A 121896-nucleotide genomic window follows, 5' to 3' on the forward strand; every position below is an offset into this window, starting at 1 on the left:
CTTTATATGTAATGCATGACTTGATGAATGATTTAGCCCAGTCTGTCACTAAAGAAACATGTTTTCATTTGGGTGGCAAGTTGGACAATATGAATTCATGTGCAAAGGTTCGGCATTTGTCATTCACTTCTCATCTGTATGATACATGGCAAAGATTTGAAGGCTTTCACGAAGCAACAGGTTTACGAACATTCTTAGCATTGCCAATCATGAGAGGATGGTGTGGAAACCACTTAACTAGTAAGCTGCTACAAGACTTGGTGCCAGAGTTAAAGTGCTTGAGGGTGTTGTCACTGTCTGGTTATAGCTTTGTGGAGTTGCCAAATTCTATTGGTGCCTTAAAGCATTTAAGGTATCTTAACCTATCTTACACTCAAATTGAAAGATTGCCCGAGTCAGTGACTGAACTATTGAACTTGCAAGCATTAATATTACGTGGTTGCCAGTGTCTTACTGAGTTACCCTTAGGCATAGGCAATTTAATTAGCTTGCTGTTCCTTGATATTAGTGGTACCAAGAAGCTGAAGGAGATGCCACTGCAAATTAGTAATTTGGCAAATCTTCGCACGCTGACCAAGTTTATTGTGGGAGAAGACAACGGACTCAAGATAATAGAGCTGAAAAATTTTCCTCATTTGTCTGGGCTGCTTCATATTTCAGGGATAGAAAATGTGGTAAACATTCAGGAAGCAGAGTTTGCCAATTTAAAAGAGAAGCAGCGCCTAGAACAACTAGACTTGGAATGGGCTATTGATTCCTCTGGTTCCAGAAATCCAAGTGACGATATGCAGGTTCTCAGCTCATTAAGGCCTCCTCAAAATCTATTACGGCTTTCAATTAAATCATTTGGTGGAACTGAATTCCCAGCATGGATAGGAGCGTTCACAAAAATTGAAAAGCTAGAACTCTGGAACTGTCGGAACATCATGTCATTACCTCCATTTGGGCAATTACCCTCACTTGTAGAGTTGAGTATACGAGGCATGAATAGAGTGAAGAGACTGGGCATGGAGTTTCATGGGGATGGTTCATCTTTTACTTCTCTTAAGACTTTAACTATGGTGGATATGTTGGAGTTGGAGTTATGGTCTTGGTCTCATGATCGGAACGAGGAGGCTTCTGTAACACTTCCTGTTCTACATAAGCTTGAATTGCAAAATTGTCCGAAACTTGTTATTGAATTGCCCAGCTGTCTACAATCTTTGCGAGAACTGTCAATTGAATGCTGTCAAGAGGTTGTTCTTAGAAGTCTGTCTGATCTCACATCTCTTACTACCTTGCGTATTGTTGACATCTTAGGTCTTGTAAGTTTACATGAAGCTCATATAGAGGAGTTAGTGGCACTAGAAGAATTGTGGATTATACGTTGTCATGAACTAAAGTATTTGTGGAAGGATGGAAGCAGTTTTGACAAACTTGCCCATCTAAAGCATTTACATATCAGGAATTGTAAGCAACTGGTGACTTTGGTAGTGGGACAGGTAGGGGAATTGCCTTGCAATCTTCAAGATTTGATGATATTTGGTTGTCCTAATTTGGAGAATCTGCCAAATGGGCTGCACAGCCTCACAGCTCTAAGAGGCTTGAGTATCTTCTCATGTGTTAAACTGTTGTCGTTCCCAGCAACAGGAGTGCCACACTGTATGAAATATCTCTATATTAGAAATGTTTCTCTAGATTCTCTGCCTAAGGGTATTATGCGTGATGTTAACGACATTAACCAGAGCTCTCAGCTTGAGGATTTGAGTATCAGCGTATGTAGATCTTTGAGGTCCTGTCCAAATGGCGAGTTTCCAGTTTCACTTAAGACTCTTGATATTGGTCAAGAATGTAATTGGCCGACACAGTTATTAGAGTCAGTATTCCGTGGTTTATCTCATCTCAGAAATCTAACCATAGGAGACTGTCCACAATTAGAGTCCTTCCAAGAAGCAGGATTGGCTATCCACTCTCTTATCTCTTTAGCCATCCGTGGATGCGAGAATTTGAGGTCACTGCCCAATCCGATGCCACTAAACCTAACCAATCTTTCCATCAGGAATTGCAAGAATCTGGAACAGCCGATGACAGAGTGGGGACTCCACAAACTCGTCTCTCTTAGAACGTTGGAAATATATGGCACAAGTCCAAGTACAAATATGTTTGATTCCTTTCCAGATGATGATGGCCTACTCCTTCCCACTTCATTGACCAGTCTAGATATCCGTGAACTCGAGAATCTGAAATCCATCTCAAGAGGGATCCAAAAGCTGACCACTCTACAAAGGTTAATAATTCATAATTGCCAAAATTTCCTGTCCTTGCCAGAGGAGGGCTTACCTGCCACACTTGAATCTCTAAGTATCCTTGGATGTCCTCATTTGAAAGACAAAGGAGATTATTGGCCTACCATTTCCCACATACCATTTGTAATCATAAATCATCAGTGATGGTACAATCATCGGCATTACATTAATAAGGTATTAGGCTTTTTTTTTTTTTCCCGCTTTTATTGTTTAGTTCCTAGAAGTACTTTGTTTAAATTTAGAAAGATGGGTGCTAATATTGTTACTATTCTGAATAAATTCCTACAGGCTACCTCGAGATTCAATTCAACCCTGCTTGTTGTCTGCATGTGGTAGCTTTCAATGCTGCACTTTGGTGCCTTTGGAAAGAGAGATTTGTCCATCCCATCTTGAGTGTGCGTTTTTATATTTTCTGTAATTTTGAGTCTTGATTTTGATTGTAACAGGAATGTCAATATGAAGAATCTGCAACATTTACTGCAAAACCTTCGTTTGTGTGTTTGCAAACCATGTTTATGCAGATTCTGTCATCCTTTAGAGCTGAAAATCTCATGAGGCACTCTTTGTTTGATGAACAATGGGAGACAATTAGTTCAGGATTTGCTGTGGCAGTACTCAGCAAGGGACGATCCTATTTCTGATGATCACTTCGTGGCCTGGTCTTCATGTTTCCGGGTGTGCGGGATTTGTGCCTTTGAATATTGAGGATTTGGGTGGATATAATTTTGAAGTTTTAGAGTACAAAATAAATTATTATAAGGCTGCATTTTTTAAAATCCTTTCTAGGTTTTCATTAATCTTTATAATTTTGTTTCGTTATTAAAAGATATTTTTCTTAACTTATAGACTAGTCAAACAGCTTATAAGCTATAATCTTAAGCCTACCTATTTATTTAAGACATTTTTAGATCTTAGAAGTCTAAAAAAATAAGTTGGAAGAGAGTAATTTTTCATTTTGATACTTATAAGTTAATTTTATCAAATATTTTATTGTATTACCTGCATTTAATTTTATAATTTCGCTATATATCCTTATTGTATTTATTCTCATATTCATGTTTAAAAATTTATTTTCTTGCAATAATTTAAATAAATTCTTTACATTAATTTTAATAAATTTAAAATTATTTTTATTAATTTTAATGAATTATTTGTCTATAAAATATTTATTTAGTTAATTTAAAATTAATTATATTGTTTAAAATATATTTCGATAATATTATAGTAAATATTGAGTTAATATAATTTATTATTTAAAAAAATAATTTTATATTATTTATAGTCATTTTAATAATAAATGTACTTACAAATTATTTTTTACTAAACATATCAATTATTTATCAGTTATTTATAAATATTTTAATTAAATATATAACTATTTAAAATTTTAAATATTTATAAATTTAAATACTTATAAACTAATTTTTATATGTTAAATCAAACACTTTTTTAATGTTATATTATGATGTGGAATTAATTAAAAAAAAAAGTTGAATAGCAACAATAATTTATATAGCTGATTTTAATTAATTTAAAATTAAATTTTAATTGTTGATGTATTTAATTTAATTTAAATTCACATATATTGAATGCTTTATTTTTGTTAGTTACTTGCTTTTGAATGATTTTTCTTAAATAAAATTGAATATGCTATTTTACTAATATAATAAAGAAAAACAAAAATTATGTATAATATTATTTTATAAAAATACAAAATTATTCTTATTTAGTTAAAGCTTGAATACCATTAAATAACGTAAAATAATATTTATTATTAGATTTTTACTTATATTAAAACAAATCAAAGGAACTAAGATACATGTCAATCTTTTAAATATTAATTAAAAATCAAATTAAAAAATAATATTATTAATTTTTTAGAAAATAATAATTGCTTAATTCAAATAAGACAAAAATAATAATTAATTATAAACATTTATAGATATCTAATTATTGTTAAAAATATGATTTTGATTTTAAATAAGTAAAAATCATAAAATCAAAAAGTTAGAAATTGATTTTAAAACTTAAAAGAAAAGTTATATAATTATAATTTTTAATTTATTATGAATATTTATATAAATATTTTAAAAATACATTAAATGAAAATTTAAAACTTTCTATAATGTAAACTAAAGTTAAAGAATAATTATAAATTGTAATACATCTATTTAGATTAAAGAAAATAAGTAAAATTTAATTATAAATTAATTTGAAAATATGAAAATTTTTAATTAATATTTTTTTATCTTAAAAAAATAAATTTATTTTTTATCTGTTTTAAATTATAAATTATTTTTTATTTTGAAACTTGTTTATTAATTTATTAATATATTTTTATTTAACATATATTAAAATTAAATAAATTTTAAAAATAATTTAATAATACAAATTATTTAATTTTAATAAATAATAAAAATAAGCATCATTAAAATAAATAATTAAAATTTATTACTTCAATTGTACTCACTGTATTTTCTTAATCAATGTCAAAATGAAAGTAAACCACTGAAATTAAAGAGAAAGGTGAAGAAAGCGAAATTGAAGAGCGAACTGAATCGGAAATCGCCATAGCTAATGTTCAGATGAAGAAGAAGAAGAAGAATCTCAATAACAAAATGCAGCAAGAAGAAGAACCCAATAGCTATTGCAATGTTGACGTCTTCATCTTCACAATCTCAATTCCAACCTCAAAGATCGCTTTCACTTCTAGATTCTCAACACATCTCTAAGACTCCAACCTTCGAGGTCCTTTCTACTCTCTCTCTCTTTCTCACGTTCTCCGCAGTATAGTCTCAGTCATGTTTATGCTCACTCTGTCACTCTTATTTTGTTCTTTAATGACTGTAATCTCATGGCTAAATACAAAATTAGTGAGTGAAGTAAATATGGAAATGATATTTAATAGGAAATAAAATTGAACCAAACAATACTATTCCCTCATAAATAATAATTTTCTCAGGAAAATATATTTTCCCAAGAAATGTGTGTGGTTGAACCTTGTTCAGTACCTAAGCTATTCTCCTTAGCAGAAGCTCCATCTGACTTTCAAGAACAGAATGAGTCTTTACTTCGCTTATGTGCTGACTCCTATGCTGAATTTCAGCATCCGCACCCCCTTTGCAAAAATGAAGATTTATTTATCCATCTATCCTTCAAACTTAATGAAGATATCAACTCTACCAAAGCTTCACATCCAGGAATGACACCTCATGACTTAGCAAGTATAACAGCCCCTAAATTTCCCTTTTTTTTTACCTTGTTGCCGCCTGTCGGCTTTTGTGATAGCTACATTTTTTTTACTTGCCAATTTGTAGCTCCCTCCAAAGATATTGATTTTTTTATTTTTCATTATATAAACATTTATTGATGAACTTACATAGACGAGGAAGCACTAATTTGTTTTTCGAAAAAAAGAAATTATTGTATTTCAAATGAGGCTAAAGCTTTACGGCTGTTCAAACAAGCTTAAGACTGTCTAGACAAATTGATCTTCTTATTTTATTCATTACATACAAAGGTCACAGTGTCATAGCGTTGTTTTAGCTGTCTCCTCGTATTTTGTACTTGTGACAGTTTTGATAGACTTTGTGTTCCTGATCTCATACCCACTTGGAACTCAAGGTTAATTTCCAGTCTATAGCAACTGAATCTCGACGATGGAGGCTGTAGCAACTATTGTAGGTGCTCTCCTCTCTGTTTCTTTTCAGGCCCTCTTTGACAGGTTGCTCTCTCATGACTTTGTTAACTATGCAAGTGAAGGACAAGTCCATGATGAACTCGAGAAGTGGGAGATTATGTTGAAGAAAGTTTATCTAGTGCTCGATGACGCAGAAGAGAAGCAGATTACTAACCCACTGGTAAAGATGTGGGTAAGTGAGCTCAGAGACCTTGCTTATGATGTGGAGGACATTCTTGATGAGTTTGCCACTGAGGCTCTGCGTCGCAAGTTGGAGGGTGAACCGCTTGCTAGTACAAGTATGGTAAGGAAAGTCATCCCTACTTGCTGTGCTGTGCTGTGCTGAATTTCACTACTGTTAAGTTCAATGGGCAGATGATTTCCAAGATAAAAAGAATTACTGCTAGATTAGATGAAATCAATGAACAAAAGGATGTGCTGCTTTTGGGAGAGGGTGGTAGGAGGACCAACCAAATAAGGGAAAGACTACCCACAACCTCTTTGGTGAATGAAGCACAGGTTTATGACAGGGACAAGGACAAGGAGGCAATGATTGAATTGTTGAAGGTTGAAGCAATTCTTGCAAAGTTCTCTGTCATTGCCATAGTAGGCATGGGGGGCGTTGGAAAGACGACTCTCGCTCAGCTCATCTTCAATGATACTACTTTGGAGTTTGATTTGAAAGCTTGGGTTTCCGTTGGTAAAGATTTTGATGTTTTCGGAATGGCCAAAACAATTCTCTGGCTGAAGGGTCATGATGAGAAAGACTTAAATTTGCTTCAGCTAAAATTGAAGGAGAAACTGTCCATGAAGAAATTTTTGATTGTCCTAGACGATGTCTGGACTGAAAATTATGAAGATTGGACTTGTTTTTGTTCTCCTATTATAGTGGGGGCGCCAGGAAGCACAGTTATTGTCACAACTCACAGTCATCACGTATCATCAATGATGGGTGCTGTTCAGGCTTATCCTCTAAAGGAGTTATCATATGATGATTGTATGTCTGTGTTTGCACAACATGCTCTCGGAGCACCGAATTTTGATGACCACATGGTTTTAGAAGAAATAGGTAAAGGAATTGTTAAAAAATGTCAGGGGTTGCCTTTGGCTGCTAAAGCTCCTGGAGGCGTCCTGAGAGGTAAACCATATCGTAATGCGTGGGAGGAAGTGTTAACCAGCAAGATATGGGATCTGCCTGATGAGAAAAGCAATGTTCTTCTAGCCTTGAGGCTGAACTGTTTTCATCTTCCCTCACATTTAAAACAATGTTTTGCTTATTGTGCTATTTTTCCAAAAGATTACGAGTTTGATACAGATGAGTTGGTTTTATAGTGGATGGTAGAGGGTTTTTTGTATCAGCCAGAGAAGATGAAGCAAATGCAAGACATAGGATGTCAACACTTTCATGATTTATTATCTAGATCATTCTTTCAATGGTCTAGTAATGGTAAATCACGATGTGTAATGCATGACCTGACGAATGATTTGGCTAGGTATGTTAGCAAAGAAATTTGTTTTCAATTGGGAAACAAGTTGGAGGATGCAAAATCATGTGCAAAGACACGACATTCATCATTCATTCGCCATCAGTATGAAATTTGGCAAAAATTTGAAGGCTGTGTTGATATGATGGGTTTGCGAACATTCTTAGCATTGCCCAGCATGGCAAAAGGGCGTAGTTATTTAACTGGTAAGGTGCTGTACGACTTGGTGCCAAAGTTAAAAAGGTTGAGGTTACTATCACTTGCTGGTTATGAGTTTGTGGGGTTGCCAAGTTCTATTGGTGTCTTGAAGCATTTACGATATCTCAATTTATCTTACACTGCAATTGAAAGATTACCTAAATCAATAGGTGAACTTTTCAACTTACAGATATTAAGATTACGTGGGTGTAAAGAGCTTATTGAGTTGCCCTTTGAAATTGGCACTTTAGTTAATTTGCAATGCTTTGATATTAGTGGTACTGATAAATTGAAAGAGATGCCGGTACAAATTGGGAACTTGACACGCCTCCGAACATTGACAAAGTTTATTGTGGGAAAAGGTAAAGGACTTAAGTTAACGGAGTTGAAGAAATTTTCTCAGCTACAAGGGAAGCTTCACATCACTGGGCTGCAGAATGTGGTGGATATTCGAGGTGCAGATTTTGCCAGTTTAAAGGAGAAGCAAGGCCCAGAAGTACTAGAATTGACATGGACCAATGCTTCCTTTTGTTCCAGAAATCCAAATCATGAAGTGCAGGTTCTTGACTCATTGCAGCCTCTTGAAAATCTTTTAAAGCTCTCAGTTAAATCATTTGGTGGAATAGAATTTTCATCATGGATTGGAGATCCCACATTTGCTAATATGGTATGGCTAAATCTTTGCAATTGTCACAACATCACGTCACTTCCACCACTCGGACGATTACCCTCACTTAAAGAGTTGAGGATAAATGGCATGAATGAAGTGAAAGAAATTGGTGTTGAGTTTTATGGGAATGGTTCATCTTTTCCTTCTCTTGAGACTCTAAAAATTGAGGATATGTTGGAGTGGGAGCAATGGTCTTGGTCTCATGATCTCAATAGGGAAGCTGCAATAAAATTTCCTAGTCTCCATGATCTTACAATAAGTAATTGTCCCAAAAGTTTGTTGGGACATTGCCTGGCTGTCTTCCATCTCTTCGAAAACTCTATATTAAAAAATGTCAGGAGGCAGTTCTCCGAAATGTGGGTAATCTCACCTCTCTTACTTCCTTAAAAATTGAGAATATTTTTGGCCGTATCAGTTTAGATGAAGTTCACATAGAGCAGTTGAAGATTTGAGGATTGAATTGTGTGATTAACTGAAGTACTTATGGAAGAATGGAACTCATTTAGACAAGCTTGCTTTTTTAAAGCATTTGGAAATCGAGCGTTGTGAGCAACTTGTGTCATTAGTGGAAGGAAAGGAAGGACCATTTTTCTTGCAATCTTCAAGTTTTGTCAATATGGTCGTGTTGTAATTTGGAGAAACTTCCAATGGGCTGCACAGCCTCAGATCTCTCAGAGATTTGACCATCAAATTCTGTAGAAAACTCTTGTCATTCCCAGCAACAGGCGTACCATATGGTCTCAGACGTCTTCATATTGGATGGTGTGATACTCTGGAGTCTCTGCCTGAGGGTGTTAGTGTTATGCATCATGGTAATGACAACGGTCACATGTCTCAGCTCGAGGAATTGGAAATTGATGGTCAGATTCTGAGGTACATTTCCAATGGCATATTTCCTGATTCACTCAAGACTCTTTGTATCAACTTTTGTAATTGGCATACACAATTATTAGAGTCGCTATGCTGTGGCTTATCTCGTCTTCAAAAGTTAGAAATGGGATACTGTCCGCTTTTGAATCCATTCCCAGAAACAACATTGGTTATGCACACTCTTACCTCTTTAAAAATTTGTGGTTGCAAGGATTTGAGATCACTGCCTAATCCAATTAAAAACCTCACCTCTCTTCAATCTTTTCTTATAAAAAATTGTGGTCTGGTGTCCTTTCCAGACGAGGGTTTGCCACCAAATTTAACCTTTCTTTGGATCTGGGACTGCAAGAATCTGAAACAGCCAATGTCAGAGTGGGGACTCCATAGACTGAACTATCTTGAAAACTTTAAAATGTCTGGCACAAGTCCAAGTACAAGTATGCTTGATTCCTTTCCAGATAATGATGGTCTATTGCTTCCAACTTCACTGACCCGTCTCCACATCTGTGAACTCAAGAATCTGAAATCCATCTCGAGGGGACTCCAAAATCTCAACTCTCTAAAAACCTTAGCTATTAAGAATTGCCCAAAAGTTCCGTCCTTGCCAAAGGAGGGCTTCCCCCTCCACACTTCAATTGCTAAGGATCTGCTCATGTCCTCTCCTAAAAGAACGGTGCTCAAAAAACAAAGGAGATTATTGGTCCATCATTTCCCACATCCCTTGCATTGATATAGATACGGGTCTCTTCCAATAAATAGAAGTCTTGATAGCAAAGAAAAGACACTCAGGTATTGTCCCTAATTTACTCTTGACTTTCAACCCAAATCAATTTTTATAATTTATCTGTTTATCAACAACTGCAATCTGTCTATTTATTCTCCCTGTTTAATGTTTTGCATTTATTTATTTTTAGAACTGAAGCAACAAAAGAAATGCCATTGAATCCGGGTACCTTAGAGATCTGAAAGAAATGCCCATCCCAATGATGGTAAATGATTCTCTGATTATATTCCAGCTCTAATTCTAACACATTCCATGCTATACCTTAAATGTCTGACAACTTCTGATGTTCCAAATAGCAGGAAATTGATGTTTGTGTGGGTATACTTTCTTCAAAATGGAAGCATGGTTAGTTACTTTTGGTTCTTCAGAGAGCAGCATTTTATTCTAAACCCTTAAAGGCTGCTTCAAGACTCAAGTAATCAATCCTGCATTCTGCTTTCTAGCATGTAGTGATGGCAAGCTGACAAATAATGAATTAGAGGAGCTCTCTAAATCTGAATATTTTTGGGCACTGATTGATATCCAGTAAGCTAGTCTGAATACCAATCTGTTGGAGTCGATGAGATTCAGTTGGTAAAACTCAATGTGTACAAGTAAAGAAAAGAGCCATACCTAAGCATGGTGCAAGTTTGGCATTGGTTTACAAAAGAAAGCAATATTTCCCTATAAAAAAGGAAGAGAGTTGCTGCTGGAAAGAAAGAGAGCAGAGAGACTTTGAAAGAGCTGGAAAGAGAGTTTTAGAGAGTTAAGAAAATGAGAAAGAAAAGGAAAAAAAATATCTTTGAATTTGTATATGTTAATCCTCTATTTTGGTGATGAATTTATGGTTTTCTTTCTCCTACTTGTTCCAGCATAAATCTCTCTTAAATTTCTTAGTTTTTTCTTCCTCCAAATCCAACAAATGGTATCAGAGCTTTTTGATCTTGAGGGACCTGGTTAGAATTTGTTCTTGACAAGGATTGAATGGCAGCAGCTATATAGTTAAACAAGTCCATGATAGCCTGCAGGATGAGGGTTGTTCCAAGAAGAGAAATTTTGTTTTGAAGAAAGAAACTTTGCTGGTGAGATAGTGCACCAGAGAAAGAAGAACAATGGTGAGCAAGTGCACCCAAAAGAAGGAGAAAAATGGTGAGAAGTGCACCAGAAATCAAAGCATTAGAGAGAAGGGCTCCATGAAAGAGTTGGAGAGATGTAATCCACCAACAACAAACATGGAGAGAAGTGGTCCATCAAAGCAAACAACAACACCAAACTTGGAGAGATGTGCTCCAAGACAACCAAACAAATCAGAACATGGAAGATACTTGACTGAATTCACAGCTCCAACAAAAATCTCATAAAGGAGGAGTGTTGGAGTTGATGAGATTCAGTTGGTAAAACTCAATGTGTACAAGTAAAGAAAAGAGCCATACCTAAGCATGGTGCAAGTATGGCATTGGTTTACAAAAGAAAGCAATATTTCCCTATAAAAAAGGAAGAGAGTTGCTGCTGGAAAGAAAGAGAGCAGAGAGACTTTGAAAGAGCTAGAAAGAGAGTTTTAGAGAGTTAAGAAAATGAGAAAGAAAAGGAAAAAAAAATCTTTTAATTTGTATATGTTAATCCTCTATTTTGGTGATGAATTTATGGTTTTCTTTCTCCTACTTGTTCCAGCATAAATCTCTCTTAAATTTCTTAGTTTTTTCTTCCTCCAAATCCAACACAATCATGTGGAAGAATCATAATTGGCGTTGTATCTGCACTCTTTCACCATGGTGCTTTGCTTAAATTGGGAGATGTGGAGTGCATTCACATTAGAAAATTCACAGCCTGCTAAACTGGTACGTTACTGTTTCATCATATGCTTACCTGAAGAAAAGATCATAGGCTGATGAAATGTGCTTGTTCTCAATCATGTTGCTTTGATTGTCAAGCCCCAGGAACAAAGCTCTGTGTCTACTAAATCCTGAAAATTTGCAATTTCTTAAGCCCTGTTTGCCATTGAGTTTCAGAGCCTGAATCTGCTTTTCTCAGAAAAGCAATTCGGAAAAAATTGTTTTATTTTTTTAGTGTTTTTATGACTAAAACTGATTAAATTTAATTTTTAATTATTTTTTTACACTCTCTAATTAGTATATTTAAAAAAGTGATTTTCTCAATAGCAGTTTCAACAGGAATACCAAACAGGTCTTTAGTTGCTAGCCATGTGCAGTGGTGGACTGATTGCAAATTTACCTTGGACGACTTCCATTATTGGGAGCAAAAGGCATCACAGAACCACGGTAAGTTTAATTTCTCCCTGAATAAGAATTTGTTTATAATGGCTTCTTTATATTGGCAAAATGGGAACTTGTTTACTCATTAACTGAAAACAAGAAAAAGGAATTTGATTACATTGTTTGATATGTTTGCTAAACTGAATTCTGTGTTTTCACTAAGAAATGCTTTGTTAATGCATACTGGAGGTTGACATTTTCAAAGAAAAAACAAAATGAAGTCAAAAACCAGTAAAGGTCTTATGCTGTTTCGGATGAGATTCATCAAAGCATTGCCAGTGTAATTGTGAGATTGTAGTTTATATTAGACATGATATATATATATATATATATATATAGGGAATGACAGTAATTTTCTGTTGAAGTCTTGAAACTAAAACGATCCTTGGCCACTTCTATTTGTTTTCATCGTCTTTTTCTCTACTTGAATTTTTGTTTTAAAAAAAATATATTTTTATATTATAATTTAGATTAGATAAATATAAACTTAAAAAATATAATAATTTTATTAATTTTTTAACTATAATAATATATCAAATTTAATGTAAATGTAAATATTATTTTTTAATAATATATAAAAATATTAAATATATATTTTAATTATTATAAATTAAAAATCAAATATTAGAATAAAAAACCAGTGTCCACACTTATCATTACATCACCACTCAATTACTCTCAGTCTTATAAAAATAAATTAAAAAAATATAGTTAATATAATTAAAATAATAAATTTTATTTTTTAATATACCTTTTTATTTACATACAGGGGAGAAATAAAATTTATATAATCGATTTTAAATTTTTTTTGATATAAAGACTTAGTTGAATCGATTTAATTTATGTTTTTATTTATATTATTTTATTAAAAATTGAATAATTTAAATTATTAATTTTTAAATTAATATATTTTATTTTTTTAACACATTATATAAATTAATAAATAAATTATTTAAGTGGCCTATAAGCCTGGTCCAGAAGCAAACAAAACAGAAACCAGCAAACGGCCACCTCTCTCTCCTCTCCTGCCAAAATCATAATCAAAGAGCCTCTCCTTCCTCTTCCTTTTCCATGGCTCCTTCCCTCTCCTATCTTCTCATTCCTCACTCTCAATACACTCCCTCTTCTCCTTCCTCTTCTCTTAATCTCAACCCATATCACGCTCACCGCTATTCTTTCCTTCCTCTTCTCCCTCAGTCTCTCAATCTCTCCATTAGATGCCCTAGTAACAACAAAATCACGTGCCTACCTCCGCCGCTACCCCCGAGCCGCTGAAAAAATGGTTCGCCGTAGTCGTCGGTGTGCTTTTATTGGGTATTGCGTCGAGGATTTTGAAAAGTGGTAGCGGGAACAAAAATGGGAGCTTTTCATCTTCAGGGATTTCGGCGACAAAAATGGGAACTTTTCTTCTTCAGGAGAAAGAAAAGGGCAGTGTGGAATATGAGGCGAGGATTCTGGCGGTGATGGAGGATGATATAGAGGCGGAGGAATTTGGGAGCAAAGGGAAATTTACAATTTGGTTCTTGGATTTAGTTGTTAGATTTTAAGAAATTAATATTTAGTCTTATATTTTACATTATATTATATTTTAATTTTTAAATTTTAAAAATTAAATTATTTAAATTTTTAATTCCAATACATAGAATAATTTAATTTTTTTAATTTTAATAGCTTAAATTATTATATATATTAAAATTATAGTAATTAAATACTTATTTGTTATTAATGTTAGAGGGTTAAAATTTATTTTTTTGAAAAAAAAATATTATTTTATATTATTATTGAAAAAAAGTAATTTTTAAAAAAATATTTTATTATTTTAATATTATTATGATTAAAATTTATTAAATTTAATTTTAAATTATTTTTTAATATTTCTTGATTAGTAAATTTAAAAAAAATATTTTTTTCAACAATGGCTCCAAAAGGAATGTCAAACAAGCTCTAATGTGTGATATAATTTTATATCTCAAAATTTAAAGACTAAATAATAATAATATATTGTAAAACTAAAAAATTAAATAATTAATTTTTTAAAATTCAATATTAAAATATAATATTAGATAAAACCCAAGGACCTAATTATAAATTTCCCAAAATTCAAATTGCCTTAAGCACTAATGTAATCTCCATGCCTCAATCAAAGGACAAATGCAAAATGAATAAAGAGAGACATGTACAACTCTTTTGGCATGATATTTATAGTTGAATTTAATTCTCTTAAAAGAATTTAATTCAAGTGAGTTTATAAGAAAAGTTATGCGTTTGGAATATTTTTAAAATTATAAAATTTATTTAAATATTATTATTTAAAAAAATAATAAGTGAAGTGAATTTATTTATTTTTATATTTTATCCTTATTGTAAAGAAAAAAAAATTAAGTGGAGGTACTTGGAATATTTAATATGAACTTTATTAAATTAATTAAATTTTTACGGCTTTCAAAAAATAAATAAATTTTTATAAAATTATGCTACTTTAGAAATGAATTCTTTTCTTTTAAAATAATTTTTTAATTAAAAAAATTAAATTCTAGTAATTTTAAATTTTTTATATATAGAAATTGATAATAAATAAAATTTAATTAAATTGAACTCCTTCATTTTTAAACTTTCTAAATACACCCGTAGTAAAGACTATAAATGAAGTAAAGATAAATTAAAAAAAAATTGATATGAAAATTAAAAAACTAAATAAATTTAAATTTTTAACATATTAAATCAAAATAAATTAAATTAGAGAGAAAATCAAATCAAATTAAATAAAATAAATTTAAATTTTTATTAAATCAAACTAAATTTAATCGGTTCAGTTTAATTTATCAATTTAAGATTTTTTTTATTTATTTTGGACTCATTTTAGATTCAATTTTTATTTTATTTTTCATTTTTAACTCTAATTTGAGACCTAATAATAATTAATTAAAAAATAAACTATTTGCTTCAGTTCAATTCTATTGTTTAAAAAAAATCAAATTAAATTTCTAAATTAAATCAAATTGATTATTATTATTTTTTTAATGGTAACCGAGTTTTACTTATACCATAGGCTAATTATGTTATGCAACTTCCTTGGGGAAATCATCCTAAAAACCTTCTACATTATAAAATAAACACCTAATTATTATAATATATTCGACATGCTCATAACAAAACCAAACCTAATCCTAACTCCAAATTTGAAAGAGTTAATCCAAAGAAGTGGGTTGACAAAGTGATTAGAGTTTGAGTGGGAGACAAATACAGCCCATTTTGCATTCCACTTTCGCAGCATGTCAAAAAGCAATTTGAAAGTGCAATTCAATCCCATTTACTCTCATATTTTGTCAACAAAAATTTAAATTCTCTACATCCAACTCCTAATCTAACCGCAAAAATCATTGCTTTCTGTGGTTGTACTCCGCCAAACTTTGAGTCCTTGTTCCACCATAAAAGGGTAATCTTGTCCTCAAAGTACAAGCCTTAATGCAGTGATTAATGAATTGGGTTGCAATGATTAGGAAAGTTGAAAGAGACGCCCACCTTATGTATCCTTGTGGTCGTAGGACACCATGCACGCTCATGCACCTTCTTTCCACATAAAGTTGCTCTTCCTTTAAAGAGCAGCTTAAAGAATCTCCATATTCATCAACCTTTCTCCTTAGTCACAAGCACAAGTCTAGCTAGCTATCTCTTCTTCAATATTCAGCTCTCTTTCTTTCTCTTAGGGTTTCTTAGGGGCCTTATTGCAGAGCCATTTTGGCATTCTGTCCACCTCCATTTTTATATAAGGTGTTAATTCTTGGCATGGTGTGATTCTTGGAGGCGGCCAGCATGCCAAACTGGCTCTGTAAAGTTCTCCATGAGAAACCCTCAAAGATCTTATATTATTTCATACCCCTTTGTCAGAAAATGATTACTGAAGCTATAATGTATATATTCTGATACAATAATCAAGATCTCTGTTTTTCTTTCTTTTCTTTTCTTTTTCTTGCATCACTATATATACTTTGAACTTATCAGAGCATGCATAAACACTTCACTCTATATATCCAATTTTCAGGTACTAAATGCTCATCAAGTCCAGCTTCATGGCCCTGCTTCTGGTGTGTGTATATATAAGTATATAGACTGAGCTATTAATGCCATTGCATGCTCATATTATCTTTGTTTGCCAAGTTAATGTGCGAGATTAGGAAATTTTTTGTTGAAAAGATAACACGGTTGCATTGCCTATTGTATTTCTTGCATTTAAATCTTCTTAATTAGGACAGAATCTAGCACAGCTAAATATATATTAATATATTTTCTAAGTATCGCAATCAATCAAGATTATTAGAATGTTAATGATTATATATTTTTTTAGAAATAGATTCGGTTGTATTGAAGTTATTTCTAAAATTATAATATTTTATATTACAAATATATAATAATAAAAATTTAAAATTTTCAAATTTTTATAATTAGTCAATTTTTTTATTTTTGAAAATTTTAGAGTAATTTTAAATCTTTGTTTTCTTAACCATTATCAAAAATGAATTAAATCGGTTGTAAATTTAATTGTTAAAAAAAAACTTTAAATCAACTTAAATTACCAAAAAAAAAAGAATTAAATATTATAAAAAAAAGTTTATATTTGTTTTACTATTAGGCCTAAAAAAACACTGTCATATTAAGTTTTAAAATCTCATTGACAAGACGATGAGATTAGACATACAAGTGGTTATTACATAAAATTGTTGTCATTGCTATATATGTGACAGTCAACCAACAACAAAAGCAGCCATATTTTGCATGTATATTTGTTTCTCTTTTAGCACATATCTTTTGAACTTTTACTTTTGTATGTGTAATGATAAGGAGTGATGGTAAGTGGCTTTGGCATGCTTAAAGTTTTCCACTTATCATGATTCCAATTTATGCTATGGTCCTACAGTCATTGGCACTAATTAGTAGGGGTGTGTGGTTCTGGTTTTGGTGTGAAGTTTGTCTAATAATTGGAATCGAATTTAAAATTTGATATGATTTTGATTTCAGTTCGATTCTTCGTTATTTTAGTTTTAGTTTAGTATGGTTCTTAATTATTTGATTTCAATTCGACTCAGCTCAATATGATTTCGATTTAGTTCTCAATTCTTGAAATAATTTTATACAATTATATATATCCATAAAAAGTTACACTTAATTAACATTTAAGTTTTGAAGTAATTATTAATACATAATATATCATATAATATATCTTTTAACTTTTTCTAAATTATATAATTTTTAACTATATGTTTACATATATATAATTTAGGGTTAAGCATATTGTATAATATAGTAGTGCCAGTATATCATATAATATATTTTTTAGCTATTTATTAATTATATAATTTTTAACCATAAGAGATAAATATAATTATGAATTAAGCATATATATATATATATATATATATAGCATAATAGTACGTTTATAATTAAAAAATATAAGATAATTTAATGTATTAATAACTAAAATTATTATAACAATAGGTTGTATGTAGTCCATAATTATGCATACATATATAAATATATATAGTTATATTGAAAATATATAATACATCTAAAAAAAATTAAAAAATATTTATATGTATATATAGTTTTTGATTCGATTCTAGTTTGGTTTACGTATGATTTCGGTTTAATTCTTATTAAAGAACTAAAATCAAATCAAAACATCAAATAAATTCAATTCTATACAATTTTTCGATTCAATTTAGAATCCGAAAAAACCGTGCACAACCTATTGATTAGTAATCCCCCTCAGCTTATTTTTGGCTAGGCTTTGGATTCCTGAAAGCTTTGTGCTTGTAACCAGTACTCTATATGCATATTTGAGTCATCCATTTGGGTCCATAATGGTTATTATTTTTAGGGAAAATTAAAATGTTAAACTGTCCCTTCTAAGTCCTTGACTCTGGCTCTTTTCTTAGAATTAAAATACTGAAGTGTTAGGAGGGATTGTTCAGTGCAATCAATATACATGCTCCTTCACTTACGTAGAAGTGATTCATTTTATGAAGAATCTATTTTTATATGAATAAAAAAACACTAAATTTATATGCTCCTAGAATTTTCTAATTATTGGAACAAGTTTTATCATTGGCCCTTCAAAAGCAGATAGATTAATTAAGAATTCATTAACTAAGCCAATAGTTTGGTTGGAAAATTCTTTGATATATCAAGATGTATAAAATAATTTATACATCTAATCAATTAAAAATTAAGAAATTATATATTTTCTAATGGAACCGACAATTTTTTTAGCAAGATACATCATACTTTTAGTTATATATCAATTGTTAATTGGGTGAATGATACACCCTGATGTAAATAAGAAAAGTTAGAGTAGTTGAGAATTTCATCATTTTATTTATATTTTAAAATGGAATTAATTACGTATTTATACTCATGAAAGATGTATAAAGTTATAATTTTATATCTTTTAACTTCATATACATGCGATAAGAACCCTTTAAAATATGTGTAGAGATATAATAGGTATAATGAACACAATCGATACAATATAAAATATATACACTCTTAATTAAGAAATATGCCTCAGAAAATATTTTCTAAAATAAGAGAATATGTCAATAAATATACTCTTATCATCTTTTCTTATAAATAACAACAGGTAAGAAGAAGAAAGGGTCTTTCCCTTCTCTCCTATCTCTCTTTCTTTATTTTGTCCCTCTTCTCTCTTTTCTCTCCATATTTTATCCTTATCACAATACCACATCTCTAATTTAAGTGTCGGAGGATTCTCATGGAGAGCCTTCTTAATGTACTTTTTATCATTTTCTCTTTGTTTTGCGGATTCTATTAACTGAGACAATGAAAATGGAATCCATAAGCAATCAAAAATGTTTTTCATATCAAAATATAAAATGGTTCATTCATCTCCCATTTAAAAAATATTAATTAACAATTAAAAAAATAATACTTAAGTACAAACAAAAAGGCAAATTTTGTCATATAATAAATTGAAAAGTCGTTACAGTATCTAGTGCCAAGATTATAATATATACCAATAAATGGCAGAAGTTAAAATAGCTGCAATTAAAATAATAAAAAGAAAGGTATATGACCATCAATTTATGGATTAAAAAATTGGTGATAAATTTCCAAATATGTTTTTTCTTCATATCCCATATCCATCTGCTTTTTTAAAGAAGTTAGCAAGGAACACATGGCTACATTAGGGATTGAGGCATTGGGAGGTTAAAAAAAATATTTTTCTGAAAATTACTATTTTAAATGATGAAAAATAATTTAAAACATTATTTAATTATTTTAAAATTTTTGTAATTAAAATATATTAAACTTTTCTTAAGCATAACTTCAGTAAAAATATATGCAATAGATAAATATCAAACAGAGGATGTTAGTGTAGAAGTTTTGGAATCCGTTAATGTGTTTGTATTGCCGTAGAGTATAAATAAGAGTTACATGTTCAGGTTGGTTACATGATAAACGATAGCTACAGAGGTGATATACATAGGCTATCTAGATATACATAGGCTATTTATCTTGATTAGCTTTGGTGCAGGATCCTTATCCCTATCACGTCCCTACAATTCGAGCGATGCCGGTCGAATTGTGAGTTTGTCCAGCAAGAGTACATGCCTTGTCCGACTAACTGCTTAGTGAGAAGATCAACAATTTGATCAAGAGTAGAAATGTGCTGGACTTGTAACTCTTTGTTAGCAACTTTGTCTCGGACGAAGAGAAAGTTGGGTGGTTTGCTGCCTCCTTACCTCAAACTTGCAGAAATTTCTGGCAAGGAACAAGGATTCAGATACAGAAAAGTTTTACCTCCTACATGAAAGAAAACTATTTACAGTTGGCAGATGACACAACTTGCCATCTCAACAGGTGACTAAAAGAAACAACAATTTTATTGACCATAGGAAGTGAGGCACTGTAACAGACAGAAAGCTTGGTTAATTCAAAACAGTTCAAGAACTATAGCCCTGAGCTTAAGAGCCTTAACAACAATAACAGGATGCTAAAATTTTAACCATTTTAGTGATAAATCTTTCCAAAATCAAAAGAGTTCAAGCAAGGCTCTGTTTCCTGTCCTGAAAACCCCTCAGAAGCACCCCAAATTTTGTTCATAAATTTGAACAAAAACTTTCAGTTTTGCTAGAATAAGCAGAAACAATTTTCCATAACTCATCTTATCACTTTCCTTCTCTCTTAATTAAGTGAGAAAAAAGGTAGTTTAGTTAAATTAATAAAAAAAATTTTATAATTTAAATGATTTAATTGTTTTTTAATCACTATGCAAAAATTTTAAACTGCAAATAAAAGTGGACGGAAGGAATAGTTTTCTATGTAAATATCAAATAAATCCGATAATGAAAGTTCAATAACTAAGATTGAAAAAAAAAATCAAAACAAAGTTAAAAACAAAAAAAAAATGCATATGATGTGATAATTTTATGTATTAAATAAAAATACTCCTATAATTCAATAATTTGATATTAAAAAAATATAAAAATAATAAAAGAATTTAGTGTGGCAGTAATATTATGTGAATACTAAAATTGAAATATTTGGAATTTAAATTTTATATAAAGTGTTTATATATTTTCATTCATTGAAGAGAAAATTTTTAAAAAATTGACTCAGTAAAAAAAATATAGAATAATGTTTTGGTTGTTATTATCATCATCATTTAGTTTGTGAATAATATTCTGCCGTTGTCACTGTAGTGTGGCAGTAGCGGTTGATTGTCCGCCGTTTTCACTGTAGCAGTGGCCAGGGTGGTGGTGGTAGTAGAGGGGACGGTTGCATTGATCGCCATTTTCATACCAAGTGCACAATTATCATGATTACTAGTTATGAAGTAATTTGCTCCAAAAGAAAGACGAATTCGATCATGTGCTGAACGAAAAACTACAGCCTTCTCAGTAATTGTGCATGTATCATGGCCCTTCTTGATTCACCACGACCACATTATCCGATGATGCATCATAGATGACAATGCGTATACACATACCAAATCCTTCTTAAAAACTTAAAAATAAATAAAAATTTGAATTAAAATTTAAAGAATTTGAATTTGAAATCCTTTTATTGAATATAATTGGTTCATACCAAGTGTGACACCAGCATAAAACGTCTTTCCTTGAGGCCAAGCTTCCATGCTAACGATTGAAGTCCAACCCAAATCATCTCCAACAATGTATGTGTAGGAGCGGAAGCATGAAAAACATAGGTTTAAATCATTAAATTCAAAATTTTTCTTCTACAGTCTCATGCATCATGTAAGATTTATTATTTATCTATTTGATTTCAATTATAAACAGTATATTAAAACACTTTTAATACATTTTTGAATCTACATTTGCCATTTAAAATTTTAGAATTATCAGATTAATTTATTAGAACCCTAGATTAAATAAAAAATAAGTATAGCTTATCCACACTAAGAATTTTAGAATTATCAGATTAATTTATTAGAACCCTAGATTAAATAAAAAATAAGTGTAGCTTATCCACACTAAGATCACCAATTGCAGCCCCTTGAACAGCTTCTCAAGCCTTTCCATTCAATTAGAAATTCAGGTTTTGCCTTTAGAGATGTTATAGATGCATACAGAACACTAGAAACGATTTCTAGTATTTTTAATTCAAGAGAATGTTGGCAATTCTCTTTGAATTGATGAGAGATGAAGAAGAAGAGAAGGAAGGGGCTCAAGGGTGGCGGCACAAAATGAGAGAATGGCAGATTGTATTTTGTTCTTTCATCATTTCCCTTATATAGCTAGGTCATCACTTAAAACCCTTGTCACATGTCACCTTCTGATTGGCTCTTAGTTTAATTGACCCAATCACATTGTGCCAAGTGTCAAACTTATATTTAATCTTGACTTTGATTATCTTACATGATTAAAAGACAATTGGCAAGCTTATGTGTAGTGCCACATGTCACCATCTCATGGTGCCACATGTCACCATGTGAAGTGACTAAAATACCCTTGTGTCTTAATTTTGAGTTCTCAACCGAAAATAATTATTTCTCTTCTTCTAATTAATTTATATCAAATATAAATTAATTAATTAATCTCTATTAATTAATTTCTCATAATTAAATTCATATTTAAACACTTTAAATATAAATTTAACTTATACTATACATTTAATAACCTAGATTTGATTTCAAGTCATACTAGGGACTTTGCAATCTAATTGCAAACCAAACCTATTTAATTAATCAATTAAACTCTTTAACTAATTAATTAAATCACATTTAACTTGGTGATTACTTGTGTATGTGTGTGACTTACTAGGCTCATTACTAATTGGCAATGAGACATGATATCAACTCTTAATATCATCAGAACTCTTTCTTACCATAAATGATTTCTCTAAATCATTTTAGGTACCTCATAGACTATGGTTAACACCTAGTATAGCATGCCATGGCCACCCAACTAGTAATAAGGTTTACCTTAAATGAACTTATAATTATATGTTACCATGCACTAGAATCTCTCTGTTACAAAATCCCAATTCGAGCTGGAGTCATTGTAACACCCCTATTTGCATAGCCTGGTATATTTCACTGTTCCGGTGATCGGTGTCGATCCGAAAAATTAAGGGGATTAGAACCACACTTAAGACAACTAGATAACCTATAAACACAAATAATTAGTAATTGCCAATTAGTTACGTATAAATAAGAAAAACAGAACATAAGAAGTTAATCGAGCCGAGAGTCACAGCGATGGGTGACCTTCTCGGGAAGGACTGCGAAGTCATTTTAAACTCAAATTTCAAACTGTAAAATGTGACGCTGCAGTCCTTAGGACCCTTATGAACACAGTGGAAAAGAGAAATCACGAAAAAGAATCATAACCTACCAAATAATTAGGTCGTGAGCCTAAGAAATATGGAATTAATTGCAAACTGGGATGAATCGACGAGGGGCAATTTGGTCAATTGACCCCGAGAGCTGACTCCTGAACTAACTGTCAAATAAAATTGGAGAAAAGAAAATTTTGAAATCGAGAATTAAATTAAAGAACTAATAGAAAAAAAAAAAAAAGAAAGAAAATGAAAAAGGTGTAGGAAGATGACATCATGCATGACGCCATAAATCCTATAATTAATAAATTAAATTAAATGGATTTTTGGGGTCTTCCATAAGACAAAATAAATAAAAGAAAGGAAAAAAAAATTCATTGTCTTCTTCTTCCCTTCCAAGACGTTTTCGCTTTCCCTTAGCTCTCTCTCTCTCAAACTCCATTAGAGCTCCTAAGTCAAGCTTCATAAACCTTCAATTCCACCATAAAAACCTTACTCTCCAATATTAAATCTTATAGTTAGACCTAGATAAGGAGCTTGACAACAAAAAGAAAAAGAAAGGAAGGAGTTTTGAAGAAAAGGAAATTCTGCATAAAAAGGGTAGTAATCAAATTTGATGAATTGAGTTTGATTCTTACATTTCTAACTTATTTAGCTTGTAAATATGCTTATAATGAAAAGAAAAAATTGTGAGGGACCATTACTGAATTTCGGCCAGCATAAGGGGGAGGGTGATTTGCATGATTTGAATAGTTTGAATGGGTATATAAACCTTAGTTAGTTGAATGACTATGGTTAAAAGCATGGAATCAAGTAAATGCAAAAATTAGTGTGAATTAGGGTTTGGACATTAGGGTTTAGGGACAAAAAATGTGAAGAAGTGCTAAATGATGTCTTTGACATAGTTTAAGGAAAGAAATGGTCATTTGTGACCTAATTAAGTGTGTTAGAAGTGTTTGAATCAAAGCCAAATTCGGATTGGGTATGCACCATGACCAAAAGTTAACTTTGAGGGACCAAAAATGAAATTTTACAAGTCCAATTGGTATGGGACGAATTGGGACTGAAAATAGGCACTAAATGACACAATTTTCATTTAGGAAGCATGCCCAAAAAGTGACCAAAACCTAGTGAACAAACTGACCAAACTTGAAAATCTGCAGTATGAACAGTACACATAAACAGTAATAGTGTTTGGGTCATAACTTGAGCTAGGAAGGTCTAAATGACCTAAAATTTTACCAGTGGTTAGATGAGATATAAACCTAAAACTTTCATGAATAACACAAACCCAAATTATGCCATCAACCAAGTCATTTAGCCACCCCAAGTTGGTGACTCAAATCTGCCAGCACCAGAAAATTACTCAAAATTCTGGGTTGTGTCCAATCCGGCAGCCATGGTTCAAATGGCCATAACTTGAGCTACAAAACTCCAATTGAAGTGATTCAAAAAGGAGAATAAACTTAAGACATTAGGGAACATTTTCTATGAAGAAAGTTTTTCTAAATTCCAATATTAAAGTGACCATTGTAACAGTGCAACTTAGGACTCCAAAATTAAAAATTGTCAATTTTGCCTAAAAGACCTAAGTTTTGAGAAAACAACCAAAACCAACAAGTTTGGTGACCAAAATGTGGTATGTGGGTAAAGTTGGAATTCCCATACCTATTAAGCCTTAGAAAGTCAATAATTTGACTTGAATAGTATAGTGAATAGTAACCCGAAACACAAAATTTCAAGAACGTCGAGTTTAGCACGTTAGAGTTAGGTAAAAGTGAAGTTAAATTTATTTTTGGATTTATGCTAAGTTATGGTACTGAAACATTGTAAAATTATGTGTTTCAGTTGAAAAGAATACCGGGAAAGAACTCGAGGAACCGAGTCAAGGCCAAGAGGCGACTCGCTTGAGGTTTGTGCACAACATTACTATGCTTTAAAATTCATTGATAAAGTGAATGAAATATGTATTTTACATTTGCTTTGAATTGTTGAAAATTTATTTGTGACATTAGTTATGATGTTTTGACTTAAATTATTGAAAGTTATTGTGTATATTTGAAATGACAATGTTTAGCAAATTGTTAAGATAAGTTTTGAAACCACAGTGTCATGACCATATATTTGAACACCTCACTAGCATGACTAGTGGGGGTAATTAGTTTCGAATTTTGATTCCTTCTTTGGAGAAGTGTTGAGGTGTGCTAGTAGAAGAGGATGTGAATGGATATCCATATATTTGAGCTAGCTAGCCTTGTGATGTGATTTCTCTTTAGCCTCTGGCTATTGAGATTCTATTTGTTCCGAATGACATGATCTAACTGTGGGTTTTATGAAATGTGTTTTGATACTTTGAAATGAACTTGGTTTGCATTAAAATCTCATAATTCATGTTTGTGTTTAATGCTCATGTTTAGTCAAAATTTTGAATAAATGTGATTTATATTTTGCATAAAGATTATTTTAGTATGATGTGCACCACTGAGTTCTAGTACTCAGCGATAGCTTTTATTGCTGTCGCAGATATAGAGACTAGAGGAGCAGCAGACTGAGCTGCTGAGGATTGAGGATCTTCTTGCTTTGAAGCTATCGGGTATAATATAAACCCTGATTGTAAATATTTATTTTGATGTATGTAATGCATAGAAATGTATGGACATGTGAAAATGGGTCTTGAGCAGCTTGTACAAAATCTGTATAAAATTCGTAATAAATTTCAGTTTGGATTTTCTTAATGTAAATTTTTGTATGATGTATATATAAATTGTTTATATTTAAAGAAACATGAATGTATGAAATTGATTGACTATACCTTGAGGATTATTGAATTTTGAACTTGAGAAATCGATTAAAATGATTGTGGAGCTGTTGAAATTGATTGAGTTTGATTGAGAAATTGAAGTAGTGGTTGAGAGAAATTTTTTTTAGAAGTGTTTTTACAGGTATTTGAAGAACTGTTTTCTCAAAATACAGATAGAACTCAGTCAAAATTTTTATAAAATTTGCGGAAAAATAAAATGGGCCAAAATTTCCAACTAGCTTTCAAACTTAATTAAATGTTTTAAATACCTATTAGAAAACGCTCACCACTTATCAAAAATAAGAAAATTGTTTTAAAATCCCTTGTAGGGTACTTAATGAGTTATCGGTAGATGAAGTGCGGTAGTTCATTAGGTATTCTATGGGATTATGTTATGCCTTACAGAGGGGTAAGGTGTGACAGTCATGGTTTATGTCAAACCCCATTTGCTATGAATATTATGTTCTCTTTTAATTCCAGTTCTTGATTAAAAAGATTTTCTCATCAGAAACTCTTTTCTGATTAAATTTATCTGTTCTGACCAGGAACTTGAAACATCAAGAACAATTAAATGAACATAGGATTTTATCCCTATTTACTTAGGATAACAGATTCCATTTTGATTAACACCTACCTCCATATATAACTAGTAAGAGCCAACACATGCCCATATACCCATACACAGTACAAGTATGAAAGCAGTATCAAACTTAAACCAGCTATATACAAGATAACTGTGCTATCTCAGGTTTAAAGATTATATGCACTGATATGATTTATGACAATGCATTAACAAGAGTAAACTCTATGTGTTTGTCATAAATGTCACTGGTTCGGCCTACTTATTATGCATAAATGCCTATCATGTTTGTTATATGGCATGAGACTCACCATTCCATCTTATTTACATCTCATATAAATAACTTGGGAACAAAAATGATTACAATCTTTCTGGATAAGTCATGTCCTTATTGTGAAGTATCCTCGATTGTGAACCAATTTATAATACTTTGTGCTAGAAATACTGTCTCTCATATTCTTAACAACTTAAGAATAGAATTTCTAACAAAATATCAATAGACCTTTTCTATTACACAAATATATTATGTAAACGGAAAAGTGAAAATGCATATTATTAATAAAACATGTACAAGATACATACTAAATTATATACTCTAGGGTATACTACTAACAGTAGGTAGCTGCTTGAGTGGTCTTCAAATGAAGCAGCAGAAACATAGGAAATAGCACTAAAATTGCAAGAAATTCACCTTTTCTTGCCATGACTATTTAAGTTCTTGAAAAGAAAAAGAAAACAACTTTTCCCATGAAAATTAAGCAACAATTATATTGAAATTGAGTGTGGATCGACTATATCAATAGTTTGTGCTCTTAAATATTATTGATCAAAGGACTACTTGTGTCTCTCATTTAGACTTGTTTTGTATAAAGGAAATTGGAGAAAATTTAACGAAAGTAAAATCTTTATGAAAAGTAAAATTATTATTATTTTTTAAATCATTATTAAAGAAAAGAAAAAAAAAATTCCATATTTTGATGGAAAGAAGAGTAAAAAGAGAATTATTATATTTTTACTATTATGTCTATATTAAATAAAAACTCTTTGAGCATTTTCTACTTAAATCTTCACAATTTTTTTTCTTTTTTATTTTTTCTTCTTACAAAAACAGGAGAATTTGACTTTTATATTTTTTTCTTTTTAACAAAATAATGGATTTTTTTTTTCCTTCCATATGTATTAGATTGGAATCAGATCAAATAGTTTTTTTTTTCCTTCAATTGCAATTAATATATTACCTAAATCAAATATTGTTTTAACACAGCTAAAAGCCATATGCCAAACAACACGAGCCAAAAATCTAGAGGTGAGAAAAATACGTTTTAACCAAAAAATCTAATCAAATTTAATTGATTCGATTTTTCTATTTGAGTTTTTTTTAATCGATTCAATCTCGATTAATATTTTTATTAAAAAAATATTTTTATTCAATTAATTTAATAAAAAAATAGAATTAATTGAGCTAAATTAAACCATTAAGCTATACCCACTAAGATTAAATTTCTTTCCTGGGCAATGCTAAAGGTGCACTACCTCACATTGATCTATTGTATTTAGGATTAGGGGTGAGCACTATTTAGTTTGAACCAAATAAATTGAATAGATCTGTCTTAATTTGGTAATTCGATTCGATTTTTAAGATAATTTTGTTCGCTTTGATTTTACATTCTAAAAATTTTAGTTATTTTGGTTCGGTTTGGTTTTATATATATAAGGAATTTTTATAAAGAATTTATGATATATATATATCGTTTAATTTTATTGATTAATGATTATTAGGTTCAAATCAAGGTCAAAATCATATCAAATAACTTGAAAACTAAGTCTAAATTAAAAAATCCATCAAAACTCAAAACTGATTAGTTCAAACTGAACAGAAATAAAGTAGTTTGGTTCGATTCAGTTTTTTATTCATTTTAGTTCGGTTTGGTTTTTAAAATATAGTAATTTTGTTAATTCGGTTTTGATGATTTGATTCGATTTGATCGGTTTGAACTGAATGCTCAGCCCTATTTAAGACTATTCTAAAATGCATTTCAATGGAATCCAACCTTGATTGATAATATCAAATAATTTGAAAATCAAGTCTAAATTAAAAAACTCATCATAACTCAAAACTGATTGGTTCAAACCGAACCCAACCGAAATAAAGAGGTTTGGTTCGATTCAATTTTTTATTCATTTTAATTCAGTTTGGTTTTTAAAATATAGTAATTTTGTTAATTCAGTTTTGATGATTCGATTCGATTTGATCGGTTTGAACCGAATGCTCAGCCCTATTTAGGATTATTCTGAAATGTATTTCAATGGAATCCAACCTTGATTGATGAGAAACAAAAGTTTCTATCCTTACCAACTAGACTAACGATGTTGGATTATCTCATGATATTTTTTTATTTATATTTTCACAAATTAACCATTAGATTTTTATTACTCTATTCATATAAAAAATATCCTACATGCTAACTTTATTAGTCAATTATATATATTATACTTACTGAATGGAGACATTTTTTATCATCCTCTTTGATACTTTATTTATTTATTTTTTGTCTTTCATAGAAAATTAAAGAACGAAGCTTAATTTATTAGCCAGGAGAATACATGAAGAATTCTGTAATTTAGATTCATATGAATGCATTTTTTTTTTCTGAAAACCCCAAAACACATTTTTATTTATGTGTTACTTGGGCTACATTCACTTTGCTAATGTCAAGCACCCACAAGATTCATATATTGTTTGCGATTAATCTTTTGTAGTAGTGGCAGCAGCGGTTAATTTTCTGCCATGACCGCCATTTTCATACCAAGTTGACAATCATTAGGATTGCCAGTCATGAAGTAATTTTCTCCAAAAACAAGATGAATTCGATCATGTCTCGATTCAAACACTCGAGAATTCATAGTAATTGTGCATGAATTATACCTTACTTGATCCGTCACGACCACATTATACAATTGGTTATCATAGTTGAACACTGCGTATACGCATAACAAATCCTTCTTAAAACTTTAAAAAAGAAATGAAAATTTTCATAAATTAATTTGTTAATGGGTTTAATAAAAAGAAAGTAAATTTAAAATCTTTTTTATAATATTGATATAATATATTGATCCATACCAAGTGTGTCATTAGCAAAAAACGTCTTTCCTTGAGGCCAATTTCCCACGCTAGCGTTTGCAGTCCAACCCAGATCATCTCCAACAATGAAGGTATCTGCTTGTGTGGTCTTGGAATGAAGCAGCAGAAGCATAGGAAATATCACTAAAATTGCCAGAATTTCACCTTCTCTAGCCATGGCCATTTCTTGAAAAGAGAAAGAAATCTTTTTTTTTTTTTTATCCTAGGAAAATTATATTGAAAATGGGTGTGAATTATATCAATAGTTTGTGCTGTTAAATACTAGCTAGTGGCCATAGGATAGTGAGATAGGGTGTGGATTATATGGTATCCCAAATATATGGAGGGTTTCCGTTCGATAGAAACCCGCGAGGGGGGAGGAGTGAAGACTTCCTTAATTTTCTTTAATTTATTCTTATTATTATTAGTATTATTTATAATATTCTTTAAAATATCTCCACTAAATCCCATAAAATAAAATAAAATAAAATAAAATAAATATAACTAAATAATTTAATCAAGAAAAATTATTATTTAGTTACTAGTTTTAATAAATTAATTATTTAATCATTATATTTTAAAAAATATACTATTTAATTCATATATTTTACTTTTATTAAACTATTTAGTCTATCGATTCATCAAATTTTATATTGATAATACCTGTCAAATTACTATTTAGCTCCTCTATTTTAGAGAATCTAATTATTTAGTTTCTATATTTCAAAAAATACTTTTATTTAATCTATTTGTTTTATTGAAACTAATTAATTAATTTTTATGTTTTGAAAATACTATTTTGAAAAACATATTCCTATATGAAAATGAAAAATTTGCTATGTGAAGATTAAATATAAATTTAAAATTTTTTTATTTATTTTGGACTCATTCACTACAAGAAATGTTAAAAATAACTACAAAAATTACCGACTACAAAATTTCATTGGTAATTTACCAACGAATTACCGACGCTTTACCAACAAAAAAGAGAAATAAAATTTAAACTAATTTTTACCAATAAAATTATCGACTAATTACCTACCAAAACTTTACCGATGATGTAATTTCATAGGTAAAAGTGGTGCCTAACATTAGCGGCAAAATTAACGACCAAATAATAAAAATGACGACCAAGTGTTTCGTCGGTAATTACCAATGAAACGCTTTTCGTAGGTAATAGTAAGAAAAAAATATAAAATAAAATTAAAAAAAAAATACCTAAGAAAAAATTTTCATCGGTAATTACCAACGAAAAATTTTTCGTAGGTAATATTAAGAAAAAAAATAGAGAAGAAAATTTCTAAAAAGCTAAAAAATTTTACCTACGAATTTTTTTATCTGTAATTACCAACAAAATGCTTTTCGTATGTAATATTAAGGAGAAAATAGAGAAGAAAAAATCTAAAAAGCTTGAAAAAATTTTAGCTACGAATTTTTTTCGTCGGTAATTACCAACGAAACATTTTTCGTAGGTAATATTAAGAAGAAAATAGAAAATAAATTTTTTTTAAAAAATACCTACGAAAAATTTGTCGTCAGTTATTACCAACGAAAAGTTTTTCGTAGGTAATATTATGACAAAATAGAGAAGAAAATTTCTTAAAACTAAAAAAAATACCTACGAAAAATTTTTCGTCTGTAATTACCAACGAAAAGCTTTTCGTAGGTAATATTAAGGAGAAAATAGGGAAAAAAATTCTAAAAAACTAAAAAAATTTTACCTACGAAAAATTTTTCGTCGGTAATTACCAACGAAAAGCTTTTCGTAGGTAATATTAAAGAGAAAATAGGGAAAAAAATTCTAAAAAACTAAAAAAATTTTACCTACGAAAAAATTTTCGTCGGTAATTACCAACGAAAAGCTTTTCGTAAGTAATATTTAGGAGAAAATAGAGAAAAAAATTATAAAAAACTAAAAAAAATTTTACCTACGAAAAGTAATTTGTCGGTAATTACTAATGAAATACTTTTCGTAGATAATATTAAAAAGAAAATAGGAAAATTTTTTTTTAAAAAGCTCAAAAAATTTTAGCTACGAATTATTTTCATCGGTAATTACCAATAAAATAGTTTTCGTAGGTAATATTAAGGAGAAATTGAAAATAAAATTTAAAAAAAAATACCTACGAAATATATTTAGTCGGTAATTCAACGGTAAATCACAAAAAATGTGAAATTCCCACATTGTTTGAGAATAGATTGGAGGGTAGTGAGTTTGTCTATAAAAGGAGAACTACTCTCCAACATAGAGCAATTGTGGCATAGTCACATATATGGGGCCTATGTTGGGCCTTACTAGTAATTTTTTTTAAGTCAATTAAATCTTAAAAAATTATAAATTAAAATAATTAATATTTAATTTAAAAATTAAAAAATTAAAAAATTAAAAAATTAATTTGAAAATTTTAAATTAAATTAAATTTTAAATTAAATTTTAAACTAATATAATTTTAAAAGTTAATTTAAATTAAAAAAATAAAAAATTAAATGAAATTAAAAAGTAACAACTAAATTAAAAAATATTAAATAAAAATTAGCTACGAAAATTTATTTTCGTCGGTAATTACCAACGAAAAATTTTGTCGATAAATAGTCGGTAATTTATAAGAGTAAAATCTCCTACGAAATCACCTACAAAAAAATTTAAATTTACCTACGAAATAATTCGTCGGTAAATTTAGTGACAACATTTTTTTCGTCGGTAAATTTAGCAACAACATTTTTTTCGTCGGTAAAAATTACCTATTTATGAACGAAAAAATTTCGTCAGTAATTCATCGGTAATCACTGATTACCTACGAAATTTCAGTATATTTGATCGATAATATTCGTAGCTATTTTTTTAATTTCTTGCAGTGATTTTAGATTCAATTTTTATTTTATTTTTCATTTTTAACTCTAATTTGAGACCTAATAATAATTAATTAAAAAAAAAAACTATTTGCTTCAGTTCAATTCTATTGTTTGAAAAAAATCAAATTAAATTTCTAAATTAAATCAAATTGATTATTATTATTATTTTTAATTGGAGCCGAGTTTTACTTATACAATAGGCTAATTATGTTATGCAACTTCCTTGGGGAAATCATCCTAAAAACCTTCTACATTATAAAATAAACACCTAATTATTATAATATATTCGACATGCATGAATGTACATAACAAAACCAAACCTAATCCTAACTCCAAATTTGAAAGGGTTAATCCAAAGAAGTGGGTTGACAAAGTGATTAGAGTTTGAGTGGGAGACAAATACAGCCCATTTTGCATTCCACTTTCGCAGCAAGTCAAAAAGCAATTTGAAAGTGCAATTCAATCCCATTTACTCTCATATTTAGTCAACAAAAATTTAAATTCTCTACATCCAACTCCAAATCTAACCAAAAAAATCTTTGCTTTCTATGGTCGTACTCTGCCAAACTTTGGATCTTTAAAGGGTAATCTTGTCCTCAAAGTACAAGCCTTAATGCAGTGATTAATGAATTGGGTTACAGATGATTATGAAAGTTGATAAAGACGCCCACCTTATGTATCCTTGTGGTCGCACGACACCATGCGAGCTCATGCACCTTCTTTCTACATAAAGTTGCTCTTTCCTTTAAAAAGCAGCTTAAAGAATCTCCATTTTCATCAACCTTTCTCCTTAGTCACAAGCCCAAGTCTAGCTAGCTATCTCTCCTTCAATCTTCAGCTCTCTTTCTCTCTCTTAGGGTTTCTTAGGGGCCTTGTTGCAGAGCCATTTTGGCATTCTGTCCACCTCCATTTATATGTAAGGTGTTAATTCTTGGCATGGTGTGACTCTTGGAGGCGGCCAGCATGCGAAACTGGCTCTGTAAATTTCTCCATGAGAAACCCTCAAAAGATCTTATATTATTTTATACCCCTTTGTCAGAAAATGATTACTGAAGCTATAATGTATGTATTCTGAAACAATAATCAAGATCTCTGCTTTTCTTTCTTTATTTTTTCTTTTTCTTGCATCACTATATATACTTTGAACTTATCAGAGCATGCATAAACACTTCACTCTATATATCCAATTTTCAGGTACTAAATGCTCCATCAAGTCCAGCTTCATGGCCCTGCTTCTGGTGTGTGTCTATATATGTATATATATTGAACTATTAATGCCATTGCATGCTCATATTATCTTTGATTGCAAAGTTAATGTGCGAGATTAGGAAATTTTTTGTTGAAAAGATAACACGTTTGTATTGCCTATTGCATTTCTTGTATTTAATTCTTCTTAATTATGACAGAATCTAGCACAGCTAAAAATATATTAATATATTTTCTAAGTACCGCAATCAATCAAGATTACTAGAATGCTAATGATTTATATATTTTTAGAAATAGATTCGGTAGTATTGAAGTTATTTTTAAAATTACAAGATTTTATGTTACAAATATATAACAATAAAAATTTAAAATTTTCAAATTTTTATAATTATTGTCAAATCTTTTTTTTTTTTTGAAAATTTTAATGTAATTTTAAATCTTTGTTTTCTTAACCCATTATCAAAAATGAATTAAATCGGTTGTAAATTTAATTGTAAAAAAAAAAAACTTTAAATCAACTTAAATTACCAAAAAAAAAGAATTAAATATTATAAAAAAAGTTTATATTTGTTTTACTATTAGGCCTAAAAAAAACTGTCATATTAAGGTTTAAAATCTCATTGACAAGACGATGAGATTAGACATACAAGTGGTTAATACATAAAATTGTTGTCATTGCTATATATGTGACAGTCAACCAACAACAAAAGCAGCCATATTTTGCATGTATATTTGTTTCTCTTTTAGCACATATCTTTTGAACTTTTACTTTTGTATGTGTAATGATAAGGAGTGATGGTGAGTGGCTTTGGCATGTTTAAAGTTTTCCACTTATCATGATTCCAATTTATACTATTGTCCTACTGTGATGGGCACTAATTAGTAGGGTGTGCGGTTGTGGTTTTGGCGTGGGGTCTATCTAGAAATTAAAAATCAAATTGAAATTTTGATACGATTTCGATTTCTTTTTTTATTATTTTAATTTTGATTTAATATGATTCTCGATTCTTTAGTTTTAATTCGATTCAATTTAATACGATTTTAGTTAGATTTTCGATTTTTGAAATAATTTTATGCAATTTTATATTTTCATAAAATGTCATTCTTTTAGCATTTAAATTTTGAAATAATTATTAATACATAATATATTTTATAACTATTACTAAATTATAGAATCTTTAACTATAAGATATACATATATATAATTTAATATTAAGTATATTACATAATATAATAGTACAAGTATATCATATAATATACCTTTTAACTATTTATTAAATGATACACTATGGTGTAAATAAGAAACAATAAAATAGTTTAGAATTTCATCGATTTATTTATATTTTAAACTGAAATTAATTACATATTTATATTCATGAAAAATACATAAAGTTATAATTTTATATCTTTAACTTTATATACATGCGATAAGAGTCCTTTAAAATATGTGTAGATGTAATAGATATATATATATAATAAACACAATAGAAACAATATAATATATATACCCTCTTAATGAAGAAATATGCCTTAAGTAATATTTTGGAGAATTACTTTTCCTTATAAATAGTGTAAGGTAAGAAAAAGAAAGGGTCTTTTCCTTTCCTTTTTTTTTTCTCTTCTCTCTCTACTTTATCCCTCTTCTCTTTATTTTCTTCATATTTTATCCTTATCATAATACCATCCCTCTAATTTAAGCGTTGGAGAATTTTTAATGGAGACCTCCTTAGTAGACATTTGATCGTTTTCTCTTTCTTTTGTAGGTTCCCTTAGCTGAGATGATGGAAATGAAATCATATTAGTGAAGTAATCAACAATATTTCTTATATCAAAATATTAAATGATTCATTCATCCCCCATTTAAAAAATATTAATTAACAATTAAAAAAATAATACTTAAGTACAAACTAAAAGGAAAATTTTGTTATATAATAAATTGAAAAGTTGTTACAATATCTAGTGCAAAGAGTATAATATATACCAATAAATGGCAGAAGTTAAAATAGCTGCAATTAAAATAATAAAAAGAAAGGTATATGACCATCAATTTATGGATTAAAAAATTGGTGATAAATTTCCAAATATGTTTTTTCTTCGTATCCCATATCCATCTGCTTTTTTAAAGAAGTTAGCAAGGAACACATGGCTACATTAGGAATTGAGGTATTTGGAGGTTAAAAAAAAATATTTTTCTGAAAATTACTATTAAATGATGAAAAATAATTTAAAATATTATTTAATTATTTTAAAATTTTTGTAATTAAAATATATTAAACTTTTCTTAAGCATAACTTCAGTAAAAATATATGCAATAGAGAAATATCAAACAGAGGATGGTAGTGTAGAAGTTTTGGAATCCGTTAATGTGTTTGTATTGCTGTAGAGTATAAATAAGAGTTACATGATCAGGTTAGTTACATGATAAACGATAGCTACAGAGGTGATATACATAGGCTATCTAGATATACACAGGTTATTTATCTTGATTAGCTTTGGTGCAGGATCCTTATCCCTATCACGTCCCAGCAATTCGAGCGATGCCTGTCGAATTGTGAGTTTGTCCCGCAAGAGTGCACGCCTTGTCCGACTAACTACTTTAGTGAGAAGATCAACAATTTGATCAAGAGTAGAAATGTGCTGGACTTGTAACTCTTTCTTAGCACCTTTGTCTCGGACGAAGAGAAAATCTGACTTCAATGTGTTTCGTCGAAGCATAAAAGACTGGGTTAGCGGATAAATACGTTGCCCCATTGTTGTCGCACCAAAGAGTTCCAAAGTAGAGGTGGAAAGCCATACGAGGATTATGAAGACAGAACAACCAACCAACCAACTCAGGTAGATAGACTATAGCTAACTGAAGTAGAGGACCTCTCATTTCTCTGCCGGAGGTTGGGTGGTTTGCTGCCACCTCACCTCAAACTTGCAGAAATTTCTGGTAGGGTACAAGGATTCAGATACAGAAAAGTTTTACCTCTCACATGAAAGAAAACTATTTACAGTTTGGCGGATGACACAATTTGCCATGTCAACAGGTAACTAAAAGAAGCAGCAATTATTGACTATAGGAAGTGATGCACTGTAACAGACACCAAGCTTGCTTAATTCAATACAGTTCAAGAACTGTAGCCCTGAGCTTGAGAGCCTTAACAACAACAACAGGATGCTAAAATTTTAAACATTTTAGTGATAAATCTTTCAAAAATCAAAAGGGTTCAAGCAAGGCTCTGTTTCCTGTCCTGAAAACCCCTCAGAAGCCACCCCAAATTCCAGTGTTTGTTCATAAATTTGAACAAAAACTTTCAGTTTTGCTACAGTAAGCAGAACCAGGATACAGCTTTATCCTTATATATACCAAGTATAATAACTATTTTTATAATTTTCAGTAACTCATCTTATCACTCCCCTCTCTCTTAAGTAGATGAGATAAAGAGTAATTTAATCAAATTAATAAAAATTTTATTATAATTTAAATAATTTAATTACTTTTTTTAATCACCATATAAAAATTTTAATTCATAAATAAAAGTTGACGGAGAGCTAATTTTCTTATAAATATCAAATAAATCTGATAATGAAAATCCAATAACCAAAATTGAAAAAACTATCAAAACAAAGTTAAAAACAATAAAAAAAAAGCATATGATATGATAATTTTATATATTAAATAAAAATACTCCTGTAATTCAATAATCTGATATTAAAAAAATATAAAAATAATAAAAGAATTTAGTATGGTAGTAATATTATATCAACACTAAAATTGAAATATTTGGAATTTGAATTTTATATAAAATGTTTACATATTTTCGATTCATTGAAGAGAAAAATTAAAAAAAGAAATTGACTCACTAAAAAATATAGAATAATGCTTTGGTTGCTATTAAACTAAAATTATTTAAAACATTAATATTGCTCACTATTATTATTATTATTATTATTATTATTATTATTATTATTATTATTATTATTTAGTTTGTGAATTATCTTCTGCCGTTGTCACTGTGGTGGTGGCAGTAGCGGTTGATGATTCTCTGCCGTTTTCACTGTAGCAGTGCCGGCGTGGTGGCATTGATCGCCATTTTCATACCAAGTGCACAATTATCATGATTACTAGTTATGAAGTAATTTGCTCCAAAAGAAAGACGAATTCGATCATGTCCTGAACGAAAAACTATAGCCTTCTCAGTAATTGTGCATGTATCATGCCCTTGTTGATCCACCACGACCACATTATCCGATGATGCATCATAGATGAACACTGCATATACACAAGCCAAATCCTTCTTAAAAGCTTAAAATTAAATAAAAATTTGTATTAAAATTTAAAGAATTTTGAATTTGAAGTCTTTTTATTGAATATGATTGATACATACCAAGTATGTCACCAGCATACAACGTCTTTCCTTGAGGCCAAGCTTCCATGCTAACGATTGAAGTCCAACCCAAATCATCTCCAACAATGTAGGTAGCTGCTTGAATGGTCTTGAAACGAAGCAGGAGAAGCATGGGAAATAGCACTAAAATTGCAAGAAATTCACCTTTTCTTGCCATGACTATTTAAGTTCTTGAAAAGAAAAAGAAAACAACTTTTCCTATGAAAATTAAGCAACAATTATATTGAAATTGAGTATGGATTGATTATATCAATAGTTTGTGCTCTTAAATATTATCAACCAAAGGATTAATTGTGTCTCTCTTTCAGACTTGTTTTGTAGAAAGGAAAGTTGGAGAAAATTTAAGGAAAGTAAAATCTTTATGAAAAGCAAAATTATTATTATTATTTATAAATCTTTACTAAAGAAAAAGAAAAGGAAAAAAATGATTTTTTTCCCATATTTTGATAAAAAGAAGAGAAAAAGAGATTATTATATTTTTACTATTATGTCTATATTAAATAAAAGCTCTTTGAACATTTTCTATATAAATCTTCACAATTTTTTTTCTTTTTATTTTTTTTTCATACAAAACAGGAGAATTTGAATTTGAATTTTTAATTTTTTTCTTTTTAACAAAATAATGGATTTTTTTTCTCCTTCTATATGTATTAGATTGGAATCAAATCAAATAATTTTTTTTTTCCAATTGCAATTAATATATTGCCTAAATCAAATATTGTTTTGACATAGCAAGAAGCCATATCCCAAACAACACAGAGCCAAAAATCTAGAGGTGAGAAAAATACGTCTTAACCAAAGAATCTAATTAAATTTATTTGATTCGATTTGAGTTTTTTAATCGATTTAATCTCGATTAGTATTCATATCGACTTATTGTATTTGGAATTAATCCGAAGTACTCATCAACGGAATCAAATCTTGATTAATAAGAAAGGAGAGCTCGCATCGTTACCCACTAAGTTGATGCTATTAGATCATCTCATGATATTTTTTTTTTTATATTTTCACAAAGTAACCATTAGATTTTTATTACTCTATTCAATAAAAATATGCTAATGCTAACTTTCTTAGTCAGTCATATATATTATACATATTTAATGGAGACATCTTTTTCTCATCCTCTTCTATACTTTATTTTTTTATTCTTTTTCTTTCATGGGAAATTAAAGGATGAAGTTTAATTTATTAGCCAGGAGAATACATGAAGAACACATGAAGAATTCTGTAATTTAGATTCATATGAATGCATTTTTATTTTCTGAAAACCCCAAAACACTCTTTTATTTACGTGTTACTTGGGCTACATTCACTTTGCTAGTGTCAAGTACCCACAAGATTCATATATAGTTTGCGATTAATCTTCTGCCATTGTCACTGTAGTGGTGGCTGCAGCGGTTAATTTTCTGCTGTGACCGCCATTGTCATACCAAGTTGACAATCATTAGGATTGCCAGTCATGAAGTAATTTTCTCCGAAAACAAGATGAATTCGATCATGTCCTGATTCAAACACTTGAGAATTCGTAGTAATTGTGCATGAATTATACCCTACTTGATCCGTCACGACCACATTATACAATTGGTTATCATAGTTGAACACTGCGTATACACATAGCAAATCCTTCTTAAAACTTAAAAAAAAAAAAACGAAAATTTTCATTAATTTGTTAATGGGTTTAATAAAAAGAAAGTAAATTTGAAATCTTTTTTTTTTTTAATATTGATATAATATATTGATCCATACCGAGTATGTCACTAGCAAAAAACGTCTTTCCTTGAGGCCAAGTTCCCACGCTAGCGTTTGCAGTCCAACCCAGATCATCTCCAACAATGAAGGTATCTGCTTGAGTGGTATTGGAATGAAGCAGCAGAAGCATAGGAAATAGCACTAAAATTGCCTGAATTTCACCTTCTCTAGCCATGGCCATTTCTTGAAAAGAGAAAGAAATCTTTTTTTTTTTTTTCCTAGGAAAATTATATTGAAAATGGGTGTGGATTATATCAATAGTTTGTGCTGTTAAATACTAGCTAGTGGCCATAGGATAGTGAGATAGGGTGTGGATTATATGGTATCCCAAATACACGGAGGGTTTCCGTTCGATAGAAACGCGTGAGGGGGGAGGAGAGAAGACTTCCATACTTTTCTTTAATTTATTATTATTATTATTATATTCTTCAAATATCTACACCAAACTTCATAAAATAAAATAAAATAAATATAATTAAATAATTTAATAAAAAAATTATTATTTAATTACTGCTTTTAACGAAATTAATTATTTAATTATTATATTTTAAAAAATATATTATTTAATTAATATATTTACTTTTATCAAACTATTTAATCCATCAATACTTCTATTTAATCTATTTATTTTATTAAATTAATTAATTAATTCTTATATTTTGAAAATACTATTTTGAAAAACATATTTCTGTATAAAAATAAAAAATAAAAAAAATTACTCTGTTGTGTTTAAATAAATTTAACTTTAAAAAAATTATTCAAGTATTTTTATTCAATTCCCTAAAAATATTTCTATATTTTCTCTTCTATTGAAAAACAATTTTCCTATATTATCATCTTGATTAATTACTTGGAGATCTATGAAATTGATTAATCTTTATATGCATGCAAATAAAGAGAATAAGGGGGATGAGGGTGTCAATGCAAATAAGAAGAGACATGGAAATAAAAAAATAAAAAAAAGACAGTTTAGATATTAAAAAATAATGGAAGGGACTAAAAAGTTAACAAAATCAAATTACATTAACTAATGTGTATAATAAATAATTTTCTTTAATTTATTATTATTATTATATTCTTTAAAATATCTCCACCAAACCCAATAAAATAAAATAAATATAAGCAAATAATTTATTATTTAACGAATAATTTAATCAAAATACTTAATAAAATAACAATTTCAATTCCTTAAAATGCGGATATTAATTTAAATTTTTAAATTAACAATAAGATTAATTAAATAATACTAATATTATATATATAGATTTCAAGAACTTGGACACTGCTGCCTATATAGGATTATCTCATGTCCTAACTTATCCAAGCATGTTAAATTAGAATAATCGAGTAATGGATAGGGGTGTGCAGTTTTCGGTTTAAACCGAAAAACCGAACCGAACCGATTAATTCGGTTCAATTGGTTCGGTTTTAAAATTTAATCGGTTCGGTTCGGTTTATAATTTTGATAATTTCAGTTAATCGGTTCGGTTCGGTTGTTTTCATAAAAAAATAAAAAAAACCGAACCGAACCGAAATTATTAATATATATAGGAAATCAAAAAAAAATCGAATCAAACCGAATCAAACCGAACCGAACCTAAAGATTTTTGAGTTTTGATTTCTAATTTTTTTGTTTTTATGTTTTTATTATTTAGATTTAATGTTAAAAATATGAAATTTTATAAATTTCGGTTTGATCGGTTCAAAACCAAACCGAACCGAAATTTATCGGTTCGATTCGATTCGGTTCGGTTTTTAAAATTTTCGATTTTCGGTTTTCGGTTTTATCGGTTCGGTTCGGTTCCGAACCTATTGCACACCCCTAGTAATGGATAACCTGTAACTTCCAATTTTTATTTAAAATTTTTTACAAATTTTTTATTATGAATTCCAACTAAATTCATTTATAGAATTAAGCCCCTTCTTCTTTTTTCTTTTTTCTTTTTTTCTTTTTCCACTTTAATTTAATTAGTTTTTCCTTTCCTTTCTAGGAAAATAAATAGAAACGAGATTTTATTAATTAGGAGAACAGGATAGGATAGATCACAAAATGACCATCAATCCCTTTATATATAGTATGTGATTAATCTTCTACCTTTCTTACAGTAGTGGCAGTCAACGACGGAATCAAGAATTAGCATTAGGGAGAAAATCTTATAATTTTTTCCCGTTATAAAAAATAGTGGTCACTTTTAATTAGAATTAAACTAATAATATCTAAATTTTAAAAATTTATTTTGCATAAAATACATATAAATAATTTTAATTTTACCCATGATGTTAACTTATTAATTTTATTATCTTAAAATTTTTTCGTTTACAATTCAAATATATGCATAATTATAAAAGTAATAAATTAAAATTTTACAAAAAAAATTTAAAAGTTCACAATATATATATATATATATATATATATATATATATATATATATATATATATATATATATATATATATATATATATTACAAAAATAAATATGAGCTGTTAAAAATTAATAAAAATTTCCATCAAATTTTTCATCCATCTATATTAAATATCAAGTTTAATAAAAATTTTATAAATAAAATTATCAAAATTATGGAATAAAATGAAAAAAAAATAGAGAATAATAAAGAGAATAGATGAGAAAAAAATTAAGTTGAGCAATGGTAGAGAGCAATTATAATTCACCTTAATTATATGTTAAATGGATATAAGCAATTATAATTTGTTATTTTGATGGGCAAGTTATTTTGAATCATGAAATGGGCAAAGATGAAATTATAGAGAACAATTGGACTTAATATTTTAAAAAAAAAAAAAGTCTAATTTAGAAGGGGCAACATTATTCTTATCTGGGGGAGCAGAATTCATCCACCCAAAAATACCATTATAGGTGGGATTATTTTTTGGCTACGAAGGCAATGACCCCTACTGGCCCCTCTTCATTCTGACATTGGTGACAGTAGCAGATGATTTTCTGGCGGAGCGGTGGCTGGTGGCGTTTATCGCCATCTTCATACCTAGTTGACAATCTTCAGGATTACTAGTAATGAAGTAATTTGCTCCGAAAACAAGCATAATTTGATCATGTCCTGAATCAAAAACTTTAGCATTCGCAGTAAGTGTGCATGTATCATGCCCTTGTTGATCCACCACAACCACATTATATGAATCAGCTTCATAGTTGAACACTGCATATATATGTACATACAAATTAATTTATTAATGGGTATTTAGAAAAAAAAAAAGAATTTTAATTTGAAATCTTTTAAGTGAATGTTGTTAATTTTAATATAATTGATACATACCAAGTGTGTCACCAGCATAAAACTTCTTATTTTCAGCCCAACTTTCCATGCTTACTTCTGGACTCCAACCTAAATCATCTCCAACAGTGTAGGTAGCTGCTTGAGTAGTCTTGAAATGAAGCAGCAGAAGCATAAGAAATAGCACCAAAATTGCCAGAATTTCACCTTCTCTTGCCATGGCCATTTCTTGAAAAGAAGAAAGAGAACAACCTTTTTCCTATGAAAATTAAGCAAAAAAATTATACTGAAATTGGGTGTGGATTATGTCAATAGTTTGTGCTCTTAAATACTAGTGGCCAAAGGATTAATTGTGTCTCTCATTAATTACCTATTAAATTGGAATCCTATTAAATTGGAATCATATATGTGTTTTTGATACGGTGAATTTGATTTCCTAAAGAGAAGTCTCCCTCTCTCTCTCTCTCTCTATCTCTCTCTCTCTCTCTCTCTCTCTCATACATATATAAAATCCAACGTGTCAAAACCATCATATTTCCTAAAGAGAAGTCTCCCTCTCTCTCTCTCTCTCTCTCTCTCTCTCTCTCTCTCTCTCTCTCTCTCTCATACATATATAAAATCCAACGTGTCAAAACCATCATATTATACTATATTTTAGAGACTTTATTTTATGAAAATTTTAAAACATATATATATAATTTGTGTTTTATTCAATAAATAAAGCAATACAATTAATTTAGTTCAATGATATTAAAATAGCCTTAAATTCTTGAAATTTTGAATTTCAATTTTAATTGTAATCAAATAATTAAAAAAAATCATTTTATGAATATTTAAGACCTTTAAATTCAATAAACGATAATATCATATATACAATTTCAAATAATACACAATCACACAATTCCCTAAATTAGATTTATGAAAGATTATTATTTCATTAGAAGTAAAAAACAAAATCCCATAAAACTAAAGCCAATCCTCTAACTCATCCCAGTGAAATTCTTACCTAAATCGAATCCATCATGAACACACATAAATATGCAAGACCCATATATTTCATAGGTAAATTTACTATGCATCTTGTGTCTTAAATCCATAATAAACTAAGCTTAAGTGAGAAAAATCCATCCAACTTATTCTTTTTCTCCATTTTATTTCACAACATTATATCTATATATTTGGGCAGCCTAGTGAGAAGCCACACCAACCCACCCACAAAATCAAGTCACACACCACCACAAAGACACATTGATCAGTAACTTTTCTAACACCAAAACCTATCATTACATATAGAAAGTGATATACATAGGCTATCTAGATATACACAAGTTATTTATCTTGATTAGCTTTAACTCGAGCAATGCCGGTCGAATTGTGAATTTGTCCCGCAAGAGTGCATGCCTTGTCCGACTAACTGCTTTACTGAGAAGATCAACAATTTGATCAAGAGTAGAAATGTGCTGGACTTGTAACTCTTTCTTAGCAACTTTGTCTTGGACGAAGAGAAAATCTAACTTCATTGTGTTTCGTCTGAGCATAAAAGACTGGGTTAGCGGATAAATACATTGCCCCATTATTGTCGCACCAAAGAGTACCAAAGTAGAGGTGGAAAGCCATACCAGGATTATGAAGACAGAACAACCAACCAACTCAGGCAGATAGACTATAGCTAACTAAAGTAGAGGACCTCTCATTTCTCTGTCGGAAGTTGGGTGGTTTCCTGCCACCTTACCTCAAACTCAACTCAACTAAGCCTTTATCCCAAAAATTTATTAGGGTCCGTTATATAGATTCTCTTTCTTCACTCTAAACGATTTTGGGTTAAATTCTCTAAAATGTGTAATACTTCTAGGTCATATTGTACTACTCTCCTCCAAGTCAATTTAGGTCTACCCCTTCTTTTCTTTCCATCCTCTGACCCAATGTGCTCACTGGAGCCTCCGTATGCCTACACTTCACATGACCAAACCACCTTAATCTCCCTTTTCTCAACTTATCCTCAATTGGCACCACTCCTATCTTTTCTCTAATACTCTCATTATCGACTTTATCTAGTCTATTATGACCACTTATCCACCTTAACATTCTCATCTCTGTAACTCTTATCTTAGACACATACGACTCCTTCATTGCTCAATACTCACTATCATATGACATGGCCAGTCGTATGGCTGTACGATAAAATTTTTCTTTCAACTTATTAGGAATCTTGCGATCACATAAAACTCTCATGGCACGTCTCCACTTCAACCATCCGGCTTTAGTGCTATGACAGACATCCTCCATCTACTTAAAGGATTGAGACAAGATATTTAAAGTGATTACTTTGGGACAATACCACTCTATCCAAACTAACTCCTTCCCTATCACCAGTTCGCCCTTCACTGAACTGGCAATGCATGTATTCTATCTTCGTTCTACTTAACTTAAAGCCCTTTAACTCTAGAGTACTTCTCCAAAGCTCTAGCTTTCTATTGACTCCTTCTCACGTCTCATCTATTAGAACTATATCATCTGCAAACATCATGCACCAAGGAATACTCTCTTGTATATGTTTCGTCAATTCATCTAGAACTAATGTAAAAAGGTAAGGGCCTACAGCTGAACCTTGGTATAATTCAATTGAGATAGAAAAATCTCTTGTATCCTCTCCCACTGTGCGCACAATATACATATCTTTTAACACTTGTAAACCTTGGTGTAATCCAATTGAGATAGAAAAATATTTTGTATCCTCTCCCATTGTGTGCACAATATACATATCTTTCAACACTTGTATGCACCTAATAGATACTCTCTTTTTGTTCTAACACTCTCCATAAGACATCTCTTAGAACACTATCATAAGCCTTCTGTTTGCCTGGTTTTACAACCCCGCAGGTACACAGATCGCTAACAAGTAATAAAGTGATAAGTAGAGTATCGTTCCCACAAGAATTTTTTTGTTTAGCAAGTACCAATCTACACAGTAATTTTGACTGTCTAGGCTTTTGAATGTTTAGGGAGTAAGGTTGTTAACTCTAAACACTAGAATGGTAAACTTAAAATGAAGTAATCTATTTTTGGAACAATTCTGGAGTTAAGATTTCATACTTGAATCTTATTAGGGATGTTATCTCGTTTATTTACTGAATTGAGGATCATTTTTCTTGATGGAAATTAGCCCTAAGTTATCCTAAATCCTCTCTCAAGGCATCTAGGGTGTATTTTATTTAACTCAAACCCTACTTTCGTGGTGATCAAATTAATTAAAATCCTTTAAGAGCTTTGACCAATTTTTAGGTTCCACAAAGGTATCAGCCTAGGTCAAGGTCAAAATTCCTAGGTTCAAGATCTTGATTTTCTAATGTTAATCTTCACCTTTTGGTCCTTCAATCAACATCTACAATCATGTCTAAGTGGGTACCGTCACATAGCATGCATTAGGATCACCAGAAATCAAATCAAGAAACGAATCTCAAATCTAGTAAATAAAACTTAATGTTCATCCATAATAATAATTACAAGCATTACTCTCCTAAATCCAGAATAAGGAAACTACTCACTCATGGTGAGTTCAACAAACATCATGATTAAAGGTAAAAATAGTAAAAAGAAAACCATGTAAAGAAATAAAGCAATAGAAATCTGTCTAGGGAGATGAAACGAAGAAACCGAAGATAGTTTGCAGCTTTGATCTTGTGGAACTTCAGCTGGAGAACTTCTTTTTGTAGCGATGCGGAGCCCGACAGCTGCAGCCTTCAGTAGCTCTCCCTGCGACAGTTGTCTTTTTCCAACCCCTTCTTTTGACGTTTTCTTTTCTATTTATATTGGTTGCTCTAGGGTTAGGTTGCTCTAAGTCCAAAAGGCCTTAGGAGTCTCGTTTTTATCCGAAAACAGGAGGGAAATTCGAGTTATAAAAATGGCTGCATCATAGTACACGGCCCGTGTGTCACTACACGGGTCCGTAAAGTAGGGCCGTGTAACTTGCTGGAGGAGAATCGCGTGGTCTTGTTTTGGCACAGAAAGTTACACGAGTTTGTGCCAACTACACGGCCCTGATCACACGGGCCATGTACTGTTGTTCCCATAAGTTTCTTCAAGCTTGCGTTCGGTCAGAGACTTACACGGGTCCCTGCAGATCACACGGGTCTCGCTACACGACCCATGTACTTGTGTTTCTCATCGATTCTCTTGATTTTCTTCTGGCAGAGATTTTCACGGGTCTGGGCTTGGTTTACACGACCCGTGTACTTTGCATCAGTAGTAATTCTCTGTCTCTTGACTCCTCCAAGCTTTTCTTGCACTCCTATACTTCTGTAGCTTTATCCAAACACCTGAAATGATGTAGAAAACATAGAGTTAAGGTTTTTACGATAGAAATTACAAAAACTAATGAAATCAACTATTATGTATGAAAATGCCTGCCTAAATGCTATGAAATAGAATGCAAAGGTGCTTAAAAACATCTATATAATTCAAGTGTATCAAATACCCCCAAACTCAAACTTTTGCTTGTCCTCAAGCAAAGCAAAACTCTATTTTAAAACACATTTTTGGGGATAGTTAGAAATACAACCATCAATTTAATAAGCATAGAATTGAACTCCTCCAACTTTCATACCAATTTCCCTCTTTTAAGGCATAAGGGTTCTAACAACTGCCTATTTGGAACTTTACCTCGTTTTATAGTGTTTTGACTAATTATTCCTCTATACATGACCATTAATAAGCCACAATCAACCTAATTTATTGGGATAGAATTAAGAAACACTAACTCTCCCAAATCTGCCTCTTGAGATAAAGTATTTCAATTCCAACTCCATAGGCATATCTCAATTTCCTATCTCCACTAGTGTAACATGTGCTTTTTTCCAAAAGATAAAAAGGTCTTTAAAAGGGTTGTAATGGGGCTAAAGGGATAATGACTTGGTTGCCAATGAAAGGTTTTTAAAGAATGCAAATATAAGGATAGCATGTATGCATAAAATCCAAGTATTCTGAGTTCGTTTCTACATATTTTGTGTGGAGAGAAAAGGCTTTTGGCTTTTTATATTGCCAAGCATGCTTCCATGATACTTATCTTGGGACTTCTGTTCTTTTTCCTTTTTGTCCTCTCCCCCAAACTCATTGCTTTTGCTGGGTTGGAAAGGCAAATTTTTCTTTGGTTTCAATTGCACACTCGCATTCTTTCTTGAGTTCCACATCCTCTCTTCATTTTCTTTATGCATTTTGCTTTCTCAAAAGGGTATGGTAGGTGTTTAAGTTAGGGGCTAGGTGAATAACATGGGTAAGTAATAAATTTTAAGGGATGAACATAGGCTTCAAGTTGCCTGCAAGGGATATACATTTTAATTAGGGGTGGTTAAGGCTTAGTAAGGCTGTATCAATGAATGCCTTAATCATTTCTTCATCAAGCATATGCTAGGATTTCGCCTTGATAGGTCCAAGAGATATGTTCTAGAGCTAGTGAGGCAATTTTTAAGTTTGCTTGTGTTCCAAAATTTGTTCTCCTAATTTTACTAGTTCAATGTGATAAATTAATAGTTATAAAGAGGTTTCACTAGTCTAGTTCCATAAAAGAGATTAGTTTCTTCACAAACAACATGTTAAAATCCATTTTTGCCCATCTAGATACGTTCATTCCTCTATCCCATGAAGTCCAATTATTAGCTTACTAAAATTTTGGTTATAGTGCTAAGTTTCACAATTTACAATCCAAAAATTTTCAAAAATTCTCAAAAATTTTGATACACAAGAATAATGTAGCTGAATTTAAACAATGCAATGATATGCATGTAATGATATGCAAGGGCAAATGTATCCTCCTCCCCCCCCCCCCTCCCCCCCCCCAAAACTCAAACCAGACATTGTCCTCAGTGTCAATATAATGTGCAAAATCAGAGCAAATGTACAAAAATTTAAGGAAGCATATTATTTATTAAGCATGGAAAATTTTTGAACATAAAGCAAATAAAGAGACCTATGGTTGCAAGTTAGGACTAGGGCATGTAATATATTACAATAAAAATTCTATCCTATAGTCCTAGCTCTAAAAGGCCTCTGATGATGATGATGGTGATGTTGGTGATCCTTGCTCCTCTTCCTCCTCATCCTCCTCATTCAACTTGTCCATTAGTATGTCCAGCTTGTTAGGTGAGGATTCTCCTCTTTGCCTTGAAGAAGAGCCGATCCTTCTTGCAGATCTCTTTGCAGGAGCCATGGATGTGTTTTTGGGAAAGAGAAGAGTAGGATTTTGATGAAGGGAGATGAGATTTGAGAGGTTTTTATAGGCTAGGAAGGGAGTAGATGAAGGGTTTTGTGTTTATGAAGGGTTTTAATGCTACGGGTGCATTTAAAGAGCCGTTAGGACTCTTCGTTTCACACGTTTGGTACCCCAGGAGTCGCGTCTGCGACGAAATACACATGTCATGTATCACTACACAGGTCCCAACAAGTAGGGCCATGTAAATTTCTACCTGAAATTTTCGAAATCTGTCGTAGTGCACGGCCCATGTAAATCAGCTCTGGGACCCGTGTAACTTCCTGTTTCTCGGGTTACTTTACTGGATATGTTACACGGCCTGCGTAAATTGGGATGTGGACCCATGTAATTTTCTATCTCTCGAAGGGTCGAGATTGCATGAAATTTATGGATATCCAAAAAGTTGCACGGGGCGTGTAACACCGTACACGACCCGTGTAATTTTCTGGTTTTTCAAATCTTTGGCAAATGAAAAATTTTATCATTATGACACATGAAATGGATGCAAAGATTAACAATAGAGTTACTTCCCTGGTTTTGTTCAATTTTCCCTTTTGTGATTTTGACTTGGTGATTTTCTTCCTCTCTTGATCTCTATTCCCCTTTTCAAAAATCCTACAAAATGAAATGCTAATGAGTACAAAACAAAAATTCAATATTGAAGAAAAAGAAAAGAAGAGTTCAGAAAAATTTTGGGTTGCCTACCAAAAAGCGCTTGTTTATAGTCTTTAGCTGGACTTTTCTTGTTTATGGTTTGTCAGTAGGAGGATTGAGAGTGCAATTTACTCCTATTTCTATGGGTTCTCCCTAAAAGTAAGGCTTCAACCTCTGCCCATAGACCTTGAATGCACCTGAGGTTTCGCTCCATACCTCTACTACTCCATGTGGGAAGACTTGGGTGACCTTGAAAGGTCCGGACCATCTTGATTTCAGCATTCCCGGAAAGAGCTTCAATCGAGAGTTGAATAAGAGGACAAGATCTCCTTCTTTTATCTCTTTCCTTGCTATGCGCCTGCCGTGCCATCTTTTGGTTTTATCCTTGAAGATTTTGGCATTTTCGTATGCATCCTGTCAGATTTCTTCCAACTCGTTCAGTTGTAAGACCCTTTTCTCACCAGTAGCTTTGAGGTCGAAGTTTAAGATCTGAATTGCCCAGTAAGCTTTATGCTTAAGTTCAACAAGGAGATGACATGATTTTTCATAAACCAGACGGAAGGGTGTTGTGCCAATTGGGGTTTTATATGCAGTGCGGTATGCCCAAAGTGCATCATCTAGCTTTATGCACCAGTCCTTCTTGGATCTGTTCACAGTTTTCTCCAGAATCTGCTTCAGTTCCCTGTTTGAGATTTCCACTTGATCGCTTGTTTGAGGATAGTAAGGTGTGGCCACTTTGTGAGTCACTCCATATTTTTTTAGTAGTGTTTCGAATTGTTGGTTGCAGAAGTGACTTCCTCCATCACTGATTATTGCTCGTGGTGTTTCAAATCTTGTAAAAATGTTTTTCTTAAGGAACCTTGTGACTACTTTAGCATCGTTGGTTGGTGTCGCAATTGCTTCTACCCATTTTGATACATAATCAACTCCAACCAGAATATACTTGTTTCCATGGGAAGAGGGAAATGGGCCCATGAAGTCTATTCCCCATACATCAAACAATTCTATTTCAAGTATACCATGCAGTGGCATTTCATTCCTTCTTGAGCTGTTACCTGTTCTTTGGCATTGATCATAACCTAGCATAAAGGATCTTATATCCTTAAACAAATGTGGCCAGTAAAACCCTGCTTGTAAAATTTTTGCTGCAATTTTTGAGGTGCCGAAATGTCCTCCATATAGTGATGAATGACAGTGAAAAATGACACTTTCCATATCTTCCTCTAGTATGCATCTTCTTATCAGCCCATCATTTCATCTCTTGTATAGTAGAGGTTCCTCCCATAAGTAATATCTCACATCATGTAGGAATTTCTTCCTTTGCTGATAAGTCATGTTTGGAGGCAGTATCCTGCATACAAGAAAGTTAACAAAATCAGCGTACCATGGAGCCTTGGAGAATGCAAGTAATTGCTCATCAGGAAATGAATCATCGATTGGCAAATCTTCGAAGTCCTCCATGTACTCTAATTTTAGTATGAAAAGATGGTCAGCTATTATATTTTTAGATCCCTTTTTGTCCTTTATTTCAAGGTCAAATTCTTGTAGGAGTAGGATCCATCGAATCAGCCTTAGTTTTGCTTCCTTCTTGTTCAAAAAGTATCAGATTATAGCATGATTTATAAATACAATAACTTTTGACCTAATGAGGTAAGATCTGAACTTGTCCATTGTAAATACCACTGCTAGGAATTTCTTTTCTGTGGTGGCATAATTGATTTGCGCATTATCTAATGTCTTGCTAGCATAATAAATAGCATGGAGCTTTTTATCCTTTCTTTGCCCGAGCACTGCTCCAACTGCAAAGTCGCTCGCGTCGCACATAACCTCGAATGGTAGTTCCCAATTCGGTGGCTGCATTATTGGTGCTGATATCAGGGCTTCTTTTATCTTGTTAAAGGAAACAAGGCAATTTTCATCAAAATCAAAGGGAACATCTTGGCTTAACAAGTTAGTAAGTGGCTTAGCTATTTTGGAAAAGTCCTTGATAAATCTTCTGTAGAATCCTGCATGTCCCAAAAAGCTTCGCACTCCTTTGACCGATGTTGGTGGTGGCATGTTTTCAATGATCTCAATTTTTGCCTTATCTACTTCAATTCCTTTTTCTGATATCAAATGTCCCAGAACTATACCTTCCCTTACCATAAAGTGGCATTTTTCCCAATTTAGGACCAGGTTTGATTCTTCACATCTTTGCAACACCTTAAATAAATTAGCTAGACAATCATCAAAAGTAGTTCCATAAATAGAAAAATCATCCATAAAAATTTCCATGATATCTTCAATATAATCAGAAAAGATAGCCATCATGCATCTTTGAAAGGTAGCAGGGGCATTACAAAGACCAAAAGGCATTCTCCTATATGCAAATGTTCCATAGGGACAAGTGAATGTTGTCTTTTCTTGATCTTCTGGGTGAATAGGAATTTGAAAGAATTCCAAATACCCATATAGATAATAGAAATAGGAGTGTTTTGCCAATCTTTCTAACATTTGGTCAATGAAGGAGAGAGGAAAATGGTCTTTTCTGGTGGCACTGTTCAATTTTCTATAGTCTATGCACATTCGCCAACCAGTGACTACTCTAGTAGGGATTAGTTCATTGCTTGCATTTTGGATAACAGTTGTCCCACCTTTCTTAGGAACTACATGTACTGGACTAACCCATTTGCTATCAGAGATTGGGTATATGATACCTGCATCTAGAAGTTTTAAAATTTCTTTCTTGACTACCTCTTTCATATTTGGGTTAAGTCTTCTTTGGTGTTTGATTGTGGGTTTACTGTTTTCTTCCATAGGTATCCTATGCATGCAAATCGAAGGGTTGATTCCCTTCAGGTCTTCTATCTTATACCCTATGGCTTGCTATGTATCCTAAGTTCTCTTAGCAATTTTTTCTCTTCTAGCTTAGACAGGCTAGCATTGATTATAACAGGATATTTAGAATTTGAGTCCAGAAATGCATACCTTAGTGAGGACGGGAGAGGTTTAAGCTCTACCTGTTTGGCGTTTTCTTGGAGCTTACCTTCGGTGTGTTCCTCCTTCAAATCCTCCATCTCGGAAGCGTTAGCTAATGGTAGGGGTGGGTGAGCTGCTAACTATTGTGCACAGGCTGCTATTTCTGTATTTTCATCATCCACAGTGTGGTTGTGCACAATACATGCTTCAAGAGAATCTTTAGGATGTGTCTCCTGAAATTCCTTTTCAACATGTTTGTTAATTGTGTCGACTTTGAAGCATTTATTAGATTCAAATTTGTATTTCATTGTGTTGAACAAGTTGAACTCCACTTCTTCTTCTCCTACTTTGAGAGTTAGTCGCCCATTTTTGACATCTATGATAGCTCCGGCAGTTGCCAAGAATGGTCTTCCCAAGATGATAGGAATTTTAACATCTTCTTTCAAATCAAGCACAACAAAATTCACTGGAATGAAGAATTTGCCCACTTTGATCGGAATGTTCTCCAGTATTCCTACAGGAAATTTAACAGAGCGATCAGTCAATTGCAATGAGATTGTTGTTGGTTTCAGTTTTCCTATCTCCAGCTTTTTGGATATTGATAGAGGCATTAAACTGACGCTTGCCCCAAGATCACAGAGGGCCTTGTCTATTTTCTTGTCACCAATGAGGCAAGGTATGGAGAAGCTTCCTGGATCTTTCAACTTTGGAGGCAATTTGTTTTGTAATATGGCACTGCATTCCTCTGTTAGAGCTACTGTTCCATAGTCTTCTAGCTTTCTCTTCTTTGACAGAATTTCATTAAGAAATTTGGCATAGGACGGATCTCGAGAAACTTGATGAAGGGGATGTTGATGTAGAGCTTTTGTAAAACTTCCAAAAACTTCCCAAACTGCTTATCCAATTTGGCTTTCTGAAATCTCTGAGGAAAAGGTAGAGGAGGCTGGTATGGTTCTAGTAATTTCTTTGTCTTCCTTTCTTCTTCTTCCTGATCTTTCTTAGCTTCTTCCTCCTTTTTCTCTGCTTGGTCTTTAGATTTTTCTATGGTTCCCTCTGTCGGTTCTACCTCTGGATGCACCAGAGTTCTCCCACTCAGTGTAACTGCCTTACAATGCTCCCTTGGGTTCATTTCTGGTTGGCTAGGTAGTTTGCCAGCAGCCTTACTTGAAGAGCTTGCTTATTGAGCGATCTGATTCTCTAGCATCTTGTTGTGAGTAGCTAGTTGGTCCACTCTGGAAGTCAACTGTTTAATAAATTCAGTTTGTTCTTATTGAGCTGCTAGGAACCCTTCCATCATGGTTTCCATAGCCATTTTCAGTTTAGGTTATTGAGGTTGGAGAGGTAGTGATGACTGTGCAAAGTTTTGACCTCTGTTCTGAAATCCAGGGGGTGCTAGTGGTTTGTACCCTTGTTGCTTGTTTATTGGCTGGTTCTGCTGATTGGACCATGAGAAATTTGGGTGGTTCCTCCATCCAGGGTTGTAAGTATTTGAATATGGATTGTTGGACTGCCTCTAGTTGAAGTTTCCTCTGTTATTCACATAGTTCATCTGTTCTGAGGAGGGTTCATTGAAATTGTTGTATTCTGAATTCAAGTATCCCCCTCCATAGCCGTCTTCATGATGACTGTTTGTACTAACTGCGTTGGCTTGCATCTTCTCAAGTTTCCTTGTGAGCTGATCAAATTGAGCATTTATCATGCTTAGGGCATCTACTTTTAGTACACCTGTAGTTTTCCTTGCATTTCCTCTTTCATTCAACCACTCATAGTTATGGTATACCACCCTTTCTAGAAGTTCAAGTGCTTGTGGCACTGTTTTCTCCATTAGATCACCTTTTGCAGCTGAATCAACTGTGCTCCTTATAGAGGGTAGTAACCTATTATAGAAGTTTTGCACTAATAGCCAATCTTCTATACCATGGTGTGGACATTCTCTTTGCAGGTCTTTATATCTTTCCCATGCGTCATATAGTGATTCTCCCTCCTTTTGTCTGAAGGTGTTGAGTTCAAGCCTTAGTTTTGTTGTTTTTACAGGTGGAAAGTACCTTGCTAGAAAAGCTTGAGAGAGATTCTCCCAATTAGTGAACGTTCCAGCTAGTTGAGAAAGTAACCACTTCCTTGCTCTGTCCCGGAGGGAGAATGGGAATGCTCTGAGTCTTATTGCTTGATCAGACACTCCATTCATCTTGAATGTATCACATAGGGCGAGAAAGCACTAGAGGTGATAGTGTGGGTCTTCTGTGGGCGAACCTGCAAACTGGGTTTGTTGAATCATTTTGAGCCATGCTGGTTTTAATTCAAAGTTGTTGGCTTCCACTGTGGGTCTAGTGACGCTAGGCTAAAATCCTTGGACAGATGGAGCTCTGTAATCTCTTAAGCATCTTGGTCTGTCATTATTATCACCCATGGTTGGAAATTCAGGATCTCCTTGACTGTGCTCTTGATGTTTCCTTTCTCTCCTGATGGCTTTCAGAGTTCTGTCTATTTCCGGATCACAGTCCAATATTTCTTCTTCTGGCCTTGTTCTGGTCACATACCTGATCGAGAACTTGAGAGAAAAGAAGAAAAATGTAACCAGTAAAATAAAATTATATAATAAATATAATTGCCTAAATCAGCTAAATTGCCTATCGCTTGATATTACTAAAGCCAAAGCAATCTCCGGCAACGGCACCAAAAACTTGTTTGTCTGGTTTTACAACCCCGCAAGTGCACGGATCGCTAACAAGTAATAAAGTGATAAGTAGAGTATCGTTCCCACGAGGATTTTTGGTTTAGCAAGTACCAATTACACAACAATTTTGACTGTCTAGGCTTTCGAATGTTTAGGGAGTAAGGTTATTAACTCTAAACACTAGAATGGTAAACTTGAAATGAAGTAATCTATTTTTGGAACAATTCTGGAGTTAAGATTTCACACTTGAATCTTATTAGGGATGTTATCTCATTTATTTACTGAATTGAGGATCGTTTTCCTTGATGGAAATTAGCCCTAAGTTATCCTAAATCCTCTCTCAAGGCATCTAGGGTGTATTTTAATTAACTCAAACCCTACTTTCGTAGTGATCAAATTAATTAAAATCCTTTAAGATCTTTGACCAATTTTTAGGTTCCACAAAGGTATCAGCCTATGTCTAGGTCAGAATTCCTAGGTTCAAGATCTTGATTTTCTAATGTTAATCTTCACCTTTCAGTCCTTCAATCAACATCTACAATCATGTCTAAGTGGGTACCATCACATAGCATGCATTAGGATCACAAGAAATCAAATCAAGAAACGAATCTCAAATCCAGTAAATAAAACTTAATGTTCATCCATAATAATAATTACAAGCATTACTCTACTAAATCCAGAATAAAGAAACTACTCACTCATGGTGAGTTCAACAAACATCATGATTAAAGGTAAAAATAGTAAAAAGAAAACCAAGTAAAGAAATAAAGCAATAGAAATCTGTCTAGGGAGATGAAACGAAGAAATTGAAGATAGTTTGCAGCTTTGATCTTGTGGAACTTCAGCTGGAGAACTTCTTTTGGTAGCGATGAGCCGACACCGCAAATTTCTCAAGTAGCTCTCCCCGCGACAGTCGTCTTTTTCCAACCCCTTCTTTTGACGTTTTCTTTTCTATTTATATTAGTTGCTCTAGGGTGAGGTTACTCTGAGTCCAAAAGGCCTTAGGAGTCTCATTTTTATTCGAAAATAGGAGGGAAATTCGAGTTATAAAACTAACTACAGTATAGTACATGGCCCGTGTGTCACTACACGAGTCCCGCAAAGTAGGGCAGTGTAACTTGCTGGAAGAGAATCGCGTGGTCTTGTTTTTGCACAGAAAGTTACACGGGTCTATGCCAACTACATGGCCCTGATCACACGGGTCGTGTACTATTATTCCCATAAGTTTCTTCAAGCTTGCGTTCGGTTAGAGACTTACACGGGTCCCTGCAAATCACACAGGTCTCGCTACACGACCCGTGTACTTGTGTTTCTCATCGATTCTCTTAGCTTTCTTCTGGCAGAGATTTACACGGGTCTGGGCTTGGTTTACACGACCCGTGTACTTTGCATCAGCAGCAATTCTCTGTCTCTTGACTCCTCCAAGCTTTTCTTGCACTCTTATACTTCTGTAGCTTCACCCAAACACCTGAAATGATGTAGAAAACATGGAGTTAAGGGTTTTACAATAGAAATTACGAAAACTAATAAAATCAACTATTATGTATGAAAATACCTGCCTAAATGCTATAAAATAGAACGTAAAGATGCTTAAAAACATCTATACAATTCAAGTGTATCATCTTCTCCAAATCGATAAAAACCATAGGTAAATCTTTCTTCACATCTCTATATTTCTCCATCAAGCTTCTAATGAGAAAGATCGCTTTCATAGTTGAACGATCGGACATGAAGCCAAATTGATTGAGAGAGATAGAAGTGTCAATACATAGTCGATGTTCCACAACTCTCTCCCACAGCTTCATAGTATGGCTCATGAGTTTAATTCTCCTATAGATTAATCAACTCTATATTTCTTCCTTACTTTTAAAAATAGGTACTAAAATATTCATCCTCCATTCATCAGGCATTTTCTTTGAGTTTAGAATCTTATTAAATAATTTAGTTAATCATGCCACTCCCATATCTCCCAAACACTCTCATACTTCAATTGGTATTCTATCGGGTCTACAAGCTTTACCCACTTTTATTCTCTTAAGTGCTTCCTTTACTTCTGAAGATCTAATCCTTCTATTATAATTTATATTCTTTTCTATTGCTTTGTAGTCTATATTCACGCTATTACCACTTTGACTATTATTAAAGAAATCATAAAAATAATTTTTTCATCTTTCTTTAATGTCTTCATCTCTCACCAATACTTTTCCTCCTTTATCCTTAATGCACCAAACTTGATTGAGATCTTGACATTTCTTTTCTCTCCTCCTTGCTAATCTATAAATATCTTTCTCATCTTCTTTAGTTTCAAGTTTCTCATATATCTTTTCAAACACCTGCGCTCTTGCATGACTAATTGCCTTTTTTGCCTCTTTTTTTGCTATCTTGTACTGTTCATACGCCTTATTATTATCACACTTAGGTAATTTTTTATACCATTCTCTCTTTCTCTTCACTGCTTTTTGTACTTCCTCATTCCACTATCATCTCTCTTTTGAGGGTGGTTCATGTCCTCTAGACTCTCTAAGTTGACATAAAAAATATCCTGCATGCTAACTTTCTTAGTCAATTATATATATTATACATATTGAATGGAGACATTTTTTCTCACCCTCTTCGATACTTTATTTATTTATTTTTTCTTTCATAGGAAATTAAAGAACGAAGTTTAATTTATTAGCCAGGAGAATGCATGAAGAACACAAGAAGAATTCTGTAATTTAGATCCATATGAATGCATTTTTATTTTCTGAAAACCCCAAAACACTCTTTTATTTACGTGTTACTTAGGCTACATTCACTTTGCTAATGTCAAGCACCCACAAGATTCATATATGGTTTTCGATTAATCTTCTGCCATTGTCACTGTAGTAGTGGCAGCAGCGGTTAATTTTCTGCCGTGACCGCCATTTTCATACCAAGTTGACAATCTTTAGGATTGCCAGTCATGAAGTAATTTTCTCCGAAAACAAGATGAATTCGATCATGTCCGGATTCAAACACTTGAGAATTCGTAGTAATTGTGCATGAATTATACCCTACTTGATCCGTCATGACCACATTATACAATTGGTAATCATAGTTGAACACTGTGTATACACATAACAAATCCTTCTTAAAACTTACAAAAAAAAAGGAAAATTTTCATTAATTTGTTAATGGGTTTAATAAAAAGAAAGTAATTTTGAAATCTTTTTTTTTAATATTGATATAATATATTGATCCATACCAAGTATGTCACTAGTAAAAAACGTCTTTCCTTGAGGCCAAGTTCCCACGCTAGCGTTTGCAGTCCAACCCAGATCATCTCCAACAATGAAGGTATCTGCTTGAGTGGTCTTGGAATGAAGCAGCAGAAGCATAGGAAATAGCACTAAAATTGCCAGAATTTCACCTTCTCTAGCCATGGCCATTTCTTGAAAAGAGAAAGAAATCTTTTTTTTTTTTTCCTAGGAAAATTATATTGAAAATGGGTGTGGATTATATCAATAGTTTGTGCTGTTAAATACTAGCTAGTGGCCATAGGATAGTGAGATAGGGTGTGGATTATATGGTATCCCAAATACACGGAGGGTTTCCGTTCGATAGAAACGCGTGAGGGGGGAGGAGAGAAGACTTCCATACTTTTCTTTAATTTATTATTATTATTATTATATTCTTCAAATATCTACACCAAACTTCATAAAATAAAATAAAATAAAATAAATATAATTAAATAATTTAATAAAAAAATTATTATTTAGTTACTGCTTTTAACGAAATTAATTATTTAATTATTATATTTTAAAAAATATATTATTTAATTAATATATTTACTTTTATCAAACTATTTAATCCATCAATACTTCTATTTAATCTATTTATTTTATTAAATTAATTAATTAATTCTTATATTTTGAAAACACTATTTTGAAAAACATATTTCTGTATAAAAATAAAAAATAAAAAAAATTACTCTGTTGTGTTTAAATAAATTTAACTTTAAAAAAATTATTCAAGTATTTTTATTTAATTCCCTAAAAATATTTCTATATTTTCTCTTCTATTGAAAAATAATTTTCCTATATTATCATCTTGATTAATTACTTGGAGATCTATGAAATTGATTAATCTTTATATGCATGCAAATAAAGAGAATAAGGGGGACGAGGGTGTCAATGCAAATAAGAAGAGACATGGAAATAAAAAAATAAAAAAAAGACAGTTTGGATATTAAAAAATAATGGAAGGGATTAAAAAGTTAACAAAATCAAATTACATTAACTAATGTGTATAATAAATAAAATAAATAATTTTCTTTAATTTATTATTATTATTATTATATTCTTTAAAATATCTCCACCAAACCCAATAAAATAAAATAAATATAAGCAAATAATTTATTATTTAACGAATAATTTAATCAAAATACTTAATAAAATAACAATTTCAATTCCTTAAAATGTGGATATTAATTTAAATTTTTAAATTAACAATAAGATTAATTAAATAATACTAATATTATATATATAGGTTTCAAGAACTTGGACACTGCTGCCTATATAGGATTATCTCATGTCCTAACTTATCCAAGCATGTTAAATTAGAATAATCGAGTAATGGATAGGGGTGTGCAGTTTTCGGTTTAAACCGAAAAATCGAACTGAACCGATTAATTTGGTTCAATCGGTTCGGTTTTAAAATTTAATCGGTTCGGTTCGGTTTATAATTTTGATAATTTCGGTTAATCGGTTCGGTTCGGTTATTTTCATAAAAAAAATCAAAAAATCGAACCGAACCGAAATTATTAATATATATAGGAAATCAAAAAAAAATCGAATCAAATTGAATCAAACCGAATCGAACCGAACCGAACCTAAAGATTTTTGAGTTTTGATTTCTAATTTTTTTGTTTTTATGTTTTTATTATTTAGATTTAATGTTAAAAATATGAAATTTTATAAATTTCGGTTTGATCGGTTCAAAATCAAATCGAACCGAAATTTATCGGTTCGATTCGGTTCGGTTTTTAAAATTTTTTATTTTCGATTTTCGGTTTTATCGGTTCGGTTCGGTTCGGAACCGAACCGACCGTTTGCACACCCCTAGACTAATGGATAACCTGTAACTTCCAATTTTTATTTAAAATTTTTTACAAATTTTTTATTATGAATTCCAACTAAATTCATTTATAGAATTAAGCCCCTTTTTCTTTTTTCTTTTTTTCTTTTTCCACTTTAATTTAATTAGTTTTTCCTTTCCTTTCTAGGAAAATAAATAGAAACGAGATTTTATTAATTAGGAGAACAGGATAGGATAGATCACAAAATGACCATCAATCCCTTTATATATAGTATGTGATTAATCTTCTGCCTTTCTTACAGTAGTGGCAGTCAACGACGGAATCAATAATTAGCATTAGGGAGAAAATCTTATAATTTTTTTCCGTTATAAAAAATAGTGGTCACTTTTAATTAGAATTAAACTAATAATATCTAAATTTTAAAAATTTATTTTGCATAAAATACATATAAATAATTTTAATTTTACCCATGATGTTAACTTATTAATTTTATTATCTTAAAATTTTTTCGTTTACAATTCAAATATATGCATAATTATAAAAGTAATAAATTAAAATTTTACAAAAAAAATTTAAAAGTTCACAATATATATATATATATATATTACAAAAATAAATATGAGCTGTTAAAAATTAATAAAAATTTCCATCAAATTTTTCATCCATCTATATTAAATATCAAGTTTAATAAAAATTTTATAAATAAAATTATCAAAATTATGGAATAAAATGAAAAAAAAATAGAGAATAATAAAGAGAATAGATGAGAAAAAAATTAAGTTGAGCAATGGTAGAGAGCAATTATAATTCACCTTAATTATATGTTAAATGGATATAAGCAATTATAATTTGTTATTTTGATGGGCAAGTTATTTTGAATCATGAAATGGGCAAAGATGAAATTATAGAGAACAATTGGACTTAATATTTTAAAAAAAAAAAAAGTCTAATTTAGAAGGGGCAACATTATTCTTATCTGGGGGAGCAGAATTCATCCACCCAAAAATACCATTATAGGTGGGATTATTTTTTGGCTACGAAGGCAATGACCCCTACTGGCCCCTCTTCATTCTGACATTGGTGACAGTAGCAGATGATTTTCTGGCAGAGCGGTGGCTGGTGGCGTTTATCGCCATCTTCATACCTAGTTGACAATCTTCAGGATTACTAGTAATGAAGTAATTTGCTCCGAAAACAAGCATAATTTGATCATGTCCTGAATCAAAAACTTTAGCATTCGCAGTAAGTGTGCATGTATCATGCCCTTGTTGATCCACCACAACCACATTATATGAATCAGCTTCATAGTTGAACACTGCATATATATGTACATACAAATTAATTTATTAATGGGTATTTAGAAAAAAAAAAGAATTTTAATTTGAAATCTTTTAAGTGAATGTTGTTAATTTTAATATAATTGATACATACCAAGTGTGTCACCAGCATAAAACTTCTTATTTTCAGCCCAACTTTCCATGCTTACTTCTGGACTCCAACCTAAATCATCTCCAACAATGTAGGTAGCTGCTTGAGTAGTCTTGAAATGAAGCAGCAGAAGCATAAGAAATAGCACCAAAATTGCCAGAATTTCACCTTCTCTTGCCATGGCCATTTCTTAAAAAGAAGAAAGAAAACAACCTTTTTCCTATGAAAATTAAGCAAAAAAATTATACCGAAATTGGGTGTGGATTATGTCAATAGTTTGTGCTCTTAAATACTAGTGGCCAAAGGATTAATTGTGTCTCTCATTAATTACCTATTAAATTGGAATCCTATTAAATTGGAATCATATCTGTGTTTTTGATACAGTGAATTTGATTTCCTAAAGAGAAGTCTCCCTCTTTCTCTCTCTCTATCTCTCTCTCTCTCTCTCTCTCATACATATATAAAATCCAACGTGTCAAAACCATCATATTATACTATATTTTAGAGACTTTATTTTATGAAAATTTTGAAACATATATATAAAATTTGTGTTTTATTCAATAAATAAAGCAATACAATTAATTTAGTTCAATGATATTAAAATAGCCTTAAATTCTTGAAATTTTGAATTTCAATTTTAATTGTAATCAAATAATTAAAAAAAATCATTTTATGAATATTTAAGACCTTTAAATTCAATAAACGATAATATCATATATAGAATTTCAAATAATACACAATCACACAATTCCCTAAATTAGATTTATGAAAGATTATTATTTCATTAGAAATAAAAAACAAAATCCCATAAAACTAAAGCCAATCCTCTAACTCATCCCAGTGAAATTCTTACCTAAATCGAATCCATCATGAACACACATAAATATGCAAGACCCATATATTTCATAAGTAGATTTACTATGCATCTTGTGTCTTAAATCCATAATAAACTAAGCTTAAGTGAGAAAAATCCATCCAACTTATTCTTTTTCTCCATTTTATTTCACAACATTATATCTATATATTTGGGCAGCCTAGTGAGAAGCCACACCAACCCACCCACAAAATCAAGTCACACACCACCACAAAGACACATTGATCAGTAACTTTTCTAACACCAAAACCTATCATTACATATAGAAAGTGATATACATAGGCTATCTAGATATACACAAGTTATTTATCTTGATTAGCTTTAACTCGAGCAATGCCAGTCGAATTGTGAATTTGTCCCGCAAGAGTGCATGCCTTGTCCGACTAACTGCTTTACTGAGAAGATCAACAATTTGATCAAGAGTAGAAATGTGCTGGACTTGTAACTCTTTCTTAGCAACTTTGTCTTGGACAAAGAGAAAATCTAACTTCATTGTGTTTCGTCCGAGCATAAAAGACTGGGTTAGCGGATAAATACATTGCCCCATTATTGTCGCACCAAAGAGTACCAAAGTAGAGGTGGAAAGCCATACCAGGATTATGAAGACAGAACAACCAACCAACTCAGGCAGATAGACTATAGCTAACTAAAGTAGAGGACCTCTCATTTCTCTGTCGGAAGTTGGGTGGTTTCCTGCCACCTTACCTCAAACTCAACTCAACTAAGCCTTTATCTCAAAAATTTATTAGGGTCCGTTATATAGATTCTCTTTCTTCACTCTAAACGATTTTGGGTTAAATTCTCTAAAATGTGTAATACTTTTAGGTCATGTTGTACTACTCTCCTCCAAGTCAATTTAGGTCTACCCCTTCTTTTCTTTCCATCCTCTGACCCAATGTGCTCACTGGAGCCTCCGTATGCCTACACTTCACATGACCAAACTACCTTAATCTCCATTTTCTCAACTTATCCTCAATTGGCACCACTCCTATCTTTTCTTTAATACTCTCATTATCGACTTTATCTAGTCTATTATGACCACTTATCCACCTTAACATTCTCATCTCTGTAACTCTTATCTTAGACACATACGACTCCTTCATTGCTCAATACTCACTATCATATGACATGGCCAGTCGTATGGCTGTACGATAAAATTTTTCTTTCAACTTATTGGGAATCTTGTGATCACATAAAACTCCCATGGCACGTCTCCACTTCAACCATCCGGCTTTAGTGCTATGACAGACATCCTCCATCTACTTAAAGGATTGAGACAAGATATTTAAAGTGATTACTTTGGGACAATACCACTCTATCCAAACTAACTCCTTCCCTATCACCAGTTCGCCCTTCACTGAACTGGCAATGCATGTATTCTATCTTCGTTCTACTTAACTTAAAGCCCTTTAACTCTAGAGTACTTCTCCAAAGCTCTAGCTTTCTATTGACTCCTTTTCGCGTCTCATCTATTAGAACTATATCATCTGTAAACATCATGCACCAAGGAATACTCTCTTGTATATTTTTCGTCAATTCATCTAGAACTAATGTAAAAAGGTAAGGGCCTACAGCTGAACCTTGGTATAATTCAATTGAGATAGAAAAAGCTCTTGTATCCTCTCCCACTGTGCGCACAATATACATATCTTTTAACACTTGTAAACCTTGGTGTAATCCAATTGAGATAGAAAAATATTTTGTATCCTCTCCCATTGTGTGCACAATATACATATCTTTCAACACTTGTATGCACCTAATAGATACTCTCTTTTTGTTCTAACACTCTCCATAAGACATCTCTTAGAACACTATCATAAGCCTTCTGTTTGCCTGGTTTTACAACCCCGCAGGTACACAGATCGCTAACAAGTAATAAAGTGATAAGTAGAGTATCGTTCCCACGAGGATTTTTTTATTTAGCAAGTACCAATCTACACAGCAATTTTGACTGTCTAGGCTTTTGAATGTTTAGGGAGTAAGGTTGTTAACTCTAAACACTAGAATGGTAAACTTAAAATGAAGTAATCTATTTTTGGAACAATTCTGGAGTTAAGATTTCATACTTGAATCTTATTAGGGATGTTATCTCGTTTATTTACTGAATTGAGGATCATTTTTCTTGATGGAAATTAGCCCTAAGTTATCCTAAATCCTCTCTCAAGGCATCTAGGGTGTATTTTATTTAACTTAAACCCTACTTTCGTGGTGATCAAATTAATTAAAATCCTTTAAGAGCTTTGACCAATTTTTAGGTTCCACAAAGGTATCAGCCTAGGTCAAGGTCAAAATTCCTAGGTTCAAGATCTTGATTTTCTAATGTTAATCTTCACCTTTTAGTCCTTCAATCAACATCTACAATCATGTCTAAGTGGGTACTGTCACATAGCATGCATTAGGATCACAAGAAATCAAATCAAGAAATGAATCTCAAATCTAGTAAATAAAACTTAATGTTCATCCATAATAATAATTACAAGCATTACTCTCCTAAATCCAGAATAAGGAAACTATTCACTCATGGTGAGTTCAACAAACATCATGATTAAAGGTAAAAATAGTAAAAAGAAAACCATGTAAAGAAATAAAGCAATAGAAATCTGTCTAGAGAGATGAAACGAAGAAACCGAAGATAGTTTGCAGCTTTGATCTTGTGAAACTTCAGCTGGAGAACTTCTTTTTGTAGCTATGCGGAGCCCGACAGCTGCAGCCTTCAGTAGCTCTCCCTGCGACAGTCGTCTTTTTCCAACCCCTTCTTTTGACGTTTTCTTTTCTATTTATATTGGTTGCTCTAGGGTTAGGTTGCTCTGAGTCCAAAAGGCCTTAGGAGTCTCGTTTTTATCCGAAAACAGGAGGGAAATTCGAGTTATAAAAATAGCTGCAGCATAGTACACGGCCCGTGTGTCGCTACACGGGTCCGTAAAGTAGGACCGTGTAACTTGCTGGAGGAGAATGGCGTGGTCTTGTTTTGGCACAGAAAGTTACACGAGTTTGTGCCAACTACACGGCCCTGATCACACGAGCCGTGTACTGTTGTTCCCATAAGTTTCTTCAAGCTTGCGTTCGGTCAGAGACTTACACGGGTCCCTGCAGATCACACGGGTCTCGCTACAAGACCCATGTACTTGTGTTTCTCATCGATTCTCTTGGTTTTCTTCTGGTAGAGATTTTCACGGGTCTGGGCTTGGTTTACACGACCCGTGTACTTTGCATCAGCAGTAATTCTCTGTCTCTTGACTCCTCTAAGCTTTTCTTGCACTCCTATACTTCTGTAGCTTTATCCAAACACCTGAAATGATGTAGAAAACATAGAGTCAAGGTTTTTACGATAGAAATTACAAAAACTAATGAAATCAACTATTATGTATGAAAATACCTGCCTAAATGCTATGAAATAGAATGCAAAGGTGCTTAAAAACATCTATATAATTCAAGTGTATCAAATACCCCCAAACTCAAACTTTTGCTTGTCCTCAAGCAAAGCAAAACTCTATTTTAAAACACATGTTTGGGGATAGTTAGAAATACAACTATCAATTTAATAAGCATAGAATTGAACTCCTCCAACTTTCATACCAATTTCCCTCTTTTAAGGCATAAGGGTTCTAACAACTGCCTATTTGGAACTTTACCTCGTTTTATAGTGTTTTGACTAATTATTCCTCTATACATGACCATTAATAAGCCACAATCAACCTAATTTATTGGGATAGAATTAAGAAACACTAACTCTCCCAAATCTGCCTCTTGAGATAAAGTATTTCAATTCCAACTCCATAGGCATATCTCAATTTCCTATCTCCACTAGTGTAACATGTGCTTTTTTCCAAAAGATCAAAAGGTCTTTAAAAGGGTTGTAATGGGGCTAAAGGGATAATGACTCGGTTGCCAATGAAAGGTTTTTAAAGAATGCAAATATAAGGATAGCATGTATGCATAAAATCCAAGTATACTGAGTTCGTTTCTACATATTTTGTGTGGAGAGAAAAGGCTTTTGGCTTTTTATATTGCCAAGCATGCTTCCATGATACTTATCTTGGGACTTATGTTCTTTTTCCTTTTTGTCCTCTCCCCCAAACTCATTACTTTTGCTGGGTTGAAAAGGCAAATTTTTCTTTGGTTTCAATTGCACACTCGCATTCTTTCTTGAGTTCCACATCCTCTCTTCATTTTCTTTATGCATTTTGCTTTCTCAAAAGGGTATGGTAGGTGTTTAAGTTAGGGGCTAGGTGAATAACATGGGTAAGTAATAAATTTTAAGGGATGAACATAGGCTTCAAGTTGGCTACAAGGGATATACATTTTAATTAGGGGTGGCTAAGGCTTAGTAAGGCTATATCAATGAATGCCTTAATCATTTCTTCATCAAGCATATGCTAGGATTTCGCCTTGATAGGTCCAAGAGATATGTTCTAGAGCTAGTGAGGCAATTTTTAAGTTTGCTTGTGTTCCAAAATTTGTTCTCCTAATTTTACTAGTTCAATGTGATAAATTAATAGTTATAAAGAGGTTTCACTAGTCTAGTTCCATAAAAGAGATTAGTTTCTTCACAAACAACATGTTAAAATCCATTTTTGCCCATCTAGATACGTTCATTCCTCTATCCCATGAAGTCCAATTATTAGCTTACTAAAATTTTGGTTATAGTGCTAAGTTTCATAATTTACAATCCAAAAATTTTCAAAAATTCTCAAAAATTTTGATACACAAGAATAATGTAGCTGAATTTAAACAATGCAATGATGTGCATGTAATGATATACAAGGGCAAATGTATCCTCCACTCCCCCCCCCCTCCCCCCCCAAAACTCAAACCAGACATTGTCCTCAGTGTCAATATAATGTGCAAAATCAGAGCAAATGTACAAAAATTTAAGGAAGCATATTATTTATTAAGCATGGAAAATTTTTGAACATAAAGCAAATAAAGAGACCTATGGTTGCAAGTTAGGACTAGGGCATGTAATATATTACAATAAAAATTCTATCCTATAGTCCTAGCTCTAAAAGGCCTCTGATGATGATGATGGTGATGTTGGTGATCCTTGCTCCTCTTCCTCCTCATCCTCCTCATTCAACTTGTCCATTAGTATGTCCAGCTTATTGTGTGCTTCTTGGAGGCTGTCTTCGATAGCTTGCATCCTGCCGTATATTGTGGTCTCCATGCGTTATAGGTATGCAAGGATCATATCTGTCGGTGGTGGTGGTATGTGTGGGGGCACTCGAATAAGGGATTCATCGAACATATGCCCTTGCCCTTTTTCTTGAGGCTGTGAAGTCTCACCAGGTCCCTCTCTTGCCTCGTCTCTCCGAGGGATGTTGTTTCCTTCGACATCCACCAAGTAGTATTTGTTGTCCACCTTCTTACATATCCCCATGGATATGCAAATAGTTTGATCAATTCTCAATGTTTCAGTAATAAAGCGCAGTCTGTGATGTCCTGGAACAAAGCCAAAGTGGAGGGCAATGGTGGTGACAAGGCCTCCAAGCACAATGTGCCCAGTAGACTGTTGGCAGAGCCGTTGGAGATGGTTGCACAGGAAAAAGCTAGTGTTGTAGCACTGGCTAGTTACCATGCACCATAGGAAAAATACCTCACTGGCGTTGACAACGCCGAGGCTGTCGCCACGGCCCATGATGGTGTGGGCGGCGAACCGGTGCATATATCACAATGCTGGACTAGTAATGCCCGTTGATTTGGATTTGCTGGAGTTGTAGGGCTCTGTGTTCGATGCAATGGAATCCTAAAAGTTAATGTTCTTGTACAGCATGCAGTTCCTTGGGATCTTTTGGTGGCCGGCACTGTTAAAGCCAAAGATGGTGTTGAACTCGTCCATGTTCATGACCCGATCTGCACCAAGTAGGCGAAACTCAATTCTGCCCCTGTCCTCCTTGTCTGTGGGCCATAGGTTGGCCTTGAAGCTATCCAAAAATTCCAGCGTTGTGTCTTTATAGGCCGAAAATTAGAGTTGGGCAAACCTTATCCACCCAATGCTGTCAAGTAGCCCACTGATTTCTTCTTGCAACCCGATTTGCCCTAAAAGCAGAAAATCCATGTATTTGGTGGAGGATATTTTTTGGGCATGAAGTCGAGTGCACATTGCTTTATGGGCATAATCTCAAAATCCCCAAGGAATAGAGATTTCGGATTGTGGAACGGGTTGTGGCTGTGGTTGCAGTGGAGGAGGGGCTTATTGAGATGGTTGAGGAGTGGCTACTCTCGTTCTTGGGCATTGGGTTGGAGGCTGGGGTGCAGAAGGTGAGGATTCTCCTCTTTGCCTTGAAAAAGAGCCGATCCTTCTTGCAGATCTCTTTGCAGGAGCCATGGATGTGTTTTTGGGAAAGAGAAGAGTAGGATTTTGATGAAGGGAGATGAGATTTGAGAGGTTTTTATAGGCTAGGAAGGGAGTAGATGAAGGGTTTTGTGTTTATGAAGGGTTTTAATGCTAGGGGTGCATTTAAAGAGCCGTTAGGACTCTTCGTTTCGCACGTTTCATACCCCAGGAGTCGCGTCTGCGACGAAATACACAGGTCATGTATCACTACACGGGTCCCAACAAGTAGGGCCATGTAAATTTCTGCCTAAAATTTTCGAAATCTGTCATAGTGCACGGCCCCATGTAAATCAGCTCTGGGACCCGTGTAACTTCCTGTTTCTCGGGTTACTTTATTGGATATGTTACACGGCCTGTGTAAATTGGGATGTGGACCCATGTAATTTTCTGTCTCTCGAAGGGTCGAGATTGCATGAAATTTATGGATATCCAAAAAGTTGCACGGGGCGTGTAACACCGTACACTACCCGTGTAATTTTCTGGTTTTTCAAATCTTTGGCAAATGAAAAATTTTATCATTATGACACATGAAATGGATGCAAAGATTAACAATAGAGTTACTTCCCTAGTTTTGTTCAATTTTCCCTTTTGTGGTTTTAACTTGGTGATTTTCTTCCTCTCTTGATCTCTATTTCCCTTTTCAAAAATCCTACAAAATGAAATGCTAATGAGTACAAAACAAAAATTCAATATTGAAGAAAAAAAAAAGAAGAGTTCAGAAAAATTTTGGGTTGCCTACCAAAAAGCGCTTATTTATAGTCTTTAGCTGGACTTTTCTTGTTTATGGTCTGTCAGTAGGAGGATTGAGAGTGCAATTTACTCCTATTTCTATGGGTTCTCCCTGAAAGTAAAGCTTCAGCCTCTGCCCATAGACCTTGAATGCACCTGAGGTTTCGCTCCATACCTCTACTGCTCCATGTGGTAAGACTTGGGTGACCTTGAAAGGTCCGGACCATCTTGATTTCAGCATTCCCGGAAAGAGCTTCAATCGAGAGTTGAATAAGAGGACAAGATCTCCTTATTTTATCTCTTTCCTTGCTATGCGCCTGTCGTGCCATCTTTTGGTTTTATCCTTGAAGATTTTGGCATTTTCGTATGCATCCTGTTAGATTTCTTCCAACTCGTTCAGTTGTAAGACCCTTTTCTCACCAGTAGCTTTGAGGTCGAAGTTTAAGATCTGAATTGCCCAGTAAGCTTTATGCTTAAGTTCAAAAGGGAGATGACATGATTTTTCATAAACCAGACGGAAGGGTGTTGTGCCAATTGGGGTTTTATATGCAGTGCGGTATGCCCAAAGTGCATCATCTAGCTTTATGCACCAGTCCTTCTTGGATCTGTTCACAGTTTTCTCCAGAATCTGCTTCAGTTCCCTGTTTGAGATTTCCACTTGATCGCTTGTTTGAGGATAGTAAGGTGTGGCCACTTTGTGAGTCACTCCATATTTTTTTAGTAGTGTTTCGAATTGTTGGTTGCAGAAGTGACTTCCTCCATCACTGATTATTGCTTGTGGTGTTTCAAATCTTGTAAAAATGTTTTTCTCAAGGAACCTTATGACTACTCTAGCATCGTTGGTTGGTGTCGCAATTGCTTCTACCCATTTTGATACATAATCAACTCCAACCAGAATATACTTGTTTCCATGGGAAGAGGGAAATGGGCCCATGAAGTCTATTCCCCATACATCAAACAATTCTATTTCAAGTATACCATGCAGTGGCATTTCATTCCTTCTTGAGCTGTTACCTATTCTTTGGCATTGATCACAACCTAGCATAAAGGATCTTATATCCTTAAACAAATGTGGCCAGTAAAACCCTGCTTGTAAAATTTTTGCTGCGATTTTTGAGGTGCCGAAATGTCCTCCATATAGTGATGAATGACAGTGAAAAATGACACTTTCCATATCTTCCTCTAGTATGCATCTTCTTATCAGCCCATCATTTCATCTCTTGTATAGTAGAGGTTCCTCCCATAAGTAATATCTCACATCATGTAGGAATTTCTTCCTTTGCTGATAAGTCATGTTTGGAGGCAGTATCCTGCATACAAGAAAGTTAACAAAATCAGCGTACCATGGAGCCTTGGAGAATGCAAGTAATTGCTCATCAGGAAATGAATCATCGATTGGCAAATCTTCGAAGTCCTCCATGTACTCTAATTTTAGTCTGAAAAGATGGTCAGCTATTATATTTTCGGATCCCTTTTTGTCCTTTATTTCAAGGTCAAATTCTTGTAGGAGTAGGATCCATCGAATCAGCCTTAGTTTTGCTTCCTTCTTGTTCAAAAGGTATCAGATTGTAGCATGATTTGTAAATACAATAACTTTTGACCTAATGAGGTAAGATCTGAACTTGTCCATTGCGAATAACACTGCTAGGAATTTCTTTTCTGTGGTGGCATAATTGATTTGTGCATTATCTAATGTCTTGCTAGCATAATAAATAGCATGGAGCTTTTTATCCTTTCTTTGCCCGAGCACTACTCCAACTACAAAGTCACTCGAGTCGCACATAACCTCGAATGGTAGTTCCCAATTCGGTGGCTGCATTATTGGTGCTGATATCAGGGCTTCTTTTATCTTGTTAAAGGAAACAAGGTAATTTTCATCAAAATCAAAGGGAACATCTTGGCTTAACAAGTTAGTAAGTGACTTAGCTATTTTGGAAAAGTCCTTGATAAATCTTCTGTAGAATCCTGCATGTCCCAAAAAGCTTTGCACTCCCTTGACTGATGTTGGTGGTGGCATGTTTTCAATGATCTCAATTTTTGCCTTATCTACTTCAATTCCTTTTTCTGATATCAAATGTCCCAGAACTATACCTTCCCTTACCATAAAGTGGCATTTTTCCCAATTTAGGACCAGGTTTGATTCTTCACATCTTTGCAACACCTTAAATAAATTAGCTAGACAATCATCAAAAGTAGTTCCATAAATAGAAAAATCATCCATAAAAATTTCCATGATATCTTCAATATAATCAGAAAAGATAGCCATCATGCATCTTTGAAAGGTAGCAGGGGCATTACAAAGACCAAAAGGCATTCTCCTATATGCAAATGTTCCATAGGGACAAGTGAATGTTGTCTTTTCTTGATCTTCTGGGTGAATAGGAATTTGAAAGAATTCCAAATACCCATATAGATAACAGAAGTAGGAGTGTTTTGCCAATCTTTCTAACATTTGGTCAATGAAGGGGAGAGGAAAATGGTCTTTTCTGGTGGCACTGTTCAATTTTATATAGTCTATGCACATTCGCCAACCAGTGACTACTCTAGTAGGGATTAGTTCATTACTTGCATTTTGGATAACAGTTGTCCCACCTTTCTTAGGAACTACATGTACTGGACTAACCCATTTGCTATCAGAGATTGGGTATATGATACCTGCATCTAGAAGTTTTAAAATTTCTTTCTTTACTACCTCTTTCATGTTTGGGTTAAGTCTTCTTTGGTGTTTGATTGTGGGTTTACTGTTTTCTTCCATAGGTATCCTATGCATGCAAATCGAAGGGTTGATTCCCTTCAGGTCTTCTATCTTAAACCCTATGGCTTTGCTATGGATCCTAAGTTCTCTTAGCAATTTTTTCTCTTCTAGCTTAGACAGGCTAGCATTGATTATAACAGGATATTTAGAAATTGAGTCCAGAAATGCATACCTTAGTGAGGACGGGAGAGGTTTAAGCTCTACCTGTTTGGCGTTTTCTTGGAGCTTACCTTCGGTGTGTTCCTCCTTCAAATTCTCCATCTCGGAAGCGTTAGCTAATGGTAGGGGTGGATGAGCTGCTAACTATTGTGCACAGGCTGCTATTTTTGTATTTTCATCATCCACAGTGTGGTTGTGCACAATACATGCTTCAAGAGAATCTTTAGGATGTGTCTCCTGAAATTCCTTTTCAACATGTTTGTCAATTGTGTCGACTTTGAAGCATTTATTAGATTCAAATTTGTGTTTCATTGTGTCGAACAAGTTGAACTCCACTTCTTCTTCTCCTACTTTGAGAGTTAGTCGCCCATTTTTGACATCTATGATAGCTCCGGCAGTTGCCAAGAATGGTCTTCCCAAGATGATAGGAATTTTAACATCTTCTTCCAAATCAAGCACAACAAAATTCACTGGAATGAAGAATTTGCCCACTTTGATCGGAATGTTCTCCAATATTCCTACAGGATATTTAACAGAGCGATCAGTCAATTGCAATGAGATTGTTGTTGGTTTCAGTTTTCCTATCTCCAGCTTTTTGGATATTGATAGAGGTATTAAACTGACGCTTGCCCCAAGATCACAGAGGGCCTTGTCTATTTTCTTGTCACCAATGAGGCAAGGTATGGAGAAGCTTCCTGGATCTTTCAACTTTGGAGGCAATTTGTTTTGTAGTATGGCACTGCATTCCTCTGTTAGAGCTACTGTTCCATAGTCTTCTAGCTTTCTCTTCTTTGACAGAATTTCATTAAGAAATTTGGCATAGGACGGCATCTGAGAAACTGCTTCAGTGAAGGGGATGTTGATGTAGAGCTTTTGTAAAACTTTCAAAAACTTCCCAAACTGCTTATCCAATTTGGCTTTCTGAAATCTCTGAGGAAAAGGTAGAGGAGGCTGGTATGGTTCTAGTAATTTCTTTGTCTTCCTTTCTTCTTCTTCCTAATCTTTCTTAGCTTCTTCCTCCTTTTTCTCTGCTTGGTCTTTAGATTTTTCTATGGTTCCCTCTGTCGGTTCTACCTCTGGATGCACCAGAGTTCTCCCACTCCTCAGTGTAACTGCCTTACAATGCTCCCTTGGGTTCATTTCTGGTTGGCTAGGTAGTTTGCCAGCAGCCTTACTTGAAGAGCTTGCTTATTGAGCGATCTGATTCTCTAGCATCTTGTTGTGAGTAGCTAGTTGGTCCACTCTGGAAGTCAACTGTTTAATAAATTCAGTTTGTTCTTATTGAGCTGCTAGGAACCCTTCCATCATGGTTTCCATAGCCATTTTCAGTTTAGGTTATTGAGGTTGGAGATTTAGTGATGACTGTGCAAAGTTTTGACCTCTGTTCTGAAATCCAGGGGGTGCTAGTGGTTTGTACCCTTGTTGCTTTTTTATTGGCTGGTTCTGCTGATTGGACCATGAGAAATTTGGGTGGTTCCTCCATCCAGGGTTGTAAGTATTTGAATATGGATTGTTGGACTGCCTCTAGTTGAAGTTTCCTCTGTTATTCACATAGTTCATCTGTTCTGAGGAGGGTTCATTGAAATTATTGTATTCTGAATTCATGTATCCCCCTCCATAGCCGTCTTCATGATGACTGCTTGTACTAACTGCGTTGGCTTGCATCTTCTCAAGTTTCCTTGTGAGCTGATCAAATTGAGCATTTATCATGCTTAGGGCATCTACTTTTAGTACACCTATAGTTTTCCTTGCATTTCCTCTTTCATTCAACCACTCATAGTTATGGTATACCACCCTTTCTAGAAGTTCAAGTGCTTGTGGCACTGTTTTCTCCATTAGATCACCTTTTGCAGCTGAATCAACTGTGCTCCTTATAGAGGGTAGTAACCTATTATAGAAGTTTTGCACTAATAGCCAATCTTCTATACCATGGTGTGGACATTCTCTTTGCAGGTCTTTATATCTTTCCCATGCGTCATATAGTGATTCTCCCTCCTTTTGTCTGAAGGTGCTGAGTTCAAGCCTTAGTTTTGTAGTTTTTACAGGTGGAAAGTACCTTGCTAGAAAAGCTTGAGAGAGATTCTCCCAATTAGTGAACGTTCCAGCTGGTTGAGAAAGTAACCACTTCCTTGCTCTGTCCCGGAGGGAGAATGGGAATGCTCTGAGTCTTATTGCTTGATCAGACACTCCATTCATCTTGAATGTATCACATAGGGCAAGAAAGCACTAGAGGTGATAGTGTGGGTCTTCTGTGGGCGAACCTACAAACTGGGTTTGTTGAATCATTTGGAGCCATGCTGGTTTTAATTCAAAGTTGTTGGCTTCCACTGTGGGTCTAGTGACGCTGGGCTGAAATCCTTGGACAGATGGAGCTCTGTAATCTCTTAAGCATCTTGGTCTGTCATTATTATCACCCATGGTTGGAAATTCAGGATCTCCTTGACTGTGCTCTTGATGTTTCCTTTCTCTCCTGATGGCTTTCAGAGTTCTGTCTATTTCCGGATCACAGTCCAATATTTCTTCTTCTGGCCTTGTTCTGGTCACATACCTGATCGAGAACCTGAGAGAAAAGAAGAAAAATGTAACCAGTAAAATAAAATTATATAATAAATATAATTGCCTAAATCAGCTAAATTGCCTATCGCTTGATATTACTAAAGCCAAAGCAATCTTCGGCAACGGCACCAAAAACTTGTTTGTCTGGTTTTACAACCCCGCAAGTGCACGGATCGCTAACAAGTAATAAAGTGATAAGTAGAGTATCGTTCCCACGAGGATTTTTGGTTTAGCAAGTACCAATTACACAACAATTTTGACTGTCTAGGCTTTCGAATGTTTAGGGAGTAAGGTTGTTAACTCTAAACACTAGAATGGTAAACTTAAAATGAAGTAATCTATTTTTGGAACAATTCTGGAGTTAAGATTTCACACTTGAATCTTATTAGGGATGTTATCTCATTTATTTACTGAATTGAGGATCGTTTTCCTTGATGGAAATTAGCCCTAAGTTATCCTAAATCCTCTCTCAAGGCATCTAGGGTGTATTTTAATTAACTCAAACCCTACTTTCGTGATGATCAAATTAATTAAAATCCTTTAAGATCTTTGACCAATTTTTAGGTTCCACAAAGGTATCAGCCTATGTCTAGGTCAGAATTCCTAGGTTCAAGATCTTGATTTTCTAATGTTAATCTTCACCTTTCAGTCCTTCAATCAACATCTACAATCATGTCTAAGTGGGTACCATCACATAGCATGCATTAGGATCACAAGAAATCAAATCAAGAAACGAATCTCAAATCCAGTAAATAAAACTTAATGTTCATCCATAATAATAATTACAAGCATTACTCTCCTAAATCCAGAATAAAGAAACTACTCACTCATGGTGAGTTCAACAAACATCATGATTAAAGGTAAAAATAGTAAAAAGAAAACCATGTAAAGAAATAAAGCAATAGAAATCTGTCTAGGGAGATGAAACGAAGAAATTGAAGATAGTTTGCAGCTTTGATCTTGTGGAACTTCAGCTGGAGAACTTCTTTTGGTAGCGATGCGGAGCCCGACAGCTGCAGCCTTCAGTAGCTCTCCCCGCGACAGTCGTCTTTTTCCAACCCCTTCTTTTGACGTTTTCTTTTCTATTTATATTAGTTGCTCTAGGGTGAGGTTACTCTGAGTCCAAAAGGCCTTAGGAGTCTCATTTTTATTCGAAAATAGGAGGGAAATTCGAGTTATAAAACTAGCTGCAGCATAGTACATGGCCCGTGTGTCACTACACGAGTCCCACAAAGTAGGGCCGTGTAACTTGCTGGAAGAGAATCGCGTGGTCTTGTTTTTGCACAGAAAGTTACACGGGTCTATGCCAACTACATGGCCCTGATCACACGGGTCGTGTACTATTATTCCCATAAGTTTCTTCAAGCTTGCGTTCGGTTAGAGACTTACACGGGTCCCTGCAAATCACATAAGTCTCGCTACACGACCCGTGTACTTGTGTTTCTCATCGATTCTCTTAGCTTTCTTCTGGCAGAGATTTACACGGGTCTGGGCTTGGTTTACACGACCCGTGTACTTTGCATCAGCAGCAATTCTCTGTCTCTTGACTCCTCCAAGCTTTTCTTGCACTCTTATACTTCTGTAGCTTCACCCAAACACCTGAAATGATGTAGAAAACATGGAGTTAAGGGTTTTACAATAGAAATTACGAAAACTAATAAAATCAACTATTATGTATGAAAATACCTGCCTAAATGCTATAAAATAGAACGCAAAGATGCTTAAAAACATCTATACAATTCAAGTGTATCATCTTCTCCAAATCGATAAAAACCATAGGTAAATCTTTCTTCACATCTCTATATTTCTCCATCAAGCTTCTAATGAGAAAGATCGCTTTCATAGTCGAACGATCGGACATGAAGCCAAATTGATTGAGAGAGATAGAAGTGTCAATACATAGTCAATGCTCCACAACTCTCTCCCACAGCTTCATAGTATGGCTCATGAGTTTAATTCTCCTATAGATTAATCAACTCTATATGTCTTCCTTACTTTTAAAAATAGGTACTAAAATATTCATCCTCCATTCATCAGGCATTTTCTTTGAGTTTAGAATCTTATTAAATAATTTAGTTAATCATGCCACTCCCATATCTCCCAAACACTCTCATACTTCAATTGGTATTCTATCGGGTCCACAAGCTTTACCCACTTTTATTCTCTTAAGTGCTTCCTTTACTTCTGAAGATCTAATCCTTCTAGTATAATTTATATTCTTTTCTATTGATTTGTAGTCTATATTCACGCTATTACCACTTTGACTATTATTAAAGAAATCATAAAAATAATTTCTTCATCTTTCTTTAATGTCTTCATCTCTCACCAATACTTTTCCTCCTTTATCCTTAATGCACCAAACTTGATTGAGATCTTGACATTTCTTTTCTCTCCTCCTTGCTAATCTATAAATATCTTTCTCCTCTTCTTTAGTTTCAAGTTTCTCATATATCTTTTCAAACACCTGCGCTCTTGCATGACTAATTGCCTTTTTCGCCTCTTTTTTTGCTATCTTGTACTGTTCATACGCCTTATTATTATCACACTTAGGTAATTTTTTATACCATTCTCTCTTTCTCTTCACTGCTTTTTGTACTTCCTCGTTCCACTATCATCTCTCTTTTGAGGGTGGTTCATGTCCTCTAGACTCTCTAAGTTGACATAAAAAATATCCTGCATGCTAACTTTTTTAGTCAATTATATATATTATACATATTGAATGGAGACATTTTTTCTCACCCTCTTCGATACTTTATTTATTTATTTTTTCTTTCATAGGAAATTAAAGAACGAAGTTTAATTTATTAGCCAGGAGAATGCATGAAGAACACAAGAAGAATTCTGTAATTTAGATCCATATGAATGCATTTTTATTTTCTGAAAACCCCAAAACACTCTTTTATTTACGTGTTACTTAGGCTACATTCACTTTGCTAATGTCAAGCACCCACAAGATTCATATATGGTTTTCGATTAATCTTCTGCCATTGTCACTGTAGTAGTGGCAGCAGCGGTTAATTTTCTGCCGTGACCGCCATTTTCATACCAAGTTGACAATCTTTAGGATTGCCAGTCATGAAGTAATTTTCTCCGAAAACAAGATGAATTCGATCATGTCCGGATTCAAACACTTGAGAATTCGTAGTAATTGTGCATGAATTATACCCTACTTGATCCGTCATGACCACATTATACAATTGGTAATCATAGTTGAACACTGTGTATACACATAACAAATCCTTCTTAAAACTTAAAAAAAAAAAAGGAAAATTTTCATTAATTTGTTAATGGGTTTAATAAAAAGAAAGTAATTTTGAAATCTTTTTTTTTAATATTGATATAATATATTGATCCATACCAAGTATGTCACTAGTAAAAAACGTCTTTCCTTGAGGCCAAGTTCCCACGCTAGCGTTTGCAGTCCAACCCAGATCATCTCCAACAATGAAGGTATCTGCTTGAGTGGTCTTGGAATGAAGCAGCAGAAGCATAGGAAATAGCACTAAAATTGCCAGAATTTCACCTTCTCTAGCCATGGCCATTTCTTGAAAAGAGAAAGAAATCTTTTTCTTCTTTTTCCTAGGAAAATTATATTGAAAATGGGTGTGGATTATATCAATAGTTTGTGCTGTTAAATACTAGCTAGTGGCCATAGGATAGTGAGATAGGGTGTGGATTATATGGTATCCCAAATATATGGAGGGCTTCCGTTCGATCGAAACGCGTGAGGGGGGAGGAGAGAAGACTTCCATAATTTTCCTTAATTTATTATTATTATTAGTAGCAGTAGTATTCTTCATAATATCTCCACCAAAAACCATAAAATAAAATAAAATAAATATAACTAAATATTTTATTCAAGAAAAAATTATTAGTTAATTACTGCCTTTAATGAAATTAATTATTTAGTTATTATATTTTAAAAAATATATTATTTAATTCATATATTTATTTTCGTTAAACTATTTAGTTAATCGATTCATCAAATTTTATGCTAATAATGTTTGTCAAACTACTATTTAGTTTCTTTATTTTAGTGAATCTAATTATTTAACCTTTATATTTTGAAAAATACTTCTATTTAATTCATTTATCTTATTGAAGCTAATTAATTAATTCTTGTATTTTGAAAAGACTATTTTGAAAAACTTATTCCCGTATGAGAATGAAATTTTTGCTATGTGAAGGTTCAATATAAATTTAACTTTAAAAAAATTATTCAAGTATTTTCATTCAATTTTTGAGGCATATTTTTATATTTTTTCTATTGAAAAATAATTTTCCTATACTATCATCTTGATTAATTACTTGGAGATTTAAGAAAATGATTAATTTTTATACACATACAAATAGAGAGAGTAAAGAGGATAAAGGTGTGAGTGAAGAGGAGAAGAGATATGTGAATAAAGAAATAAGAAAAAGAGAATCATGATAGTTTATATATAAAAAAATAATAGAAGGGATTAAAAAGTTAACAAAACTAAATTATATTAATTAATATAATAAATAATTTTTTTAAATTTATTATTATTATTATTATTTTCTTTTCTTTAAAATATCTCCACCAAACCGAATAAAATAAAATAAATATAAGCAAATAATTTATTATTTAACAAATAATTTAATCAAAATACTTAATAAAATAACAATTTCAATCCCTTAAAATGCGGATATTAATTTAAAATTTTAAATTAACAATAAGATTAATTAAATAATACTAATATTATATATATAAGTTTCAAGAACTTGGACACTGCTGCCTATATAGGATTATCTCATGTCCTAACTTATCCAAGCATGTTAAATTATAATAATCCAGTAATGAATAACCTGTAACTTCCAATTTTTATGTAAAATTTTTTAGGAATTTTTTTATTATGGATTCCAAGTAAATTCATTTATAGAATCATGCCCCCTTTTTATTTTTTCTTTCTTTTCCACTTCGTTAATTTAATTAGTTTTTCCTTTCCTTTCCTTTCTAGGAAATTAAATTAGAACGAAATTTTATTAATCAGGAGAATATGATAGGATAGATCACAAAATGACCATCAATCCCTTCATATATAGTTTGTGATTAATCTTCTGCCTTTCTCGCAGTAGTGGCAGTCAACGACGGAATCAAGAATTAGCATTAAGGAGAAAATCTTATAATTTTTTTCCGTTGTAAAAAATAGTGGTCACTTTTAATTTAAATTAAAGTAATAATTTCTAAATTTTAAAAATTTATTTCACATAAAATACATATAAATAATTTTAATTTTATCCATGATGTTAACTTATTAATTTTATTATCTTAAAATTTTTTCGTTTACAATTCAAATATATGCATAATTATAAAAGTAATAAATTAAAATTTTACAAAAAAAATTTAAAAGTTCACAATATATATATATATTACAAAAATAAATATGAGTTGTTAAAAATTAATAAAAATTTCCATCAAATTTTTCATCCATCTATATTAAATATCAAGTTTAAAAAAAATTATAAATAAAATTATCAAAATTATGGAATAAAATTAAAAAAAATAGAGAATAATAAAGAGAATAGATGAGAAAAAAATTAAGTTGAGCAATGGTAGAGAGCAATTATAATTCACCTTAATTATATGTTAAATGGATATAAGCAATTATAATTTGTTATTTTGATGGGCAAGTTATTTTGAATCATGAAATGGGCAAAGATGAAATTATAGAGAACAATTGGACTTAATATTTAAAAAAAAAAAAAGTCTAATTTAGAAGGGGCAACATTATTCCTATCTGGGGGAGCAGAATTCATCCACCCAAAAATACCATTATAGGTGGGATTATTTTTTGGCTACGAAGGCAATGACCCCTACTGGCCCCTCTTAATTCTGACATTGGTGACAGTAGCAGATGATTTTCTGGCGGAGCGGTGGCTGGCGGCGCTGATCGCCATCTTCATACCTAGTTGACAATCTTCAGGATTACTAGTAATGAAGTAATTTGCTCCGAAAACAAGCTTAATTTGATCATGTCCTGAATCAAAAACTTTAGCATTCGCAGTAACTGTGCATGTATCATGCCCTCGTTGATCCACCACAACCACATCATATGAATCAGCATCATAGTTGAACACTGCATATATATGTACACACCAAATCCTTCTTAGAAATTAAAAATTTTAATTAATTTATTAATGGGTATTTAAAAAAAAAGAATTTGAATTTGAAATCTTTTAATTGAATGTTGTTAATTTTAATATAATTGATACATACCAAGTGTGTCACCAGAATAAAACTTCTTATTTTCAGGCCAACTTTCCATGCTTACGTCTGGACACCAACCTAAACCATCTCCAACAGTGTAGGTAGCTGCTTGAGTGGTCTTGAAATGAAGCAGCAGAAGCATAAGAAATAGCACCAAAATTGCCAGAATTTCACCTTCTCTTGCCATGGCCATTTCTTGAAAAGAAGAAAGAAAACAACCTTTTCCTATGAAAATTAAGAAAAAATTATACTGAAATTGGGTGTGGATTATCTCAATAGTTTGGGCTCTTAAATTCTAGTGGCCAAAGGATTAATTGTGTCTCTCATTAATTACCTATTAAATTGGAATCATATCAAATATATGGTTCGATCCCATAGATATTGTGTTTTTGATATAGTGAATTTGACTTCCTAAAGAGAACTCTCTCTCTCTCTCTCTCTCTCATACGTGTATAAAATCCAAGATTTTAAAACCATCATATTATACTACATTTTTAGGATTTCATTATATAAAATTTTTGAAACATATATATATAATTTGTGTTTTATTCAATAAATAAAATAATACAATTAATTTTAGTTGAATGATATTCAAATAGCCTTAAATTCTTTGAAATTTTGAATTTCAATTTTAATCGTAATCAAATAAAATTTTTTTAAAAATCATTTTATGAATATTTAAGATTCTTTAAATTCAACATATGGTAATAACATATATAGAATTTTAAATAATATACAATCACACAATTTCCTAAATTAGATTTACAAAAGATTAATATTTCATTAGAAACAAAGAACAAAATCCTATGAAACTAAAGCCAATCCCCTAATTCATCCTAGGGAAATTCTTACCTAAACTAAATTCATTATAAACGCACATAAATATATGAGATCCATATATTTAATAAATAAATTACATCATATATCTTGTATATTAAATTATAATAGATTAGACTTAGGTAAAAAAAATCCACCGATCCTATTCTTTTTTCCCATTTTATTTCATAACATTATATCTTTATAATTGGGCAGCCTAGCCAGAAGCCACACCAACCCACCCACAAAAGCAAGTCACACACCACCACAAAGACACATTGATCAGTAACTTTTCTAACACCAAAACCTATCATTACATATAGAAAGTGATATAAAGTGAAGAAAAAAAAAATCCCAAATGTCTTGATCTTAATTAGCTAGGTAGATCACACAGCGGCTATGGCTACTCTCATCCCAGCCTGACAGTGCCCAGCAAAGCTGCAGAGGATTAATTGAATGAAAATATTTTTTTTTTTAGAAAATCATTTTACAAATATTTAAGATTCTTTAAATTCAATATACGGTAATATCATATATAAAATTTCAAATAATACACAATCACACAATTCTCTAAATTAGATTATAAAAGATTATTATTTCATTAGAAACAAAGAACAAAATCCCATGAAACTAAAGCCAATCCCCTGACTCATTCCAAGAAAATTCTTACCTAAACCAGATCAATCATGAACACACATAAATAAATGAGATCCATGTATTTAATAAGTTGATTTCACCATATATCTTACATCTTAAATCCATAATAGACATAGACCAGATTTAAAAAAGAAAAATCTAACCAACCTATTATTTTTCTCCATTTTATTTCACAACATTATATCTATATATTTGGCAGCCTAGCCAGAAGCCACACCAACCCACCCACAAAATCAAGTCACACACCACCACAAAGACACATTGATCAGTAACTTTCCTAACACCAAAACCTATCATTACATATATAAAGTGAAGAAAAAATAAAAATAAAAATCCCAAATGTCTTGATCTTAATTAGCTAGCTAGATCACGCAGCAGTTATGGCTACTTTCATTCCAGCCTGACAGTGCCCAGCAAAGCTGCAGAGGAAGAAGTTTTGGCCCTTCACAAGCTTGATCCTATCCTTCCCTGATGTATAAACTTTGGCACCTTTTGGAGCATTGCATGTACTGTAACCTGCCCTGTTCACTGCTACCACATTGTGTGCTGCAGGACTATAGTTGAACACTACAACATAATTCAAGCAATAGCGTACTTAGTATGTAAAGGAAGGTAAATTCCAATTTAATTTTATCTCTCTTAGGCGTGATTGAATGATCTTGGATTAAGAGATTCTTAAAAAATAATAATAATAATAAAATACCTTTTCTTGGTAATTTTAAGGCAATTGAAGAAAAGAGAAAGATTGGCAAAAGGCAATTAAATGGAAAATCTAAAAATCAGACTAGATCCACTTACCAATTATGTCACCAGCCCTAAAGCGCTTTCCTTTAGGCCAACCAGCAACATTAAAGGTCCAACCTTTAGAATCTCCAACAGTAAAGGTTGCTGCACTACCCACCTCAAATTGGAGCACCAAAATGGACAAAAACACGAAGACCACCACTGCACTGCCTCTTCCCTTAGCCATTTTCTTGAAGATCTAAGAGAGTAAACAAAATTACTCAGAGAGAGAGAGAGAGAGAGAGAGATGGTTTTAGCTAGAATTGTAAGTGAGTGTGACTACTGAAGAGCAAGGAGCAGGGCTTCTTAATGGGGTTGTTGAGGAGACTGTGGGGCAATTTTATTCAAGATAGTGACAGAAAGAAGAATGGGTTTGGTCATTGCCATTATGTGTATTTGAAAAGCAATAAAGATATGGATAGGTGTATACTAAGGATTTGAGGTATTGTTATTAGCAGAGAAAATATTTTTTAAAATATATTAATTAAAAATATTAAAAATTAATTTAAATTTAATTTAATATATATCTTAATTATAAAAATTTTTAATGTATTTTTTAAAATGTATTATTTTTAATGATATTTAAAATAATATTTTTCTAAAAAATTTTCTTTTTCTTTAATATTTCAATGTCAACATTAAATAATGGGGCTATAGTATTTCAACTTTACGAGAGAGCAAGTAATGAGAGTGGTTGGCTAGCTAAATAAATAAATTTTGTTCAGAGGTTGTTTATATTATTCTTATTTTGGATGTTTTTTAGAGGCCTTCAAATTGTTAAAATCGAAGGTAATTAAACAGTTCTTTTTTTTTTTTACACAGTAGACTCCAATTAGAATTCCAACAAGATAAATATATAATTTATTTCATAATTTAATAAAAAAATTAATATTATACTAAACATAAACATATATTTTTTTATACATCAATGAATCTTTTATATATGATTTATGATTTACAAAAAATTAATCTTTTCAGAATTTTTTACTATTCCTTCCAATAATATTTAGAGTTCGTTTTATATTATTATTGAAATTATTATTAAAAAAATATTTTTTTTAAAGATATTAATTAGAAAATATTAAAAGAATTAATATAAAAAATTTAATAAATTTTAATTATTAAAATATTAAAATAATAAAATAATTTTTTAAACCGTATTTTATAATAATATATAAAATATTAATTTTTATCTGAAAAACAATTTTGACCTTAAACTTTAATACTAAATAGATACAAAGACAAAAGACAACGACAGCCCACCAAAGTGCCTTTTGGTGGTCAGTCATTTGGGACACCCATTTCAACCTCTTCTTTAAATTTTCGACACAATTTTAGGTATATATCCATCATCAATTATTGTCAGTTCTCCACATTTAATTCCTTGAATAGGACTCGAGCCCTACCTTTTTTAATGTTTATCTTGACCTCCAAATTATATGGATGGCGTAATTATTACAAATTCATTTTGTAAGAAATCTAAATTTTGCTCTAAATTTTTAGTGCATGTCTAAATAAACTTATTTTTTCGTTTGTATTTTAATTAATTCCTACCTAATTTTTATAAAAATTTTAAAAAATAATTTATTTTAATTTTTAATATGAAATTTACTAATATTAATCAATATTTTATTACTAAAAATTAGAAAAATTAGTATTTTAATTTTTTCTGTTACCAAAATTAAGCTTTAATTGGAGAAATTTTTGCTTTTTAAAAATTATTTTTTGTTAAAATACTGCTGGGCCTGGTCATGAAAATTGGCAAGCTTCACTTGGGGTCGCCCAATGCCAACAAGTAGTGAACCTTGGTCGGCCCTATCAATGACTCCAAGTCCAAGCCCTTGTGTAAACTTATTTAGCCTGCTCATTTGATATAATTATTAATTGATAATATACTATTAATCCTAATTAGACTAAAAAGTCTTCTTTTAATTTGTATATAAATTTACTATTTCATCTAAATATTTAAAATTAACTATAATTTTATTCAACCATTAAATCTAATTTAAGAGCAGAATTTAGTTTAAATTAAAAAATATATATTAAACTAATTTAATTTAATTTTTTTATAAATTATTTTAATTTGATTTTTAAGTTTAAGAATTTTAATTTATTAAATTCAATTTTTAGAGAAAAAAATTATAAAATAAAACCAAATTAAATAGTTTATTTTTAATGGCCTATTGACCAAACAAGCCAAACCTTATCATGTTTTGGCAATTTCATGTAAGCTTTTCAATCTTGACGGTCAAAATTTTAAAAATGTAGAAAAATTTTATTTAAATTTTTTGAAATTTTAAAATTTTGTTTTAATTTTATTCATATTCTTTTATTATAAATACCATCAACTACTTCCAACTTAATTTTGATATCCTTGGTACGTTAAAAATTTTAATTATTTGATCCAATTGGATAGATTTAGTTACTCACTCTCTCTCCTTATTACTACCAATTTTCATCATTATTTGATACTCAGTAGTTATTAAAATGAAATTATGTAAGAGTTGTTGAATGTGGTAATATTATATTTTTATTGTAGCTATAAAACAAGTCGAAAATGGAGTTCAAATTTTAATTAGCAAAAATTTAATAAAATTTTAACAATTTTTAAAAATTTAGCTGCAAAAATTAAAGGAATCGGATAAAATTATCAAAATACAATAAAGTTTAATTTTTCTTATCAATATGCCATTTTTAATTAATTGTTAGTAAGTTGTACATTAGTATTAAAAATAGAAAATATAATTAAAATTAAATCTAAAATTAAGAATAACATAAAATATAAAATGAGAACTTAAATCATATCAATTCAGATTAAATTAATTTAATTTGATATTTAAATTTTTACAAATTTTAGTTTATTCAATTTTTCAGACAAAATTGAATCCATCGATGCTCATGATGACATACAAGTATATTATTTTAATATTAATTTGTGAAATTTATTTACCACGTAATTAAATTAAAAAATTAAAAAAAAAATCCCTATAACACAACTTCTTTCCTCCCTCTCTTTATGACAGAACTTCAAAATTTTATGCAGGGAGAAGCAAAATAACAACATAGGTTTATTCGTGGAAGCCAACGCCGGCAGAGATAAATTTCATATTTTTAACATTCTCCTGGAAACTTCTGCTACTTAGGGGTGAAAATGCTTAGCTTACAACCTTCCAGGAAAGTGGCTCAGAAGCATACGAGATAGAGTAAAGAAGACTTTTAAGTCTACTCCGCGTGAAGGCATGTAGCTAAATATTTCCTTCACTATCTTCCATCTTATCATCCTAGATGATGTTATGGCGGAATTCGATATTGGGTCTTCTGCGCGTCCTCTGTTGGACCGTGAAAATACCATCTACCTAGATGTGGACGACGAAGATAATGGCAATACTGTTGATGGCTTCACTCAAGAGGTACAATTACATATATATACATATACTCCTGCAACACATTTATTTTGATCTCTACCAACAAATATTGTCTTTTGCAACAGATCTCAAGTGATCATCTTAGCTCCATTCAATCCAATGTTGGTTTACCTCTTTCATTGGAAACTGAGAATTCTGTTAACGTTGATTTTCAAGAAGATATGCAAAACGGTGTGAATGACTTGAATCAAAGGGTAATTTATTTATTTTTTAATACTGCACAATAATTCTCTTGGTACTCTTTTGGAAGTTCTTGCTACTTACTGTTATTCTTTCTGAACAGGATATGATCGTCGAAAGGATTTTCCTGGTAGCAAATCTCGTAGTGGAGCTTCCATCAGCTGTTTTTGATCAGCTATCATCAACGCACAAGCCCGTATTTGCATTGCTTAGTATGGTAATGTCCTTGATAGCCATGCTATTATCCATCATTGACCTTGCTCATAAGGGTCGAAGAGAAAGAGTTAAATGGATGATCAGAGGTTATTTACCTTGGTTTTACTCCCGCAATCTAAATTACAAGCCTCTGGGGACATTTCCAGACATTGTTGGCTTAGTCTGTGGCATCTTTCAATGGGTTTTTGCAACCATAACTTATGCCTTTCTGTCTCATGACTCTAACAACCCTAACAAATTCTCAGTTTGGCCAATAATATTTGCCTTTGGTGCATTGTGTTCCAGATTTCCAAGGAATCCAAGAACAAGAGTTGTAGTCCATGAGCGCATAGAAATTCATCCACGCAACACTGAGTCACCTTCCCCGTTCCCGCCCCCAACCCCACCACCATCACCATTAAATGATCTACGTGACCTCCAGCTTCTGGAACTCGAACATTTATCTTTACCATCTCGTTTAGAATTTTGTAATCTTCGTGAATATATCTGTTCTGACATGGTCACAACAAAAAGGAAGAAAGTGGGGAAAAATGGAAGAAAGAATAGAAGGAGAAGAAGAAGAAGTAGAGAAGAGAAAGATCAAGATGACTGAATTAGACCAGAATATTCATATTATGTAATGTATATACAGTGAGATTTACTTATTTTTTTACAGGTTGCTACATAATGTGCCGAATGTAAATACAATAACATAATTAATTTATAGAATAATTCTTATTTATATTTAATTCATTATGTAGTCAAAAAAAAAAAAAATATATATATATATATATATATATATATTAACAATTTTTAATGAAATACTTTTTTTAAAATATACTTTTTAAAAAAGTAAATTTTACAATGAAGCCATAGAATAGGGAAGAACAGATTTTGATTTAAACTCAAAAATTGAATTGAATCGAGTTAATTTAGTTCAATTAATTTGATTTTAAAATTCAATTAGTTCGGTTCGATTTATAAATTTTAATAATTTTAGTTAATATATATATATATTAACAATTTTTAATGAAATACTTTTTTTAAAATATACTTTTTAAAAAAGTAAATTTTACAATGAAGCCATAGTATAGGGAAGAACAGATTTTGATTTAAACTGAAAAATTGAATTGAATCGAGTTAATTTAGTTCAATTAATTTGATTTTAAAATTCAATTAGTTCGGTTCGATTTATAAATTTTAATAATTTTAGTTAATCAGTTCGATTTGATTATTTTCATAAAAAAATAAAAAAATCGAATCGAACCGAACCGAAATCACTAATATATATATATCAAAGAAACCCTAAGATTTTTTAGTTTTGATTTCCAAGATTTTTTTATATTTTTGTTATTGAAATTTAATATTAAAAATATGAAATTTTATAAAATTCGATTTGATCAATTTAAAATCAAACTAATATTTATCAATTTGGTTTGATTTGAAACTGAATCAATCATTTGCACACCCTACGGCATAGTATATAGATGATGGGCTTTTAATACTCCATATAGCTTGATCTAAGGTCAGGTCTTGGGCTTAAATTTTGGCCCTATGTTCTTAATTTCTGTGCCTAGTACAAAATAAGAGCCGTACCGATCTACTCACTTGAAATTTCATTTCACTGTGTGCCTGGCTGACACTGTAGACATCCGAAAGCAAGACAATCACAAATCATGGATCTTTTTCTGTTAATCGTCTTCGTCTCCGGTGTCAAATGTCACGGGACGGGAGTTCTAACCCCGTGCGGCACCTAAGTCCCCCTTGGCCAGGGCCCCAAGGTCAGCCTCTCCCTATCTGGCAAGCTTGCATAAGCCCATATATTAAGCATCTTCGAGGTTTCTGGCACGTACCTGTACAGATTCGCACTAGTTAGCTCCATAGGTCAAGAGACAGCTTGTGACGGCCTTGCCAACTGCCAAGAATAAGAGTGGGAAACTTTCGAACCGTTACATTCTCCCCTACCCAATCCCGCAAACGCCCTTGTTTGCGTGCATTCGCGTCGCTTCCCTGCGCAACTTGATCACACTCCCTCGCACATAGGAGTCCACACACCATTTGTTGCGCTCGCCCAACGCAAACACTTGAGCAGCATGTTGGCCACCAGTTTGCCAATACACTTACCCACTTCCGCAGCAGACATCCTCTAAAATGCCTTTGCCAAGATTCATCATGTTGCTCGCCAGACGCATACCAGCTGCTGCATAATAGGCCGCACTTGTCCCTCGGATCAACCCCTTTATTGTCCGATGTGGGATTGAGAAACCCGTGTCTACCTCTGTCCCGTTGAGGCCTGACATTCTCGCCCACCCGATTCTAGCGACACCCTTGTCGCCATCGGCACCCTGCCTACCCCGGTCCCGTTGGGGCGCTTGGCGTGATTCAGATCGTCTGGGGCCTTGCTCTGATACCACACTGTCACGGGACGGGATTTCTAGCCCCGTGCGGCACCTAGGTCCTCCTTGGCCAGGGCCCCCAAGTCAGCCTCTCCCTATCTTGCAAGCTCGCATAAGCCCATATATTAAGCATCTTCGAGGTTTCTGGCACGTACCTGTACAGATTCACATTAGTTAGCTCCATAGGGCAAGAGACAACTTGTGACGGCCTTGCCAACTGCCAAGAATAGGAGTGGGGAACTTCCGAACCGTTACACAAAGCATGGACAGGTGAAATCCATGGAAGAGTTGTTTGTGATGTCTGTGGTGATTCATCCGTTGGACCTGAGGATCATATCTTAGAAGGTTTCCCTCTCCCTCCCTCTTTCTCTCTATCTATCTCTGTTTTATCTAATTGGGAGTGTGTCTATGATATTTGTTGTTTAGTTAAATTTCTGAAATGGGTTTTGTCTTTGGACTTGCAAGTGTTCATGGCTTTTGAAATGGATGAGCAGAGTTCTCCTTTGTTGGTAGTTGTACTGACAAAGAGATTGAGATAGTGAGAGAAGGACATGAATTAATTTTTTATGTTTGTAGTAATTTGCTCTTGTGTTCCTTATGTTGTGAAGGTGTTCTCTCACATGATGAGGAGTTGAAACGTATTGAGATTATGTTATGATGATTGATGAGATTTTGTGGTGTTGTATTTGGAATTCAATGACTTTTCTCTGTCTTTTTTTGTTTTTAATATTATGTCAAAATGTTCATAGCAAGTTTCATATGGACGTTACCTGCAAATTGAGAAAGTGCTTAAGCAGAAAAATGTAGAAATTACCACCAGGCAAATTGGAATTGAAACTTTCAGTCACTCTAGCATGAAATTTATAGATTTTGCATCTTGTAATTCGGCTTGAAGTCTTTAACTTTTCAAAATATTCGTGAAAATTTGTCGATGCTGACATCATATTCCATATGGCTGCATAATGTGATTTGATTTGCCAAAAAATTTCTTCCTGTCCATTTAAATTAACTTGGAAAGGTTTGAGGCTTTAGGGAATCTCTTATTGTTTTTGTTTACAATGCAGTTGAGTTTTTTTCATTTCAACTTTTATCATATATGGGGTTATATAAAAACTTTATTTTCTGCAGTTTGAGTTCTCTGGGCTATGTGAGTCAAACCCCTGGTTTCGGAGCCTCCTGATGACTTATAATTCTTTTGATGGACTATGGTTAGCATGTATTTAAACATATTAACAAAGCAGGGTGGATCCATGGAATTTCCTGATGACCTATTCTTGTGACATTGAGAATGAACTATGGTGTATATATTTTTAAAATTTTTCAACTGCTGCCTAGGATGGGATTGGAAATTGATACGGCAAGAACTAAATATCTCTGTAGTATTTGTTTAATTCAATGAGATATGAAGTTGGATGGTTTTGCTTGTTTTGGAGCAGGTGCTGAAGTGGTAGTTCTTTGCATAACAAATGAAGTTCTAAATTACCAAGCATTTACAAATGCGAAGGGGATATATACTGTAGCAGAGACCATGTCCGAGAGTGACCGTTGGGATTCATGCTTGGCAAGACCTGTCATTAGTTTCCATGAGCACTGCACCCATCTTGGGGAAGGAAGCACACGAGTGAAGTTCAATTACAATCATTCATCAGGTTGTTCTCACAACATCAGACCATTTGTCTATTGACCTGCTGGTGTTCCTACTTACTGCATCTAGATGCTACAGTCATCGTGTATATTATATTTCTGAATTGTGCTGTACAGACTCTGGTAATGGCTGGTAAATTGGAACATAGCCATGTCTTTCAACCAGTTTGTGGATTATAAAAAGCCATGAACCATGGATTACTGTTTTTTTGTATGTAAATAATGTTACAATATAAATAAATTCATTTTAAATTTATTTTTATAAAAAATAATAATTATTATAAATTTAATGATTTTTGGGTATTATCAACAAAAGTGTTATAATTTAAATTTGATTGAATGTATGGTTTGAGAGAAGTAAATATTTGAACATATGCTGTCTCTAACTATGAAAGTCTGCAATTCAACTACTGTGTTTTATCAAAAAATTAACTGAGTTAAAGCAAAATAATTACTAGATTAATGGTTATTGTTTTTATTTTTTTTTTCTAAATTATTATTTTTTAAAGATTTTTATACTTATAAGTACCAAATTGCCTATATACCCTTGATTTCTTTTAAAAAATTTCAGGGTCCCAATTAATGCTTCGCTTGGTCGGTTGGACTAGTGTGACTCAGTCTCTGGCTTTCGGTGTACGGTTGATAAGAGTCTGCAATTCAGCAACTGTTGAGTCAAAATGCACAGCTTAGAACCTTCCTGGAAGGTGGCTCAGAAGCATCATAGAAGGAGAAAAGAAGACTTCGGAGTCTACTCCGCGTGAAGGCATGACTAAATATTTAATTTCCTCCACCATCCTCCCTTCCATTTTCCATCTTATCGATGATCATCTGAAGCATCCTAGCTGGAAGAGGTTATGGCGGAATTCGATATTGGGCCTTCTGTGCGACCGCTGTTGGACAGTGAAGATAGCACCATCTACCTAGATGTGGACGAAGAAGATAGTGGCAATACTGTTGATGGCTTCACTCAACAGGTAGAAAACAAAGATCAGAGACAACTATATACGAGTTCTATATACAATAAATATTTATATTCCTGAAGGATATTTATTTTGATCTCTACCAACAAACACTGGTCTTTTGAAACAGATTTTTAGTGATCATAGCTCCATTCAATCCAATGTTTGTTTACCTCTTCCACTGGAAACTGAGAATTCTGTTTACTTCGATGCTCAAGAAGATATGCAAAACGGTGTGGATGCCTTGAATCGAAGGGTAACTTCTTTTTTTTTTTAACTACTGCCCAATTCTTAATACTGGTCTTTTAATGTCATTATTATTCTCAATTTATTTTCCTTTTCCTCAACGTTCCAGACATTCAAACGTATTGTTACTCTTTCTGAACAGGATATAATCGTGGAAAGGAGTTTGCTTATCATAAATTTCGCAGTGGAGCTTCCATCAGCCGTTTTTGATCAGCTATCATCAGTGCACAAACCCCAATATGCACTGCTTAGTATGTTAATGTCATTAGCAACCATGCTGTTCTCCATCATTGACCTTGCTGATAAGGGTAGAAAAGAAAGAGTTGAATGGATGGTGAGAGGTTATTTACCTTGGTTTTACTCCCCATATCCAAATTACAAGCCTCTGGGGACATACTCAGACATTGTTGGATTAGTCTGTGGAATCTTCCAATGGGTTTTTGCAACTACAGCTTATGCCTTTCTGTCCCATCACTCTGATAACCCTGTCAAATTCTCAGCTTGGCCTCTAATATTTGCCTTTGGTGCATTGTTTTCAAGATTTCCAAGGAATCCACACACAAGAGTCGTAGTCCGTGAACGCTTAGAAATTCATCAATGCAGCCCTGAGTCCCCATCCCCATCTCCATCCCCATTAAATGGTCTACGTGCCCTCCAGCTCCTGGAACTGGAACATATACCATCTCATGTAGGAGTTCTGAATCTTCGTGAGTATATCTGTTGTGACTTGGCTACAACAGAACAGAAGAAAGGGGGAAGAAATAGAAGAAAGAAGAGAAGGAAAAGAAACAAGTATAACAGAGAAGAGAAAGATCAAGAGATGTATTATGAAAATGTATTATTAATGTATGATGACTTCAGATTGAATTAATTTCAGAATTTTTAGGGTTACTATGTTGTAAATTATGATTTTCAGAGGAAAAATAAAATCTTAAATACTAGGTGCACATACCCGATCAATAGATTCAATCTTAGAAAAATAACTCTTTAACTGTTCAATCTATAGTTTCTCTACACAGTACTAGTTTTCGGGGGAGGTCGGGCCGCTTGGCTATCGACCCTCTCCCTATCTACTTTTTAGATCTGCGTTTCCTTCCTTACTGTTCTGTTTTAGTTTCCCTATTTACTTTAGTCTCCTTTTGTGGAGAGTTAGTACCCCTCCATTGGATGAGGCTTTTGTTGCATAGTTATGGAGGAAGCTCTGCATGTTGGCTTTTCGACCTTCACGTTTCTGATCGGAGTCCATTGACGCAGTTTTCCTCACTTCTTATTGCTCTGTTTTAGTGAATGGTTACAGGGGATCTCCCTGCTTTGGCTGGCAAGTTAAGGATCGTTCTGGTGTGCTTGAGTTCGGTCATGAATCTGCCAAGCCTCTTCTGGCTCGCCGGTGTTCCATGATCCATGTCCATTTATGTTGGCTTTGAGTTTGATTTCCCAGATTGCCTGTGCCTGAAGTTGATTTAGGTTGGGAACTCTCCATGGTTATTGCATTGTCTATGCTTTGGTGGAGCTTTCCTCTCTTAAGAGACCCTGAGTGGCTGTCTCTGCGGCTATTGGTTTGGTCATCTCAGTGTGACGGCGAGCGCTCCTTCTCCGCACCGGGTTTGATGTTTTCGGGTTTGCTAACCCATTTTGTTTAGGGTTTCTAGTGAGGGCTGGGTGTAGAGGATGATATGGCTTTAGTATTTTAATTAGACTCTCTAAATATATGGCCCTTCTAATGGATTTGGATCATGTATTTTCACTCTTCATGAATGAAATATGCTTATTCTGATAAAAAAAAATTCAAATTATATTTGATTTTCAGCATAAAATTATTCGGTTCATTATAAATTTAATGTATAAAATATATAATAAATTTATTTATTTTATATATAAATTTTATATATTTATATTTAAAATATATAAATTAAATATAAATAAAAATTGCAAATAAGTTCTTCAATATCTTATTAATACCTTGTGCCACTTTACTCTTTTAATTGAATAAATTATATTAATTTTTTTCTAAGTTTTTTTTTAACTTATTTTTTTGAGATATTTCTTTGTCTAAACTCTATCTACACTATAAATTCAATACATAAATATATGATAGAATTCACTTATTAAATATATGATTTCATATGTTTTTATCTTGAGTTTATGAATTAGCCTATACCATCGAGCGTAGTAACCTAGTAGTTAACCCAGTGAAATGGCATTGTCTCATCTCAGTTCAATTCTCCACACTAGTCTGATAATAAAATATTATCTCGACTTAAAAGTGCAACAGGAGGCGGCAACTAGTTAATCCATAATTTGTCTCATTAAGTGCCGCATCGAGTTTGATGACAAATCTCTTTTTATGGGATTAGATTAAATAGAGAATATCAATCGGTGATCTGAACCTCGAGTCTAAAGAGGCTATAACCATCATATCTGAAAAGCCTTCATATATATATATATATATATATATATATATATATATATATAACAAAACAAAAACAAGAATTTGCCATTTCTTGTGAATTGTCCTTAATCATCATACCTTCTATTGTTGGGTATCATTGTGTACACATTTCTCAATCCATCTTATTTTCTTATTTAAAATATGGGGCCCAAAAATGTAAGTGGCAAAATTTTCCTTTTGTTTTCCAATAAATGCCATAACCACACCCGTATGATCTCAACCTTTTAAGCACGTTTAAATTAAATTAGTTATAATCTATAGTTATTTTTATAGAGAAAAACCCTTTTTTTTTAACTAATTTGTGGCTTTTTATATAAATAATATAATATATTAAATATATTTTCACTACTTTACAAATTTATATATATTATAGATTTTACGTTATTATATACATTAATTATGGAACTATAATTTATATTATAATATTAAATTAATAATTTATAAAACATAATTTTTTATGTTGTTTTAAATAATTGTTTTTAATTTTTTTAATATAAATAATTATGTTTTACCAAACTCCCGTTAATAATAATGTCATATCACTCTTGACGTTAAGGTATTTTATTTTATTTTTGTTTTTTAATAGTTTTAAAATTTCTAGTATTATAAATAAAAATTGAAGTATTAAAATTGATTAAGCATAAAAAAAGTTTAGTTAATTTTAATATTATAGATTAAATAATATTTAATCAATAAAGAATATTTATATGGTTAGAATTATAAAATTTTAAAATTAACATTATAATAGAATTTTCGTATATCATCTGTTTTTTTCTTTGAAAATCCACAAAATAAAAGAATTGACATTCTATAAAAATATACCATTTTAGCCATCACTTCTTTCTTGAATAAGATGGTGATCAATAACACTCGATATATATATATATATATATATATATAGTTTTAATTTGCTTAGGTTTAAATTTTCATTGGCACAAACGCACTTAGAAGAATGGCACAATAAATTCCAAGAGTGGATTCTTAAACGTTGCATCCAACATTTTTGGGCTAATTTCTTTTGGTACAAATTTATTTTAAGGAAAATTTTTTATTTAAATTGAATATTTAAATTTATAATAAATCAAATTTGTATAAAAAAAAAATCGGTACATCAATAAAGACACGCGGCGTGTCCTAAGGTTTTCTCAAGTCTCCTCGCATGTAAATAGAGAGATGAGCATTTATGGAGGGACTTTTCACTCTCACTTTAGCAGCCACCTTTGAACGAAATTTAACACGTGGGAGAATTTCATCAGGCAGAGAGGAATTTGTTAGGAGATTGAAGACAATGGGATATTTTTCCAATCAAGTATGGAGGAATTATTAAACACGGTTGTCTATCGCAAAAGGGAACATAATTCATTCATCCATTGAAATTACCATAAAAAGTCAATTTATGAAATTTAAATTCTAAAATTGCATCTATCAATAATTATTTATCAAGCAAATCTTAGTTCAGCATTTAATTAGTAAATTTTTATTGTAATTTAATTTAATTCTCTGAATAATATAGAAAACTTTAATTTTGGTAATCGTTATCACCTTCTTGTAGGAATGATATTCAATTTGCTTTATACTAACAATTCACATATTTGCTAGTATAGAGTATGACACTTTTTTTTTTTTTCCAATAGCTTCCTTTAGGCAGTCATCAATGAGTTTCTCCCTCGTGGCTATCCCTAGATTAATTTTTCTTTTTTATATATGTATATGTTATTTTTTTTTTTCCTAATAAACTCTTAAATCTGCATTCGTTTGAAAATAATCTGAGTTTCTTTTCTCAAATTTGTGTCTTTTAAAAACAAATCTGAGGTTATCTCTCAATATTGAGATCCTATTTTTCTTTATTATTGATATTTTATTTTCCTCATTTAGCGATGTTTTATTTATTTATTTATTTATTTATTTTACAGTATATTATTGAATAGGCTATTTAGCAATTCTAAATACAGCATGGATCAGTGATTTCGTTTGGTTAAAAACTTTGAATCTTCAAGTATGAGTAATGATATTCTATAAATGAAACTTGATAATGCAGTTTGTTTCTCCATTAATATTTGATGGTTTAATCTGTGGTTCACAAAAATAATAAGTTCTCAAAAAGACAGTATTATAAAAGGTTTATTTGATTATCTAAACTCTAAAATGAAAAGAAAAAATCAATTATTGCCTAGAAAGTTATTTTGTTATATGCAGATCATCTCTAGATAAAAAATTTTAACTACCTATGTTTATATTTTTTTTTTCTTATGAAAATATTACGCTGTACTCATCTTATAATTCTCATTAATAAATTGTCAAATTATATATATATATATATATATATATATATATATATATATATTCACACCTCACTTCACATTTTGTTTATAGAATTTTTTATTATCCAAATTGAATATATTTCTATTAATGAGAATAAATGATGAAAGCAACTTTAATTTCTAATTCAAATAAAAAATATTTTATTGACAAAATAAAATTTGAGGAATGTAATTATTTTAAATAAAATATAAACAAACAAGCTTGTGGTTTTGTGAACCTAAAAAAAAAGTTAAAATTTATTTTTTTATTATGTTCTCACTTTGGTTAAAAAAAATATTAATTATTAACAAAAAAAATTACATTATTGACATAATTAAAATTAAAAGACTAAATTATTTTCAGAAATTAAATTACAACTTATCCTTTTTCACATTATGAAATCTTACCAAGTTTAAGGACCAATAATTTAATTTTAAAATGCAACAAATTTGAAAGACTTTGGAAGTTTCAAGTCTACGCTTACTGTTAACTCCGAGAGGAAATAAAGGAAGGACAGTGGTAAAGGGAGCTGCTGAAGCAATCTGAATCCTTCAAAGATTATCTATATTATCAAGAATTCAAGATTGTTCAGCTAATATGAATGACTTGGAAGCTGGGTATCCTACAGAAGTCCAAAAAGCTAACAGCAATGGCGATCTTCAAAGATTATCTCCATCATCAAGCATTCAAGATCGATCAGACAATATGACTGACTTGGAAGCTGGGAATCCTACAGATGTCCAAAACGCTAACAGCAATGGCGATTTTGAGTCCCACGGCACAGCAGATGGCTTGCATCAAAGGGTAAAAGACTTTTAGCTTTACAACGTACAACTTGTCTTCAAATCTTTTACTCTGGTTTCTATCTTCTTTTAGCTGCTTTAAATGTTGAGCTTTCTTCCCCACAATAATGTCTTTTCACTTTCACGTAAGTGGAGATTGCTACTTCTACTCTGAGCTTAGACTACGTTTGATAGCGCAAAATATAATACAATGAATTTTTCTATTAAAATTGAATAAAAATTTTGATTATATTACATTATGTCCTGGTGTAGCATTAGTTCTTTTTGGATATGAGCTCAGATCAGATCAGCCTGTGGGCTGATTTGAAATTAAAATCGAACTGAAATTAAATTAATTTAAAAAATTATCAGACCAAAATTGATTAAAACTGGATTAAACAAGATTAGTATTCAACTAGATTAGTATTCAATTGGATTTTAAAAAAGTAGAAAATTTTGAAAAAATTTTCAACTGCTGAATTTATTTAAAACTGGACTGAAATTGAATTAAATCAAAGACTGGTTCCGATCTCCCAAAACCTTGAAATGAAACAATCGGTTCAAGCTCAAAATTGGACCGACACCGACTCTTGGATGCTCCTATCTCAGATACGTGTTTTTCAAAGAGTATCGGGGCAGGTGCACTCTGATGACATAAAGAGATGAAATATAACCACATTCAGTTCTAGACTGATTGAGTTTTGAATTTGTACTTTAATATTTTTGTGCTGCCTCTTACGTTTGTAAACTTCTCCATTTGAAAGTGTTTTGTGGACAGAAATTTATCTACTCTCCTTTGAAATAGGTCACAGGAGATGGCAATACTATATCCGAGGTTATCCCCAGCTTCGAAGATCAAGAAGGGAACCAAAACAGAAAGAATAGCTCGAATCAAAGGGTATTCATTTATTTATTTATGTTTCTTGGAACTCCCTGGATTGTATACAATTCAGTGGTAATCCATTCAATTACCGACTATTTCATACCAAGTTTGCTAAGCAAGATTGGCATATGTTCTATGATTAATTAGCTATTACCAGTTAAATGTACAATGTACTCTCCACATTTCTGTTAACTTACTATCACTCTTTCTTGGGAAAATCAGGATATGACCCTGAAACGGATTTTCCTTATCACGAATTTTGTCGTGGAGCTTCCATCAGCAGTTTTTGATCAACTGTCCTCAGTGCGCAAACCCCAATATGCATTAATCAGTATGATCTTGTCTTTCACAGTGATGCTCATCTCCATTATTGATCTTGCTCGAACAGGTCGAAGTGAAAGAGTTAAATTCATGATGAGAGGCCATATAACTTGGTTTTACTCCCCATTTCCAAGTTACAAGCCTCTGGGTACATTTGCTGATATTGTTGGATTAGTTTGTGGCATTTTCCAATGTGTTTTTGCAGCAATTGCTTATGCCTTTCTGTCTCATAAAGCTGAAGGTCCTATCAAAATCTCTGTTTGGCCTTTAATCTTTGCCTCTGGTGTATTATGGTCTAGATTTCCCTGGAATACAAAGGTAAGGCTTTAGTTTCACCTACCATATTTTATATTTTATTTATTTATTTGCTAAAATTAATTAATGGGATAGGCTCCGGTGACGCGGGCGGTAATCAAGGGGCCGTTACACTGTTGGCAATGTGCCAAGAAACTTAAAAGGACCATTTTGAAGAACGAAGGTAACTTTATCATCATTCGCTATTTTCCGTTCCGTTCCTACCGTAACGGCGTTCTTTTTAACTGAAGTTTTAAACAAGGTTATGCGACCTTATCTTCACAGGTGTGCAGGAGGTGAGAGTGGACATGCAGAAGGATACGTTGACCGTCAAAGGGACCATGGATGGTAAGGCGTTGGTTGAGTTTTTGCAGAAGAAATCCGGGAGAAGATTTGAGATTTTGCCAACTGAGGAGGAAGAAGACTGAAGTAGCCGGGGCAACTGGCAACAGGGTTAGTGGGTTTGGGGATGAATTTTATAGGAGGGATATTGTGGGCGTCGGATTTAAGTGATGGGTCTGCTGCTATTGTTGCATCTCTTGCTATTGTTAATGCAATAGAGGGATTATGACATGTTGGTAGGCAAATTCTTGAGCTTGATCTCGCTTGTCAATGGAGCCTGGTGCTTTTTTTTTTTATTTGTGTTTTTTTTTTTTCTGTTCGAAGTTTCCAGAACAAGTTTAAAGGGTTGGGGATTATTTGAATCTAGTGGATTTTATTGTTGATTTTGGCCTAAAGGGATTGTGATATTGTTCTTGATTTTAGTAGAGAGACAGGGGGAAGGGGAAGGAGACGACAAGGAGAGAGTAATTAAGAGATTTTTTTTTTCAAGAAGATAAGAGTGTGTTAGTGCTAGGTGCAAGGAGCGAATGAACTTTTATTTATTGTTAAAATGCAGTTTAGCTCAGCTTTCCATCCAAGCTTTCAATGGAATTTGATTATTTTGGGTGATATTAAATTAAAATTAGATAATATTTTGATATAAATTAAAGTTTAATATCAGTGTTGAAATAATCATATAAGGTAATGATATAAATGAGGGTTGGAGTACTTTTCTCTGTCAATGATTTTCTTTTGCCTTGAATGCCATGCTGTTTTTGGCCACCTGATTTTAGCATCATTTGCTGAGAGCAATTACTCAGATGCGGAGAGAAACTTGAATATGGTGAGAAACTCAAGGAACAGAATATTGACCCCATAGATCAGAGCCATTATTCTTCAGTAGATGCCACCAGCCGTGTTGAGTTTTGGACAAGAAACATAGATTATGAGAATCAGGAGGCCTTCTTTCTGTTTAAAAAGAAAAGAAAAAAAAAAAAAATTCTTTTAAAGGATTCTGCGGGATGGAAGGCTTGGGAAAAGAACATTTGATAGGTAAATATCACTTTATGAGTGTTTTCATATAGGTTATTGGGTTTTAATTTTTTTTTATTAAATTCATTAAATTTAAAAATTTCTATGTTAACCTATTTTCATAAACTTTTTTTAACTTTCAATTTAATTTAATAAAAATTATTGTAATTGAAAATTAAAGATTTTTAAGTTAAACTATACTTATCAACTATTTTACAATTAAAATTATTTTATTTTATTAACTTTTTTAAAAAATAAAAAATAAAACGTATCCGGTTATCTCTCTCATTGTCAAACCCTTCTCCTTTTTTTTTTTTTTTTTATCAACAATCACTAGTTAAGTAATTTTATTTATAAAATATTTAACAATTTAGTAAGTTAATATAAAAAACTTTAATTTCTTATCACAATGACTTTTACAAAATTAAATTGAAATTCTATCAATTTTATGAAAGAAATTAAAATTAAATGATGTTAATAAAAGCACTCATTAAATTGGCTAATCACATGTCATAATTACCCAACATTTTAGAGCGCCACTGCTACCTTTGCATTCTTGTTTCATTAATGGATGCGAACATTCTAAAGAGCACATACTATCTTTTATAATATTTTGAGACATTGTATTTATACTAATATTTATAAGTTAGGGTGAGTGATTCATTAACATTATGAGTGTTTTAACTATAGTATAAAAGATAATACTACTATTTTTACATTTAATAGTTAATCCAAAATTATTTTTATTGAACATTCACGCTTTAAATCATGTTATAAATAACTAATCACTAACAATTAATATCTAATAGCTAGTAAAATAATTGACAACTATTAGAATAGTTAACAACTACTAGACAGCTAATATTACCGAACAAACCCTCGGTATCACTATATATTACACACAGATCTCCTGGCTAGTAGCAAGTAACATAGAATAAATTCAAGCAAGCAAAAAATTTATGAGCAGAAACTGATCTTCCAAAGTCCAAAGAAAAACTAATTTGAACAATTCATGTCTTGCTTAAGAATCTTTACAGCTTCCATATCTCCATCCCACGAGTTGAGTTTAACAAAACTTGGATGTTAGCAATGCTACACTCTGAGTTTAATGTCACATATAAACCAACAATGACAATAATTACCCACTTGATTCAAGATAATGCACTACACTGCTTCCTGATAGCAAATTTTGTAGTGGAGCTTCCATTAACTGTTTTTGATTATGCACTGCTTAATATGTTAGCCTTTGGGGACATTCTCAGATATTGTGGGATTGGTTTGTGGAATCTTCTAATGGGTTTTTGCACCTATAGCTTATGCCTTTCTGTTGCATCACTCTGATAAACCTATCAAACTCTCAGCTTGGCCAGTAATCTATTAGTAGTATGCCCTAGAGTATACCATGAAATTATATCTTGTAACTATTTATTTTATTTTAATTGCATATATCTTTTTTCTTTTGAATTTAAATTATTTAAATTTAATTGAAATTATCCTTTAGTGACTTATTAGATGTTTTATTCTTAAAGTGTTAAGAATATGAATGATGAAACATTCTGGTACAAATACTATAAAATTATGCTTTACAGTTTTGGATACTTGACATGATAAGATTTATCCAGATAGACTACCATTTTTGTTTATTCCCGTTGATTAGTATGAGATACTAATGATATGGAATGGTGAGTTTCATACCATATAACAAATATAATGAGCACTTGTGAGATAAGTAGACCAAACCAATGACGTAAGATGATATGTACATAGAATTCACTCTTGTCAATACATAATCATCTAAATCATAATAGTGCATAGAATCCCTTGACCTGAGATAACACAGTTATCTTATATATAGATAGTTTGAGTTTGATACTGCTTTCATACTTGTACTAGGCATGAGTATATGGGCATGTATTGACTCCTACTAGTTATATATGAATATAGGTATTAGTCAAGATGAGATCTGTCACCTTAAGTAAATAGGAATAAAATTATATGTCTATTTAAATTATTCTTGTTAAGTCAAGTTCCTAGTTAGGATAGATAAACTTAGTCAGGAAAAAGTTTCTGACTGAAAAGTCTTATTAATCAAGAATTAAAATTAAAATTAAAATGAGGACATATGATTCTAAGCATTAAGAGTTTGATATAAATCATGACTGTAGCTAGAATCGAGATTTTGTAATTGAAAGATTTTAGTGCATGGTATGTATATTCAAGGTTTATGAATTAGAGAATAATTCATAACCAATTGAATAGTCATAGTACATTATGCTCGATGTCAATTATGATTTATGAAAACTTAAATAAAAAAGATATTTCATTTTGAGCATGGAATAGTTTTAATAATATTAAAGAGTTAATATTATTCTCATTGTCAATTAGTAATAAACCTAGTAAGTCACACACATAAAAATAATATGATCAAAGCAAAATTAATTTGATTAATTAATTAAATGATTTAGTTAATTAATTAAATTAAAATATTTAGTTTATAATGAGATTGTAAAGTCTCTAGCATGATGTGAAACTAAATTTATTTGTGAAAGTATTCAAGCTAATATTTAAAGTGTTTAAATATAAACTTGATTAATTAAGCATAAGGTAGAAAATTAATTTTTGTTAATTTGACTAATTTTGGCTTGGTCAAAGGAGAGAGAAAGTATATGTTAATTAGTATTTTTCTTTTATACTAATTAATTGAAAATTTAATTTCTTAATTATTTTAAATTGACAAGTGGACTAATTAAGATTAGAAAACACATTTGATGAGTGAATCAAGTGTGGACACTTGTGAGCTTAATTATAATTAAGAGAATTAAAATAAATAAAAGGATAAGAAAGAAAAAAAAAAGTTATCATCTTCTTCCCTCTCCTAACTTGGCTGAATATTTTCTCTCTCCAAAAGCCAAAATTTATTCTTCTTCTTCCTTCCTTGCTTGCTTGATTCAAGATAATTGAAAGTTATAACTCTTGAATTAAAGGTTCAGAAAGTGTTTCTCCACCCTTCCATACAAGAAAAACCTAAAATCTTCTTTCTCCTACCATTGGCCAAACCAAAGGAAAGGATTTAAGGGGTTTTGGTTCATCTAAGCAAGCTTTGGTCTTCTTGTTTATGTGGACAAATTAGAGAATCAACAATTGGTGGTCTTCACTCCTCATATTGGTGTTTGAATTTGATTATGTGCTTGAGGGGTAAATTTCCCTAAACTTTACATAGTTAAATTTGGGGTTTTTGTTTCCTAATGGCAATTAGGTTTGTTTGCAATTGAAACATAATTTGTTATAACCAAATTTATATATTTCTATGTGTTTATGCAATAGTAAAAATTGTTTATATATTGCATGAAACCCTAAGTTAAGAAAATTTAAAATCGCTAACTTTGCACCTTTAGGTGTATTTTTCTTTCAATATCTTTGCCTTTGGCGCATTATTTTCAAGATTTCCATGGAATCCACACACAAGAGTTGTAGTCCATGAACGCTTAGAAAATCATCAATGCAGCCCTGATTCCCCATCCCCATTAAATGATCTACGTGCCTTCCAGCTCCTAGAACTCGAACATTTACCTATACCGTCCCATCTAGGAGTTCTGAATCTTCGTGAATATATCCGTAGTGACTTGGCCACAACAGAACAGAAGAAAGTGGGGAGAAGTAGAAGAAAGAAGAGAAGGAAAAGAAATAAGTATAGTAGAGAAGAGAAAGATCAAGGGATGTATTATGAAAATGTATTATTAATGTATGATGACTTTAGATTGAATTAATATCACAATTTTTAGGGTTACTATGTTGTAATTTATGATTTTCAAAGGAAAAAAAAATCTAAATACTAGATGCACATACCTAATCAATAGATTTCAAATTATTTTTGATTTCCATCAAATTTTTTGGTTCATAAGATACAAAATATATAATAAATTTATTTATTTTATATATTTATATTTAAAATATATAAATTAGATATAAATAAAAATTGCAAATAAGTTTTTCAATATCTTATTAATACCTAGTGCCACTTTACTTTTTTAATTGAATAAATTATATTTTTTTCTAACTTTCCTTTTTTATTTGTTAGCTTTTTTTTTTTGAAATTTTTGTTATTTAGACTCAATGAACCATAAATTCAAAATATAAAATATATGATGAGATTCACATAATCTCATATATTTAATCCATAAATCAGGTTTAAACGAAAATTTTCTATTTTTTTTAATTGTCCTTAATCATTATACCTTATATTATTGAGTATCATTATCTATAGGAGTGTACAAAAAAACTAACAAACTGATCAACCTAACTAATTCGAATAAATTTAAACCGAAATTAGTGATTTTATATATTTAAATATTGGTTATAGTTTTAAAATAATTATAAATTGAATTTTCGATTTGAGTTTCAGGTTAACATAATAAAAATCAAACCCAAATATATATATATATGATAAATACATAAATAACTTAATTTTATTTTTTATTTTTTTTATTTTTACTGAATAATACATCTTAAATTAATATTTTATTTTTTAATTAATGTATGATAATATGTATATAAAAAAAAATTTAATGAGAGTTGAATTAAAAAAATCAAAAAAGTATCAAAACAAGTAAAACCCACTCAAACTGAACTCAACCCGCTTATTGTAAATATCGAACATATATAATTTTATAATTTAATTTATTAATTTTGATTTGAATACTATGAAAATTGATTTTTTTTTATTTGACAAAATACATTAAACCCATCCAAACTACCCCATGTACTCCCCTAATTGTCTACACTTTTCTCAATCATCTTATTTTCTTTTTCAAAATATGGGGCCATAAATGTAAGTGGCAAAATTTCTTTTTCGTTTTTCAATAAATATCAAAATTATGAATTTTTATTCGTTGATTTACATAAAATAGTTTTATTATAATTATTAATCATAATAAAACTTATATGGGATCCACCACAATTAATAATTATAATGAAATTATTATATATACATCAATTTCATTATATATTTATCTAAATTCACACCTGTATGATTCTAATTTTTGAAGCATCTTGTAAATTATATTAGTTATAATCTATAATTATTTACATAAAGAAAAACTTTTTGTAAAACTAATTTGCGGCCTTTTTTTATAAATAATATAGTGCATTAAAGATAATTTTTATTACTTCACAAGTTTATATATATATATATATATATATATATATATATATATATATATTATAAATTATATATTTATATATATATATAAATTATGGAATTATAATTTATATTGTAGACTAATTTTTAAAGCAAATATATATAATTATTTTTATGTCTTAATTGCTTTATTTATTATTATTTTATAATAATATTAAAGTAATAATTTATAACACCAGTAATTTTTATGTAGTTTTAAATAATTGTTTTTATTTTTTAATATAAATAATTATGCTTTACAAAACTCCCGTTAATAGTAATGTCATATCACTCTTGATGTTAAGGTTTTTCATTTTATTTTAATAATTTAAAATTTCTAGTATTATAAATAAAAATTGAAGTATTAAAATTGATTGAGCATAAAAAAAAGTTTCATTAATTTTAATATTATAGATTAAATAATATTTAATCAATTAAGAATATTTATATGGTTAGAATTATAAAATTTTAAAATTAAAATTTATAATAGAATTTTTGGATATCATCTGTGTTTTTCTTTAAAAATCCACAAAATAAAAGAACTGACATTTTATAAAAAAAATATACCATTTTAGCGATCACTTCTTTTTTGAAAAATCTCTAACTTGATATAGATGGTGATCAATAACTTAATCTATATATTTTAAATCAATAAAATTATAAATATTTTAAAAGCCTTATCATTCATTCAATATATATGGGTTTAATTTGCTTAGGTTTAATTTAATTTTTATATTTTCATAATTTTATGCAAGTTTGAATTTAATTTATGTAGTCAATTTAGTTTATTTACCTTTTTAAATATTTTCTTATGAATTAAGTGCTGAATGGAATCCTGTATTGTGTAAATAATAATGAGAGCGGATCAACACGTAATACAAGAAATGTTAGATTTAGCAGCAATGACTTTTACTACTAAATATATAAAATTTACTATTATAAGTTTATAGCGAAAATATATGAATTATTGCACATTTCTGTTACAAAATTAGGCACAAAAAGCATTATATGATCTGATGAGTTAAAAAAAATGGTTGATACAGCCCATGTTCTTGTTGTTGAAGGCCATGCACCATGTAACGAGAATTTACCAAGCAAGAAGGTAAATTGCAAAAAGCTAAGCCACGCTTTGTCTCCTTGCTTACCAACCAAGTTGATCTCCTAGCAAATGAAAAGGTGTCATGTGTCTTGGTCTTGGAAGAAAGCCTAAGTGATGGCTTTGGATCAGATTTTCATCGGCACAAATGCTCTTATTGGAACGGCACAATAAATTTTAAGAGTGGATCATGCTAGTCTTCAATGTTGCATCCAACATTTTTGGGCTCATTTTTTTTGGTAAAAATTTATTTTAAGAAAAAATTTTCGTTTATTATAAATTTAAAATATAAATATATAAAATTTATATATTTAATAAATAAATTTTATTATATATCTTATATTTCACCCTCTATAAATTTCATTTATATAAGAGAAATCCATAAGTCAGTCAAGATACAAGTCATGCGTTCTCAAGTCTCCTCACGTATAAATAGAGAGAAAAGCAATTATGGAGGGACTTTTCACTTTTACTTTAGCAGCCACCTTTGAACGAAATTTAACACATGGGAGAATATCATAAAGTGGAGGGGAATTTGATCAGGAGATTGAAGACAACAAAGTCTTATTCAAATCAAAAGGGTTCTTTTAAAACTTTTTGTCTTTATTTCTTTTGTACTGAATTTTATATTTACTAGAATAATAAAACTGGAATTTATAGTAATAAAAATTGTAATTTATCTTTCTTCAAAGGGTAGTTAAATTTCTTTTCCTAGAATTTATATGTAATCTTTTGATTTTCTATGGCTAATAATAATGGATGATTCGACTCACTTTATATTAGCAATTCTATGGAGTATAACACTTCTTTTTAATTTTTTGTTGTCCAAATTAAATATATTTTTATTAATAAGAAATTAAATGATGAAAAGAATTTTAATTTTTAATTTAAATAAAAAAAATATTTTATTGACAAAATAAAAATTTGAGGAATATAATTATTTTAAATAAAAAAAATAAACAAGGTAGCTTGTGGTTTGGTAAACCTAAAAAAGTTACAATTTATCTATTTTATATTATGTTCTCACTTTGACTTGGAAGTTTCAAGTCTACGCCTACAGTTAGCTCCGACAGTAAATAAAGGGAGGACAGTGGTAGAGGCAGCTGCAGAAGCAATCTAAATCCTTCAAAGATTATCTATATCATCAACAATTCAAGATCGATCATCTGATATGATGATTTTGAGTAAGCCTTTGAGTCCGGTGTCTATTGACGATGTTAAATCGGACGGAACCGCAGATGGCTTGATTCAAAGGGTAAAAGATTTATAGCTTTACAACTATACACAGTGTCTTTAAGTTTTACTACTATCTTCATAAATCATACTTGTCTTCAAAACTTCTACTCTGGTTTCTATCTTCCTTCAGCTGTTTCAAGACCTCATTTTGTTGGGGGTACTTTGATTAGGGAATTTGAAAATCCCATGAAGTATAAATTAAGCTTGTTTTGTTGTTATATCATCCAACTTTTCAGAAACTCACCATACTTTCTAAGAATTTAACATATCAACTAAAACCACTGGTTCAAGCTCAGAATCAGACCTAAACCGGCCTTTGGCCACCCCTAGCTCAAATTTGTAGACTGATCAAGTTTGGTAGTTTCATTATGAAAATGGTCAGATTTTAATTTGAATTTGTACTTATTGTAATATTTGTGTGTTGTACTTCTCCATTTGAATGAAATGAAAATTAATGTTAAAAAGCAAAGTGTTTTGTGGACAGCAATTCATACAATTGGTTTTGACTGGGACTCAAACTTAAGATTTTACAGCTCTGAAAATTATCAGCATCACAGAACTAAATTATCTTCTCTCCTTTGAAATAGGTCACAGGAGATAGTTCGACTGGATCCGAGGTTGTCCTCAACATTGATAAGCAAGAAGAGAACCAAAAAAGGAAGCATAGCTCGAATCAAAGGGTATTCGTTTATTTATTTATGTATCTTGGATCACCCTGGATTGTATGCAATTCAGTGCTAATCCATCAAATTTCTGACCACTTCATACTAATTTTGCTAAGCAAGATTGGCATATGTTCTATGATACCAGCTAAATGTACAGTGTACTTCAACGTTTCTATCAACTTACTATCACTCTTTCTTGGGAATATCAGGATACGACCCTGGAACGGATTTTTCTTATCATAAATTTTGTTGTAGAGCTTCCATCAGCAGTTTTTGAGCAGCTATCCTCAGTGCGCAAACCGCAATATGCATTAGTCAGCATGATAATGTCTTTCACAGTGATGCTCATCTCCATTATTGATCTTGCTCGAACATGCCAAAGAGAAGGAGCTAAATTAACGATGAGAGGCTCCCCATCTCAAAGTCACAAGCCCCTGAGCACATTTGCTGTTATTGTTGGATTAGTTTGTAGCATCTTCCAATGCGTTTTTGCCGCAATTGCTTATGCCTTTCTGTCTCGTAAAGCTGAATGTCCTATCAAAATCTCTGTTTGGCCTTTAATCTTTGCCTCTGGTGTATTATGGTTTAGATTTCCCAGGAATGAACACATCCTTGAGCGCGCAGAAATTCGTCCAAACAGTCCTGCTCCTGCTCAACCTGCCCTGAATAGACAGCAGCCTCCTGAATCTCCATTACCCAACAGGGATAAGAAAATGTCCACTATAGAGAAATTAAGGGTAATGTTATAAATGAAGATTGAAGTAATTTTCTCGATTAATGATTTCCTTCTGTCTTGATTGCTATGCTGTTTTTGGCCACCAGGTTGCAACATTAGTAAGAAAGGCCGCTCTCCAGTACCGGCAGTTAGACACTTGAATATGGTGAGGAACTCAAGGAACAGGAAATTGACCGCATAGATCAGAGCTATTCTTCTTCAGTAGATGCCACCGTCCTAGTTGAGTTTTGGACAAAAGAGAATTAGGATGCTTTCTTTTTGTTTCCAGGGAAAAAAAAGGTTTCTTTTTAAGTAATTTGGGGGATCCAAGGCTTGGGAAAAAAACATTCGACAGCACCGCCACTACCTTTGTATTCTTGTTTCATTAATGGATGCTGACATTCTAAAGACCGCAGGCTGCTTTCTTTAATTTCAGTATCACTATATATTATATACACCGATCTCCCGGCAGGCAAGTGGCATGCGATAGAGACAAAAATCAAGCAAGCGAAAAATTTATGAGTAGAGATCATCTTTCGAAGTCCAAAGTGAATCTAATTTGAACAATTCATCTCTTGCTTAAGAATACAAGTTGAGGTTAACAAAACTTGGATGTTAGCAATGCTGCACTCTGAGTTTAATGTCACATATAAACCAATAATAATACTAGTTGCTCATTTGATTCAAGAAAAGGCATTACCTCGAGAGAGAGATCATTTCAGCAATTTGTTGAGCACGTATCTTAACTTCAGGAGATAATGCATCAGCTATGGCTCTTGATAGCACATTTGCAGCTACCCTGATTCTGAAATCATCCATTTTATCAGGAACCAAATTGTTTCTTTTCAAAGGTTCCGGAGCAACTCCAAGCCAGTACATCCTCTCAGCCCAATAAAATTGATCCAACATTAATGGACATGATACCAGCCATTGAAGCATGCTGATTGGTTCATTTGAGACAGTCACATACAGAGAGATGACTAAAAACACAATCAATATGGCAAGTGCAACAGTGGGAAATTAATTAATATATATTTCTTGCATCATTGAGATCTTGAACAATACAAATTCATGTAAGAAAACTGACTACATTGAAGAACAATGTGCCAATAACATGTTGAATAACTTGTAAAATGCCCTTTATTGAGCACACCATGCCCAAGCAACAACGAAAATTTTAAAGAACAAAACCATTCACATGTTAGATGAGATATACAAAATTTTGGATTTGGATAAGAAGAATAGAAACAGTTTAGAACGTGAAACCCATGTGTCATGTTAGAGAAGATGTATAAACACCGGGTACATCTAATAATTCCTCCACGAATTATTAATACCTTTCTAGTTTATTTTTTAAATTAAATTATATTATATAAGTTAAATTTTTAAACTTCAATTTTTCATAAAAATATTATACTTTTTTTTCTAAGTTTTTATTTGGAATAACTAGTTTTATAGTTTCAAAATTTTCATATGGGTAAATTATAATTTATCCTTAAAATTTATTAAAAATTACAAATTAATTTTTTTTAATTTAAAATAATTGCATATTTTATATTTTTATTTCGTTTATGTAATATGATTTTTCAGTTTGAATATAATCCCAATAATGAGAAATTAAATGATCAAAATAATGTTAATTCTAATTTAAACAAAAGATATTTTATTGATAAAATAAAATTTAAGGAATATTATTATTTTAAATGAAAAATAGAAACACTAACTTGTAATTTGACAAACCCCACAAAAAGTTATAATTTTTTTCTTTTTTATTATATTATTAACTTTCAATAGAAAAATAACTATATTATTGGCATAATCAAAATTAAGTGATTAAATTATTTCAAATCAAAATTAAAAAAAAAAATAAGATTTTAAGAATTAAATTATAATTTATCCTTTTCATATTATGAAATTTTCCCAAGTTTAATGACTAATCATTTACTTTAAAATGCAACAAATTTGAGGATTAAAACTTATATTTTATCGAATATTTAGTATTGTATTTTCCACAATTTTTTTATAGATTGTAAAGACTTGGAAGTTTCAACTCTATGCCTATAACAGGGCAGTGGTGGAGGCAGCTGCAAAAGCAATCTAAATCCTTCAGTGATCAGCTATATCATCAAGAATTTAAGACCCATCATTCGATATGACTGAATTGGAAACAGGGTATTCTGTAGATGTCCAAAATGCTAATAGCAATGGCGATTTTGAGTCGCAGGGCACAGCAGATGGCTTGAATCAAAGGGTAAAAGATTAATTATAGAGTTATAATCGTGAATTTAACACTCAGTGTCTTAAGTTTTACTACTGTAATCATACTTGTCTTCAAAACCTCTACTGTGGTTTCTATCTTCTTTTAGCTGTTTTAATTGTTGAGCTTTCTTGCCCACATTAATGTTTTTCACCTTCTCGTTTGAGGTTAGGAAACCAAAATGCAATCAATTTTTCTATTAATATTCAATAAGAATCGATTATATTATATTATGTTAAGAAAGAGAGAGTTTTGTGGAGAAGAATTTATCTTCTCACCTTTGAAATAGGTCACCGGAGATAGCCTGACTGAATCGGAGGTTGCCCTCAGCATAGATGGCCAAGAAGAGAACCGAAACAGGAATGAAAGCTCGAATCAAAGGGTATTCATTTATTTATTTATGTTTCTTGGAACGCCTGGATTGTATACAATTCAGTGGTAATCCATCCAAATTCCGACCACTTCATACTAATTTAGCTAAGCAAGATTGGCATATGTTCTATGATTACCAGCTAAATGCACAGAGTACTATGAACATTTCTACCAACTTACTACCACTCTTTCTTGGGAAAATCAGGATTTGACCCTGCAACGGATTTTCCTCATCACAATTTTGTTGTGGAGCTTCCATCAACAGTTTTTAATCAGCTATCCTCAGTGTGCAAACCCCAATATGCATTAATCAGTATGATCATGCCTTTCACAGTGATGCTCATATCCATTATTGATCTTACTCGAGCAGGCCGAAGAAAAAGAGTTAAATTCATGATGAGAGGCCATATCCCTTGGTTTTATTCCCCATTTCAAAGTTACAAGCCTCTGGGGACATATGCTGATATTGTTGGATTAGTTTGTGGCATCTTCCAATGCGTTTTTGCAGCAATTGCTTATGTCTTTCTCTCTCATAAAGTTGAAAGTCCTATCAAAATCTCTGTTTGGCCTTTAATCTTTGCCTCTGGTGTATTATGGTCTAGATTTCCCAAGAATGAACGAGTCCTTGGGCGCTCAGAAATTCATCCAGAAAGTCCTGCTCTTGCTCAACATGCCCTGCATGGGCTGCAGTCTCCTGAAACTCCGTTACTCAATGGGGATGAGAAATCTTTAAGGGCGACTCCTAATGGAGGTCAACTTGAGAGCTCAGAAATTCATCCAGAAAGTCCTGCTCCTGCTGAACATGCCCTGCATGGGCTGCAGCCTCCTGAAACTCCGTTGCTCAATAGGGATGAGAAATCTTTAAGGGCGACTCCTAATGGAGGTCAACCTGAGAGCTCAGAAATTCATCCAGAAAGACCTGCTCCTGCTGATGCCCTTCATGGGCTGCAGCCTCCTGAAACTCCGTTACTCAATAGGGATGAGAAAATTTTCAGGGTGACTTCTAATAGAGGTCAAGTTGAGACCTCAGAAACTCATCCAGAAAGTCCTGCTCCTTCTCAACTTGCCCTGCATGGATTGCAGCCTCTTGAATCTCCATTACCCAAGAGAGATAAGAAAATTATAAGGGAGGTAAAGAAAATTTTCAGAATGGGTCAAAAGAAAGTAAAGGTAATGATATAAATGAAGATTGAAGTAATTTTCTCTATCAACGATTTCCTTTTGTCTTGATTACAATGCAGTTTTTGGCCACCAGATTTTAGCATCATTTGCACAGAGCATTAGACGGAGTACTCGGATGCGGAGAGAAACTTGAATATAGTGAGAAACTCAAGGAACATGAAATTGACCCCATGGATCAGAGCTATTCTTCTTCAGTAGCTGCCACCACACGTGTTGAGTTTTGGGCAAGAGAAGTGAAACGCTGAAACCTTGATTATGAGAATTAGGATGCTTTCTTTTTGTTTCCAGGGAAAAAAAGTTTCCTTTTAAGGATCTTGTGGGATCCAAGGCTTGGGAAAAACACATTTGAGATCATCACCGCTAACTTTGTATTCTTGTTTCATTAATGGATGCGGATATTCTAACGACCACAGGCTGTGCTTTAATTTCAGTATCACTATATATCATACACAGATATCCTGATATGAATAATGCAGAAGGAGGGAATGGGCCTGGACCTGGAAGCTTGAGGGTTAGCAAAAGGTTCTAGGAAGGGGAGCAAAGCTGGCACGAGTAACAAAAGAGCATGTCCAGGGGAAATCTATAAATATGGAATAATGATAAAAGGGCATGTAGTGTGTATTCCTTGCAAAGCATGACTAAATATAATATTCCCATAGCTCGTCACACACTCATTGTGAACAAGAATTGGATATATATTAACACAGTTACAAGATACAATTGTCCTTGACGTGTACGTAGTAGTGCAAGTCAGTTCCATAACCAGAGATATATATTTATTCATGAATAGAATGATAATACGGTAATGCACTAGAAAGAAAGTCTAATTTTCTTGTATAAAATGTAACGTCCTAACAAAAATTAATGTACATTACATGATTGAATAGTGCTATGCGGATAAATTGAGAGGACATGGATGAATAATTATAATGCACTATAGGAAGCTTAAAGTTTTATTAGGAATTTTAATTATTATAGGGTTAGGAAATTTAAAGAGTTTTTATTGTTTAGAAATTTTATTATTATTAGGCATATTATTTCCTAGTTGATCTTATTTAGTATTCCTAATTAAAATTGAATTAGGGTTTCTATTCTTAATTTGATAGGGTTATAAGCTCTATGAATAGAGCTAATTTTCTATTATTCACTAGCTTTAACTATAATTATTATTCATATTAATAAAAATTCGAGAATTATTTTTCTTTCAAGGATTGGTCCCTGATTTCCTTTTTGTTCTATATCAATTTTAGTATCAAAGCCTAAACACAATACCAACTTCCATAAGCTTCAACAAACTTTTAGATTGCCCCCAAAATTTCCCTAAATTGTCTAAAATTTTCTGCAATATTTACTGTTAAAAAAAATCAAATAGAAAATAGAAAGTTTTGAGAAACAGTGCAACCTAACCTAGAGGCACACTCCCACACCCTTCACTAGTCACCATCTGGCCATTGAACAGACCCTTCTCCAATTAGCAATCTGTGCATCTTCGTTGTTGGAACTGTTGTTCGACTTCCCAACTGCAAAAATCTATTGGATCGGGTCAAGGAATCTATTGAATTCTATTTTGATGTCTGTTTTCAATGAAAATGGCTCCTAACTTGCTAAAATTTTAGTTTTCTTCAATGAGGTATGCATCTTTGATTTGAAATCATAATGTAGACTGAAAGATTACAAGATGATATTGATGATTATAAGGTACAAAATGAGTTATGAGATACAATTCAAAGAACACAAGATGAAATTGATGATTATTACGAACAACTTAATGAAGTGAGTTATTTGATTGATTTATATAGAGGTCCTAACTATGCTCCTTGCGCCTTATTTGATGAATATGAAGATATTCAACTAATCTTACAATATAGGTGAGAAACACTTGAAGAATGTAAGAATAAGCATCATGATAAAAAAAAACTCATTAACAAGTTAAGGATAAAGAACTTGAAGAATTTGGAGCACAGAAGGAAACATATCTGTTTCAATTGAGAAAACAATTGGATATAGTAAAAAGTATTGACAATATAAAGGCAAAAAGTCTAGAAAAAAGCAAGCCAACAACAAGAAAATCTTGAATTTGAAAAGCAACTTGAGGTTGAAGATGAAGTTGAAAAGGAGCAACTTGAAAAACCTAAGTTTGAAGAGTCTTTTTTTTTTTTTTATATATATAAGCAAAACAATTTTATTAATAATTATCCAAAAAAAACTTAGCATTAAATACCCAACTAATACCCCGTCATTAGACCTCCCCAAAACACCCATCCCAGGGCAAAGCATGCTAAAATGGAAAAACCTAGAGAAGTGCATGATACAAAGCAGACCAAGACAACCAACAAAAGGATTACAAAAAGAGGGTCCCTAGATACAACATACAAGAATGATGGTCCAATAGATAAAATGAAACAAAGCAAAACTATCAAGGACCCCTACACAATCAGCAAAAGACAAAACTAAATTACAAAAAATAATACAGCACATCCTCAAATTGTAGGAGAACACCAAGATGAAACAATCCTAATTCAATCCAAACCAATTGACTACGGAGCAATATGTCCAGCATAGAATATAGAGCATAGCATAGGGGTGAGCAGATTTCGGTTTAAACCGAAAAATAGAACCGAGTCAATTCGGTTTTGAAGAGAAAAAAATCGATTAAACCGAATCAAACCGAATAGTAATTTTATATATTCAAATCGAACCAAATAGATTTTTGAATTGATTTATTATTATGGGAAATTTATGAATTATATTTAATTATATATATAAATTATTTAATTTCAGTGATTAATGTTTATTAGGTTTAAACCAAAGTCAAAATTAGACCAAATAACTTGAAAATCAAGTCTAAATTAAAAAATCAATCAAAAATCAAAACTGATCGGTTTGAACCGAATTGAAATAGAATAGTTTGATTCGATTCGATTTTTTATCCATTTCAGTTTGGTTCGATTTTTAAAATATGTAATTCAATTTTCATAATTTAATTCGGTTCGATTCGGTTCAGATCGGTTTGAACCGAATACTCACCCCGCATAGCATCCCCGCAATGCAGAAGACCACCAAAGTTGAGACATGCCAATCCAATCAAAACCCAACTAATTAAAGAGCAAAATTCCATAAAGAATCTAAAGCCCAGAGACACTAATTTGTAAAACAGAGAGTTAGCCCAGTCAGCATCTGGCGCCTTGGAAGAATCATAGTCCCATAGAGCTTGTTTGATTTCATTAATTGTGAATACATTTTCAAGTTTAAGAGCCTCCTCACTGCTTACACATTTGTATTGCAAATTAGGAAAAGAACCTTTGAAAATTTTGGGAAAATCTCTATTTAAAATGATCAACAATGATTCTTCGAACAATTTAAATGAAAAAAATTGGTGTTTCGATCACCCAATTTACACCAACAAATCCTAGCTTTCTGCCTCCATAAAAATTCATTGCAATGACACCAGACCATTTTTTCAGATCTTAACTCTTGAACTTGCACATTCTCAGAAGTTGTCAAAGTTCTACTCCTCCCATTTGTCTAAAGAAGAAACTATCTCCTTTAATTCTGATCTGAATGTCCAAATACGGATAAGTTCCCTAACTTCAATTTTTGCTTGAGCAGTTTGATTTTCGAAGGAAGTGGAGACGCTTGGTATGACATTAATTTCATACCAAAATTGCTTCAAAGTATCCCCAAATTTTGGCCAGGTCCACCAAGCATCAAGAAATCTTACCGGCTTGGGGCCCCAATCTAATGCTTCAATCATTAATAAAATCAAATTATGATCTGAACTTCCTCTAGACAAACCATTTAGCTGCGTATTGGGAATCCAGAGAGCCATTGGTGGATTGCTAAGGCTCTACCTATTCGGCTCTTTGAATTTGAGTTCCTCCAAATAAATTCCTACCCTTGAGAGCAATATCAATGAGATTAAGGTTATTGGCTAGCAATCTGAATTTTCTCATACCTGCCATCAAATTCCAACCATTGCTTCGATCTCTTGCATCTAAAATCTAGTTGAAGTCTCCCATTAGAATAGGAGGATTATTACAACTTTGAAGCTCCTGGTAAATTTCATCCCAAACTCTTGCCTATTCTTGGACATCACAAGGGCTGTATACAAAAGCCAAGGATGCTGAGAAGTTCTCTGTCAAAAATAACCTAGAAATTAACACCCATCTAGCAAAAGATTGCCTATTGACAGCTTGAAAGAAGTCCTTATTCCAGATAACCAATATACCTACAGAAAGCCAACATGCATCAACTGAATTCCAATCTAGATCTCCCATTCCCCAAACTTGTCTAACTAAAGAGAAAGAAATTGAGCTGCATTTTGTTTCCAATATAGCTACTACGTCCACCTTGAATCTTTTAATAAGCTCTTTAAATGTACTTTCTTAGCACCACCTCCCGACCCTCTTGAATTCCAAGAGAGAATGGAAACCATACTTCTCAAACAACAGAACAAAACACTAACCCACACACACGCGCCACTTGCCCTCCCTATGGCGTTTCTTCAATGGAGAAACCCAGATCTTCTGGTTGCAAAGGAGGTCAAACGAGATCCGATTGACTATATGATCCAAGAATTCTTCCTCTTGTCCATCATGTATCAATCCTATGTTTTTCCGTTCTTTCATAATTGCCTCGGCTTCTTTTGTAGGAGAATAATACAGCTGGTCAACCAGGTTAGTACAAATAATCTTGTTCATCTTCTGGATTTCACTATCCGAGGCCAAGAATGCTTTCGTGGGCCTATCCTTGGACACTTTACTCAACCCACCCACTGAAAGTTTAGGGAACATACCAGCTAGCTCAGCGATGGGCTTGCATCTTCTTCTATTTTTCATAATACGACTAACTTTGAAATGAGCTAGAGGAAGGTTGCTATCCAGACTGATGTTGGACTGTTCTTCTCGGTTTGTGGGCTTGAACAATGGCCCAGTTGATGTTTCATTAGAAGAAGGTGAGATCTCACTAGTAGTTTGATCCATACTTAAACGAGGAGACTCGATAACTTGTTCTACAGATTCCATGTCACCTATATTAGCCATAGGTAGTTGAGACTGCACTGGCTCCCTTCGAAGCATTTCAATTTCAAACTCTGGCTCTTGATTAGACTGGACGTAAGGCATACAACTATCTCTTGCATTTTCCGAGGCCACAGGTGAGTCCTGGGAATTAAAATCCAGCATGAATGGGGAGGATGGCACATGGCTGTGATCATGATCTCCAGTCTCCGAAGCTGCTTCATGATTGTTGCTACCAGATGCAGGGGTTTCGAGCCAGAGGTTCTGGTCTATCAACTCATTGGACATGTCATCAAATGCACCTGACACCTCGGCATCATCGTCTTCCTCTGTACAGAGTTTATTCCGTTCATTCCTTCTGTGAGGCATAGAAGTGGTGAACTCAAGACAGGGTTCCTCCAGTGTAAGAAAGTTTGAAGAGTCTGAAATTGAAAAATCCAAAGTTTTGATTGTTGAACCTTTACCTATTGAAGAGCTTATTCCAGAGCATGGAGTTGATCCAGCCACAGAAACTCCAATTGAAATTGAAGAAAATCAACTTGTAGAGCCAACAAAAGAGAGTAAAATAACGAAGAAAAAATAGTCATGATAAAGTATTGTTTAGAGTTGAGTGTGACTGTTTAGAGCTTGTCAAGGCCATTTTGGCTAGTGAGCTGGTTGCTCCTCATCTTAATATTTTGTTTTTGGAAATTAAAAGCTTGCTGAATCGTAATTGGGATGTGGAAGTGTTGCATGTCCACGGAAAAGGAAATTTGTGTGCAGATTGGATAAATGCCTGCTATAGTTAATTTTCCTATGGGTCTGTCATGTTTAGATGATCCTCCGGATGGGATGGAAAGGTGGCTAGATCATGATGTTAGGGGCTGTTCTTTGAGGTGTTTGTTATTGGCTTTTTGCCTATTTCTGTTTCTACCAAAAAAAAAAAAAGAGTATTGAAACAAGTAAAGAAATTTATTTCTTGCTAATTATAGAGGTATAGTAGTGACATGGTTTACAAAATTATGATTACTTGTTCTTCACTATATGAGTCTTAAACTGATAAAAGAAAACAAATTGGTAGAAGAAGAAATATAAGTAGTTGTTGAAGAATAGGAATGTGAAGCTTTAGTGAATAGAATAGTCAGCAATTAGAAATGTTGTTTCCTAAATCATGCTTGTAAATCATGAATAATGAGGAAAATTACTCATAATCTGTTGTATGTTATACTAATAAATGCTATAAGCTAAGTCTCAAAGATGTTTAGTGTAACTATTAGTTTTGTAGAGTAAGTTCATAGAAAGCTAGAAATCTTTATTTGCTAGAATGTGCAAGTATGACATAGTTATGGTTATGTTGAGGCTATTAAATGATAAGAAAATTGTTAAAGAATGGCAAGGATATTAAATAGTAAGGTCAACCTGATGTACAACACAATTCTCAACAATCAAGAGTTAATATCCAAGTAGAATTGAATTTTATTATTTGATCATATTTACTCTTTTCTGAAAGCGATTTTGATCTCTGCACGTCTTCATAATTTAAAAAAAGGAAAAAAAAAAAGATATAGAAGATAGAGAACATTGAGGAGAAGATACATCTGCTAGTCACAAAGACAACTCATTAGTGAGTTATGTATGGGAACATGGCACGTCATATTGTGTCTACTTAAAATCATTTTAACGCGTAATTTTTTTGTTTTGTGCAATTTGCTTGAGTTCATTTTTTTGTTTTAAAGTTGATTACTTAAAAGAAGAGTCTTTTATTTATGCTTGATGATAAATTAATGTAGCTTTAGTGAAAAGGCATAGTTAATTGTAGGAAAATCCTATTAATGCAAAAATGTTCACCCTATGATATCAGAATGTATAGCACATATCCAAGAGATATTCAATCGATAACCTGGATAATCTTTTGGCATATTCCTCAAATGGTTGATAGTTCTATTCAGGACTTTTATTATCCAGTACTAAGCTATCAAATCTTTCCATCAGATTTCTAAGAAAGTTTTGAGCAAGTTGACTAACTTGCAGAAATACCCTTTATTTAGCACACCATGCCCAAGCAACAATGAAAATTTTAACGAACAAAACCGTCCACACGTTAGATGAGATATACAACAATGAAAATAAAGTCATATAGTTTTAGTTTTGCAACAACCCTGTGGGATTCCCGCATATAGTGCTGCAGCGGTTGATCCACAAATTTACCGTTGAAGGCAAGTAATGCAGAAGGAAATTAGCCACACTGAATTCTTTAGATTTAATCAATGTCTGAATGAAGAGGAGAAAATAAAGAAAAAGAAGAACCTTTAACTCCCCCCGCGATGAACTCAGCCAGACTTTTTTTAAATAGCCAGTTGCATGGGACCATACTGATTTGCATAACAAAAGGTGTCAGTTCACAAAGACAAATAATTACCACATACATGCAGCCGTAGGAAAAGGGATCTTATTAGCTATTTCACTTCCTATGAAGTCCATATGTGAGGTTCACTAACAATGTCGAGGTTGCATCATAAGCAATGTAATGCAAAATAAACTTTTGATATGGAAATATATTTTATGACATATGGACATTTTTAAAAGCAAGGGAGAAACATAACATCAGAAATTTCATTCAAAAAAGAGGTATTTTTACACACTAATCGAATTAGAGTTTCCTAAGAATTTCTATGAATCTTTCTATTATTGTTGCATCCAAGTCGGACCTTCAAAGTGCATTAGAAGTTTCCCAATTAGGATTCTTTATGTCGACAGGAAAAAAGATATTCCAAACAATCATATTTTTCTTAGACTTAGACAAAGAGATCATTTGATAGTTTGATTGCATATGCAAGCCCATTGAGTCCTCTCTCATCTTGAGGCGCG

At 32.1% G+C, this 121896-nt stretch overlaps 16 protein-coding genes and 1 non-coding gene across 25 annotated transcripts in view; 8 read left to right on the plus strand and 9 right to left on the minus strand.

Moving 5' to 3' along the window:
• The window catches only part of LOC110632568 (putative disease resistance protein At3g14460), a 4686-nt gene extending 1671 nt beyond the window's left edge, over positions 1–3015 (plus strand). Inside the window, exons 1-3 of one of the 2 annotated variants that reach the window (XR_002490677.2) lie at positions 1–2459; positions 2574–2680; positions 2807–3015. The exon at positions 1–2459 is cut by the window's left edge and continues 1671 nt beyond it. Coding sequence is in view for 1 of the 2 variants with exons in the window: in XM_021780835.2 (XP_021636527.2) it covers positions 1–2429 (2429 nt within the window). In the remaining variant the exon portion in view is untranslated. Of the gene's footprint in view, positions 2460–2573 lie in introns of both variants that reach the window. The other variant, XM_021780835.2, reaches the window with a different exon arrangement.
• Positions 3016–6339: 3324 nt separating this feature from the next.
• Positions 6340–12628, plus strand: LOC110632538 (putative disease resistance RPP13-like protein 1). 5 transcript variants are annotated; one of them, XM_058135215.1, is made up of 5 exons: positions 7301–9975; positions 10101–10175; positions 10267–11787; positions 12112–12228; positions 12412–12628. In XM_058135215.1, the coding sequence occupies exon 1, from the start codon at positions 7333–7335 to the stop codon at positions 8701–8703; it is 1371 nt and encodes a 456-aa protein (XP_057991198.1). In that variant the 5' UTR covers positions 7301–7332; the 3' UTR covers positions 8704–9975; positions 10101–10175; positions 10267–11787; positions 12112–12228; positions 12412–12628. The 5 variants fall into 5 exon arrangements, with proteins under 5 accessions (XP_057991199.1, XP_057991198.1, XP_057991195.1 ...); XM_058135212.1 differs by having other exon boundaries at positions 10270–11787; XM_058135216.1 differs by having other exon boundaries at positions 6340–9975; positions 10101–11787.
• Positions 12629–29195: 16567 nt separating this feature from the next.
• LOC110632557 (basic blue protein-like) lies at positions 29196–29725 on the minus strand. Its single transcript, XM_021780820.2, has 2 exons — positions 29542–29725; positions 29196–29398 (listed from the first exon to the last, which is right to left on the minus strand). Exons 1-2 carry the CDS (start codon positions 29723–29725, stop codon positions 29196–29198), a joined length of 387 nt encoding a protein of 128 aa, XP_021636512.2.
• A 7915-nt stretch (positions 29726–37640) lies between these two features.
• Positions 37641–38151, minus strand: LOC110632558 (early nodulin-like protein 22). The gene is made up of 2 exons (XM_021780821.2): positions 37974–38151; positions 37641–37858 (listed from the first exon to the last, which is right to left on the minus strand). The coding sequence occupies exons 1-2, from the start codon at positions 38149–38151 to the stop codon at positions 37641–37643; spliced, it is 396 nt and encodes a 131-aa protein (XP_021636513.2).
• A 1004-nt stretch (positions 38152–39155) lies between these two features.
• On the minus strand, positions 39156–39975 carry LOC110632544 (basic blue protein-like). Its single transcript, XM_021780808.2, has 2 exons — positions 39741–39975; positions 39156–39595 (listed from the first exon to the last, which is right to left on the minus strand). Exons 1-2 carry the CDS (start codon positions 39922–39924, stop codon positions 39393–39395), a joined length of 387 nt encoding a protein of 128 aa, XP_021636500.2. The 5' UTR covers positions 39925–39975; the 3' UTR covers positions 39156–39392.
• Positions 39976–42540: 2565 nt separating this feature from the next.
• LOC131173452 (basic blue protein-like) lies at positions 42541–43218 on the minus strand. The gene is made up of 2 exons (XM_058135818.1): positions 43035–43218; positions 42541–42917 (listed from the first exon to the last, which is right to left on the minus strand). Exons 1-2 carry the CDS (start codon positions 43216–43218, stop codon positions 42655–42657), a joined length of 447 nt encoding a protein of 148 aa, XP_057991801.1. The 3' UTR covers positions 42541–42654.
• Positions 43219–54761: 11543 nt separating this feature from the next.
• Positions 54762–54868, plus strand: LOC131173716 (small nucleolar RNA R71). Its single transcript, XR_009144029.1, has one exon. It is a non-coding gene; the product is annotated as a small nucleolar RNA R71 (small nucleolar RNA).
• A 1553-nt stretch (positions 54869–56421) lies between these two features.
• Positions 56422–58990, minus strand: LOC131173196 (basic blue protein-like). Of its 2 annotated transcripts, none has more exons than XM_058135154.1 (2): positions 58749–58990; positions 56422–56990 (listed from the first exon to the last, which is right to left on the minus strand). In XM_058135154.1, the coding sequence occupies exons 1-2, from the start codon at positions 58930–58932 to the stop codon at positions 56914–56916; spliced, it is 261 nt and encodes an 86-aa protein (XP_057991137.1). In that variant the 5' UTR covers positions 58933–58990; the 3' UTR covers positions 56422–56913. The 2 variants fall into 2 exon arrangements, with proteins under 2 accessions (XP_057991137.1, XP_057991136.1); XM_058135153.1 differs by lacking the exon at positions 56422–56990 and adding an exon at positions 57011–58608.
• A 2643-nt stretch (positions 58991–61633) lies between these two features.
• LOC110632559 (basic blue protein-like) lies at positions 61634–62196 on the minus strand. The gene is made up of 2 exons (XM_021780822.2): positions 62013–62196; positions 61634–61896 (listed from the first exon to the last, which is right to left on the minus strand). The coding sequence occupies exons 1-2, from the start codon at positions 62194–62196 to the stop codon at positions 61634–61636; spliced, it is 447 nt and encodes a 148-aa protein (XP_021636514.2).
• A 14004-nt stretch (positions 62197–76200) lies between these two features.
• On the minus strand, positions 76201–79008 carry LOC110632560 (basic blue protein-like). 2 transcript variants are annotated; one of them, XM_058135195.1, is made up of 2 exons: positions 78775–79008; positions 76201–77015 (listed from the first exon to the last, which is right to left on the minus strand). In XM_058135195.1, the coding sequence occupies exons 1-2, from the start codon at positions 78956–78958 to the stop codon at positions 76939–76941; spliced, it is 261 nt and encodes an 86-aa protein (XP_057991178.1). In that variant the 5' UTR covers positions 78959–79008; the 3' UTR covers positions 76201–76938. The 2 variants fall into 2 exon arrangements, with proteins under 2 accessions (XP_057991178.1, XP_021636516.2); XM_021780824.2 differs by lacking the exon at positions 76201–77015 and adding an exon at positions 78221–78633.
• Positions 79009–81166: 2158 nt separating this feature from the next.
• Positions 81167–81927, minus strand: LOC110632543 (basic blue protein-like). Its single transcript, XM_021780807.2, has 2 exons — positions 81658–81927; positions 81167–81517 (listed from the first exon to the last, which is right to left on the minus strand). Exons 1-2 carry the CDS (start codon positions 81839–81841, stop codon positions 81255–81257), a joined length of 447 nt encoding a protein of 148 aa, XP_021636499.1. The 5' UTR covers positions 81842–81927; the 3' UTR covers positions 81167–81254.
• A 1234-nt stretch (positions 81928–83161) lies between these two features.
• LOC110632540 (basic blue protein) lies at positions 83162–84188 on the minus strand. The gene is made up of 2 exons (XM_021780801.2): positions 83920–84188; positions 83162–83688 (listed from the first exon to the last, which is right to left on the minus strand). The coding sequence occupies exons 1-2, from the start codon at positions 84089–84091 to the stop codon at positions 83489–83491; spliced, it is 372 nt and encodes a 123-aa protein (XP_021636493.1). The 5' UTR covers positions 84092–84188; the 3' UTR covers positions 83162–83488.
• A 2812-nt stretch (positions 84189–87000) lies between these two features.
• On the plus strand, positions 87001–88455 carry LOC110632547 (uncharacterized). Its single transcript, XM_021780810.2, has 3 exons — positions 87001–87314; positions 87395–87523; positions 87613–88455. The coding sequence occupies exons 1-3, from the start codon at positions 87198–87200 to the stop codon at positions 88315–88317; spliced, it is 951 nt and encodes a 316-aa protein (XP_021636502.2). The 5' UTR covers positions 87001–87197; the 3' UTR covers positions 88318–88455.
• Positions 88456–89421: 966 nt separating this feature from the next.
• LOC131173453 (uncharacterized) lies at positions 89422–91953 on the plus strand. The gene is made up of 3 exons (XM_058135823.1): positions 89422–89553; positions 90331–90445; positions 91537–91953. Exons 1-3 carry the CDS (start codon positions 89422–89424, stop codon positions 91782–91784), a joined length of 495 nt encoding a protein of 164 aa, XP_057991806.1. The 3' UTR covers positions 91785–91953.
• Positions 91954–92463: 510 nt separating this feature from the next.
• On the plus strand, positions 92464–93909 carry LOC110632569 (uncharacterized). The gene is made up of 2 exons (XM_058135048.1): positions 92464–92959; positions 93092–93909. Exons 1-2 carry the CDS (start codon positions 92927–92929, stop codon positions 93818–93820), a joined length of 762 nt encoding a protein of 253 aa, XP_057991031.1. The 5' UTR covers positions 92464–92926; the 3' UTR covers positions 93821–93909.
• A 4255-nt stretch (positions 93910–98164) lies between these two features.
• On the plus strand, positions 98165–100899 carry LOC110632542 (uncharacterized). Of its 2 annotated transcripts, none has more exons than XM_021780803.2 (5): positions 98165–98503; positions 99287–99379; positions 99587–100003; positions 100076–100163; positions 100265–100899. In XM_021780803.2, the coding sequence occupies exons 1-5, from the start codon at positions 98297–98299 to the stop codon at positions 100405–100407; spliced, it is 948 nt and encodes a 315-aa protein (XP_021636495.1). In that variant the 5' UTR covers positions 98165–98296; the 3' UTR covers positions 100408–100899. The 2 variants fall into 2 exon arrangements, with proteins under 2 accessions (XP_021636495.1, XP_021636498.1); XM_021780806.2 differs by having other exon boundaries at positions 98360–99120.
• Positions 100900–108670: 7771 nt separating this feature from the next.
• Positions 108671–110628, plus strand: LOC110632545 (uncharacterized). The gene is made up of 4 exons (XM_021780809.2): positions 108671–108859; positions 109428–109520; positions 109715–110242; positions 110328–110628. Exons 1-4 carry the CDS (start codon positions 108776–108778, stop codon positions 110379–110381), a joined length of 759 nt encoding a protein of 252 aa, XP_021636501.2. The 5' UTR covers positions 108671–108775; the 3' UTR covers positions 110382–110628.
• Positions 110629–121896: the final 11268 nt, after the last annotated feature.

The sequence above is a fragment of the Hevea brasiliensis genome, chromosome 14 (genome assembly GCF_030052815.1).
Source record: "Hevea brasiliensis isolate MT/VB/25A 57/8 chromosome 14, ASM3005281v1, whole genome shotgun sequence".
Lineage (NCBI taxonomy): Eukaryota > Viridiplantae > Streptophyta > Magnoliopsida > Malpighiales > Euphorbiaceae > Hevea > Hevea brasiliensis.

Coding starts and splice junctions, on each gene's coding strand:
- LOC110632558 (XM_021780821.2), bottom strand. CDS start 38,151: ATGGCAAGAAAAGGTGAATTTCTTGCAATTTTAGTGCTATTTCCCATG. Junction 37,859..37,973: donor GTATGCTGGTGACATACTTG/GTATGTATCAAT, acceptor GTGTATATGCAG/TGTTCATCTATGATGCATCA.
- LOC131173452 (XM_058135818.1), bottom strand. CDS start 43,218: ATGGCCATGGCAAGAGAAGGTGAAATTCTGGCAATTTTGGTGCTATTT. Junction 42,918..43,034: donor TTATGCTGGTGACACACTTG/GTATGTATCAAT, acceptor ATATATATGCAG/TGTTCAACTATGAAGCTGAT.
- LOC131173196 (XM_058135153.1), bottom strand. CDS start 58,932: ATGGCCATGGCTAGAGAAGGTGAAATTCTGGCAATTTTAGTGCTATTT. Junction 58,609..58,748: donor TTTTACTAGTGACATACTTG/GTATGGATCAAT, acceptor GTGTATACACAG/TGTTCAACTATGATTACCAA.
- LOC110632540 (XM_021780801.2), bottom strand. CDS start 84,091: ATGGCTAAGGGAAGAGGCAGTGCAGTGGTGGTCTTCGTGTTTTTGTCC. Junction 83,689..83,919: donor TAGGGCTGGTGACATAATTG/GTAAGTGGATCT, acceptor ATTATGTTGTAG/TGTTCAACTATAGTCCTGCA.
- LOC110632545 (XM_021780809.2), top strand. CDS start 108,776: ATGATGATTTTGAGTAAGCCTTTGAGTCCGGTGTCTATTGACGATGTT. Junction 108,860..109,427: donor CAGATGGCTTGATTCAAAGG/GTAAAAGATTTA, acceptor CCTTTGAAATAG/GTCACAGGAGATAGTTCGAC. Junction 109,521..109,714: donor AGCATAGCTCGAATCAAAGG/GTATTCGTTTAT, acceptor TGGGAATATCAG/GATACGACCCTGGAACGGAT.
- LOC110632569 (XM_058135048.1), top strand. CDS start 92,927: ATGCAAAACGGTGTGGATGCCTTGAATCGAAGG. Junction 92,960..93,091: donor TGGATGCCTTGAATCGAAGG/GTAACTTCTTTT, acceptor CTTTCTGAACAG/GATATAATCGTGGAAAGGAG.
- LOC131173453 (XM_058135823.1), top strand. CDS start 89,422: ATGTCACGGGACGGGAGTTCTAACCCCGTGCGGCACCTAAGTCCCCCT. Junction 89,554..90,330: donor ATCTTCGAGGTTTCTGGCAC/GTACCTGTACAG, acceptor TGCCAAGAATAG/GAGTGGGGAACTTCCGAACC. Junction 90,446..91,536: donor TGAGGATCATATCTTAGAAG/GTTTCCCTCTCC, acceptor GTTTTGGAGCAG/GTGCTGAAGTGGTAGTTCTT.
- LOC110632559 (XM_021780822.2), bottom strand. CDS start 62,196: ATGGCCATGGCAAGAGAAGGTGAAATTCTGGCAATTTTGGTGCTATTT. Junction 61,897..62,012: donor TTATGCTGGTGACACACTTG/GTATGTATCAAT, acceptor ATATATATGCAG/TGTTCAACTATGAAGCTGAT.
- LOC110632560 (XM_021780824.2), bottom strand. CDS start 78,958: ATGGCCATGGCTAGAGAAGGTGAAATTCTGGCAATTTTAGTGCTATTT. Junction 78,634..78,774: donor TTTTACTAGTGACATACTTG/GTATGGATCAAT, acceptor GTGTATACACAG/TGTTCAACTATGATTACCAA.
- LOC110632544 (XM_021780808.2), bottom strand. CDS start 39,924: ATGGCCATGGCTAGAGAAGGTGAAATTCAGGCAATTTTAGTGCTATTT. Junction 39,596..39,740: donor TTTTGCTAGTGACATACTCG/GTATGGATCAAT, acceptor GTGTATACGCAG/TGTTCAACTATGATAACCAA.
- LOC110632542 (XM_021780803.2), top strand. CDS start 98,297: ATGAATGACTTGGAAGCTGGGTATCCTACAGAAGTCCAAAAAGCTAAC. Junction 98,504..99,286: donor CAGATGGCTTGCATCAAAGG/GTAAAAGACTTT, acceptor CCTTTGAAATAG/GTCACAGGAGATGGCAATAC. Junction 100,004..100,075: donor GATTTCCCTGGAATACAAAG/GTAAGGCTTTAG, acceptor TTAATGGGATAG/GCTCCGGTGACGCGGGCGGT.
- LOC110632547 (XM_021780810.2), top strand. CDS start 87,198: ATGGCGGAATTCGATATTGGGTCTTCTGCGCGTCCTCTGTTGGACCGT. Junction 87,315..87,394: donor TTGATGGCTTCACTCAAGAG/GTACAATTACAT, acceptor CTTTTGCAACAG/ATCTCAAGTGATCATCTTAG. Junction 87,524..87,612: donor TGAATGACTTGAATCAAAGG/GTAATTTATTTA, acceptor CTTTCTGAACAG/GATATGATCGTCGAAAGGAT.
- LOC110632557 (XM_021780820.2), bottom strand. CDS start 29,725: ATGGCCATGGCTAGAGAAGGTGAAATTCTGGCAATTTTAGTGATATTT. Junction 29,399..29,541: donor TTTTGCTAATGACACACTTG/GTATGGATCAAT, acceptor GCGTATACGCAG/TGTTCAACTATGATAACCAA.
- LOC110632538 (XM_058135213.1), top strand. CDS start 7,333: ATGAAGCAAATGCAAGACATAGGATGTCAACACTTTCATGATTTATTA.
- LOC110632543 (XM_021780807.2), bottom strand. CDS start 81,841: ATGGCCATGGCAAGAGAAGGTGAAATTCTGGCAATTTTGGTGCTATTT. Junction 81,518..81,657: donor TTATTCTGGTGACACACTTG/GTATGTATCAAT, acceptor ATATATATGCAG/TGTTCAACTATGATGCTGAT.